This window comes from Tyto alba, unplaced genomic scaffold (assembly GCF_018691265.1).
Source record: "Tyto alba isolate M040663 unplaced genomic scaffold, T.alba_DEE_v4.0 Super-Scaffold_10, whole genome shotgun sequence".
NCBI classification, from domain to species: Eukaryota; Metazoa; Chordata; class Aves; order Strigiformes; family Tytonidae; genus Tyto; species Tyto alba.
Genome location: NW_024881262.1, coordinates 4,134,710 through 4,268,775, shown reverse-complemented (window position 1 = coordinate 4,268,775; position 134,066 = coordinate 4,134,710). Strand labels below are relative to the sequence as shown.

General features: G+C 37.8%; 1 long non-coding RNA gene across 1 annotated transcript; it reads right to left on the bottom strand.

The window, feature by feature from the left end:
- Positions 1-47,185: 47,185 nt before the first annotated feature.
- Positions 47,186-115,950, bottom strand: LOC116964821. Its single transcript, XR_004408966.2, has 3 exons — positions 115,878-115,950; positions 111,551-111,748; positions 47,186-47,222 (listed from the first exon to the last, which is right to left on the bottom strand). It is a non-coding gene; the product is annotated as an uncharacterized LOC116964821 (long non-coding RNA).
- Between the last annotated feature and the right edge of the window lie 18,116 nt (positions 115,951-134,066).

Sequence of the window (134,066 nt, the reverse complement as noted above, 5' to 3'; positions counted from 1 at the left end):
CATACTTAAGTAAAATGAAATCTTAACAGTATGTGGATTTAGGATGAGATGCCTAAATGATTTTCAGGGTTACAAGGAATGCTTAGCCAAGAAGTATGTAGCTGTCTTCTAGTTTATAACTTAATCAAATATAAAAGATAAAAATACAATATAACATGAATTATTTTTGTATTCGGAAAGATTTCTGGCATATATTTGTGTCTGAAGATACTACACACAGCTCTTCTACTGATTTAATCACTGCTGTTCACACTATTCAGCTGTAAATATTTTTGTGTAAAGGTTTTTTTAGAGGAAGACCACTCCTTTGAGTCTAACAAAAATTACTAAATAATTTTAGTATCTTATTCCTATTTTTTCCTATTAGTCATAATAGGTTTATCCTTTAAGTCTCAACCTTTTCCCACAATGCATTCCAGAGCCTTTAAGACTGTATAGAAATAAATATAAGGCTCTAATAGGGAAGACACAATTATAGACCATATTCAAAAGACAAAAATTAAACAAAAGAACAATGACGGAAACAATGTATCCCTATTTTTAAGTATTTGCTTACCTTAAATAAAGTATTAAATGTGTAAGAAGATGACCCTTTGACAGCAGTTTCAAAAATGAGGTCACTAATATTTTAAACAAAAGAATTTTGCTACAAGGTTACACCCAACATGGCCTAAGCCTAAAATCTGTTAAGAGTTTGCCATCTCTTTCCTATTGCTTTACACACTGAGTCTAACTCCCACAGTCTTGGGGGTTTCATTTGGCAGATGATGCACGGAAGTGTGGAGGGAAAAATATGGCCTTTCTGAATTAGACTGTAAACAATTACTTTTATTTATGCTTTTTTATTTTTGAAGGATAAGTCATATGTGTAATATATGTGTTAGGGTATTTCCATGAATTATTTATTAATATATTGCTGACTAAGAGAGCTTTTGACAGAGCTATCAGCTAAACCCCAGGTGAAGACAACATTTCAAAATAGCTATATAAACTGAACACCATAATTATTGGTAGTAAAAGCAACTCTACATCCTTCTAATCTCTAAATAAACTTCTGATGGCAGAGCTGTCTGCGAGTCCTTCTTTAGAGCTGGCCGAGTGTGGTGCTGGCACCAGAGCAGACTTCTCACCAAGCCACAGAAGGTATCAGGTGGGCATCAGGTTGTGTTTGCGGAGGTGCTGGCCTACCTCTGGCTGCCTGAGCATCCCTTCACTCACAAACGTCAGAGAGCCGAGCTGAGGCTCGAGCCCTTGCATGAGTGGGGCTCCCCGGGACATCTCCAGTGAGGCCTGGGCTGATCATAGGTCTCTGAGGATGCTTTCACCTGTACCAGCTCTCTAGGAAATAGCAGATACAGCTTCTTTTCTATTTTATTTTCTCCCCAGAATAATCAAACCAATGTATTCATCACTCCCTTGTAATTTTTTTTTTTTTTTAACTTATCATCTTTTTTTAAAAATACATATTTTCTTTGCAGTTCCTTTCAAGTTAGAAGCATATCCTCTACCAGCTCTGCTGCCCATCATTTTCTAAATTCATGTGTTAGTGGTTCCGTTACCACAGTGACTAACCAGGTACAAAGGCAGACCCCCTCCCTCTTGGGGGGATTTCATCTAGGTTGAGCAGGGACCTCCAACTCAGCCTTCACTTTTCCTTCCCACAGTTCAGAGGTGTCCCCAGACCCTTCCTCAATAAAATGGGATGGTACCTGTCAGTAGCACCCACAGGTGCCCAGCCAGTCTCAGAGTCCAATAAAACCTGCTCAATCGGACCTCACTAAATTACTTTTCTCATCCTCTTAAAAAAGAAATCCCCTCTTAATCTACATTTTTATTGTGGTTCCCTGACATTTTCAGCCAAAACCAGGCCCTTAGCACTATCCATACAAAATGGACTCTTGTTTATGCATTGCTTGTTGTTTTTATTCTCTCCTTTGTTCTTATCTGCTTGTTTCTCCTCACACTGCTGCTGCAGCTGTTTGAGTCTGTGTTAGTGCCGGGCAGAACTGCAGTTTCTGAAAGTTACAGTTATCTGGGAGTACAGCCAATTTTCCCCCTTTCCCATTTCTTTATTTCTAGCAACTATTTGCCTTTGTAATAGAAAGAAATCTCAGTATGAAGGGCACAGTTGTTGATATGTTTCTAGTTTCGTAATTACACTGGAAACATGAACAAACTTTGTTTTTCAGGGTGACTGGATTGCCCTGAACACTTAGTGCCTTTGACAGGGTCCAGTTTTAATAGCTGAGACCTCGCAGAGCCACTTCTCTTCTGCAAAGAAAGAATTTATAATATCTAGCCTGTAATCAAACTGAGTACACGGTTGAGAAATGCAGTCTTTATGTGTCAGCTCTGCTTGTGTCAGTCAAAACTGATTAAGATCACCTGTCACTTAGCATGTGATCTAATTCAGCTCTCGTAATTCCCGTGCAGCCAGTTCCATCACCGGCACAAGCTTCCAGCGGCAGACAGTGATATTCTGAGACATTTAATTTCAACCCTTATAAAACCGCTTAACTGAACGTATCGCTCTCAGCTCTCGAGATATCTAAATGAGCATTCATTTGAAACTCAGAAGAATTAAATTCCCCCCAACCCGAGACAATTCGCACCCACACCACCTCAGCAGGCAGCGGGCCCACAAGAGGTGGGCGGTGGCCAGCACAACTGGAAGGCCTCGGTTCCCGCTTCACGGAGGGCGGTGCTGGAGGAAGACCACGCAGGTGGCACGGGACATCCTCCTGTGGGGGGTGAGGGGCTGGCCCCGGGTGCCCAGAGCAGATGTGGGTGCCCCCCTCCCTGGAAGGGTTCAAGGCCAGGTTGGACGGGGCTGGGAGCCCCCTGGGCTGGGGGAAGGGGGCCCTGCACGGGGCAGGGGGGGGCACTGGGGGGGCTTTAAGGTCCCTTCTGACCCAAACTGTTCTATAATGGCAAAAAGTCTATTTCGAGCATAAGAAAAGTATACTGTTCATCCACTGTACTGTTCAGTTAAGTTATTAAGGAAAATGCTTGTTGAAGTCATAAGTAAAATATGTTTATTTTCAATGACACTTAGTATCTTGGCCACTTTGGATTTGTATTTTGTGGATTACAAAAGGAAGATAGTGACAAAATTGGGAAAAAAAAAAAAAAAAAAAAAAAAAAGGAGGAGGAAAAAGCAACTGTTTTAAAGGTTTTAAGCTGAAAGAGGGGAGATTTAGGTTAGATACAAGGAATAAATTGTTCCCTGTGCGGGGGGTGAGGCGCTGGCCCAGGGTGCCCAGAGCAGCTGTGGCTGCCCCCTCCCTGGAAGGGTTCAAGGCCAGGTTGGACGGGGCTGGGAGCCCCCTGGGCTGGGGGAAAGGGGCCCTGCACGGGGCAGGGGGGGGCACTGGGGGGGCTTTGAGGTCCCTTCCCACCCAAACCAGTCTGTGATCTGCTAACAGGGACTCAGCTGTGTGGAGGTTCTCATGGAGAGATGAGCGCTCCCAAGGCAGAGGCACGTACTGATGCATGCTGGGTGGGAAGGGCAGGAGAGCACCAACCCTTCCCATAAAGCACTGTTTATATATTTACCCATTTTTTTACAGGTTCTTCGTTTTTCAGTCTCAGCATGGGCTGCTGCATGATTGATGAGGCTCAAGAGGTTGTTACAACCATTCAGGGAGCAAGCTATGTCTTCATTTATACTTTAATAGCTTAAATGCCAAGGTCCTTATGCAGATTGGGATATTTTTTAAACCTACCACTACCTCAGTAACAACCAGCCAAAACAATTCAATCAACAGCACAAGAAACAAGACAAGTTTTAGACAGCAGTATATATAGATATACACACACCTCACATCATAAGATTTGCATGGAACAGGATGTCCTACAATGCAGTGTTTATGAGACAGTGCCTAAGTCTGGGAGCATAACTAAATGATTCCTTTAATTACAAATGCTTTAGAATTGTTAATATATATAAAATATCCTTTTATATCCACCTATACATCTACCCATATATACTGTCAAAAATTTCTTGGTTTAGAAAGGCACTCATTAGTATTTAGAAATAGATTCTTTCCACCTTTATTGTTGGCTTTAAAATTGATCAAGGGAGGACACAAAAAAACCTGTTTTATTTTGAAGTAAAAAGGTCTTAGAAGTTAGTATACAAAAGCTATAAAAATCCCTAATTAAAACCCCAGAGACCCCAGAGATCTCTAAAAAGCACTTATCTTCTCGGAAGGTATAGCTTTCTTCCTAGTATATCTGTGCTCATAAACTGAAAATAGGTGAACACACTTTCAGCTGTATAAATTATTGTCTAATATCCCATGCAACATGCACAGATACATCTCATTACAAAGGTATTTTTTTTCCAAACGTAGGAAACATTTCCTGGCTTTCAAAAAAGAAATTTTAAATGTTATCTTATTTACAAGCATAAATATTTCCTGGATGCAAGTGGTGGCAAAATATATCAATATTTTTTCCACCCATTTACTACACTTTCTTTAAAACCAAATTAGTTGCAAATTCAATAAAGTTACAGGTAAGAAAAGCAAAGAAAAAAGAGAACTGCTTTAAACAAAGAAAAATCATAGCCTCCTATTTTCTGTGGAGATTTTGATGTCCCTCTACATCACAGGGACTTTTGAACTATATTTTTATGGATGCTGGTGGAAAGTTAGTTTATTTCTCCTGGGTATTAAAGAGAATAGTTTATCTTTCAGAAAAAAAAATATGAGCTCATATGCAAATACCTTTTCCAAATAAAAACATTCTTTTAAAATTCACATTTGTGACTAAGGTAAATGTAATGCAGCATGCAGTCAACAGCATTTGTATAAGCAAAATGTAGAATAACATGTTCAAAATGATCATTACATTAATTCCATTTTGCCTTTTCTAGGATGGTAACATAATGAAGTTAGGTATTTTTCTCAAATGTGTGTATTTTACCATGATTTCATCTAGTGGCACTTCAGGCTATACCAATTTCATAATCTCTTAATTTCTTCAGAATTGGAGAGACAAGACTTAATGAATTTATTTATGCAAAATCCTGCTCATTTCCCTTTCACCAGATTCCTTCAAAGGCCACAGAGGTTAGGTTAAATAGAAAGTGAAAATATGGTTTAATTCAGACCATTGTGTATCACGTTTTTGGTTGGTTGTTTCTTTTGTTTGATTTTTTTTTTTTTTCCTTGTTAATGTGGAAATTCTGCTTGACAACTCATCTCTATCCTTAAAAGTTTTCAAGACTCAACCAGATAAGGGCACAGCTGACCTGGTCTAGTGATAGTTCAAGCAGGGGATGGGGTAGTTGACTCAGAGGTCCCCTTCAATCAGTATTTCCATAATCTATCTTAATTTAGGTAACTGTAATGTGATACCACTAAAACCTAGAAACCTTCAATTTCTCGACCTTGTACAGAAAAGGCTACAATAGCCTATTTTACCTGCACAATTGCAATGAAGATCCAATCCCTACTGACCACAATTCTGGGAATTCTGGGAAGGTTTTTGAAATTAAATTTCATCAACAGCACTTCATCTCAGAGCCCATGTCCCCAAAAAAACCACTTGGTGCATTCCTGAAATGTATCCATTTCCCAGTGCCTCAGACACAGGATGTCCCATTCCTAAACTGGGAAGCTGTGTTGCACACAAGCGGGTCTGCAGATGGGAGTGGTAGATTTGGATGACAGAAAATTGTTTTGTTTAGACTAGAAAGTTGTTATCAAAAAACTTATAACAACACAGAGCTAAGGCTACCTGGTTTGCCTAATTTACTTTCTTATCTGCAGACTGGCTACATTTTTATTTCTGGACTTGAAAAAAAGGTCAAGTTAAGATATGTGTTGACTACGTAATATTATTTCAGCATTCCCCTTGATAATATCTACTGGAACTGTTTGTTCAGAGAGAAGCCATAATAAATATACAGGAACAGATCTGAGGTGAATATGCAATTGCTGACATTTGTGAGACAGAATTTTAAATTCTGGTACAGGTACGTGACAGTGTCCTTACAGTATTTTCTGTAGCTATATCTAAGTCCTGTGCATAGGACTTTATAATAGGTACCTGATATGTCTTGGAGGAATCAAAGATGGTGACATATAGGAGTCAAGTCTGGTTTGTGTCATCTAATTCAATCCTAACTAAACAGCAATCCTTTATGTAAATAATGATGGGTACAACCAACAGCTGAAGTTCACAATAGATGAGTCAAAATGAATTCAAAAGTCCAGAAAGTTAGAAAAGTAATGCTGAAACCAAAATGCAAACTTGATTAAATACTGAAAATTCATCCAGTCATTCATGTGTAATCATATAGGTATGAAATTTTCATATTTATACATAATATTTAATTTTTTAAACTATAAATTTTCGATGGGGCCTGAATCCTCATTATGTGCATTATTTTTTTTCACATAACAATGAAAATAAAATTTTAAACAATAAATAGTTCATTTTTAACTCCTGTTTCCAGTTGGATAAAAGTACTCTTGCTAATATCCATTTGGTAAATTCTTGCTTTCACCACCACAGGAGGTTGTAACATTTACATCACTCAAGAAGTGAGACAGCTACCAGGGTTATTAAGGGCTTTCCTTCAGCCAAATTTATGAATTGTCACAGAATTTACTGTTATTTTACATGAAATTTAAAGTAAGTGAGGCATGCACTTTTTAAGATGCTCAAAATCCAATTTTACACTTGTCTTAATCACTTCAAATCAGTTAATCACACATACAAACTGCCATCTGCTCATCCATTTATCAAATTTCCAAACATAAACTCATTTTGCTATTTATCTACAGATACAGAATGCCATGTGTGTAAGAGACTCACACGTAACTCCACCGGTATGCAATACTTTTCCAGATAAACCAAACGCTGTAGATGTACTGGGACATTTCGGGTATCACAAACAACAGTGACATGCCCATAGTGGCATCACAAACAATGTGACCCACTTACCTTTTCCAGGTGAGTTTCTGGCTTGGGATTAAGAAATGGTTTGCTTCCATTGCAGAAATCTGAAAAAATGAAACAGAAAAATTATTTTCAGTACCCTGTTCATTTTAAGCATATTTTAGATAGCCCAAATTAGGCACTGACCAGTAAAATTAAGAAGGAAAACTAAGATTTTCTTAATCAAATATCTGCATAAAGTATTAGGTTCATGTATATTTGGTTGTATTTTTTTTTTTTTTTCAAATTATTTTATCACTCTCAGTCTTGCTGATGGAATGAAATAAGTGCTATCCATTTACCCTTGTGACAACATACATGTCTGCATCCATGCTAATTCTGTTTCCTAAAATAATATTGTGATTAAGTTTTCACTTATTTTTTAATTCATAGTAATCTTTGGATACTAGGTACCAAAATAAAATGATTCACTAAAATGGGATACCAGCTAAAAATGACCAATTTATCCATATGTTGATATTTATCAATGTTACACTCATCTCAACTCCTGTTATTGTAGGACCAATAGTATAGTTTACAGTGCATTTACTGTTTTAGTGTTCTTTCCTGCATCTTGAGATACATGCTATTTTCAGAGGTTTAAAAAATCTACAAACAGCTGATGAAGGGCACTGTTGACTTCATTTTGTCTCAAATACTAGTAAATAACTACAAGGTTCAGAAATCTACAAAGAATTTCACTGGAGTTGTATGACCAGATCTTTACTATTTGTTCTTCAAGGTAAACAACCATTATGCTAAAGGAGTCCTCCTGCTAAAATAAAAAATATATTGAAATTAAACAATTTTCCAAAAGAAAAAGGAGATGCAGAAGGTTATATAAGACACAAAATACCCAGTACAGAATAGGTCAGTCAGGTAACCCAGAAACAATATTTGTACCAGTAATTTTCGGCTCCTGCGGTGCTCAGTAGGGCCAGCACAGAATATTTCCACTTTGATTATTCTACTAGACTACTACAGCCCTTACACCTGTAGAAAACATTACGAACACCTGTAAATGGGTTTTACTTTATGCAAATCCATAATAAATGAACAAAAAAACATTTTTTTGTGTGAAAAAAGGCAGCATGCTTATAATGTTATGACACATCTTTGTGATGACCCTCTTTTTTGATGAATCGGTATTTTTGACTCAAAATTCTGTCTTTAAAATATTTACAGAAGGAATTTTGTCAGTAAAGTGAACAACTGGAACTGATCTGTTCTATGTTTCAGAATGTATTTTTCAGAAGGTAAACTCAGTAGAGCTACCTGGAATTTTTCATTTAGTAATGAGTAATTAGAGTGTATGCACATGAACCAAATATACATGAGAAGTAAAGAAAAAAGAGATCCCCCTTAGTTATCATGAAAGGTTTAACAAAAATATTAACTGATGCTACATCTCATCTGAAAATGAGTTAATGGGCGTAATGAATTTAATTTGTAAAAATTCAAATTGCAAGCATATTCTTACAGCTAAAAAATAAAACCTGTCCAGATGATTTTCCACTCAGTAACAAACTCAAAGCCAGAGATTCTCTCTCACAGGAACCCCATTAATACCCTGCTGAAACAAATCTGAATTTAATTCAAACTCAGTGGGTAACAATGTTGTCTGCTTTCCTCTTTACTGCTATGCTATAAAAGCCCAGGAATTAGATTTAGGACTAGCCACCTGCTTTCACAACAGACTGCCAAAACCTGAAAGTATTCTTTTTACTTTTTTATTATCCTTTTTTAGGCTTATTATTGTTGTACATATAATTTCATGAAACTTTGTTGCTTTGTTGATAGGCAAAGAATAGCAATAGGCAAAACTGTACATATATTTTTCTTCAACCACATCATAATCCTCAATTTCCACCCTCAGAAAATCGTTTTTCTACTTATCATTCCCACATTATTTAGTCAGTGAAGGCAACAGGTGCTAAGAATGAACAATGTTGCCCCAAATTTTCAGTTTGATTAGCATGTGAGGAAGCAATGCATACCAGACTGAAAAAAAAGATTAGAGAGGGCACTTACATTCCTCTTACTTATTCCATGGCTTCCTATGCCACAGTTCATGCTGTCTCATCAAAACCCTCACACTCTCTGTTGCTGTCTGCTTGTGCCATTATCATTTTCTAACTGCACTGCCCTTATCACAGATCTGAAGAAGGTGAAAGTTATTCCAACTGTTTTGAGGGTAGCCTTTGTTAAAAAACAGATAAAAAATGCTGTAATTAGCCCCAAAATGAGAATTTTATTGTGAAACAAACCTGCTAGATGAAAACTGAAATCCAACTCCTTAGATACTGTAGCTTTAGTACTCTTACCACTAGTGTTAAACTAATTTTTCCTTGGAAACTTCCATGAGTCTGAAACACTTCTGTTGTGCCTATCTTTTAATTACAACTGCAAAATAATAATAATGTTTTTAAGCGTGAAAGTTGACGATATTCAGATTAGAGACATATTCTAAGATTTTAAATGTAATATCAGAAAGCATTGATGTGTCTGTTTACTGATAATATGAAAGCCTTTAACCACATTTCAGTTCACTGCTCCAAAGCATAATTTTTAACAGAACTGCCAAGACTTTCGGTGATTTTCTCTCTGCAATGCTATAAAATTGCTAAACAGGAAACCTACAGAAGAAAATGATGAAGATTCTCAGAATAATGCTAAACTAAATTAATCGTAAAATGAAGTACCATCAGAAGTACGACATCTTATGACATGGAATATATTTTCAAGCACTGAAAGGGCATTACCACAGGAATATGAAAGACAGAAGTTTTTAAAAAATAACTATGCTTCATTTTGCAAAACAGCACTGAGTAAACCTTGCCTTAACCTCTAAACCAAATTCCATTCAATTACAACTGTGTCCCAGAAAAAAATGTATAAAAGACCTGAGAGCAAAAAGTGACTCAATCACTAATAAACAGGAATGAAAATACATCAACAGAGTCTGGTAAGCATTTTAAAAAATGAACCACTGAATTTGCTTTAAGAGATTAAAATCCTTCCCCCTCAAAATAACAAATTCAAAGCAATAGCCACCCAGCCAAGCTCCACTTGGGATCTGGTTATTCTAGAAATCATTCTGCCAAATGTTCTGCTGTTTGTTGCCTTTGGCTGGCCCCGCTTCCTCAGACCCATTAATCCCCAAGTATCTCAAACACTCATCTCAGCCCAGGCATTTATGCAAAATCTCTGGCCACTGAAAAGTAGCCCCCAGGTGCTCCTTTCCTCTTATTTTCTGGGCACCGCAGCCAGAAGTCTCACATATTTGCTTTGCTGGCCCGATCTGTCTTACACTGACATCTTGCTGTCTGGGACATGCTCGGCTATGAGGCACAAATCCTAATCTCAGTGGCCAAATCTAGATTGTTTGACCAAAACTATAAATAAAGGAAGAAATGTAGGTACCTCTTTCTCCTACTTCATGTAACGGTGCTGGCACGTGCATCATGTTTACCACAGAAGTGACCCACTGCTCTTCACATATCAAATGTGATCCCTAGCAAACCATTTTTTAGAAGTTGAACCTCAGTATGCCAAAGACTTTTTCCTTGAAGACAACAGGACAGAGTAATGAATTTACAGATAAATTAGCTAGTTTCTGGTGAATCCCTACAACATTCAAACACATACAAAGAGCTTGTCTTCAAAATACATAAGAAGAGTCTGCAGCTCAGCAGGCTCTCATTTCAGGAAACTTTTATTACCTTATTATTTCAGAAAGATACAATGATAGGAACAACAATGTCAACACTAACTTTCTAGTCGCACAGTACAGATTTCTCTACTCCTTCACTTCAAATGTAAAGTATTTGGTAACTTTTCCCAGGCTATATGAAGGCTTCTCAAACAACCTTTTATACGGGGAGATAAAGATACTTTTCTATTCAAGGAAAGCAGATAACCACTGGCACTCATTTGATGACCAGATTCCCCTTTCCCCCCCCTCTTTTAAATGAACAGTCTGTACTAAAGGAAGGCTGTAAAAAGTTGACTACAAAAAAGCAAACAAATGGTTTGACTTGGCTGTGAAACTCTTTCGACACTTTCTACTGGAATAAAAAAGCTGCGATTCTATCATGGCTACCTCCACTATGATTTCTATTGAACTAAAATTTGGCTCAGAATTGCAAGCAAGTCCAATTTGCAGGCAGGCAGAATCCACGCAAACAAAACTGAAATGATAATTGAGACAGAGTTTTTGAATAAATGCTGTATTTTTCCTAGTCAACACCCCTCTGTGGTTCCAATTCTGTTTGTCAAAAGGAAGGATTATTTCCTGAATGTTCAGATTACTCTGAATGTCAATACTCACATAGGCACATCCACAAAGAATCCCTCACCAGGAATTGTTTCCCTTTATTACAGACTATGTAGAGTCAAAATCTGATTCTAAAACTTCCCCTTATGAAAGGACAGATTGCTTGTATGGCCACACAGAACTATTGGTAGGCAGCAGCAAGTACTGCTCTCTCCTGCCCATCTGCAGAGCCGCACAAGGCAGGAAGGCAACGGAGGAGCTGCGGTTTAATTCAACAACCCAGCCAGTTTGCAGGGATCAGGGATGTGCAGCCACAGGCCATGCTTCCATTGCACGACCGAAATGCAAAACATGTAAAATCTATTTTTAAAGCACCCTGAATTGCAAACATTATTCCACAAAATGTTCTGTGAATTTACATTAATACTGTTATGCTGCAGTTTGTGGCTGGCATATAGGGGAGAAGTACATATGTTGTCTCATTACAACGTAAACAACAGAATACTGGATCAGGTTGATCCTTCACTCTAAAAGAACACTTGGATACTGATATCAGATCAGCCCACATAATTTTACTGGTTCCACAATTAAAATGGATACTATGACATATCTGGTTCATCTTCATTAAATCACAGCAACCAAACTTTGTTTTACCTGTTTACCAAGTTCTGTAAATTTTAAGAATCAGGATCCCGGTATATCTGCTCAGTGGAGCATCCCAGTACCCACCATTCCAGGTCTCACTCTCCTGGTTTTGAACTCATCAGTTCAGAGTAATGTGTTAAAGGAAAATACACTGCTAAAGCACAATCACTGTCTTCTTTACAGTGTCTATCACATTTCTGTGATGGAGAATTTAAATCAGTGTTGTCTATCGTTACCAAGGTGCCAGCAACCTCAGGAAAAATGAAAGAGGAAATAAAAATAAAATGTATCTGCCAAAATGGAGTCACTATCTGAATCTGGTCTTGTATTGGTTTCCATGTGTTTCGCTTTATGTTTGCAATGATTCATACTGGCGGAGGTATATACTACTGCCAAAAGCTGCCGGCTGCTAAACAGTTTGAGTATTTTCTTGTTTTGTTCCTGATATATATTTTAAATTAGGTTGACCATTGCCTTCTGTTTTTAACTCACATTTAAGAACAGCAGGACAAGAGAGGTGATTTTTCAATCTCTATAAAGAAAATGCTGAACAAACCGTGAATCGCTTTTCAATAAAGTCGGAGAAAGCCTGCTGCAGTAAAAAGGGAAGAGAGAGAACCAAGGGCTCCAAGCGATCCGCAAGGTTTGCATCGCTGCCCGCAAGCCCCTCGACTGTGCCCGTGCCCTCAGGTGCGAGTGGCCTTGACACCTGGTAGTGGAGCGATTCTGTTATTTCTGCTGTATTTTCATTTGCCATGCTTTTCAGCCTTGACATATTGACAGCACTGTCCCACTCCTCACATACTGAAGGAAACAGCTATCTTTACGCTGGGCTGACACTGAAGGATGAAGAAATCTAGCCCTCCTTTCTCCTCCATGCAGAAGAACCATGCTTACAGTGGTGTCTTATTTATATAACGAGCCATGCATACCTCCTTCCAAAGGTGAATTTAACTTTCACGGTTACGTTAGCGTGAAGGTCAGTATTTTGAAAATGTATTTGATAGTTAGAAAGGTATGAAAATAAGTTTCCACGTGCCATAGCTGCACTGTATTTCTGTAGCCACCGGCTGCAGCCATGGGGTGAAGGATTCTGTGAGGTGTTTCTGAAAAAGATGATTCGAGAACAAAGAATATGTCACGCAAAATCTCTCTGTACTAACCGAACTGTTACTTGTAAAGTTGTTCACATGAAATCATGAAATATTGGAGTTTTCTTGTTCATAGAAAATAAGGTTGCTATTCTGGGTTTACAGGATTCTGTATCCAGAGAAGGCAACTTTTTATCTCGAACAGCTTTATAACAGGTGCCAAACCAGAACTCCTGAAAGAGCCTTACACATCGTTTCTGTACTTTGACATTAGACTCAAGTCACAGGGATGTGCAAATGGGTGGGGAAAAGAAGCTCAGCAGCAGAAATTGAACTTCTGAAGTCTCAAAATATTGACAGAGGTCTGAGTAGGTTCCTAACGTATCTATGCAACTTTATATGCCTCTTAAAGACTGTTTACAAAACTGAGGGAAAAAACAAGCTTCGTGAGATTAGGAATGTGTAAATCTCCAATATCATGCAGCAGGAAACATGTATCTTCTCAACACGTTTGAAAAACTAAGTTTTTCAGTCTAAAATAAATTAAAGACTAATCCTTTAGTCTCATTTTAGGTTAGCAATTAAAGATCTAGTTTCACCCTAATATGCTTTCAGAGAGTAAACACAGAAGGAAATGTGTTCTGTCTTAAAGATTGTTTCATGTATTGAGGCATTTTATGTCTCAACCCTGCAAACAATTAAACAGGGCATCCACAAACCACAGGCAGTTTGTAATTTAACATGCTCTAAAGTCTTTGCAAGACTGGACCGTTATACAATAAAATAATGGGGCCAGAAGTGGTAAACATACATTCAAACATACAAGCAAGTTCATTGTTTTAGATATTTCTTTCTTAAAACCAACAATGCTCCTGAAAACCATCAAATCTTTCCATGATTAGATTAAAAAAAAAAAAAAAAAAAAAAATCACAGCAGGTAACTGAAAGGCATAAGAGATGTGCAATCACAATTAAACAAAACCAGACAGAAATGAAGAGTGTGTCGACTACATAACATAGAGCAATATAAAATATATACACTAATGCATCACCTTTGAAATCAAGGGAATATGGTGATAAGATCTGAGTGAAAAACCTGGGAAATCTCTTATAAAAAGTAATATCTGATCCACTTATCTTACAATCAAGGGTGGCAAAATCTTTTCCTTCACTCTGAGGAAAAAAGCATTAGCTGAGGTTTCTAAGAGCTACTTAGCTGGAAATCTGACCAGTCTTGAAGAGGCTGTTAAACGAAGATTACAGTAAACTGTGTTTCAAACTGTGTGAAATCATAGGAGGTAATCAAAGCATCGCTCTTGGCAGAAAGAAATTCGCAGAGTTGCTTTGCTGTAACGGGGAGTACAGAGAGAAGCAGCAGGATCTGCCCCACGGCCATGGAGCAAACCATCGCTTCCCAAGCATCTGCTCCACACCAAACAAACATACTGCTACCAAAGGTTGGATTCAGGTCGTAAAACTTGTATTTTTAATTGGGAGGGTGGACCCTGTGCAATACCAGCAGATCTGGCTGCAGCCTTGATGCTGGCGGCACTGCCCAGCCCTGGGCGATGGGATTGGTGCAGCCCCAACAAGGTTACTTTTTGGAGGATTTTGGTCACCGAGGATAGCTTTGTGGGTTATTAAAATATTATTACCCACCATTATGAACATGACAGATTTAGAACTAGTCCTTGTATTGGGAAAGAAATTCAGGTCTCAAATTTATTTCTCCTACCACAGGATTCAGAGATGTCTTTCCATCTACTCAAAAAAAATCATAACAAACTCAGTATCGTTAATAGCTATCTAGAGAAAAACCTAACCAGGAGGATGAACACTGTGAAATCATAGAGCACAAAATATTTCAGAGAAATTATAGCACAGGAAAATAGCAGTATAATGTTATTGAACACAAGCTTTTATTTTAAACTGTAAATAATAATGTTTGTTTTGGGATTGGTTTTCAATTATAAGCCTCGTACAGTTACATAATTTGTTATGTATTTATACTTCAGTATGAATTGTACATAATTACTAGATTGGATTAAATGAAAAACTTGGTAATGCTCTGCACTACTGGGTATTCTACTAGTCTTGAATCTCCAATAACAAAAAATCAAATTAAAAATCTCTAACTACATTGTGATTTACACCAAAATGTAACTTTTTGGCTCTTACAGATAATCTTAATGCTGCAATAGTTAATTAACTTAAGCTATATTTTAAATCAACTGGACTGACTGTTAAAATGGACAGTAGATATAAGAACTGACATGAAACACTCTACAACTGGACCATCACACTATATTGCATAATGGAGTAATGGAGTCATAACTTTCCAGTTATAGCAAATACTGATGCACCTACAATCAAATTTACACAGTTCTAATTTATTTTTATTCTCTAGTAATAATTAAGTCTTTCTCACTAATACTAACTTTTCCTATTTTCAACTGGTAAACGAGCACTTTTTTTTTTTTTTTTTTTTTCTTTTTCATCTACAATAAGTGTTATGAGTTTCCTTACTGACGTTTAACACAGTCTCTTCATCAGTTTAATGTCTTTTCTACTTATGTTTTCGGCAATGTATGTTAGGCTTTTGCACTGCAGGGTTTAGGATGATGTATAACATTTTACTTCAAGGAAACACAGTATCTTTACATAAGTACCATGTTTTCAATTCTCTCCATATTACAATATCCCAACTGTATGCAGAATATGAAATTATTTGTATGCAAAAGATATTTTAAGTTATCTACTTTTTCTGCTCTTGATCCTCTCTAAAGGAATTGAAGTAAAACATCTCTATCTCAGGGACTTTCTGCTAACCTCTTCCAAAAATTCTTATCAGATTTTGGATTAACTGTTTTGTGTCAATACTTAAAATTGTTGTTACTTTATCTGAACAGTTTAATGTTGAAATTTAATTTTTCCCCACATATATAGGATCACAACTTGCCAATACAGATATAAACGGTTATTAATTTTTTCCATTCCCAAGTTACTATCTTTTAATTCAGTACTTCACGCAAAAACACGTTTATGGAAAACAATAAACAAAGAACGTTGTTTAGTAAAAATTCCTGACATCGAATGATAGCTTACCACTATGAAATTTGATCTTGTGTGAAAATTGCTTCTTACTTGCAGTGGTTGAGTCTAAGGTATCAGCATCCTAACTAGTGTACAAACGTCAACATATTGTAGTAAATAAATAAAATGTGAATCCTCACTTAGCATGCATAGACTATTGGATAAACTTAGCATACTGATTTTAAAGTAATAGTGTCTATCTAGTTTTACTCTGCCCACCTTGGGGGTAGATTTTATCAGGAAAAAAAATATATTTCACATGCACTAAATCAGAAGCAATGCAGTCTGAGCTAGGTGTGCACTAAGAAAATGTTGTGCTTCCTTATGAAAATAAAAAGTTACAGGATATGCTACAAAACACCATCTCTGCTAGGTTACATCTTCAGCGTTAAGCAGAGATAAGCAGGTTTGACTACACAAATCAAATACTTTTTCTCTTTCTGTGGGGGCAAAAAAAAAAAAAAAAAAAGATAAATTGGAGTATTTAAAGCAAATTCCGAAGTCTCATTCAAACCACCTGATTTCATTTTTACCCCCAGAGATAATCTTTCCTAGCTGCCTCTCTCAGAACTAAATTTCCAGAGAAATCCCATTTTTCTGCCTTCTGCCTTTTGCTCTACTTCCCAGAAAGCACTCACCTATATTTCTTCTTTCTTGAATTTGAAGAAAAAACATATCAGACTACACATATCTAAATTGCTCAAAATTCATCTTCTGTAACCCTTAAAAGATGTTGATCACCTGATTCTCTTTGGATTTCAAAGAAACTGTAGTAATTTCTATTGCATTAAGTAATGTTTACACTCACTGACCTTTACCTACTCCTGGGGAAATCAACAGGAGAAGAAATAATCATTTTGCTAGTTTTGAAAAATGAAGGGCCTATCTGAGTTCCTGAGAGTTATCTCAAAATTTCTGGAAGGGGCTGAATTTTTGAAGTGCTAAGTGACACTTTTGTTTTCTCTCCCAGCTTGGCCTCGGGGGCAGCTCCTGCTCACATCGCTCGCCACTGCCAGGAGGGTGACAGGGCTTGGGAGCCCTGGGGAGGACCCGGGGCAAGGGGACATGGGAGAGACAAGGAAGCGAAGGAAGGACCCCCCACTTGACATGAGAGCTGTGACGTTATTGACAGCATCAGCCCCGTTACCACACTCTATGGAATACACCAAGGTTTATGTTCATCACACAATCAATCCCTTATTTCCATCAAAGTGATAGACAGAACAATCAAAATAAGGGAAATGCGTTGTGTTATACAGCACTGTTTAATCATATGGTTGGTTTCTGATAGAACTGAAAATATCTAAGAGAGAAAAGAACTACTGGGTTTTTTGTTTCCATTGTAAAGCAATTTCTGATATAGTAGCTATATACACACACAGTATCATTACCCCTAAAATGAATAACGAAGACAAGTGTGATGACCCAGAATGTAAGATATAAAACCTCAGTTATCTTGATCCATCTGCAACAAGAATCTCTGAAAGTATGAAGATGTTCACTGCTTCCTTGGGACTTATCATAGCATTCAGGTGGCAGCTAAATAAGATTGAGGAAAGAAATTATTTGGGCCAAAGACTCTAATCCAAATGGCCAAAACACACAAGAAGGGAAGAGATTATTTTACTTAGTTTTCAATGATGAGGAGCTAAGATTACTCCAATATTCTAAGTATTCACTGTACTTTTTAAAAAATAATGTTTTGGGCAGTGCACCACAGTTTCACGCTTCAGAACAGAAATTTGCTCTCAATTTTCCTTACAAGTTGAGCTTAATTCTGCCTCCTGTTAAGAGCCACACTAGCTTAGATTTTAGTTAGGATTTTTAGAGGATAAAAAGTACTGACAGTGCAAGATTTCCTTTTACTGGAAGAAATGGATGCCTTAGATGTTGACAGTGAAAAAACCTAGAAGAATATTCCAAAATATAAAAAAGTGACATACTGATGTTTTCGTCCATTTGTGTGCAAAATATAGCTGGAACATCACTTTCCTTTTCTATTTTCTTTAGGTTTAGTGTTGCTAAAACCTAGTGCTAATAATGCATTTAAAATTAAGAAACATGGAAAGAAAATGGATAGGTAGAAGAAATCCAAACCTGCACCCAGATATGTGATAAGAGGTTAGAATAAAAAAATATATGCTAAACTCTTTGGCTTTCTTGATTTGTGGCAAGAAAGAGCTGGAAAGTAAGGAAAACAGGACTACTCTGACATTCATCCAAGGATGGATTTGTCCTGAAACCTGGGAAAGAAACTAATACTAGGATAACTGCTTGAGTAATTATGGCATTGGTCAACCAGATTCCTTACCTAGTCTGTCCGGCAATCTGCTCCTCTGATGAATGGGCTGCAGTTCGGTTTCCCATGACACTGGAAGGAGCTAGAACTCCTAACTGCAACAGAGGGTGCACAGTATAGAAAAATTGGTGAGCAGAAAATAACATGCAGCCCAAACAAGAAAAAAAAACCCACACTGAGTGTTGCAGAAACTCCCAAACCACTTAACAATAAAAAAACCCACAAAATTTATCTTTATGCTCAATTAATCAACATTCCACAAACATGCAAACAACAGGTCCAAAATGTCCGTGAGAGGAGAGCAAACTATCACCACACAAACTTCTGGGGTTTAACAACAGCCCAAAACGCTCAGTCACTCACCTGATAAAAGGTGGGGACTCTCAACCTCGAGGGACATCTCAGGGCAGCGTCCCACCCCGCAGGAACCCCGAGGAGTCTCCTTGGGCAGCGTCCCAACCCAAGGGGAGAGCCCTTACCTGCAGCACACTCCTCTGGGTGGGACGAGCTCAAAACGGGTCCCCCAGGGACTCCATTGGTACCCGAGCCCAATCTGACCCAGGGTCAATACCAGCCCCCATTGGCCAACGACCCCAACTGCCGTAAAGCCCTGAGAACAAGGGCACAGGAAAGGTTCAACAGCCAGGGAGCCACAATTTAATTGGGCGGGTCCACCTGCCACATGGAGCAATTGAAAGATGAAATTTATAAGCCCTCTTTGCTTGTGAAACTACTTAAAAGATCCAAATATTGCTGAGTAACCAGGCAGGACTAGCAAGGACTGACCGTACTTCAGTGGATGTCTTTGTTTCAACTCCAAAATATACATGGAACAAGTTCCTAGAGAGCCAAATGAGCTGTAAATTCATTCAATGTACTGGTGAAAGTGGGATTGTTTCTCTGCTTGAAAACCCTGAGGAAACTGTTGCTCCTCCTCACCTTCCTCCTACATATGCCCTCGTGTTGTCAGTGGGATTATAACTTCTGAGGAAGCTACAATCAGAGATACTGAGGATTGTAATCAGTTATAATCCTCAGAGTTGCTGAGGATTCCTCTCGATTTGCCACTACTGCTTCTTTGCCCTCTCTTCTCTTTAGTTTAAATCTCTATGGAAAATAGACTGATTGGAAAGCAGTTTTATCTTGTGGCTACAAAATGTTTCACACCCTTTTGACAGGGTATTCTTAGTGCTCACCCTAGAATTCCTGCGAACTGTTGCAAGGTTGCCAGTCCTAAAAAATGAAAAAGAAGAAAAAAGTGCATCTGAGGGAACAAACAACGTGATATACTAATGGGTAAAACAGAGCAGCTTGCTTTTCGATGCAAAAGGTCCTTGAACCTTGATATGAAATCCCTACTCCACAATGATTATGGCCATGGGCAGCTGCTCTGATAAAAAAGTGAGAACAGTAACAACTGTAAAGTACTTTAGCTCATCACATCTAAATGGGCAGATACTCTTAAAAATTTGGTATAAATAATGAAAAGAAAGGGTTGCAGTTCTTTTCTGCTCCTTACAGGGCCCACAGAAGGATTCATTCTGTTGTTGCACTTTGCCCAGGGATGTTGGCTGACACACAGTAAGCAATGAGAGTGACCGTAATGACACGGTGCAGGCAGAAATAATTCACATAGCTGTCAAAGGGAAAGCAAAAAAGCAAAAAAAAAAAAATAAAATAAAAAAAAAAAAAAAAATCACCCATATGGTACAGAGGTGGGAATGAAAATCAGCAGCATGCTTTTATTCCTACTTAATACTTCAGGATTATTAATGAAGGTTTCAACCACAAGCAACCTCCATCTTGCCTACCGTGGCAGTTTATTTAATGCAATGTGTTGCAAACTGCCTGGGGTTATAGGTTAGGCTCAGTACCTTACTCAAGCTCTGATTTTTATTTTTTTGTTGTTGTTTTATTGAAAATGCCAATTTACAAGATAAAACACAATTGGTGGCAGTAATATATTTAATCAGTCTGCAACATGATCGTACAATGAGGGAAAGGACAAAGGGAACATTAGCTTGCTGCAAGCCACTGACCACAGAATTTCCTTGGGTGCTGAAGTTGTTGGTCTATCAATAGTCTCAAATCATAGAATTCTAGAATATCCTGGGTTGGAAGGGACCAACGCTGCCTTTCTAATATCAATCCATGCAGCAGAAGCATCTGTGACATCGAATTGGTAACAGTGGACACACCAAGCTTTTTACCACCCCTCTCTGCGATCCCACCTCGCAGGTGAGCACATCATCCCGGCGGCTGCTGCATGGGGCGAAGCGAAGCTGCCTGGGATCTTTGCTGCTGCAGACACCTCAAACACTTCATTTTTCTGTGTCTATCTGGCAGCTGCCCAGATGTAAGGTACCAGTGCATCCCGAAATCCTCCCCTCAATTTCTTTTATTTTCCTCTTCCCATCAAAATGCAGTTTCCATATTTAGGCATAGAATTTTCCTTGACGTTTGTAACTGACTGAATCCGAGACATGGAGGTGACCACACTACAGATGTACAGATAAAAAGAGAAATACTGATTTGGGTACACACACCTTAGTTCAGCCTGTCTTGTGTTAAAAAGCCTAATTCTTCTCAATAACAGCCTCTCTATCTCACTCTAAAAAGCCATTTCCATTAAAGGGTAATACAGACCATGAAGAGCTGTGTTTACTTGTTTGTGGTTTTTTGGTTTTAGTTTTGTTTGTTTGTTGCTTTGGGTTGCTTTGCTTTGTTTTGTTTTTTTTAATGCATTAACCATTTTCTTCACTTTGAAAATACTATTTTGCATAGATAGCATAATTTAAGGGTTGTTACATTAAAATTTTGAGTCACATTCCCTTTACCATACCTTTCCGCATTAGGAAGGAAGAGATAAATTTTTAATCTTTTATTTTTAATGAAGATTAAAGAACAAGTTCTGCTTGGCTTGCCTTGGCACACCATACATTTTAATGTATATTGATTTGTATAAATGTCTCATTTAGAGCATATTTTTGTTAGTATTAATGGGTCTTGGATGGATAACATTAGTCCTCCTGTAATATTGCCAATCTCATTGGTCAAAGTTGAAGAACACATTACTTTGTTCTGAGATGAAAAAGGAAGACAAAGAGACAGCTCCTGAGACTGGAATATCAAAGGATCGATGTCCTCAGCAAGAACAGACAGCTGCAGTCTGCAGGAGCCAGCACAAAAATTCTACCTTATATTGACTACAAGTGGGAATATTGTGCTTATTCTCGCTCATCATCTAATCATTTATTTCTATTTTTCCATTAATTTCCATGGAATTCTGAGTTGATTTTACCAGGAAAGGGATTTATGAAGTGCTTTTTAAGGTGAGCTGGAATCCAGCAGAATTTTCTTACTATCTAGATATATGGATTCTGTTAGGCTACCTTTTGCTATATGGGTATATACAGTATATGTAAATGAGGAAAATAGCAGTTCACATTTTCAATGTGAGCTTTAAAAATACTTTTTAAACCCCCATTCTCATAATACAAATAGTACAATAATAACGAAGTTATATAATAATATAAATGCTATACATTTGCCTGGCTTTTTTTTTTGTTACTTATTGTAGTCCATTCAGACATTAATGCTTTGTAATGTCCCACACGTGGAAATCTAAACTATGCAAACACATGATCTCTCATGTAATCCAAATATAACCCAGAAATTTGTAGCAAGCTAAACCATGCCCTTTTCCTATAGTTTAATGACAGAAATAATAAAAAAAAAAAAAAAAAAAAAAACAAAAACAAACAATTGAAATAAAACACCTAACCCAGATCAAACTACCTGCCTCTCTGACTACTTTCTAGATGCCATCTTAGGTGATTTCCTGCTTTCTCTTTCTTCTCTTGAGCCACCATCTTTTAACTCATGATGGCAAATAAATACATTTCAACGATGGCTTAATAAAGTTATACAATCCCGTCTACCATGGATACAATCTTCCAGTAGACTGATGTTTTTAAAATGGTGATTGATATTTCTCCGATATTTACAGTTGTCACAAATACTGAAGGTTTTCCTTGTTGAGCAAGAAGCACCTAGATCTTTCATTTCAGATTGCAAAGTCCTCAGCATATGATAGGGAATCCCAGGCCCATATATCCTATAAATTATGCAAATGCTAGATAAATCCTTTTGCTTTCTCCAGTGGATAAAAAAACATAACCCTTTGAGATTCACCTGACCTTCTCTAGGGATTTTAATACTTGCAAATAAAAGTGGTCAAACCCTGCTTTCAAAAGCTATCTTCATAGAACCATCCTCTCCCACCATAAAGATTTACAAATGCTAGTGCTGCAGTAAATACATCCCAAACCATCTAGTACTATCCATGTCTCCTATCACAGTGAAATAATTTCATGGACAAATTGTCCATTTGCAACTTGATCCATGTCTTTTGTTTCACTTTTCACCCATGCAATACAATTACAAATCAATTATGCTCTTTCTATAGACCTCACTCCTTTTTAAAATGGACATGATTGTCGATATCCTTAATGACTGTCTCTCAAGAGCTCCACTCCCTCTTTCGTAACAACAGATGCAGAGCAGGACCACAGGGTATGGAAGTACAAATGAATGACAAGCCTTTAATACAGTGTTCTGGAAAGAAGAGAGAAAATCAGGGAAACCGAGCTGTGGGAACACTGTAATTTTCAAAGCATAAGGAAGTTAAAACCAGATCAGTAATGGGAACACAGGCTTTGGAAATTATTCATCTGCAGGGACAAAGGTAACAAAGAAACCTAACTGAATGTAATCATAAATAAGGCTTTTTTCTTATTTCACAAATTTGTCTCATAACTTGATGTTTCTCTGGCTATGACTAGGAGGCACCTCAATCCTTCCTCATTCCCTGTTCTGCTATACAGATATCACTACACACTGGCACATTACAGGGATCTCGGCAGCTACATCCATAAAGCACTGAAAACCTGGAATCAATACTAAAATTAAATTTTGTAGGGCAATTTCTCCATGTTGAGGAAAACAGATTTTATAGGGAAGTAATACCTGATACAGAAAAATAAACTATTATTAGAAAAAATGTTTTTTAAAACCAGTTAAGTGTTTTTTAAAACACAGCAAATTTTGTTTTACTTCCCAGCTGGAAGCTCTGCTGAGTGTCTAAGTGCTGCTTCCATGAGAGCTAGTCAATGACTGGCTAACAACTTAAGCCAGGTTTTCTATCCAAAGAAGCAATCCAAGTAATCTTTGTCCACTTATTGAATTTTATCATAAGTAAAACTAAAGTAAAAAGCAGTTCAGATAAGCATCACAGCATAGATTGGTTCATCATCAGAGGGGAAAGGCGATTTCACTGTTAATGTAAGCCTGAGGGAGCCTCACTGATGATTTTGGCAGTGCTGGGGTATTAGCTCTTGGGGAATGTTCTCAGCATGAGCCTCTGCAAACACAAAGGAAACCCCTTCCCCGGGGAGCCACATCCAAGGAGGGAGATAGTCACGGCCCTACTCATCGCGTAGGAAAACTGCACACCCTGACCTCACTTTTTTGCTCAGGTCAATGCCCTCTGGGGGCTGGTTGAGGGTTCAGGAGACCTCAGGCCAATGCTTTACCATAGACAATACTTCTTAAACTCAACATTGATACCTTTCCCTTTTTTACTCTACAAAGACATCCTAATCATCCTATTTATTTATTTATTTATTTATTTATTTATGACAAAATTCAGCAGGTAGGACAGGAATGGCTTCAGTTTGTGGTCACTCTGGCCACGCTGGCCAGAGGAGCACTGTCACTCACAAAGCAGATGTCGGAGCTGGCACCATGTATGCACCAGGCAGAGCTCCCAAGACAAAAAAATAAAAGTAAAACTCACAATCATGACGTGTTTTACTCTTTGTTTTACAGAGGGTCTTTTACTCTGTATGGTACTCATAAACCCATTTGGGTTTTTCTACCACATAGATGCCATTTCACGTTGTTGTTGGGTAATTAGTTTCTTCGAGCTCTGCCATTCACAAATTTATCATCTCCACCAGCACAGCTGTAGTGCTTCAGGTTGTGAAACCAGTTCATTTAGCCCTAGGTGAAACATCAGACTGCACAGTGTTGTGCTAGGAGACAAATAATTAAAGTCTTGTCCTGCTCCACTGCATTTCTGCAATGGGCTTCTGCCACTGACTTCTGCAGAAGCAGGACTCACTAATGGGTTGAAAAATATGTATTAAACTGACCACAGATTTTAGGCTTGCATTTTTAGCCTATGATTTTTATTTGCCTATTTCTGGTATCTTTTGAATTCAGAAGTCAAATAGGTGTAAAAATCTGCTAGTGATGCAAAGACCAACATGTGAAGAAGATAATGGGTAAAATTTGTTTGTTGCATTACGGAAAAGGCACATCACTGTTTTAATATATTTACAACAAGGAAAAAAGATTTAGAAAACTTCACCCTCCATCAACAGGCACACACAATTAATAGGCTTGTCTCTCTACAAACTGATATCACATAACATATTAATGTGATTACTACCTGGATAGTCAAAGGATATTAAGGAAGCAAGGTTTTTCAGACAACCATCCTTCCAATCATATGATATCCTGTAAAAATGATTCAACCTCCTCCTAGAAATAGTGACAAAATTAAATTTGTGGGTGAAATAAGAGAATTTCTTATTTCTAATACTTAGTGATAACAAACGGAAAAAGTGTTCACTGTTATAAATGACATACATAAAGGTCAGGTTGGCTTTGGGGAATAGTGGTCCAGTCAAGCAAAGCACTGGAACATATGTCTAATTCTAAGTATAATTGACTAAAGTGGCTAAAATTGAGCACCTGCTTAAGTGCTTTCATGGCTTCAAGCCTAATGAAATATTAATCACAAATGGCAGAGAGCCATTATACCAAGAAGGTCTTATTTATACTGAATTGAATTATATAATAATTAAGGAATATATAATCAGCCGTAAGAGTGAGTCTGTCCCTGTTCTTATCTGAATCAGCACATTTCAAGAGTGCGAAACCTACAGTGAGATATTCCTGATTCTAATTAACCTTGGTAGTGATTTTGTTTTGTGAAGAAGCTTGCAAAGCACCTGTGCCAGCCCCAGCGACCGCCACGCAGCAGCAATGAGCTCGCGAGACTGCGCCCGCTGCCCTCGCTCGCGGTGCCAGGGAAAATGCGGGCTTGCAGCAGCAGTGGTTTAGTAACAAATGAAAAATAGGAGTAACGTCAAAAACTCAAATTGATATAAAGAGTAATTATGCAGTCCATGGGACTGGCAGTAAACATATACACTAAGCGTTCTTTTTACCGTTTGATCCTTTCTACTGCTTGATGAAATTCAGAGTGTAGCAATGGTTTTCAAGCCTAATTCATACTGGCTCCCTGAGAGGATGGAAATTATTTGTTCAACTGACAATTGCCACACTAGACTTCTCTCAAGTGTGCCTGGTCTTCCCGTTACTCTACTTAAAAAATGGAAGTTTCAATAATTTTTTTTTTTTTTTTTTTAATTTTGAGCCTTCTCAAAATACAATGCATCCAAAGGATGTGGATTTGGTTTTCTGAAATCTTTAAAGATTTAGAAATTGACAAACTACTACTAACATTGCTATACATCTCTTTTTCAACGACAAAAGAGTTATTTGATCAACACTGCCTGTGCATTCTTTAAAATGGTATATAAGACAAAGTCAAGGTGTTAACTGCTTTATTAAATAAAGGTGAATTGTTGCAATGATGAGCAACAGCAGAAACAGAATTATATTTTTATCACAGTATCAGTTTCACAAGCTAAGGGTAAATTGTTATACTGCTCCCCCTTTTTAGAGTTTTGAAATCTAAAATATAATAATGGTAATTTTGAAAGAAATCATTTTCCCTACATTTCTTAAAGACAATTTAAATATAGAAAAACAATTATCACAAAACCAAAGAAACTGTAATAGAAAGCAGTCTCAAAACTTTTTTTTAATCCCTCTTTGCTCAGTATTACGGCAATTCCTGCTCCTAGAGAATCAGATTAAAATGGGGCTGATTAGGTTGGGTTCTTGGTTTATCAGATCATAATTAAAGGAATCTGATGTTTTCCATGAGGTTTTAATATGTCAAAGATATTTTTAAATTAGGTCTGAGCATCTTGCAAATAAAATATTGCACTACAATCAGATCAAACCAAATTAATATTGTCAAATATTGTTTGGCATTTCCTACCAAACGGGGACAGTTCTGCTCCATATGACTTTAGATGTGTGTAAACACAGTCTGCCAAAGTAAAGACTGATGAGAACTTGTACGTGTGTTGTATTTTGAATAATCTACTCGTTCATCTCATTCTGGCAGAGCCTTTCAGTTTAAAAAGATGAGAGTTTGGACAATATAACCTTATGAAAATAGGCTTTCACTGCACTGCAAAAAACCCAGACTCTTGCCTAAGGATAATTGTTGATGTTACTGTTTTCAAGTGTTGATCTGTTTTGAAAAAGAAACAATTCAGGACTAGTACCTGCTTTTAATCACATTCCTACAGTAAACAACTTAGGGCAGAAGAGGTTGCATTTACATAGTATGATACAGGTGCCCTGGGGTCTGTACAATAAATCCATCCTGTGCAGACAACGATGTGGATCTGATGAACCAGCTGGCAAGCACTGACCAACCAGACTCAACTAGGATGCTGTGGGTGGACTGGGTGTGCTGGGATCAGGTGCAGAATACCAATGTGCAGGGCACTGCCTGACTATTGTATGGAAAATTTCCAGTTGGACTCAACAGTGATTTGTAACAGATGAGGCAAATCCAAGAAACACCTGTTAGCTTTGAGAGGAAGAAAAACGTTGGCACCATAATGCTTCACCAAATGAGTCATCAGAATATAAAGGAAGAAACAGCATTAAAGGCAAAGAATGATTTTTACTTTCAGATCTGCAAGCTACATAAGAATATTTAATATTTGTCACATTCTTTCTAGTGGGACAGTGACTCATTTAGATCAGGATTCTTTCATAATTCAGCTCCAAGCAAATTACAAAAGGACCTCTCAAACAAAGAACACATTAAAGATGAGTTTAAAGAAGACAATGCTCTAAAGGAGTTCTCGGCTGTGCGTGCTCCCTCAGACAACGTCAGTCTGTGTATAAATATAACTCATAATGAGGTGTTGCCGGTATGTTTTTGGCAGCTGTAAGCGAGAACGCTTTGGCGTTTAAAGGCACCCCTTCCAGACACAGAAGTGAATTTCTGCAACTCAGACTAGAAAGGCAGCAGCTGGGCTGGCCCGGGCAGGATGGTGACCGTCACCTCCGCGTCGGGGAGCGCCCGGGGCCCGCGAGCACGGCGTGGGGTCTGCGGTGGGAAGGGTCCTCGCGGGGGCTGGTTGAGTGCTACAGACTGCATGGGTAAAGTACGAGATGTCTGGAAGCAGTTTTCTCCTGCTGTGTTTTCTTCATCTTGTTTATAATCATGGCATTTCAAACTCAGGAAAGGCTTTTAGGTCTGAGTTCTTAGTAAATCTTATTTCTAACTACCCTAAAAATTTTAACCATAACCACTGGTTAAGACCACAGAATTTTAAAAATCTAGAGTATTTTAAAGTCAGATTTTTTTTTTTTTAAGGCAGATTTTTGTTTTAATTTCCAACACAGAAGTAATTTGTTACTCAGAATTAAAATATTTACAAATGCTGGTGACATTCAGACTAAATCACAGTTTAGACATCTAGCTGTGGGGAAGCTACTGACCTACCTTATATCATATCAGTCATGTTTCAGAGCTTTCACGTATCATCTGGAATGAAACAGGTCATAAGTAAATGGCCTGGGAAACATTTAAGATTGTTGCAAATCAACTGAGCATGAATGAGAAGTCTTCTGCAATGCTTATCAGTGCTGAGGTGGAATTCCTGCTTTAATTCAAAATAGTAATGCTCAACCAAAACAGTATTCTCACACAAGTGGGTTAATGAAGACCATCAATGGAGGGGTCAAAATACTTTGGGCTCCTTTTGGCAGAGATCCTGAAAAGGTTAATGAATGAAATAGAAATGGAAATCCACCTCCAACCTGCCATATGTCTGCAACATTTCCACAACATCTGTGTTTATAGCAAACAAGTCCCTGCATGCACTGGATAGAGAGCTTTCGAAAACCTAGTTTGGATAATATTATTATTAGCAAAGGGGAGAATAGGTTTAATAATAATGTCATGTAGGTCATCAAATTGCCTTGGTCTCCAGAATATTGGCAGGGATCCCTGACAAGAAAATCTAACATGGATTATTTTAGGAACTCAATGAACTGTGGACAAGTTACATCTGTAGAAATTATGGTATTACAGGATTTAAAATATTACCACCTCAGAAAAATTCAATACACCAACACACTGGATGGGCAAAACAGCATGCACAGTGATTCAGTACCAGTAATACTGCCACCATACCGGTCCCATCACATCACATCTCATCTGACTTGGAAAATTAAGCTTGTTCTCGAAGATGAATTATATTTACTTATTATGCGTTTCTTTAGGAATGCTACGTTAACAACTGTATGCGATAGCAACAATCGGTTTGCTCTGAATTAATTTTCCCCTGATGTTAAAACCACTATTTTTCGGCTCGGTTGGGGTAAAATGAGTAGACAACTGTATGCCATTTGCACATTGCTTCATCACAGTGTAATCTCCTTCAAAAGGAAATGAAACAGCCGCATTTATCTAAGTGAAATGAACAATTATTGAAGAGTTACTCCCTACCTCAGTCATTTTCTTCCTCCCAGTGTCAGCTTTGGCTTGCCAGTGCTGTTTGCCTGAGGGTTTATACACTTCATCTCCCTGTTGCTGGCTTCAGCAGGAGCTGCGGTCCCGCATTCCCTTTATACTTCTCACACCGTCCAATACAGCTACAGATGTTTCCATTACCCATATAAATGTCTAATCCTTTTCTGAACCCCACTAAGCTCTTGGCTTCACTGAACTCTTGTGGGAATTAATTCCACAGGTTAATTATGCATTTGTGTAAATACTTATTTTCTTTAATGGTTTTAATTTTGCTGCCTTTCAGTTTCATTATAAGTCCCCTGGTTCTTGTATTATAAGAAGGGATAAGTGAAAGTGCCAGATTTACTTTCTGTATATGCAATTCATTATTTGTATATCTCCATCGTGTGCCCTCTTTATGTCCCCTCTCCACACTAAAACGTCCCAGAGTTTTAATTCTTTCTTCACACAGAAGCCATTCAAGCCATTTGCCATAATTAAAACAATTAATTTCAAGAAAAATCCAGACTACTACACAGAGAATTCAGAAAGGAATGAGGAATAAGTTGAAAGAATGACTAAGCTTCCTCCATCTACTGGGACTTTTTTCAAGCCTTACACTGCACACATTTCCATACAGAAACCCGCTGCTCTTAGGCTATCTAGCTAATAATATTTAAGTGTTTTAATAATCTTGTAAAGTGAAATTAATGTGTTTAATTTATTAAGAGTTTCTTCAGCAGCACTGCTGGGTTTAAATTCATGATGACAAGAATTTAAATTCATGACACCAGTGAGCACTTACATTCTTCCTAAACTTATGAGCCTGCTTTTATTTGATCAGTAAGTTGAGAATAAAACTAAGAGTAAAAAAAGATTCTTTATCCTCAGTAATCTTTGGGACACAGATAGTATTAGAAAAACATATAGTTACCTATATTGATATTGATATAAAGAATTTTTGTAGGTGAACTTTAGCCTATTAATATTTAACAGCATCAACATCTAATTAACATTTCAGCAGAGAAGCCTCTTCCAAGAAATAGGTATGCTTTTATATATATATATTTGGCTGATGATAAGATAGTATGGTTGGCATATATCCTTTTAGGAGAGACTCAACTAAAAGGAAAATTTTTAGCCTTTATGGTTTGTTGGGATGAATTCCTTACTAGATTGTAAATGACTGCAGTAGGCTATAAATTACATGACAGTCAGTTCATTCTCTTCTTCTCTCAAAAAAAGTTTGGGAGCAATCTGAAATTTCTGCAAGTATATTTCCCACTGAATTTCCTCAGTGCATTTCTTGATATGTGCATGTTGCAACTCTGGGTTAATTCCAGCCAATTCAGTAAAGCTATCATACGATCTACTTGAGAAGTTGAAGCCATGATGGTTCACAGTGACTGTTTAGTTACATTGTCCCTTACATTAAAAAAGAGTGTCACTGCAGTATTTTACAGTCTGCATGCCTCGACCTGTACAAATTGAGCATGACGTTTGTCTGCAGGTCTAATAAATGCTAGTTTTTAAATAAGAAGATAGGTGGTGGTTTAGGGATTTATAGCCCTTCTCAAAAACCTAATGACACGTAATTTTTTCTTTTGATCTCAGAAGAAGAAAGGTCAGGACACATGATATGGTTGCCCAGCTCTTTCAGTGACAGACAATCCTGGCAGGTCAATCTTCATTACTTTTCCTACTGTGACTATGTCTCCCTTACTCTTCCTGTGTTCTTAAGAACAGACTCATATTTCTGAAGTTACATTCGCAGAACTTTTTGGTCTTTAGATGTATGGAATAGTATTTAGCAAGATTAATGAAAATAAACAATGGATTACCAGGGAAGGACCAGAGAGGGGAGAGAATTTGCATCCCTGCACATGGAAGGAGGCAGACCACCTAAACCAGAACACATCTAATTTCCATCTCACTTAATTCAGTAAATAAAAAGCCCCCAAATATATCAGAAATCCATTTGCTCATCTTCCTTGATAAATACAGTCAGTAAAGCCTAAAGTCATGTTACAAAGAGTTCCACTGGTTAATTAGTGGGACAGCCAGGGGAAATCCCCAGAAGAACACTTTAATACTTTCCTTTTATTACACTGATAGGAAAGCAAGATGCTATTCTGTAAGCCACAACTAAAGGACAAGTAATACATGTTTATCAGGATTGGAGTCACCTACCAATGTGCATTACTCTGATGATTCATGTTATTAAGCTAGGGTCTTAGCCAAAGCTCTGCAGAGGGGTTGGATGAACTCTTCAGTATAAGTTCATGAGAATTCCTGAAGCTTCTAAGCAAAGATCTGTTTCAGCTGAACAATGTATTTATTTGTCTTACTTTGTAACTTCTTTTTACAAAATAGAAGTCTTTGTTTTACTCTTTATTTAGATAAACTAGAGTGGATTAATTATCCTTTACTTTGATCTGAAAATGACTAATTACTCTACATGAACCTAAGACAAGGAACACTTTCTTCTTGCAAGGGCAACAAAACTACACACTAAACAGTCAAGTACCCTTTGAAATGTTTAATATATAACAAGAAATATGACCGTGCTCCATAATTCTCTTTACACCTAGCTGCACAAGGAGCAGTAACACAAAACCATCGCTCTAAAGATCCACCTCTTTTGGTGAGCAACAAACAATACTTCAGGCTGTTCAAAGAGGGTGCAAAACTGTTATAACTGCATCCTCTCTTCAAAGTACATGTCATTTTAAGGATCTTTCTTTAAAAGACACAATTGTGGTATACAAAAAGAAAAAGCCAATAGTCTCCAAAAGCAAATCTGCATACATTACATGTTATCTAAGGTCTCTGTTGCTGAAGTCAGATAAGAAATGAAGAATTTATATTTTATAAAAAGAATCTGTTTTAATTGCATGCAGAAATAATATGTTCCTTTTTTTCCCGGTTGTTTTGTTTTGTTTTGTTTTGTTTTTTTGTTTGCGTGTTTTTTTTTTGTTTTTGTTTTTTTTTGTTTTTGTTTTTTTTTTTTTGTTTTTTTTTTTTTTTTTTTTTTGTTTTTTGTTTTTTTTTTTTTCTCCTGTAGAATGCAGGATGATTGAATGAAATATTTTGCATGACAGAGGAATAATTATATACCATGTCTGCACTTTGTCCCTTCAGGTCAAGCCAGCTGTGGAAGCAGGTTCTTCCACCCTCCACCCCTCCACCTTCATACAGGGTAGGATCAGGCACATTGTCTCCAACAAGAAGCCAGCCTGAAGTATCCCACTGGGAGGTCACCACTTTGTCTTGCGCTTTTCTAAACATTCAATGTTTCTCCTGTATATTTTGATGACAATAGTTGTTTAGCTGTCCAGCCTCTCAATTCAAGCTTTAATAACCTTCTGGACAAAGTGTTTAATACCATTGCTCTTGCCAAAAATGTAATTGCATCCATTGATGCATCAGGAACAAAAGCGTTACCTAATGTATTTTTCCTTAACAGTGGCTTTATCTTTTCTTCTTCATTAATTTTTCAAGGTTATCAGACTACAGAACCCACCACCTGCTATATCCACACCTGTCTTTTAAGTCACCAATACCTTGACTATTCTTTTTCAGTATTGGAACTCCTGATCTAGGCAGTAATGAAGCTCTCTCAATTGGTTTCTGATTTTTTTTTTTGGATGATTATTAAATGTCTGAGATGGTTCACACACAAAGAGGGACACTGGCCCGAGTCTCAGACTAACTGAAGAAAAGGAAAGATACAACAACTGAACAGCAGAGATCCACATGAAGATAAGTATATGCTTTCTTGTAAAATTAAAGCCAATGAAGTGTAACAACTCTCACGGCAGGTGAGGACTGATAAGCAAAGCAGTTGGGCATCCGCCCAAATTTAACAACATCAGTGCACCTAAAGCTAGAAATACAGTTAACTACCTTCTTAAATCATATCTTTCTTTTTCTCTAACAAATTGAGTACCTCTGTAAAGTGCTGGCCTAATTGCTCTCATGAATATATACCTCTAAAATCTTGGCTAAACCATCTTTAAAGATGAAAAATACATCTCTGATATTGTTGCACTGTGCATTCTGGTTTGACATCAAAAGGAGATGTGCAGCTGTTTGTAAACTAACTGGCCTGGTTCTCTTGAGAAAGTTTCCTCAGTTTGTCATTACTGATGAAGATAAGAACACTGAATAAGATACAAAACTGAGATTTCTATGGAATATAGATGGGTTTGGAAAGAAATCAAATAGAAGATGATGTGTTTCATCATGAAGGTTTTGAGATCACTGTTACTTGTGTGTAGCTTATTTGAATCATGTTGAGCATTTGAGCTGTGAGACTGACTTCAGGCTCGCTGATTGTGAGGTCAGACAAGAAGTAGCTGAGAACCTGACCCTCCCTGAACCCATGAATACTAACGGCACTGGCATGACATTTAAATAGATGAAATATGTCTCTGCTGTAAGCAAGAATTTTCCATTTATCCAGCATATGCTGTCATAATTCTAAAGTGTCAAGGTCTGATCTGGATCATTCTCCAGCTGATGACAGATGAGCAATTCCCCACGCAGCACACTGTACACGGGTACTCTGTGCAGCTCATGCTTGGAACGGTCTATTTACCATGTACTTTCATAGGATAAAAACCTGGGAGGCTAGCTGTAAAACAATGCAATAGCCCCATGACAAACATTAAAATAACATTGTCATTTTTACCTTCACTGGGAGTGGTGTCAGGCCACTGACCCGACTTTTAAGAACACTACTTTAGATCTCTCCAGTACACAAGACTACAGAATCATACTTGTAATCTGTAAGTTTTACACTGCCAATTAAATTGCCATCTCTTCCCCCCTCCCCCCCCCCGACTTTAATATGCAACCCTATTACTTACATTTATATTTTTAAAATAAAATAAAACTGTTCTTAGTAGTACTAGGCATTTTATGTAGTATTTAAGGAGCTTCTTTGAGAGTTCTACCTTTAAGAATCTTACTCTTCAGCAGCACAAGTCTACCTCTGATTCCCAATGACAGATATTTTTGTTTTTCAGCATAGTGCTGTTTTTTTTAAATATCAGAGTAGTTTCTGGGCTCAGAAAAATGTCATTAAGGATTGCCCTTTCCTATTCACCTCCCTGTCCGATGAGATCAGAATGTGCACAGGCAAAGCCCTCGTTGTTCCTGCCCACAAATCAATATTTACTGCAGTAGAGAAGGGAAGGAAAGGCGGAACAGAGGATGAAGCGACAGATTAGAACACAGAAGACAAAAAAAGCTCCATTTCTAATGACAATTCTCCTTCCTCATCCTTATTCTTTTAAGTGCTGTTTATCAAGAGCAAGTGAACAACAACTACCATTGTCTTACCTCTGTTGCCATAAGAACTTCAGCAAACTAAACGTTGTTATTTGCTATTCAGTTCACCTATACAATCAGTCCCTTTGCTTTTCTACAATTCAGAGCATGGACTTGCAGGGATCTCAAACATTTCAGACATACAATAGAAGAAGCGCTTTTATCACTGCTTTTATAATTGCTTTGCACTCCTTTACAGTTAGATGCGAGCTATAATTAAAGGGGGCAAAAAAAGTACAGTGAGAGGGTCGACAATGACTCCTGAGTTCCAAAAATCAGTGGTTCACGTCAAAGGAACTCATCTGTTCTTCCCTGGAAGATAAGAGGTTAAACTACCTTGACTGTTCAGGATGCTGAGTTAAGTGGTGTACTCTGGAGCTATGTCAGTGTACTAGAGCTGAAGTCTTAGTCCACAAATCATCCCTAAATGAAGCCCAAAGGCCTCGCATCTGTCACTCACACCACCAACCAGGAGAGACTACCTTGTGAATAAGGATGCAGTTTGTATCTCTGTGGTTAATGGAAGAACTGACAATAATGACCCTATCATCATTTCCACTCTAGATGTTTCAACGGATGTATTTAAAATGAGGATAAAGTTTTATTTATTGTGAAAGTATGTCCAACTGACTGTGAGGACAGATTACACAACTGAATTTTCTTGGAACTGTAGTTGGGATGTCTTCTGAACATTCTTGTTATTCCTTCCTAGCACCTTTTCTTTGGGTCCTGATGGAAAATTAATGGGATTCATCCCACAGATTTATGACCCACAGATGATTTCAAACCATGAAGTCTCATTGTTATTCTGTGCAAATGTATCGCTGAAGTCTAGACACTGCAACTTTTGTGAACTTTCTCCATTTTGTTTATTTTGCTAAGCCTTTACCATGCTACTAGAGTTCCCATATTCTTGCAAACAATTCAATATTTTCATCCTGAAACAGCAAATCTTATTTTAAGAATCTAAAAGAAATACATATATTTTCAATTTAATAGAGAAAACTTATTCACTGTAGGATCAGTTTGCTAAGTTAATATTTTAGTAATATTTTATTCATCCTATTTTTCTTGTAGGTCGTTTGCTATTTTTTAAAATATATTAACTTTTTAAACCCGTTACTCTTTCTTCTGTATATCGACTAATGGAAATCCCTAAACTCTCTACTTATAATCTACACTTATTTGAATTGTTGGTTACCTATTTTACATTTCTCAAAACAGTTATTCTAATGACTGCCAAACTCCCTTTATATTCCACTACCATTCTAGAATCAGCCTTGTTGTCAGCATTATCAGTGCCAGTAATAAATACCTTTACCCCTTCAAAAAGTATCCTTGAGCCCAGACAAACCATTATGTTAGAAACAACTGCAAGCCAGTTTTTAATATCCCTTTTTTTTCCTGCCCAGTTCCTTAAGATACTGTCATAATCTGTTTTGTGCTTTAACAAATTGCAAACACCTGGACATTAAAATATCATGACAAAAACTTAGCAGGAAAAAGTGAAAAAATTTTGCCCAACACTGATTCAGGCTAATAATAGATATCTTTTACTTGCTTTATTAGTGATCATGACTGTGATTTTTACCCAAAATGCAGGCATCAGAAATGAGTATCCTTATTAGCTGAGGACTAGCACAGCTAAAACACTGAAACATAATTTCAGTGGCCTTGTCCTCATGTTATGGAGTCTTTTCTCATTTCAGGGTCTAGTTCACTGTTTCTGAGTCTTTCCTCACTAAATACTGCAATCTCAGATACACACACATACCCCCACCCACACACGCACCATGTGATGCAGATAGAGAAGCATGCCATTACCATAGTTCTCGTATTTACCTTTTTGTGGTTCCAAGGCAGAATCTTACATTTAAGATTACAGGCTTCCTCTTTCATCTTTTGCACTTTCTAGATAAAAGTTCAGGCTCTGTGGTCTCCACAATTTTATGTTCTGTCAGCACCCACAAGTATGATTTCTGACACTGTCAAGCTTAACTTCTGTGCACTAACCAGTGCTCATAAGGCAAAGCACCTTAATTCAGAATGAAAAAAACACTGAAAATGAATCCTAAGTAGGAAACAATTTAAAAGGATGCTGCAAGTATTAAGTGGTAACTAATTTTCTGCATGAAGTAATTAACTTATCTAAAATATTTCATCCTTACCCACAGAATTTATTTTTTCTTGGCCCTTCTAGTGTCTACCATGTCAGTACTGTAATTTAATGCCTTTTCAAATCTTTTGTGACCTAGGGCTCCAGAACCAAGTTGAACAGCTGCCTGCACCTTCTTTGTATGACTCAAAAGTCTTGCTAACCTTACAGTTTCAATACTGAGGATTTACCTTAATTATGCCTTTTTTTTTTCCTTCATTTTGTAGAATAAATTTAATAAAACCACTCTTCATGTTAGCCAGTAAGTCAGTCTGTGCTGTATCCATAAATTCATATGTAAGTTTGTAATGATAGAAAAACAGTTTATGCCTCTTCCAAATTTCATTGCACCCATCACAGTTGCATCCTAGTTCTCACCTTTGCACATTACCAGGGAGACTTAAACCACTTGTGTGTGTTTTCCTTTTCTGGCAGATAAATAAACAAACCACACACATTAATTTTAATATGTACCTCAGGGTTTTCCTATAAAAGAACTTTCAAAAATATTTAATAGCTGAGATAAACACTCAATTTAGGTAAGAAGGTTGTAAGTATTCAGGTTTCTTGAATACCGTCTCTGTGGATATCACATTGATTATTAAAAAATAGTAGCCATTGAAAAGAGAGGAAACAAACTACTGACAGCACAGATGGTGGGGAAAAAGATGTAAGCAAATTGACGGATTTGTATAGGAGCACTGAGGACAAGCCAGAACTTTTTTGCAGGTACACAAGGAAAACTAGGCATTTTTTTGAGGATCTCTAGTCTATATTGCTCCAACCACAGACCCCTCTGAACTTCAGCCAGCAGCCGCTCACCTCCAAGCACAACGAATGAGAAGGGGCTCTTTTGTATATAGTCAGAGATGAAGACTGGCAGCTGAAGACTTCTCACTAGAAAAAGGGAGTCGTAAGCTATTTTTAAACTCAATCTCTACAGAACTTAAAAGCGGCTTCTTTGGTGTAATCAATTATTGCTGCCAAATCTATCCATGTTTCTGGCATTAATACAGTGGCTACACGAAGGAAATCTAACACGCAGGTCAACACATTAAAAAAACATTTGACAAATCTCAAAGATCCGTGCAATCTTCAGAGCAGCCGATGCTGCAGAAAAGCCCTTCTTTTGTGACAGTAACTTTTTTATTGTATGGAACAGCATGGCACACAGGGACTGCCGGGACAGAGATCACCCTCATCACCTTTCAGATCAAGACACCGATTCAGCAAAACATTTAAGTGGGCATTTCAACTCCAAACGCGTAAACAGTCCCACTGATTTTGGTGAGATTGCAACATACGTAAACATTTTTATTTTTTACTATTTACAGGTACCTTTTAACGAACCACCTGACAGGCCTGAAAGAATCAAGACATTTTTATGAAGGATGGCATTAACAGCAAGATACAACGATGCAATCAAATGTTCTTTAAGTCAACATCGACCATGAGCTGTGACAGCAGGAAGATAACTTATGATTTTTTTAAACTCATTTAAATATTAATTTTGTAACAAAAATTAACTAACTGGCATAGAAGGCAACTATGTCCATATTACACTCGTTAAATATGTGTTGAGATAAAAATATTTTCAAGGAGCAAATTCTTATCACAGGCTTTTTAAGGCAAGTGACTTTAATGGAATGAGATAAAATCCTAACCCAAAACATTCATTTCATCAGAAATTCCAGAGAGAGCTCATTACATTTAACTCTGTATTTTTATGTCTTCTGGTCAGCTTTCACTTCTGAGGTTGTCTGATCTCCTACACAGAATAAACCATGCATCATTAGAAGGAGTTTTAAAAAAGTTGAGAACATTCAGAAATGCCTCATTTTATATGATATGCTATGATGCAAAAGTGAGGCAAAATGCCAAAGCAGAAATAGAATAAAAATAGCCAACATTTTTTTAATCTACAGAGCCTTTTACCTCCATTACCAGCTGAACCATCTGTTCTGCAGTTGTTCAGGTCTGCAAAAATAAGGGTGTATAAATTAAAATGTGTTGTGTCGTTTAAAGCCTAGTCAATCTGCTGGGTAAAGGAGTTTCTTTCTATATTTAAAAATAATAATCAATCTTTGGTGTTTAACAATGTAACCAAAGTAAACCTGCAAAACAAATCGAAGATGAAGATAAAAGATTTGGTGGCTCAAGACAGGTTCAAAGAAAGTCTCATCTTTCTTCAGCCCCTGAGTCCTCGACAGAAGGAATGTGCCACTCGCCGTGTCCCGCACGTCCCCTTGCATCTTTCTGCACTCACTCACTGCTGTCCCTTACTCCACAAATACTCTTCACAAGAGAAAAAAGACAGGGCATTGACTGTAGCACTAATCTTACACCTTGAGACTTTGTTTTTGCACTTCCCTAACCTAATCTTCCTCAGCGACCTTTCAAAAGCCACCTACTCCTTCTGTGCCTCGGTCTCCCCAGGCTGAGAGGAAAGGCACTGATTGCGAGCGCCCAGCCAGTGTGGAGGGCAACCATCAAAGTCCCGTAGACAGAAGGATAGATAATCTCCTCTGGGATGATGCAGCTGAGTAAAAAGTTCACAAAGCTGGATAAGACCGCACTCACCCTCAAAATAATCCTTTTAGTAGATCGATAGAACCGGTTTCCAGGTATCTCTCGGTGAAGTGTCACACCCAGGCTTTAGCCGGGGCAGCGTCAGGGCAATGAACAGAGACACGGCAGGTGCCAAATTACTCCACATCGAGGGACAGGTTTCACCTGGACATGAGTAACTATGCAAATCAGCCCTTGCAGTTGTTACCTAGGCTTTACAGAGACATATTCACATACGCTTCTAGTGGGGATTTAGGCCATGCACACAGACCAGCTGCCACGGACTCCAGTGTTAGTACGGCAATCACGATTTGAAAAATTGCTTTACGTACTTACTGTCACCTTTAGGCTTCTGAATACCAGACCAAACTTGTCCTATAAGATTTCCCATTTTAAATTCCCACTGATAGAACAGACTACACGTTCAATAGAAACATTATGATTTGGTCCACCACCAAGATAACTTAGGCTTGATCTACAGAGTACATCTGATGATGTGTTCAGATCCTATGAAATGGACTTAAATAAGTATCACGTTTTAAGAAATTGGCTCAGTGACCTGAAACCAAGAGATTCTGTGACATAAAATGTATCTAATTAATTTTCTTGACCTTGCATATTTGATATAGATTATAGTTTTAATAGATTTGCTGAAGCTCTTGGGCTATGTACTCTACAGTTTCAAAGATGATGTAAATAGGACATTTGTGCATGTTTGTTTCTGCTTTCCTGCTAAAGCCAAAGGCACATCCCTAAACCTCAGGGAAAACAGAAAAGCTTTTTGGAGCAAAAGCACAAAGTAATGAAGGATGAAGTCCAACCGGTACACCATTTTACCCTTTATCTTTCACACCAACTTCCATATTTCCTGTTTATTTTCCTGTATCTTGTCAGAAAAAAAAAAAAAAAAAAAAAATATCTGTCCACCCTTAACAGAACAAACAGCTGAGTTTTGCGTCAATCTGACAGGTAATCTAAGTGTTTGCCAGTCCACACTGTTTTTCTTCCCCTTCTGTCCTCTTAACAATATACATCTCTGACCTCATGGGCAACACCTGGTGCAGGGACAACTGAACCCACCATATTCCATTTCTGACCCTTCATCACTGCAACACAAACAGTAACTTCCACTGAGTTAAATCAGTTTTCAAACAGGATTTTGAAATTCTCAAAGCCAAGTTGGTAAAACAGATGAAGCACATTCATGATATATGATATCATTTTGTCTACTGATTATTCAGTAAGTCTGCAAAAGATTGTCACTCTCCAGTTCCTAAAATTATATTTCTTGGGATTTCATTTAATACAAATAATATACATTAACAATGCATATTTTGCTTTTCTTGTGGGATGATGCTCTGTGACTCATTCATTATTTATGTTCTTTTAATATGCTGTAGACAGCTGCTATACATATACTGGTTTCACCACTCTAAAATCTCTTCAAAAGAAATGCTGAAACCTTTCATTTCCCTTTAAGGGATTTTGGGCAGAATTAATAACACATATTAATAATTCAAATATTCTTTTTGCCTGTTGGTGGATGAGCAGTTTTCACAGTGGCTGAACAGTTTTCACACGGTATTACCAATCTGCATTAATAATGCATTTTTTTCCCCCTCTTTCTAGCTCATTGATGGGCAGGTTACTTATGAAATAATATGCTTTGATAATAGGTAGTTTTGCTTTGCAGTGACTTAAAACCAGGCGAGTAAATATTCACTAAAGATAATATCTATCAATCTACTATGGTCTTGTTAAGAGAAGCACTGAAAGTATACACCTACTGAGCACTTCGTTCAAGGCTTTTCAGTACTGTCTAAATAAATACTGGAAATGCTCACTCTCCTACTGATCACTGGTGGGAATTTCTACCCCCACCTACTGGTAAGAATACAATTTAAAATCATTTCACATTCATGAGAGAGGAAAGAAGGGAAAAATCAGGGATAATCATTACTTCGCTCTGAACTGTTAACATCTTCAGAGGATCTAAAGGTGATAAAAACAGCCCAGGAGGTCCCAGGGATCCAGAGTGAGCCATCTGCAAGGAAGGGATTTACATTTAACCCAAGGACACTCCGAGCCTTAAAATTATTTCTTTGCAATTCTATCAACAACCTTTTCCACCCTTCCTGCCCCGACCCTTTTTTCTGGTTTATGAGAAACCTGGTTGGAAGTATTTCCTGTACTTAATGGTTTCCTGGCTATTTTTTGTGTGGTGTTATAGGGCAGCATATTGTTACAAAAGCATGTGATAGATTTAGGTATTGATTCTCTTTAAAGCTGGCTTATCAGATGGGAAACAGATTTTTATTTCCCAGCCACCTCAGGGCCCAGAGCTCTTTTAGTACATTAACAATTATGAGTTTGAAACTGTCCACTTAGAGAAGATATCAATATATCAGCCTATATTTATAAAATACTGTAGGCTTAAATGCTGCTTAGTTGCATAATCTTTACAGTTGCTGGAAATGCTTAAAATATTTGAATGCATAAATGCAGTCATTCCAAAAGGACAAATCAAGAATAAACAAGAAAGAGAAGGAAATAGTTTTATCTGCCTTTGCAATTTAACTTGAATTTATATTTAGTTAATGATAACAGACTCAAAAAAATCCAAGCACTGAGCAATACCAGAAGTGCCATTTGGAACAGAGTTAAACACACTTTTGCTATCATTAATCATGGCAAAAGTGACAGAAGAAAAATGAGCTGGCTTGGTATATCTAATATATTAATTCTCCCTGCAGATTGGTTCAATGCATGAGCAAGTAAAAACAGGTAAAACTTTGGAAAAAGAGAGGGATGTCAATATGAGGCTTTCTGTTAGTAAGAAATAGTAAGATTTTTCCTCAAAGAAAGCTACAAAAGTTAAAAAATCCAAGGACTTTTTTTAAATATAGTTGAACAATTACAATGAAAAAATAGCTAGACTATAGCAGCTTAACCCCATTTTCATAGTGGCTGAGCACACGTTTTCCTTCTCCCCTCCTCTCCCCCCCCGCCCCCATTTTCTATGGTGCCTGCAAAGGATTGATTCATATTAGTATGCTGGAGATCTGTATAATTTTCTCCCTTACAGCTACCCCACATCTGTGACTTTTTCCCAAAAATTATTTAATTTTATTCTTGCTTCATAGTTTTATTTACAAAAACAAACCTTGTTTGTTGTTCTGTATTTTTCCCAGTTTCAGTAAAAATACAGCCATCCAAGAAGCTCCTTGTCTACTGGTGAAACATATGCAAGATAAGTGAAGGAAATGAAAGGTGAGGGAATATTTTTCTTTAATTCAGGTGAAATTCAAAGGTGATAATTTCAGATCTGAACTTAAGCTTCCTCTTTATTTCCTGATATGTTCTAGAAGTTATATTGCACATATGGAGCTGTTCCTAAAAATACCAAATTGAGACCTACTTGCAGAACTAGTGACTTTGTTGACATGATGAAGAAACATTACAGTGCAACTTCAGAAATCTAAAAATAGTGAATTAGAATCTTTACCATCAGGTTAAAAGTTCACCCAAAGGTACAAGGGAAAGAAATACAAAATGAGGAAGTTAAATACGATCTAAGTATTGCATCCTGTCTGTTGGAAACAGAGAAAGTTCTTACTCATTTGATCAAAGTTTTTATATACAGTTCTTTTACTGTAACAGATCATCAAATGATGAGCTCCTGGCAAAATCAGGAGATGGATAACTTTGTACAACTCACAGACTGTTCTGTCCCTAGTTATTCATGTAATCCATCTGCAGCTCAGATCTTCCTTTCCCAGCCTGTTTTTCAGCCTGCAGGTTGTAGAAAGTATTTTACTGCTACACAAAAAGTGCCAAAAACGGGGCGGCAAAAACGGGTGCAGTAGTGTATTACAAACCTACAAACAATAAAAATATTTACATTAGTAGGATTATAAAACCCTTAGGGAACAGTTCTAGCTGCATCTTCAGATTTGCGTGTCCTGTGCTACATTAGTTCTGTCATCTTCCGGCACTGTTAAATAGCAAAGAATTTACTGATTTTTGGGGGGAAAACATCTATTTGCTACTTTGGCCTGGCAATGACAAGAAGATTTTGGTGGGAACAAGGTAGAATCTAAAGAGCTTCAGATAAAGGTTGCAGGTAAACACTGTGCATCCAGGCACCACAACAGAAGCAGTGACAGGAATGCACCAAGTGAAATATTTAACAAACAACATAGGATCACATTTTGAGTTATTAGGCAAACCTAATTAAGTCACACTGAAATTACAAACAGTTATGTGAAAAAGTAATAAAGAAATGACAGCAAAAGTGGGAAAGATGCACTGTGGACTCCATACGATTCCAGTAGCACCTACATTTTACAACCCAACACATTAAGACAGACAGCTACTTTAAGGTTGATTTACAGCAAGCCTACAGCCCATCTGCTTTGGAGAGCCAAGACACTAAAGATAATTTCAAGATTAAAAGAAAGATAAACATTGATCAGGGACGTAGTTTTCTCTTTTAACCTGGTGAAAATTTTTTGCATCTCATCTGCTAAATGGTAAATAAAATAAAGTAGATTAAAGTAACTTGTTAATTTAGTTCCAAAATGATTTAAGCTATCAGGTCAGTATTCCATAGAAGAAAATTCAGTTTTACCAAGATTCATTTTATTATTATTGAGTAAAACTCTGTAGTGGTTCTTCAGGTGAGAGAAAAAAGTGACCTATTAAGTTAGTAACTGCACTAGGGGTTTCTGAAAAGACCTGTGCTAGTGCAGAACTACACTGTCCTCAGGGATAGCTTGAGAAGTACTGTCTCTCAAATAGATCTCTCTGAATCATAATTTTCTTCTTGTTGGCTTGATATTGAGGGAAAACATTAACAAATCTGGTGTCAGGAGTTTTTTGTTTCTACAAATCATTTTAGTCCAAAAATGCTGACGCTATCAAGCCAAAACTTTTTGCAAGAATGACAGTTCTGACAAATTTCTCAGACTTTTTCTGTAAAAAACATTTCAATTTGGGAATCACACTAATTATAGCAACTGTGAGAGTGTCAAAAATGAATGGCAATGTTCTTGGACAGCTGAAGCAAGACAGACTTGAGGAGATTTATTTTGTTTTCAATCCCAGTTTTTTTTCTGAAATTTCAGACTTTCATTCTGATTTGAGGAATTGTTTGAGGTTTGATACTGACTTCTCTGTCCAGGAGGTGATAATTTTAGGAACTTCAAGGGAGGTATGATGTGGGGAACAAGAAAGGGAGATTTGCTGAAAATGAGTCAGGTGAAAGTCCACCTGACTTACCATATGTGGGTTTCCAGACTAAATGTACGTTCTACGTGTTGTCACACACTAGTTAGAAAATTTGCAAAGCAAAACTGCTTTTGTCATGTCAGAACCATATCAGATTATGCATTTTACTGTTTTTCTGCACCTGTTTCTACAGAGGGGTCAGTCATGTTTTTCTTTATTTATATGTAATGGAAAGGACAGTGTCAGCTGCACAGAATATATATACAAAACTGGTTTAAGGTACAGGATCATGAAATCTGCTGTGGTCAAACTGCAAATAAAAATTGACAGCAGCTTTTAAGGTTCATCTTTCAATTTAACCACAGAAATTTATTCTTCCCTTTCTATTTCTTTTTGAAAAAAGAATTTCACTGGAAATGCACTCACTTGAAATAAGGTAGGAAAACTTTTGTGTTTTCAATCAACAGCAGAACCCAATTTATTCTAGACATCACCTTTCTGGCTACAATATTAGATATTAATCATCTTAAATAGAAAAGCTGCATAATTTTGAACCACTGTCCACTACAATATAATTTTAAAGACAGATGAGACACTGCAATTTAGCTCTGGACCTCACCTTTCTTGCCTGTAAGAAGGCTGTTGTGCATTCTGGATATAAATTCATTTAGTGAAGAAGAGACATATGAAAACTCTGTTGAATAAAGTTACCGTTCTCCAGACTAAATACCTGTTATAGACAACCCCAAGGTTTTATCACTGTAAAATAAGCATGCAGATATAGTTAATATTTTTTTTTCTCTTATTTAACATTATGAGGGTCAAAATATAGTGTGGAAGCTCATTTTCATGCTCTTCAAACTGAGACACCAAATATGGAAACTCTACACTACTATCCCCAAATTACAAACCTTGCAGATTTGGATATTAATCAATATATGAACAGTAAAGCAGCTACTGTTGGTGTTGGAAAAGAACCAGCTCGCAAAAAAAAAAAAACGTCTGCACCACAAAATGCTTAATAACAAGAAAGACTTATAAACCTTCATTCATAGTTATCAAATCACTGTAAAAATGTTGGCTTAAAAAGTCCCAAAGAACCGTTAATTTAACCTCCAGGTGCTTCTCAAATGTTCACTTTCTTTGGTATTTCATGTTTCCCTATTTATTCACTAGCTATTCCCCAGCTTAGAAAAAAACCCATATATACATCTTTGCCAATTAAGAAACTTATTTGAAAAATTGCTCACCAGAAAAGATTTTTGCCTAAAATCAGATTAGTCAGGTACTAAGTAATCTGCCTGCATAACCATAGAGAAACAGTCATTTTATTGTCAGTCTTGCTTAAATAGAGTTTATTAAAGAGCCAAGAATTGAGGAAAAGCACTCTGTTTTAATAAGGTCATGATGCTTCTTAAATAATTTGCATACTGAAGGTGAAATTCTTTATATGGTAAAAAGTACATCCCTTGACAAACAAGGGTTTCAAGAATGGTAAACAAAACACATTTATATGTACTTTTTGACACTTGTAATTGTTCACCTATACTTCACATTCACACCCACTCATCAGGAGGGAATGACTGTTTTAAATTAAACCCCATTTATCCCTTTCAATTTGCTTCTAACAAATAAATACATCTATATGTATAGTGATTATCTAAGTAAGTAACGAAGATGTGCCACAGCCTAAAATTGTAATCATCAGCACAGGATGTTAGTTAGAGAGAGAGGGGAAGATGATGACAGTGAGTTAGGATTGTTTCTACTCAAAATAATAACTTAAATAGAAAATTAAAAGGGTCATTACACAGTCTGATACAGATTTCAAGTTTGTAACCCTGCAAGGAACTTCTATGAGATCAGTCCACCAGACATTCGAATTTGGCTGGCCAAACATCATCTTTAGGTTGTGAGGGATCTCTGTGCCCTTTTCCCTAGATTAATTCTTCTACTTCTATCATTATTTCCTTGTATACCAATTAATACTGAAGCCTGTTATAAGGAAAATGTGATGTGCAAAACAGATTCTGATGATTTCACAACTCACCTTGTATCCAGACTTTCACACACAGAAAGATAACATAAGAACATGAGCTGTCAATATCTTCCATTTACAGTACATTTACAGACAACTTTTAAAATAAGATTTTGGAGTTTGACTTTTCAAAATATTTTTCCTCCTTAGGACTGTTATTGACTAATATATCAAAGAATACAGTTTTTCTAATGATGCATCAATGCAATAAATCAATACAAATGTACTAACATCCTGATGATATATTACTCAATAACATGGTAGCAGGTGGCAAAAACTTCCACTGAATTAGATGATGTAAGTTTTATCCCGTTTGTTTCATTTACATAGTCAGCAATAAGAAGAGATGTTAACAGGCTGACAAAGCAAGGTCACACACAAATAGTTATTAATTGTCTTAACAGAAAATGACAACTGTGGTATCTTAGTTTGGAAAGACAGATGTTACTTTTCAACTTTGCAACAGTTTCTAAAAAAAAAAAAAAAAAAAAAAAAAAAGAAAAAAAAGAGAAATCCCTGTATCATAATTCCATATCATTCTTCTTTCTGATTTACTATTACACATCTAGTTATTCAGTTTAGCAACTTAAACAGAGCTGCAAGTGGTAAGCAAGCCCCATGATTGCCACTGCCATTTGCAGCTTTCATTCAAGACATGGCCCATTTGCCCAGTTGGTGATTACTGGGAACATGTGGGTTTACTTACCCTAAGTCACATCCCTTGGCTGCAGTTCCTTAACTTGGCATCACCAACAGAAACAACCCCCAAATGTCCTCTTCTCCTGGCAGACTGCAGTGCTTCCTAAACAAGACACATGACAAAGTGTAAAACACAACAAAGGCTTTTTCAAATTTTATTTTATTTAGACATTATTTTTGCCTTGCAAGAGAGACTTGATTAGTTTCGTTCAAAGTCTTTGCACCACCACTGCGTTGATAGAAGGAGCACGTCCTTTAAGCAGCTCCTGCTGCTGACTACTCACTCATCTTTACTTCCTTTGCCAGGCCCAAGGTCTCTTAATGGTTTATTAACTCTTTGATGCTTGTCTCAGCCTAGGAAAGATTAAACCACCAAGTTCATCTGGTGAGAGAAGAGTGAAGTCTCTCTATTCACTAGCCTGCCCACTCCTGCCCTCATCTCTGCCACTGTATTTGAGCTTTCTGTTTCTGTATTCCCTGTCTCCATTTACCACAATGACATTATTCAATTAAACACCATGAAGCCAGGAAAAATAAACCGAAAACTATACCTTATATTCACATACTGATCACTCTTTCTGCTAGTTTTGAAGAAAATAAATAACTTGAATTAGCGCTTAATCTTAAAGCAAAGCAGCTCTGTCTGGATGTTATACCACATTTTGCAACTTGAAAAAAAGGCACTTCCACAGCCACATACTGTTAGGTTGGATACCATGTGGATTATAGCATATCTCTGAAAAGATAAATCGGTTACACAGATTACAAAGAAGAGATAAAGATGCAAAGAAATGAAAAGGCTGATAAATCAAAGACAGGTTGGCGGTTCATGAAGAAGAGGAGTTGTGAAAGTCTACTGAAATTTTCCAAGGAGGAGTATGGCATATTCATGGAGGAAGTTGAAACGTGAGCAGCCATCAAAAAGAGTGGAGAGGATGGATAATTTGGGCAGACCATGGATGTTCCTGTGAAACACTTCTAGTCTGAAGCGGTGACCAGCTGTATAAAAACAGACATCAGAGGCAGCTGAAGTTGTAAACTACGTGCACTGAAAAAAATTATATAAAGATACATAAGATTTGAGGATTTAGAAGGACTTCTTATTGAGGCACTTAATAGGTAGAAGAGCTTCTGATGTCAAAGGAGAAACAAAAAGTTAGGCTGCATTACAACGGCTCTTTTCAAACAGATTGTTTTGATGTGATCCAGACCTGACTACATGGGATGATGTTTATAGAAAAATCCATTTGTAACAGCAATATCTTCATGGTTGAATGAATGAAAAGGTATTTTCTGTACTTAAATGAAACTGGGATGTAGTACAATGTAACAGGAAAGCTCCGTTCTGCAGATGCCTTTAAAATAGAAAAATAAAAGAAATAAAAAGAGCACAAGGGGCAACAACCTTTGCCTATGAGTCTTTTTGATTTCTGTATTTTCATTTTGTTTACTGCTATGGAAAATTATCCTGTGCCAGATTTTATAGCTGTGGTATCCATGAATCAGAAATATAGGCTTATTGAAAACTGTCAAGTGCAGCACAGAAGACTTGGATTTCATTCAAAAAGCAATCTAATCACGGTGCTCAGATAAAAAGCCAAAATCATGAGATCAAAAGACAGGCACATTCAATGATGAACACAAGTTAAATGAATGTCTCAATTGAAAATAAAGACCTGGAACCATATTCTAGAGCTAGAGATGGAGCAGGCCAGAAATACTTTACAGAATATCCACCCACACAGGAAACCAAAGGAAAAAAAATGATGTCATCTAAGATGTACCTCAAGCCGCACCATGTAGACATCAGTTGATCCATGTCTCTGCAGGCTGCTAAAACAACACTTCTTCAGAAGCCAATGCCACAACCCAAATTTGGAGGCAGCATGACTAGTGACTGCAGGCATATCAGAGAGAGGAAAAAAGCTAAACCAGAAGCCCAATGTCATCATACAATGTGCTTCACAGTTCTGCTCGCTTGTTCCATCACCTATTACCAGTGAATTGTAGCAAGCCTGGTCAGAGAAGGACAGAAATGCCAGCCTCACAGGCCTGAAGCAAGAGCCAAGTTTCAGAGCTTTATTTCTCATGCTGAAAAAAGATTTGTCTACAAACATCTCATGTCACACAAAATCCAAAGAGGTAACTGAATTCTAAGAGTTCACACTGCTCTTCCTGCACCCAATCCCTACATTGCCTTTTTGTCTTTCCTTCCCATTTTCTGACATTCCCATTACTGCTGATCATTGCTCACACTCCAGAAAGGACAGCTGAATTGCTCAGGAAAAGACAACATCTCCTGTAATTTATACGGATTAGATTTCTTTAAAATTTTAGAAGACATATCAGTGTTATTAATTGGAACGGTGTATTTATCAAATCAATTCCAAGGTGACTGCAAGTGCTTTGTGATCTTACTTCAAGAAACATGTGTTGGTATTTAGTGAGACTGTATTTTCCAGTTGATGAAGAACAGTAATTTGGGAGGAGTAGTCTAAGCAGCAATTTATTCAAGTCATTGCAAATACTCATTAAATAAAGACTTTACAGTCTGACAGATTGAGGAAATGGAGGTTCTTAGCATAAAAGATAAACATATAAAGTAGAGAAATAAAATAAGAGATCTACTTAATTTCTTTGATCATTTCTAGTGATAGCGTGCTTGGATGTTAATCCATCTTTCTCAATTACTAGTAGTCTCTATATTACTTGGAAAACAACCTGTGGCCTTTCTATTGAAAGAGATTTATTTAGAGGCCTCTTCTAGAAGACAAGGTAAGTGGTGGATACCTATTCTTCAAGTGTAAGTCATTTCTACTCCATGCAGAAGACAAGAGAAGTTGGAATGAGGCAGTAGTATTAATCAGATCTGGATTATGTTTATTTTTTGAGGATATGAGGACTCATAAAGGCTGCTATTAGAGAATTTTCGGAGTATTTGCAGGAGCAAACAAGCAGTTTATAAGTGTATTTAACTGATAAATAACAGCAACTTTATGGGACCTGCCATCCTAGACTCAGTATGTGGGTCACCATTGATGCAAAAATAAACACTCTACCTGAGCACAAGAAAGATTGTATTTTGCCCGGGCTAAAAATGTTTTGTGGCTGAGGTATAACTAAATCGTATTTTAACCATGTTAACCTAATCATCCCTGTTTTTATGACTAAAATGTAACTTGACTCAGGGGCAGTGTTATAACATGGTACCCATCTACTCTAATAGACTAAATCACATTATCCGTTTCAAGCGATGACAGGGCTGTAACTGGATTTTGTACTACAGAAGAACCCCAAATGTTAAATAGGTATTAAAGGGAAAAATGTTTGTGTGAACATAAATACAAAATGGCATCACTTGATGAATAGCATAGATTTACTATTGAGAAAAAGAAAATTTCTTTAGTCCCTTTAACGTACTTATTATTCAAAAGGAAAAAAAAAGTGGTGGTCCATCAGATGAGTCCTCTTTATACTTTTAAAAAAGCTGCATATGCTATACAGGTATAAAGCAGAAAAATATGAATTTCCATGGATAAATTAAAATATTCTTGTATTTAGGCAAAGCCAGAGGTACTGGCAAATAGCAAAATGATAGAAAATAAACATCTATAGGAAAAAGTTACTGGGTCAGCATGCAGGAATTATGTTATATACAAATGGGGCAGAGGCCTTCAGTTTCCAGAACAACTACCTCTAATGATAACACAAAAATAGTATCACACCACAGAACCACCAGATACACAGTGATTGAGTAGATTTGGTTTATGGGTGGATACAGACAGCCCAGCATTGGCAAAAGCAAGGCAATAATCTGGGAACCAAAAATAAACATAGAAATCATTGTTGAATACAGAAATCATATGGGAGATCTTGTGGTGATTGCAAATAATAAAACCATCTGTCCAGTAGTAAGCAGCACTATGCCGGGCAAACAAGGGAATGGAGCATAAATCATAGAAAGACACCCTGGCAGTGAGAAAGATGCTACTGAAAGCTCATCTGGAAAATTATGTGCAATTCTGATTACCACATAAAGTCATTGCAGAAATCAAGCAGGTGCAGGTCAGAGCTATCAATTCACAGAGAATTTGGGGGAGTTCTGTCTGGGCAGACAGATTTGCCAGACTTAGTCTCTCAATCTTAGAATAATGGAAACTAAGTGGAATTTTTTGCCAACATTTATGAGACCTTGATGCCAGTAGGAATTTTTAAAAGCAACCAATTAAACCTATGCATCCCAAGAGGCGAAAGACAAGAGCAGAAAGGAACAGCATTTGCAGATATTAAAAGGTATCCTTACACAAAGGTTGATCTTAGACCTTTACAGAGATCTTTCTCCCATTTTATTTAGGCTCCTAGAATATATTTCCAACAGTATTCTCATACCAAAAATGTATGGGACTATACATAGAAATAGGCGTGTAGAGAGATGGATTACCAGAGATAGAGAGCTTTCTGGGGACTGAACATCCATCTTACTTTGTTTTATATTTAAAAAGCAGCTCATACCAATGAGAAACCCAGAACTGGATCTTCTACTACTGCACACTCTTCCTGGTTTCAGTAACTTATTAAGAGTTGTACCAGTGTCCATACCCCTAATGTCCTCTTGATGACGGGCCAACAGTAGACAGAGGTGGAAGAATACAGAACACAATAATCTTATTCTATGGTTTACATACTAGATTAATAGATGATAGGATTGGGATGAATTTTGGCAGAGATAAGGATTACAGTGTCTGCATTCCAAACAGCATAGATTTCACACAAGATGCACTCCAAATCTTCTTAAACTTTAATGAAAAAAAAGGAACTTATGTGCACATACTACTGCTGCAAGCTTGAAGTGTATTTCTCCTCAGGTTTTCTGGAATTCTAAGGTTGAATCATTAGTTTCTTTCAATTTCTTGCTTCATTCTATTTCCAGCAAAGGTTGTGGCCTTGGAACAGCCAGAGACCTTGGAATTGATTATCTCTGGTAAGAACACTTAATCAATTTTACCCATCACATTTGAAATCTGTTTTCATCTGCATGCTTAACAATGACTTCACAGTTTCAACAATACATACAAAATAAAAATTAGGATGCACAACTATAAAAAGGAACCACAAAATAAATTAGGTGAAAAAGATAAGTAAGTGTTGCTTATTCTTTCTTTTGTATTTCTGTTTGATTTAGATGATGGCAGCGAACTACTGAGAAGATGGAACAGCTGGAGGTATTTTAAAGGAGCTAGCTGATAATGGAAAGATGCATCTTTTCTTTATTTCTGCTAGTGTTGGTACTTCTATTAATAATACTATCCCTATAAAAGCAAACAGATGCTACCTAGAGCATTAAGAACAGTCTAATCATTGTAGTATGATAAACATATGGTTTTAAATATACATAATTAAATAGAATTAAAACATAATAATATATAATCTTCCTATTATATTTAACTACATTGCAGTATTTTGACTGACTTTTGATAAACTGACTTTTACCAGCATAAAGAGGTGATTCCAATCTCACCTTGCCTTTCTAGCAAGCAAGATAGGTACAGAAGACTATAAAGAGAAGATACTGACTGTGGCCTGAGCATCTAATAACAGGAACACAGACACCACTGCTGTGGCTGACAAGTGATGAAGCAGGCTAGTGGTGAAGATGCCACTTTTTATATGTTCTGCACCTCTCCTGAAATGCTATAGGTACACATATACAGACATAGAAAGGGTTCTTGTTTTGTTTTGATGATATTTTATAACACAGTAAACATCAGTTTGCATATACTAAAAAATATAACAGTATTACAAGATATATTTCTACCTCAGTTCATATTTTCTTGAATGCGTTTGAAAATTTTAGCACAGATATAGTTATTTTTAATGATTTAGGATAATTTACACATTATATAGGAAGTGAAAACACTTTTAAATCTGCAGAAGGATTCACTGAACCTATTCATTTCATAGCGAAGTATGAAGTTTTTAAAGTTTCCATTTTGCCCACTTCTTAAGTTTATCTGTGAATAATCCTGGATAAAATGTACAAGTCTGTCAACTATCACTAAGAGTGACCTGGAAATTGGATCTTTCAGAGAAGTTCACAAGATTTATGTTCTGCAGGGGAAAAAAAAAAAAAAAAAAAAAAAAAAAAAAAAAAAATATGTGGGAGTCAAATTGCCTAACAGGCACAGCTTCAAAACACAAAAGTTGACATGAAATTTAAGAAGAAAAGTTTATAAAAGGATCATGTTATTTGTAAGAAAAACAGATCTCAGTATTTCTTGCTTGATTATAAAGTACTGGAATCTCAAGACAATCTCTCTTGGAATGACATGCAACAGTATTTCCATAATAGAAAGTCTCAAGTAAATTCACTACGCTGAAGTATATGAGAAGAGGGTAAACTCTACTGTCCACATTAGAAGGTGGTCTCTTTATTCTGTAGAGATGGATTTGATCTCCATGGGACACTTCTGTACTCTCTCTGGCAGTAAGCAATAAATTACTGAAGATTATAGTGCAACTTAGAAAAAATTAGTGAGAAAAATGTAATCAACCTATCTGCTACTTTAGAAGTGGGAAATATAGCACAACTATCCCTCTTCTCCTTAAAAGCATAATTTGCAATTAAAAAGGTGTACAGAATTCCTTCACTCTCATTCCACAGTATTCTTCCAAACAGTTTGTCTAAAGAAAACGCACAAATTTCAGGGCAGTAAACACGGACTTCCAACAGTTTGGCACAGAAAGTAAAACTCAAGTGAAAATAGAAGATACAGTCTGTAAAGTAACAGTAACCTGTAAAGATGGAAACCCTTAAATGATGCCCAGAGCCCAAGTAGGAGTTCCAGCTGCATCTACACTCATACAACCTATGATCTTTTTTTGAAAATAACGAACTACCATTCTCTGCCTAAGTTCAGCATGCCATGACTTTCTTATTTCTACTCACAAGGCAATGTCTTCAGGGCAGGCTCTGTCTGTCTTGGCAAAGTTATGTCAAGAAGTTCTGGCACAGCGGGAGTCTCATTACAGCTGAGTTTGTGAACTTATTGCAAGAAAAAATAGTTGAAAATATATCCCAAACTTTAGAAATATCTACAGATTTTTCATATTACTGTAAAAATAGCTTTAAAGTGAATTAGCTGATGACAGGAACAAAGTCAATGAAATAACACAGACGAGCCATAACAAGCATTAGGATTTTGCTCAAGAGTCAGGTAGCCTCAAACAGCAAATTATCAGCAAGCATATTGACATTTACAATCTCTAGCGAGAAGAGATGAGGGTAGATAAAGAAGGGAAATAGCAGAGTGTTTTAGGGAGGAAAATATGTCATACAGAAAGTGCTAGACAGTGCTTGACCCAACCAACTGAGGCATGCTAAAGATGTTAAAATAGAGCTGCTAAAGAAAAGCTTGCAGATTTAGAAAACGTAGTATATTGATATAAAGGCACAGAGGCATGAACAATGCAAGTGCAGCGTCAACACATTTTTCATCTGCCTATTGTCCTTTTCCTTTGTAACAGAAAGAGTGGTTTTATAGGGATGGTCTTCATGAAGGCATACTCCCCAAGTACTGTTAAATTTAAGAACTCTTTAGTACCCCTCCAATCCCACATTTCTTTCCAAAGAGCAAGGAGGATTTAACTGAAACAGATTGAAGAGAAAGTGAAGATCGAAATCCGGTCTTCTATAATCCTTTAAAATAATTAAAAAAATAAAAACTATGAATCCAAATGCTAACTTTGTACTGTATGACCTCCTGAGGTATACACGTAAGCTATAGCATAACCTTGCATTAATAATGAAATCAGACAATTTTATACCTTTTTAATAATGTATGCCAAATGTATTTAGGTTTAGGAAGGATAGTATTAATTTATCGATCATGATGCATTATCTCCATCCTGGAAATTTCTATGCAGCTTTCATCTCCTGTGTAATCCTAAATAATTCAGAATGTAATTTCAGTTGGGTTATTTTATTTGTATTTTTTCTTATTAAATTTGTATTTTTTAATCAAAAGAAAAGCTGACAAACCTATCACAAAGGGTCAAACGTCCATCTCATATGACTCAAAAAGTCCCAGATAAATCATCTTGGGAAGTCCCATGAGTGAGGATACTGATGTCTAATTCCTAGTTTTTAGAACACCAACCTCTGTACCCACTGTATTTGTGCAGTTACATGTATATTTAATAACGATTATAAAAACAGTAGCAAATAACTTTGAGTTCTTGTTAAAAGGACGTTTACATTATAATTTCTTAAAAGTTATTTGTTCATTCTGCTTTCAGACTGGAACAGTTCATCCCTGCAAATTCGCAGTGTGAAAACAGAAATTTTGTTCACGTTTCTAAATTGAAATGTAAATTTAAATATGCAAGAAATTATTACTAAATTGTACTGCAGACCTGCATTCATTCCAAGGGTGAATTCTTGAGTAAGGTACTGACAAACTATGCATCGTTGAGATTTACAGGCTTATCTGGGGAATAGTTTAATATTAATGAATTTCCAACAAAGTTAGATTTTTATTTCCCCTATCTGAAATTAGCGGGGGTGGGGGGGAAGAGAGAAAAAATGGGAACAAACAGATGCCATTGTAACACAGAAAAATAAGAAAGAAAAAAGACAAACGGAATAAACACTGTCTCAGAGAGGTTAATTAGGAGCACTGCAGTTCCTAAGGCCTTTGAATGGTCACTTCAAGAGTTATTATTATCATAAAAGGATTATTGTAGGATTCTACAGATCAGCCATCAAGGATTATATCAGATTTTAGGGTGAAAAGTTGTGCTACGTGACAAAAATTAAGAAGAGTCAGTTTTCACTGTTACAAATCAGAGAAGGAACAGGGATAAATTCATCGGTGGATGCAAATTAATCACCTCACAATAATTAATAGTCTCCTTCAGGACTTCTCAGATCATCAACTAAAGCGATGTTTTGAGTTCTTCTGCAATAAGAGAGAATTTAACAAGATGCAAAGTCATAAAACAATAATCCAAGGAATTACTGGATTAGACAGTTGTGCGATTAGAAACTGCATTATTTTCTAACTCATGCCCACTCTCACTTAACTGGTAAGAGTTTCCTTACATCTTCCCAGAAAGTCACTCACAACAATTTTAAACCCTATGCATCAGGGAATTTGATGTGATTTAGTTAAAAGACATTTAATTGGATATATATGTCAGCATTTCACAGTATGTCTATATGTGAAATAGTATGACAACAGTAGAATGCAGACATTCTCAGGATAGTTTTAAACTGTCTAATCAGGCACTGTTGGCCGCACAGATGTCACAGCCTGGAGCTCAGCACATGCCACAAAGTTGACCTAAGCCCCTAGATGAAACGTCCTACACACCTCTGCCATGAACATGCAATACAACAAAGATTTATTTCTTGTTTCATATTTTGGAATACCATTAAGTTGCTTTTCAGTTTCTTACAAAGCTGCTGAGTAACTTCAACAACTCTGATATGTCCAATGATCTCTAAATTAAATGTTCCTGTCCTTCATACGGTTCTTACACAGGACTTTCTTTGGTGTCAAGGAAACCATGGCGTGCAGCCATGGCTAAAATGCACTGTAACTCCTACAAGGAATTCAAAAGCATCTCAAACACATCCAGAGGAGGCCACAAAGATGCTGGGGGGGCTGGAGCAGCTCCCCTGGGAGGCCGGGCTGAGAGAGTTGGGGGGGTTCAGCCTGGAGAAGAGAAGGCTCCGGGGGGACCTTCGAGCGGCCTCCCAGGGCTTAAAGGGGGGACAGGAAAGGGGGGGAGGGACTCTGGGTCAGGGGTTGGGGATGGGACGAGCAGGGACGGTTTTGCACTGAAAAAGGGCAGATTTAGATGAGACCTAAGGCAGAAATTGTTCCCTGTGTGGGGGGTGAGGCGCTGGCCCAGGGTGCCCAGAGCAGCTGTGGCTGCCCCCTCCCTGGAAGGGTTCAAGGCCAGGTTGGACGGGGCTGGGAGCCCCCTGGGCTGGGGGAAGGGGGCCCTGCCCGGGGCAGGGGGGGGCACTGGGGGGGCTTTAAGGTCCCTTCCAACCCAAACCATTCTATCATTCTATGATCTATGCACATCCATAGTCTTTGGAGTTGCTTGAACACCTTAAATCACCTGGAGATTAAGTGGGCTCTGTGAGCATCTGTTGCATTTATATGATGAGGAAAAACCTGAAAATACTCAGTTCCTTCCAAAAATCATCTGAGCAAGCAGAAAGTTCAGATACAAACATATAGATATTCCAAAAAAGGACTATGACTCTAGAGAAGCAAGATCCACAGCACGTTTTAGCCTGTCTTTAAGAGGAGCCCGGACACCTGCAAAAGCCTAGTTCTCTGGTTTCTTTCTTACTAAATACAAACCCCAGTTGGTCAAATTTTCAATGTAATAACTTAGTTTTGTCGTGGAGCTGTGTGAAGGCCTAAAATAAAAGGCAGAACTGACAACCCTTTGCCATGATTGACATCCAAAGCCATGCATGTACAGAAACTCAAGTAATGCTTTACAGCTCCAAACAACATCAACAGCACTCAAAGGTAACTGCTGAGGTTTGGGTTCCACAGGGCAGTACTTGTAGTCATATACTGCAAAGAAATTAGATTAGAAACAGCTGAAATCATGCTTGTTCTTTTCTTGATTGTTTCTGGGACCTCCAGCACATCAGTGAAGATGTATTTACACAGTTTCTGTCCTGGAAAATCAGTTATCATCCCCGCTTCTATGTTCTACAGCAAAGTCTGTTTACAGGACATGTTAAAAGATATGCAAATCTCAGGAGAGCTTCAGTTGTCTTTATCTTTCCAGTGAAGTGCAACGCAATGCTCAGGGTAGGAATAACTTCTTATTGACAATAAAGTCAAATGACCTCTATGTGCTGACCTCCTGGAGTGGAGGCTACAACTTCCAGCAGATGCTTTTGTGTGGCCACAGGGAACCCTGGAGACAGAGGAATCCCACACACCCCTCACAAAGCACCACCTCCAGAACAACACTTATGTCATCGTCCCCTTCCACTCCTCCACTCCAAAACAATTAAAGTCTTTAATTATTTTGTGCATGAGAGAAGAGTTTCTAAAGGCAGGTGATGGCATGTCACTGAAGCACTGTCTGCAGATGGGTGGCCCTGACATCCCTCAGGATAGAGAAGGTCTGTATTATACAGATTTTTTTTTTTTTCAGCTAAACAAGCTAATATCTGCCTGTTGCAGACTTTGCAGAGCCCACTCTGTTTTCTGGGCAGGCAAGCAGAGGAGACTCAAGCATTCCAGCCTGAGAGAGGATCAGCTCCTCAATCAAAACTGAGATATTTCAGAGACTTTGCAACAACTGAGCTTTTTCACCCAGGTAACCTCAAGGGCAAAAAGAAAACATCAGAGATGTACCTGATGTTAACCATAAGTTAAGGCAATGGACTTCAACTTCTGCAGCCATTCAAGTCAAGTTTCAGGTGCTTAACTTTCATTTGGATTTATGCTTAGAGGGACTGGAGACAATGATAAATCTCTAATTTTCCACCTGCAGTCCACATTTCCAGAGTGTAGCAAAGGAACTTTGGTCCTACAAGACATAAATATTGGCAGATAACATCCAGTTGTACTTTCAACCAAAATACTACTTATTCTCTTGAGTGACTCTCCAAAAGCATTGTTGCAATTTTTCTGGTTTCATAGGACAAGGAAATAACTTATATCACTTCCCCCCACTATATAATGCTTGAGTAGGATAATGTATAACTCCTTCTTCAATATGATGTAGCATCCATATAAATAAGGTAAAATATTAGTTCTGAACATTGCACAGTGGTTTGAATTTCCTCTCCAGTATTGATTTTGCATCGTTTTGTTATGTTTTAATAAGTGAGACCAAACTCTGGATCCTACTTTATGATAAATGACATTTAATAATGTAAAATATATCCTACGTGCATGAACTTTTCACAGATAACATTGACTTCAGAGGGTACTTCAGAAGTCAGAGGCCTTGCAGGACCAAGGCCACTGGAAAGCATGTGTTGTCATGGAAAATATGTAGCATAATTCAGAATGGTTATGCCTGATCAAAAGAGAAGAAATGGAGAGCAAAGACATGGAGATGTGAGCTACAAAACAAACATTTAACATGGCGCAGGTAATAAGCAACAGGCCAAACTAATAAGCAAGGTAAATCTATGTTTAGTCAATGCAAGACCATTCCACAGGTCAAACAGTTGCCAGTGGTGTCCAGCAGGCATCAGCTAATGGCCAGTGCCAGGAGCCACCTTTGTGAATGTATTTGGAGTTTTTTCTTTAATACGCACGAAGGCCTTCTTGCCCACAGATACTTGATCCTTTACTGGATTTATACAGCTTCAGCTTCTCCCTGATCCTCTACTCTCTCCTTTCAAGCAACTGAGTAGATGGAAAGCAAGCTGTGCAATGCTTTCACGGGGAGTACAGGGAGCTGAGAAGGAAAATAAAAGGAAAAGAAAAATGCTGGTGCATGAAATCTGGCAGGTGCTAAGTACACAGTAGATTTCAGTAACTACTTTGCTATAGTACAACACAAAAGGAAGTAATCATTATATGCAATGCTGCTGTACAATAAAATACAATCAGCAGGAAAACTTTCTTTAACAGAAAGACACTGTGATTTGTGATATACTGAACTAAGCAGAACATCCTCAGATGTAATCATCTTTTAAGATGTTATTTCTTCAGAAGAAACTATGCAATTATTTACAAAGAATCATAAACACACAATAAAAGTCAGATTTTAAATTGCCCATGCATATGCCATCTGTCAAAATAATTTTTAAAAACAAGTCAAAGTTTGGAAATTTATTTTGCCACTGATGGCATGTGCAGGACAGGGATCAGCATGGTGATAGCCTATATGCAAAAAAAAAAAAAAAAAAAAACCAAAACATTTAATTCTAATTTCTCACTCAGTGCCTGGCCCCCACAGACAGAAGATGAATGAAGCAATCATCCTTAAAGGGCTTTGCCATCTAGAAGGAAATAATTTAAAGAGCACAAATTAACAGTTACAAAAAATAAAACTGTCCTACTCTACTGTGTCTCACTATTTAAAACACTTTCAAAAATTACCAGAGATTTTTAAAATGGATCATAGTGCTTCTTTCTGGAAGCTCTAGTTCTCTCAGTGCAATTCTTATTGGTTCATTTATTAAAGTGTAAGGAATCTAAAGTGAATATGCACCTCTGGATTTTACAGAATGGAGAAAAGAGAACAATCTGCATTGAAGAAAAAAAATCTGAGCTTCATTACAGGTGATGCAAAGATCCTTCTGCCCTGCCTTCATGGACATGGGGACTTCCATCACTGGTCTTCAGATCTGCTTCACAACATTTAAATGTTATGAATACCAGCTGGGGCAGATTTAAAGTTACAAATAACGTATGGAACCTTCATCTCCATAACGATCCAGGTTATGATTTAGGTTTTTATTTTCATATTAAGATGACCAAACTAATTGTAGTTTCCTTGCAATATTTAATATCCTTGAAATTAACCTTCTCACAGCCTAATACAGCCCTCTTCTGACAGGGGATGTGGGACAGATAAGATGATCATGTATATATTATTTGAGGCAGAAATGCAGATCATATTAGCCAAAGGGATTTAGGAAGGGAATTCCAATCTTCACAGCCACTCCAATGTCTCTCATCCCAGTTGTACCTCCAACAAACTGCCAAGGAGTTCTCCCCCATGTCTGCCTACTTTCAGCACTTCTGAGACACTATTTGCATTTTTCCATGCCTTGACTAATATACACTGAAATTTACACCAGAAGTGATGAGAATCCACAAACAAGCAAATATAACATCCATAAATGTATACAAGGAAAGTTCCAGCAGGAACTCAGAATACCAAAACATTCTCCATTAAAGTCATAAACAGTCATAATAAAGTGTTAGATATATTGCTCCTTTCACTTATTAAAAGCTGCAGTGCAAAACAACTGCGAATTCCTTCCTCACCAGTAAAACTCAGTGACTCCATTTTATATTCAAGCATAGAAGACATCCATAGCAAGGCTGAAAACGCTGGCTGTAAAGCTGCTACTCGGGTTTGGCCTTTAACACCTAACAGAAAAATACACCTTCAATTGTCAAAATGTAATTAAGAAAACAGAATTTCAGCCTGCTTGAAGTTCCTTCTTTAGGTGAAAAGTCAGTTTTGCCACTCCACTGAAAAATACTATTTTCATTGCCAGTATTTCAGAACAGACTTTCAGTTAGCTTTAAAAAGCCCGATACCAGAATTTTTAAAAATGAAACTATACATTTAAAATAGTACAGAAATGGGATCAAGCAGAAGGTGAAGTTATTTCTATGAACTGATTATGACACTAGTTTCTCTAGTGAATTTCATTCCTAACTTTTTGTTCATTAATGGAAACAGGTCATTAAATACAAAAACACAACTCAGACACAGATGACAAATTAGGGAGAACATGGAACGGTGAACAATTAGAGCACAGTCTCAGCTCATTTCACACCAAAGGAAATTTGGTTCCCAAACTCAGCATAACAAAGTTTCCACATGCAAAAGTCATAGATTGCATTCTTATGGCTTGTGCTCAGCTTCACTGAAAAGAGGAAACAAAGGAAGCTGGCAGAAAACAAACAAACAAACAAACAACATTTCTTTACTATTTTCCCATGTAAGCAGAAGACAGCATAAGAAAACATTTGTCACAGGTCACTTGAAAGACACTCCTCTCCAGGAACTGCACAGGAACTGTACTTCATCCCAGAAAAGCCCAACTTCATAATCTCCTCCCTCCTTCCTTCCTCCTGCCCAGCAGCCTATGTATGTGCCCTGGTACAAGAGGGAATCTGGCTTTCCAGGTACAATCTCCCCACACTCCCTAGCTCAGGAGCCATAGAAACCTTCCCCGTTGCAGCAGAGCGGAGGGGGTGGGCAGGGGAAGAGAAGTTCTCCACCTATCATACTGTGAACAGTGTTGGAAGAATGATTTTTATTCCTCTAAAGCTGAAAAAAAACCCAGTTTGACATTCTCTTTCTTTAGCCTCCCATTTTGTTCTTGACAAAGTGATATGTAAGTTTGAGTTCCCATTCAAGTCTTAAATTAAAAAGATATTTTTTAGCAAACACAGATTGCTGAAAATGCATCTAACTAAAATCAAGCCCTTTAATTCAGACTGAAGTAAACCCGTGGAGTTTGTCTATAAATCTATAAATTAATCAAAAGAAATTACAAAAATTTTCTTCTGAAAAAGTAACGAGCTGATGCCCTCAAATGAGAGGGGATCCAACAGCTCCTACACTACACATCTGTCTACTCCCTATTCACTGGAGTCTGGCTTAATTTTCCAGGTAACACCAGTCCGGACCTAGGAGCAGCATCGGTGTAGCTGTTCAAGAAAGGAGGGATGAGACTTCATTCACGTGTAGCTGAAATGTCACCTAGGTAAATCTGCAGTCCACCTCCCTAGACACAGTGCCCTTTGGGCAGACTTGAGGGCACAATCATAATCTCAGACTTTAAATTCCTCATTTTGAAGCTACAGAACAATATCTTCTGTTCCACTTCTATCCCAGATTCAGGAGACCTAATACCATTTAAAGGCAGAACACCTGAGATGAGCAAATGGATCACAGGGGTGCTGCGGGTTGCTCCTGTGTCAAATTTAAAAACAACAACAACAACAAAAAAAACACAAAAACAAAAAAAACCCACCAACAACAAAACAAAAAAACCCTCAAAATACCCCCAAAACCACAAATCACATATATGCTCCCTGGACATCTGACCTTCAGGATTTCTTAATCCTGATATTTTCCATAATCCCATGGGTGCTTTTATTGACTATACAGCATGTATGGCCCACAGAAAACAACTCTGTATATATTTAATACTTGATATTTTAGTTTAAATTATTTTTATTTCAGCAACTGAATGATGGTTCTATACATCACATCCAGTTATTAAAAATTCTACATGATATGATTGAGCTGTTTTTTTGTTTTTTGGTTTTTGTTTGTTTGTTTGTTTGTTTTTTGTTTGTTTTTTGGTTTTTTGGGGTTTTTTTTTGTTTGCTTGGGTTTTTTTTGTTTTTTGTTTTTTGTTTTTTTTTTTTTCCCTTACTATGATATTAAACTGTTCTGGAATCAGTATATGTAATCTTTCTTTGTATATTCACTCGATGTTTCTCTGGAGGCTTCATTAGAAATTCCATTGCATTTGATTTAAAATATATATTTTCTCCAAACTATTTGAATAAGTAATGAATAAAAGAAATTTCATCCATCTTTATTAATGAAGTCATAAATCAGGGGGTTAAGAAGAGCTTGTATTTATTGCTCATCTTGCATTATAGACATGGTGGAAACTACTAAGCAGTTTCCCTTTCCTGTCAATATTCTAAATAATTCAGAAAGGAATCTCAGATTGACTTTTCATCCATGCATATCTTGTTCAAAATATGAGTGTATATGTATTTTCAGTACAATAATACCAAAACTATGAAGTAATTGTCTCAAATTATCACCTTATTTTCCAAAATCATTGAATGAAAATTGTATTATGATTTGATAAAGTCTTTGTATGCTGTATCCTTTCAAATTCATGTTAAATAGGGGCATCTCAGTTACACTGGGAACTATAACTTTCCTTTGTGACATCTTTATGATTCTCCTCCCCATAACTCTCATTTGGTGAGAGTTCAGGAGACATCTCTTGTTCCTGATGAACAACTTTTTAGATGAACTTTTAACTTACAGTTCTTGAGGCTTTCCTTTAATGACTTTTCTGTGCCAATCAGAAATAATGTGCAGAAGAGAATCTAACCCTGCCTCATTTCAGCTGTACTCTCAACCTCCAAAACAGCACTTCCCTTCATAATGTAAGCCAAACAAGGGCACGTTCTTGAAATGCTAAACATATAGTCAGGTAATATAATATTTTATATACAAAATTCATTAGTACTTAATTTGATATGTTTAAACATAAGGACAAGCCAAAATTAATGTTTCCCCCACCCGGTATTACAGTGGGAACAGTGCTCTAAAGACAGAAAAAATAAAGAACCTTGCAAATAATTTAACATTGCAGTTCAGTATAATAATTTATTAATGAAGACAAAGTACCCGATTGCCAGGACCTTGAAAATCTATTTTACGATTATGACACAGCTGATCTTTCCTTGTACCAACTAAAGATTGTCTCCTTTAGCTACTAGAAGCATTTAACCACCTTCCCCTGGAAAACTTTGACAAGAAATTTGCAGACCAACCTTCTGGTTTTAGCAAAACTCCTTCACGATTTACCATTACGATTACAGATGAGGAGTTTAGAGGAGTCAAGTCTCGGGGCTGAGCTGAGGTGCAGTTAAAGTGGTATAACTAATTTAGCAATATTTTATGAATACAGGGGTGCCAGTAAAGAGTAATGATGAAGTACCCTGGTATGGACTTTGCCAACAGAGCAGGTCTTGGGCTTCAGAAGTGACTGGGTTGAGGTTAATTCCCTACTGTGCAGGGTTTGGGGCTAATTAAGGTGCAGGGAGATTATTCAAAACATCTGGCACAAAACCCACAGAAAACATTTCCTGGCTTCACTGAGGAAAAGGGGGATATTGGATCCCAGGAGATGACAGTGCTTGAAGCAAAAGTGGGAAATGGTACAAGCAAACTGGTTTCAAGAACGCCTTACGTTTCCTACTTGTTTACTTTGATTTTTTATATATTTGGTTGCCAGAAATAATATGGTTCTGCTCCTTCTTTCTACATAGCACTAGTACAGCTCTAATGGCTGCTTAATAGCATTATTACAAAAATACTTTATTTTACATGACAAGCTTTCCTTACTAGTTAAGTTGTATTTTAGCTACTTGTGTTTTCATTATTTAATGTTGGTTGTAATGGAATCCATATGTGTATACCACCTAACAGTAAATTAAGCAAATTAATTTTCAAATCTCAAACACTTTGTAACATTGAAATACAGTAAAACATTCCCTAACAAATCATCTCAGTTCATATTGCTTATTAATTAGAATTACTTTGTTCTTTTTTTGTGCAACAGATAATCATCATGAGTTGAGCAGAACTTATATGTATACTCCAGTTAAATGTATTAGCATAAATATATAATAATATTTTTAATTATTTCCTCTGTGGATAAATTTCGGCTTTAATTGCCAAATATTTCTCCATGATATAATGAACCAATATGCTCTTCCTGGGGCAAGGGAATTCCGCGAGACTCCTTCAATCTTTGCATTTGAACATGTTCAGCATATTTAGCTCCAAGGAGCGGCGTTCAGCTCACCATCTCCTCTGTAGCTGCACATTTCAGCCGAGATCCAGAGCAACCTGAACAGTCCCGTGTTCAAAGGGGTTACACCCCACCAAGATGTGGGAACAAGAAACCACTCGCAGCACCAACACACAAATGTTGTTTGATTTTTTCTATCTGGTCATGATGGCCAACTAGCATACTGGAAATTGCATTTGGAAGATGCAGAACTATGGCTGATGGACAGTATCTCTAAATCTTAACCAACTGAAAGTGTAATTTCAACAGGGCCCATTTAAAATTCACTGAATCACCAACATTTTGAAAGATGTTGCATAGCTTCTCAATTTATAGTTGATTAAGATGTTTGAGATGAACAAAAAGACAGCCTCAAAGAATGATCCTGAAGTTAAAAGGAAACAAACTACAGAAATACAGAGTTTACTGAATTACCTACCAGATCATTTCCTTATTTTACATGACACATGATCATTGTGGAGACTTCGCTTCCTCTGGATAGGAGCACCAGAACAGGGACCACGGTGCCAGGAAAAAGCTCTTTTGTAGCTATAAAGCCACACCATAGCCATCTGCAACTATTGCATTCACAGAAGCAGAAAAGCTGCAAGGAAAGTGATGAACTGAGAACAGGTAGCAGGAAATATCTAGAGTGGGAAAACTAAAACAAAAAATCATTATGCTCAAGCCAGTTTTTCAAAAGCTATAGTTGCGCTGAGAAAGCACAGGCTTGTGCATCTGTAAGGAGCTCATCTGTCTCTGAATACCCACCTTGACCTAGACTACAACTTCTCAAGTTTGCTCAGAGGCGCATTACAAACCCTGAAGTCCTGAAACATTCAAGATGAAGATTAATTTCCAAAACATGCAAGTGTAGGTGTGTGTCTCTGTGCGAGTCCCACTAAAACCAGTCATGCACCAGAGCTGATAGGAACGCACAGATACTCCAGTGACCCAAGTGTCACCGTACAGGTTGGTGGTCATGGTACCAGCCATCATTTCTTCATTTGGGGAGAAATTCAATACCAGCTATCATTTCTTCATTTTGGGAGAAATTGAATTTGGTTACCGAGCTGACCTTGGGCTTTCTATTTTATATTCTCAGTACCAAAGCAGTTAACATCTGTGGTGCCTTACAATGTCCACTGTCACTAAATCATACTACTTATAACAATTCTTTTTCCCTTCAGGCAAAGCACTCTGCTCTCAGGCTCAGGTAACACACTTAGAAGATGAGACGTCTTGCTTTTGGTTATGTTATCTGGACCCGACAGTACCAACAGTCAAGTGACATAGCTTCTCGCTGCTCATTTCTGCAGATACAAGTTTGAAGTTGCTACATCCCCCATACCACTCACAAAAATTTATTACGTTTTCGTAAACACCTTTCCTGTTTTGTTCAGAGTTTAAGCCAAGTACATACCTTATCTTCATAAGAGCTTGCTGCCTCCAATTTTGTTTTATGCTTTTATAGAAACTGTAAGCTTACTATTAAATGGAAGCAACTCTTCAATGTTGTTTTCAAAAGTACCGCAACATCAGTTATTAGCAAACAGCTAAATGTACTACCGACATCTGTTTGATATCTCCATCTCTGAGGAGCAACTGAGTCTATAGACAAAAAGCCTGCTGCTCAGCTTTGCTGTCAACTTGTCACCAAAGAGCTGTCTCTTAGCACATACCTCAGCAACGTCTATATAGTATGTATAATCTATAAATCGTAAAATACAGCACTGCAGCTCTGTCTGAAGTGAGCAAATGCAACAGTAACTAGGATTCACAACACCTTGGTAGCACAAATGCTCTATATACATGGACACGCATCAGACAGGTGTTGAATATGGCTCCTTTTAATGAAACTGCTTTAGCTTGCAACTGTTTTAACAAGCCCTTTGAGTCTTCCTATCTATTGTATATTCTATTCTTTTTAGAAGAGACAATTAGTCTTATACTTGTCTGTGATTAAGCACCTATGGTCACTTTCAAATTTGCACTAATACTGATATCGGCATATTTTAAAGTCTTTCCAGCATGGTAAAACATAGCTTGTGGGAATACTCAATATAGATAATAGGAAATCAAGCAAACACAGCTGTGTAAGCAATATCAATAATTTTCTCTGAGTCATTGGCTCATTTTATACACTTAAGATCCAGAAAATACAGGCTTATTCTAGCATATTGAAGACATCCCTCTGGCTTCAGGTGAGCAGAAATTGGCAGCTGTAGAATTCTCCAGCATTTTAGATTGCAAGTGAATGAACTTAGTTTTTTTAAAAAACAAAAAAAAGTTTTTGCCTGGTCTTGTGACAAACATTGTAATTTTAAGCAGCCTGCTGCATTGCACTAAGCTAGTCTAAATGTCCACTGAGAAAGACAGATTTATTTTTTAAGTGACCACATCAAAGCTGATAATAGTCACAACTATTAAAAACTGATCTTTACAAATCTCAGCAACAAGTGTGTCTTATTGGTTCCCATCTCAGAACACTCATTTCATCCTGGATTTTATAATATCAGTTGAAAGGTTTAGGACCTAGCATAAAGAAAAGAAATGCAAGAGACCAAAGATGAATTATACATGGAAAAGTTAGAGATCGACTTGAAATTTTTATGAAAGTTTCCAATGTGACCTTCTCAGGAAATGGAGAAGTAGCCCTAATAAATCTGAGCTAATTCTTCCCCCATTCACTCAGGGATTCACCAGACCAACTCCCTCATACAAAATGTTGTGTATGCTAAACACCAAAGACTCAGTGGGGAGTGGTGGGCTTTTTGCAGACTCTCCTCTTTTGAAACAATTTAATATGACCTAAATAGAACAATGCATCCCAGTATTATTTTACTTACGAAATCAATGCCATCCAATTATTTTACTTCTTGCCTTCCAAACATTAATCTTTTTCCTAAACACACATATTTGTAAGAATCCTTATTTTATCTCAAACATTGCAGTAAGTGATCTCAGCAGATCAACCAACTTTAAAAAATCAAGAAATAATAATAATGATGGGAATTTCATTCCTGTCTTTATTCCTGCTTGTTTATTGTTTGTACAAGATGCAAATTTCTGGATCTCTGACAGTCATAAAAATTGATTTACTGAACTAAAGAGAAAAAAAGAAGACTCAACAGTTAAAGAATTTGGGCTTGTTTGTTTAGTTTTCTAGCAGCTTCCACTTATATTTTCAGCTTGTTATTCATCTGGATTTTTTAAAAAAGTACAGATTTAGCACTCTTCAATAGGAGAAATATTTTTAAAACTTTTTTTTTTGTTGTTTAACCCAGTTTTTTATATTTTTACACAATTTGCTGAGCAAATTGAGGTTCTCCATGCCTAAAGTGCATGAAGCAATAACTGACTAGACATTAAACTCACTCTTAGATTTTGCGTTTGTGTAGACAGGTGCATTACAAATTTAGTGGGGCAAGTACTATTTGTTTTTAAACCTTAAATCAGTTTAACTGAAAATAAGTTGAGGAGAAAAAGGGGGGAAATTTTTGAGTATTTAATACATGGCTTACATGTTTCATACATTCATTTTAGGCAGATACCTGTGAGCTTGGAGGTCTTCATATGAAAGAATTACCTCAAAACCACTATCAAATCTATGGATTTGCTGTTTACTTGGATAAGTTAATAAATTAAGCATCTGTTACTCTGAAGGATATGAATAATTTAAGCAGGTCTTATAAAGTAAGTATAAAAGCACTATTTCAAAATAAACTATATTCTGGTGCTTAAATGTTTTAGCTTAGCATGACCAAAAAAAAATAATATTTGAAAGGTTCGGTAAATGAACTTCAGGAGAAAGTTAAACTCAGGTTATTGATTTAGAAGCTAGCATACTAATCTCTTCTTATTTAAAAGGAGAAATAGCTCTGCATAGGAGATAATCTACTTGTCTTATATTCTACATCTCCTGCAAGAATTTTCTTGCTCATGCATAGATAGGGTCTTATCTAGTCCTTACCGAAGTCAATAGCAGGTTGCTTGTTTGTTTTTTAAATAGCAGCTGCATTGGGTATCTACAGGGAATGAAAAAGTGAAAGGATTACAGTTTTGACCTGTTAAAATTGATTTATAAGAGAGATTTTTTTTTCCCCCCCTCCTATTATGTCCAAGTGATAAATTGGTCTTTCAGTTAAGGCTGTGTGAAAAACTGATTTGTCACTTGTAGCCTGACCAAAAAATTGGAAAATTATCCACTTCAATTAAAATATGTAATGATTTTTGTGGTTTGTTCTTTCTTCACAGACAAGGGGAAAAAAAAAAATATTTCTGGAATGTTTAATGGTGGGAAACAACAGAATAGAAAGACTGAATGAGGCACCATTTAAAAAGGGAAGGAGCGGAGGACCCTGGGCACAACACACACCCAGACGGAAGAACTGGGTAACATCTCAGCTTCTGCCTCAGAGGGATCCAAATGCCACCAGCAATTTCTCAGCACTGCTGGAACCAGTACGGCGGCAGCCCTGGTCCACTTTTCGTAATCTACTGAAACATCCATTAAAGGGGAGGGAAGAGCAGTTAGGAACTCACTCCGCAGTGGGGACACTGGATTTGGTGAGTGTTCACACATACTAGTAATTTGAAGCCAAAATCAAACAGGATTCACCTACGTAAGAAGAAATAGGAGGCAGCAAAAGCCCCAAATGGACACATGTATCTCAAAATACATATAAAAAAACAAAATCAAATTGGTACCAGCAGCAGTACTTTCCCACAACTCCTGAGCCCCATAATCATGTCTGTATCTAATCACATAAATTCCAGGAAGAAACAAAGTGCTCTAAACTTAAGATGCTAAAAGAAAGGATTTGAGAGAATGTTTTCTGACACCCAGACCTACAGAATGAAGCATCTCTCTAAGGTCCTGTTACTCAAAGAAAACAAATTACACAGTCAAGTCAGGTTGTGTTTACATTTACCAGTAATAAGAATTGGATGGGAAAAATTCATGCACATGTTTCGCATGAAGGCAAAGCTAAGCTGAAGCCCTTGGGTCCAGCTCCTGGGCCTGCAGCAAAGCACAGCACATGCAAAGCAGACTTTCCTTGCTACCACTTGGAAAAATCTGTCTAAAATTTGCAGGGTCCTGTTTCCTAAGGTCCTTCTTTCCTGGGTGTGGGGGATGTGAGGATGGTTTTTCTCTTCCTGCAGAAAACTGTAAAAATTAAATTATGGTCTGGAAAGCACCCACAGGATGTGTATCTACCTGCTGAGTACCTGCAAGAAGTAACAAAGGATGTGTGGGAGCACCAAGGTGTAGTAGTGTCATGTGAAAAGAATTGAACTGCATACCTCAGGAGCTAGGAATGCTTCAGACACCAAGAAAATCTGTCTTTGGGCTGCGGTAGGGAGTGGCTTGCATTCCAGTGTATGCTGATACATCAAGGTTCTCACACAGAGCCAGTCAGAGGGCAAAGCAAAACATTGAGATGTTAGTTGAATCAGAAGCAAATATCACCGAGGAGTCTAGGGAATTAAAATGAACAAACATATATATCATTTATCCATTGTTTGGTACGGTTGAAGACATTCTTCTCAGTAGCCCACTGAATGGCAAGTGACAGGACCAACCCCCTGGATGCCCGAGTGCCCCGCTGCAAGGGGCAGACATCTGGGCACGCATCTCCTGTGTGAGTCTGATTACCAGTGTGTAAGAGCAGTCCAATGATAATAGCAAATAATACAGCTTACTCTACAGAGCTAGAATTTATTTAACAGCTGAACAGCTCAGAATGCCCCTTTATTTTATCTGTCTAGCAGCATCACTTGAGATCTGTGTCTATGCAAGGTGTTAATAGGAAGTGATTTGCAGTATTTCCACCCAACCCTTTCTAGCCCAAGAGCAGTGTCATCAGTGAGACTTGCCTGCTAACAGCTCCAGTGTCCAGGGCACCTCTCCACCTCCGCACCTACTTTTGGGCTTGTTAGTAAATACCCCTTCACTTGAACGTACCAAGTAATGGTCTTGCTTATTGTTAATGAAGAGTAATAAGGAGTGTGGAGGCAAAAATAAATTATGTAATAACAATTTCTATTTCATAGCCTCAAAAAATAATAATTATAAAAATAATAATCTTAGAATATTGGCTTCAAAAGCGATCAGCAACGTTTAGCTAAAAACAACACCGAGAATGACACAGATGGGATGCTAACACTGAAAAATCAACATAGCCCAGGGTTTGTAAAGCCAGAGCACTGTTGGCACAGGACATGGATGCTCCCAGCCATGCAGCACCCAAGGATGCACACAAGGATGCTCTTGCTGCTGGGCTCAGGGTCACATCTTCACGGCTATGGTTTCCAGCAAAACCTGGGCCCTCTTGACTTGGGCTTTCAGACCCTCTGCTCTGCCAAGATGAGGGATGGGCCGCACTGAAATCTTTCTAACCAGGCCTTTTGGGTGAGTTAATGTTCCCCCCCTTACCAAGCAGAGAGGGAGAGGGTAAAAAAGGGTTTGGAAACAGCAAGCCAAGAGCCCTGCAGCCAACCTGCATCCTGACTGCGCACCATGAGCACCTTCCTGGAAACGTGACCGCAGCCCCCAGCCTGCATCCAGCCCAGGCGCACGCCAGCACCCTGTCACCCCAACACCACTGACCTGGTGGGGCATCGCTCGCTCCAGGTTAATAAGCACTCTCAAACTATTTTAATTCGTACTTGTTTGACTTCTGTGCAGCTTTGAGTTCTGTAAAACTGGGATTGTGCTTCCTACATTTTCCTTTTTCTTCCTCATGATACATTTCATTTCAATAAATATGAATAATCTGAAATTAGTTCTCTCATCTTTAACAACAACTACTTAGAGGCGCGTTGAGAGGATTAATTTTGAAGTACCCTGAAAATGTCAAGTGCTTATTAATTATAAGTTAATTGGAGTTAGAATTACACTATGGTAAATAATAATAAATTAGCATAGCTGATGGGCAAGAGGGAAGAAGCAGATTTTAAACAGTATTGTTGAGATGCATGCTTTTAACAAGCCTTTTGAAGAAACAAAGTCTGACTGATGATGCTCAGTAAATCTACTTCTACAGAGTATTCTTACATATGTGGAGAATTTAAAATTATTTCTCACCTGTCAACTTTGATTCACTGTTGGTTTTCTCTGATCTATGGCTTTGAGCAAAAGGCCTCCATGACTTTTAGGAGAAGTACGAGCTTTAGCATCCATTCATCTCAGCTGAAAGCCTTTTAGAGAGTACCAGATTGCTCATAGGGGATGAAGTATATATTGAAAACACCTTTATCCTGCAGTGGGAACAACAGTAGCCCTAGAATTTATGAGGGTAACGTGTATAATAATGTAGTTGAGTGGTTAGAAGTGCTTGAAGTTGAAGGGAAGCTGAAATCTTTCCTTTGCAACCAAATCCCCATCTTGAACTTCATCTGTGCATAACGGCTCCAGGCAGAAGAGACATCTATGTGCTCAGAATAACATACAATAAACGAGTTTGTGCTGACAGACCCAGCACTAGTAGTAATCCAACCAACTACTTGTAGCCAGATACAGCCAAGTGGCAAAGATCAGATGATGCAAATCACTCCTCTTCAAACTCCTCTGCACTCCTCGCCTACATTCCGTCACCAGAGCCTTTTGGTAGTTTCACCTGAAACCAGCAGATTTTGTGCAGTGTCTGTGTAATCATGTTAATGCCAGAAAAGGACTAGACATTAAGCAAATCTGCAGGACCTTAGCTCAACCAGGGATTCAAGAAGTCTTTCTTGCTCAGACCTAGAGCATGGCATCATTTTTCCTGCTTGAAACCAAAACCCGCTACTTCTGACTGCGAGAAAAGCTTTAGTGGAAGAGCATGTAATGGGATGAGGAAGAGCTCCAGCAGCTGGTTCCCACCTGCAAGGCCAAACCCAGCTCACGACACTCCATTTCCTTTTCTCCCTCCCCTACAGCCATGCAAAATATAAGAACCCCACAGCTGAAGAAACTGGGCTTTGTGGTTTTATTTGGAAGGTAAAACAGCAGCTCTTGGGTTTTCCTATTGCTAAATCCCTGAAAGCAAAATGGGAAGCAACTCCCTTTCCTAGTACCAATAGAAGATGCATAAGGTTTTACCACCAATAACAATTTCTCCTTCTCACATGTGACCAGTTTTTACTGTTTCTTCACAGCAATCAGAAACAGTGAAGATTAAATGCAACACACTTTCCTGACAAGTGAAGCTGTCAGTCAAGGAGTTGCTTCTGACTCCAAAGCTACTCTGACCTCCCTTAATCAAGCTCCTCCTGACTGCCTGACAGTCAGCATCCAGGGGACCACACGCCCCTCATCTGCAGCCCAGGGAAAGATAAAGCTCCTCCCAGAGGTTTTATCCCTCAACAGAGGCTAAAAATCTGGTAAAGTTAGTGGTAACTGTCTCCCAACAGCCATGTCAAAGAAAAGCTGAGGCTCTCTACCAGCAAGCCTCCATCCTTCCTGGCCTTGGCTCAGCTGAGGATGCTGACGCTGTATTTCTCTGAACTGGGCCTTAACATTATTTCAGGGAACCTTTACTGAAAGTTTAAACGATTTAAATTCCACCTTGCCATTTCAGTTTGAGCTTTAAACGTTTCAACATATTACAGATCTGTTCTTCCCTTAATGTACTAATGTACCTGATAGTAGTAAGATTGAAAGTCATGTATTTTCAGATCAAAGCTAGAACAAGAATCTTTTACATTTTTACTAGACTTTAAAAAAAAAAAAAATAGATATGAAACCTGACACTCACGTTATAACACAAATCGGGATTTCACTGATTTACAATTGTATGTAGATGTCAGAAAGGATTATACATTTATCATTTTTGGGTAATGAAGATTGAGTTTATTTTTCTTTCTAAGCAAGCTCATGGGAAATTATTTCAGACCACAGGCTACCATTATTCCAGAGAAAACAGGTTTTTTTTAATCCCTTTTGCCTTTTAAAATCATATTTTAGTAAAAGAGGCTTTTTTATATTCTTTGATGCCAGAAGTTTGTACCTTAAATTTCCCAGTACCTAAGCCTCTTAACAAAAACAAAAGAAAAAACCTTAAATCAGAAAGGCTATTGGTATCAATATTCTAAATCACATTTTGAGACCACATGAACTAAGTAAACATTCTCTCTGATTGAGCCCAATAGTATATTTGCATACAATATTATGAGAGTAAATACTGTCCTTATGTTTTACAAACTGTTAGTATTCTGTAAATATATTCTAAATGAGTCCTTAAGTGACTAAAAATTGCAGCTTGTTTAAAATACAATTAAATAGAAGATACCAATAATATTCAAGGATTTTATTTTCTTTTTGTTTAATTTAGGACTGCAGTAGAAAGAACCTTTCATTCTAATTCTTTCAGTTGTTAAAATAATCCCCTTGTTTATAAAGCATTACTAGCAGATTAATCTTACGTGCCTTTCCAGGGCCAAACGAACTGTGCTGAAATGAAAAGGAGCAAACTCCCAATGGAGTTACCATCTTCAGTCCCCAGACCCTACTACTGGACACGGACCTTTCCTCCTGTATTTTGATGATTTCTGCTATGTAAGAAACACACCTCTCTTCCACATTACAGCTCTAAGGCCTATGATCAAAGTTTCAAATTATAATATCTCCTGTGCTGAAAAAAAAAAAACCAACAGGTAATATCTCAAATGTTATATTGATTTCCTTCATAAAGATCTTCTGCTTTATTTTCTAAGCATCCTGTCTTTAAAATCCATGCCTGCTTAGTGTAATTCATGATCTAATCAGAAAAGTAACGTGACACAAAAGTCTATTTCCTCCATGACATATAAATTACCTTGTGATTTTGTAAAATATAAATACAAGTGACATAGTAGAATAATGCTTTACTATTAATGTGCAACGCCCTCACCCCAGAAGTGTGAAATCAAAGGCTACTCATAAGAAATAACTAAAAGACATTTAACCAGAAGTCTGTAGATTTTTTCTTCTAAAACAGTGGATATATTATAGATGCAATAATATTCTTTGAAAAGCATAAGCAGTAACCTGGGAGAAAACTTACACTTCACATCAGAGATAGGCAGCTACAGCCTAATTTAAAAATTTCTAGACATTAGATTTCCAAGGTAGGAGGAGGCAAAACTCATTATGCAACCGCCTTCTCAGTTCATCTGTCCTGAGCCTTGAAAGAAATGTCAGTAATATGTCAGTATATTAATTGATTGGTGCTTCATAATTTGCACCAAACCCTCTGTTCAGCTCACTATCTTCATTACTGTAGCTGCATAATTAGAGGCCAAACAGTATAAGGCAGCTGACAGAACACAGAGGTGTGTGCATTACACAGACACAAGGTGGATGCGGGCCTGGTGACATAATGAAAAAAGAAGAAAATCAGGACAAAATGACGTTTGAAATAATCTATTTGTCAGGAATTTAGCCTAGTCTTCCGAGCACTGCCCACTAAGCACACTTGTCCCAGTTTTTATTCAGAAGAAGTTCTTTATTCATGGACCTGAATTCTAAGAGTGTTTATAAATCCTCATAATTGATCAAGACCTGTTGTGGGAAGCACTGCACAGACTGCACAGAGCAGAGTCTCTATCCCCCAGAGTAGCTTATAATTTATGGATTAGGCAGGGTCCAAGGGGTGGATGCAGAAAGGATTGCATGAGAAAAAGTGATAACATGTCTGCGGACAGCAGTGAGAGCCCTCAGCTCCCTGTGTAATCACTGGTCATTTGCTTTTGGCATCACTGCAATAGTCAGCGTTAATGAGGCAGCTAAAGGACAGCACTGATGCTGACTAAATGCATTTCTATACAGAAACATTAAAATTAAAGATGCACCCCCAAAAACTACAGAGAAACCAAAACTCCAGTTACCACAGAAAAAGTGAATTGTACCTGTTATTATATTTGTTGGCTGTTGCACGCTATTGGAAGCACAATTATTGATATAACCTTTGGGAAATGAGGATTCATACCAAAACTCCATGTCATTCCCCAGCTGATACTTTTTACCTCTAAACTTAATGACATTTTGAACAACAGCTGAGGTCAGAGTTGTCCGGCTTTGGTCTTCATCCTCAGCAAGTTCACTGACAACACGCAGAAGGGCAGGGATGCCGTCCTGAGGGATCTGGGGAGGCTGGAGAGGGGGGCCCAGGCAAACCTCATGGAGATCAACAAGGCCTAGGGCAAGGTCCTGCCCGTGGGTCGGGGCAATCCCCAGCACAAACCCAGGCTGGGCGAGGAGTGGCTGGAGAGCAGCCCCGGGGAGAGGGACTGGGGGGGTTGTGGGGGCCAAAATTGCCTGTGAAGCAGCCCCGTGCGCTGGCAGCCCAGAACCCCCCCGTGCCCTGGGCTGCAGCCAGAGCAGGGGGGGCAGCAGGGCCAGGGAGGGGATTGTCCCCTTCTGCTCCGCTCTGGGGAGACCCCCCTGCAGTGCCATGTCCAGCTCGGGGGCCCCCAACAGCAGAAGGACACGGAGCTGCTCGAGCGGGGCCAGAGGAGGCCACGGAGATGCTGGGGGGGCTGGAGCAGCTCCCCTGGGGGGCCGGGCTGAGAGAGTTGGGGGGGTTCAGCCTGGAGAAGAGAAGGCTCTGGGGAGCCCTTCGAGCGGCCTCCCAGGGCTTAAAGGGGGGGCAGGAGAGGTGGGGGGGGACTCTGGGTCAGGGGGTGGGGAGATAGGATGAGGGGGAAGGGTTTTAAGCTGACAGAGGACAGATTTAGATGAGATCTAAGGCAGAAATTGTTCCCTGTGCGGGGGGTGAGGCGCTGGCCCAGGGTGCCCAGAGCAGCTGTGGCTGCCCCCTCCCTGGAAGGGTTCAAGGCCAGGTTGGACGGGGCTGGGAGCCCCCTGGGCTGGGGGCAGGGGGCCCTGACCGGGGCAGGGGGGGGCACTGGGGGGGTTTGAGGTCCCTTCCAACCCAAACCAGTCTGTGATTCTACGATATTGACTGAGAAGACTCCGTCTCTCCCTGACCTGCTGCAAGAACACCAGGATCCCCATAGCAGTATTTTAATCAATGTTTCTTTTCACTGGTCTCTCAAGCAAAATTACAGCATCAGTTTCTTCTTCCTGAGCTGACAACACTCTGAATTCTACAACTGGTGGCATTACATTCATGTCTCTAAAAAAAAAGACATTACTCATTAGTGCTTTTTGTTTAAAGTGACTAATCCCATTCATCTTTCCCATCTGTTTGAGGATTTCTCTGAACATAAGAAAGAATGAGTACATTACACTGTCTAATCAGTCCGAGCTTTGCTCCACAGCAGGTTTGCAGGAGCTTCTTCTGTGCCCAGTACAAGGCAATGGTGATAACCACTACAAGGCAGTGAGTCTAGTGTTAATATCGGGGTTTGATAAACCTCATAAAGTAGCAAACATCTCAGTCTCATGGGCAAAACTTCAGCAGTTTGTAGAATTCAGCTATGAAAGAAGGATATGCTTCCAAAATATATTTGCAAGTTACACCAGGAAAATAATGGTATCCATATGGTACAACTCCCTGTACAAACTGACCATTAAGCCAAAAATGCTTTAAAAAACAAAAAACCCTTCCATTTTTTTTAAAAAAAGCAAACAACATATTTTTCTCCAAATACCCAGAACAATGTAATCCTACAAGACCTCTTCTATTTTTCTACATCTGAAGAAAAGACTTCTCCGATACTTATTTGCTCCCACAACCAACAAACCAAATATTCTTTGCACTTCTGTACACATTTATGTCCTAAAACAGCCTTATTACCTACATAACACACTAAGTGCCTAGTTTATAACTCCTCCTGAAGTCAGTGGCCACTCTTACACAAATGTTAATGGCTCATTCCATGGATATTTATTTGTAATATTACAGCAGCTGCATGGAATTTAAAAAAGAATTACTCATAGTGGAGATGATACAACTGTTTAGATAAAGAAGAAAAAATGCTGAGATGGGGGGTTTTTTGTTTGTTTGGGGCTTTTGCTTAGGAAATTCTTTCTACAGGAATATAAAGTTTTTTGAGGTCATTGCATTACAACTGCCATTTCCAATGGCAAAATACCTCCATTCCTAGAGCTTGTCTAAATATTACTTGGGACCTGGAACTCGAGAAAACATTTTATTTCTTTTTTTTTTTTTTTTTTTTTTTAATGAATTAAATGTATTTCACTCTGATATTTCTGAGTTAAAAATAGCTTCAATATTCCACTCCAGCACAATCTGCTGCAGTGCTGCACACACAAAAAAACCTCTGTGCCGTCACCTTCCTCCTGCTCCCAGTGCTCCCCACAGCTTTGTCTTGCTGTTCTCCCCTCTCCTTTCTCTGTAACTACTGCTTCATCGGGGCAGGGAGGAAAAGGATAAGAGTGGGAAGAAAATGCCATGTCAGAACCCTACACTGCTCCCTGGCTCACCATCTTCTTCCTTTTAGATTAAGGAAAAAGGATTGAAAAACAATAAAATAAAGAATATCTACATCAACTGCTTCTAATAAAATGTAAAGATTCTCTAGTAATTAGTTGGATATTACCTGATATTGAATGCATTATTTTTCTCGTCTTCAGTAAAGCAACATGTAACACAGTAAAGTAATACTTTTGCAACTAGTAACATTTTACATTCCCCATTTCAGTGTTCTTGAGCTGTATTTTTGGAGTTCTGGGTTTGTAATTTTTTTAGGCCTTTTTCTGTGACAGTAGGATTTGCTATGGCAGAGTGGATTTACCAACTTCAATTGGACTACTCTTCTGTTTTAAATTAAGGGATATACCTCAATGTTTTTTTGAGCTGGAGTCTCAAAATGTTAGGTTTTGACACACATTCTTTTTTCCCACCCTTTGGAAATCTGCAAAAAGATACTGCAAGGACTTTTCACTACTGTCTGCATTATTTTTTTGTGACTAAGTCACCAAAGCTCTTTAAGGTGTTTGGTAAAAGTAATTTCTTCTAATTACTGAGTAGTTCCCTTGATGAGTACAACAACTTTCATGGGGAGGAACTTACCCAAACAGAATAGATTGGACTCATTTCTCTCTGTGTATTTGAGAGATTGGTAGTACTAGTTTTTCAGTCCCTCTGAACTACAGGTAGTATTTAGATGGTATTTAAGAGACTGCCCTATGAGATATTCTGGAAGACACTGGAAGATGCTGGAAGACACAGCTCTGTAGTCAGATGTGAAGCAAGAAGCTTAGCTTATGTCACAGGCATAAGAGTAGTGCAAAAAAGCTCTTAACAAAAGCATGAAGAATAGTGTAAATGGGAAAGAGTGTTTGAACAGGTCAGACAGCAGAACAGGTTTTAAGAAACAGCATCAGTTTATTGCTACAGAGCACCAAATGCTTGGGTTTGCTCAAATGAGAATGAAGCAAGACAAGGAAGAAATTTCTTCCTCATGCAAGATGACAAGAAGTGAACAGCTTATAAACAGTTTATAAACTGACTACAGCTTATAAAAATCACATAGCTAAGTGATGTTGTACTTCTTCCTGGTGACCTGCCAATCTCCAAATGCATCTTTGCTGACACTAGGCCTTCACTACACTGAAAATGATAAAAGTATTAAGTGAGCTATTTCTAAATTTCCCTGATTTTTTTCCTTTCTAAAAAACCATCTACAAGTCAAGGTGAAATATGTGTGAAGTTCAACATCAGGTTTTTTGGTTAGGTTTGGCGGGAGGGAGGCTGTTTGAAAAATTGTAGAGTTTGGCTGTTTAAACATGCTCAAAGAGAATGAACTTGATCTAAAGAGTTCACATCAGAAGGACAAGCAGCTGACTCTAAGCATTTATATCCTCGTTCATCTGAAACCTACAACAAGACATGGAAAAAAAAACCCACATAGATTGAGGGGTAATTCAGGAGCAGGAGTTTAAATACTCCAGTGATTTAAGCATTTATCCCCAATCACCTTTGTTCTAAACTGCAATGATCTTCAGTCAGGGTCCTGACAGTGACTCCATCACTGCCAAACTTGTATTTCTGGGAAACTAGAGAATTTAGCCATGGTTTCAGTGTTCAGGATATGACTTCTACATCCCACTTGAATAACTCAAATTGTTTCTGAAACAGCAGCTAAGGAAGCAGTGTGTCAAAGTCTGAGTAAATGGGATTTACCTATTCATCAGGAAAACCTACTCTTTCATCTATACAAGTTTAGCAGAAAACTTCGAGTTCGTTTGGCCAAGATGACTGTAAATGTGATATCGGAAGGGAGACATTGCTCTGTTTTGGACAGGAATTTCAGGTACCTGAGAGTCTGAAATATTAACACGATCCTAAAAACAGGTTGCAGCTCTACATAGCAAAAAGTCAATAGGAAACCTGGGTGAAATGCTACAGAAAGGAGAATTCTCTCCCTTTTCATATTTTTTTTTTTAAACCTTTTTTTAAGCTTGTCTTAGCTCTATTCAAATATAGTAAATAAAAATACAGATCAAATTATTATATCAACCAGAGACATCATAAAACAACATACAGATGAGCAGGTAAAAGCACACATTTGTAGCTTATTGGAACTCAAATGGAAAAGGTCTAAACTGTATAACCAATAAAATGTTCTTGGTTTATTTAACTCACAAGATGAGGTTGTTAATGCCAGACCACTGCACAATTTATTTTGTGCTCATGACATCAGCTTTGGAAATACGAGCCGAGGTCAAAAACCAAGACACATTCTGGATGATATTCAAAACACTATTTGGTATTGACTGAAGCACATTATATACCAAGAAACACACACAAAAAAAGAAATGTAGCTTAATAGATCTCCTCTCTGGTACTTATCTGGACTATTTCTTCTACATGCTCAAAATTTACTACTCTGTGGTTTTGTTTGCAATACAAAGCAAATGGTATGAGAATCTGAATTATATTTCTAATTCAATAATTTAGTAATGCAATCTGCTCTGTTCTTTCTTAATAATCTGTACATCAAAACTGAAGGTCAGATCATCAGCTGGTTGTTAATCACTATGTTAACTTTGAACTCACTGTATATGTAATAATTTACAATTTTGCAGTGCTTTCCAGAATGCCTACTTGCCCTTCTCTTGGTGAGGTGGACAGAAGTAGGGATACAGAAGCTGGTTCCTCCCAAAGTCCCGTATTTGACTGACAATTGAGAACTGAAGTTAAATGAAAACTGAATTTAATACTCCTAACCAAGCTCAACACTTGCAGCTGAAAACTGTTCCTACTGCATTCAGGTAGAAAGTGTGTAAATATAAGATGAGGGACAGAGGTACAGCAAAAAGCGTGGTGTGTGTTACACTGCTTTTCCTTAGCAAGCTGCAGATGCTACTGGTGGGCACGGTTAGCAAATGGCGGGAGGAAAGTTTGCACAGGTGAAATGAAGGATCATGAATAAATCATGCCTCTTTAAAGCTACATATTTTAGTAATTACAACAAGATTCTCTCACCTAAGGAGAAATGAAAGCATGTTGCAAAGCGAGAAATTCTTATCAGATTTTGTTTCCTTACTGTTAGCAGTGTAAGTCCCTATCTAAGTAGAAGTAACAGCCAATGGTGTCACATGCCATGATTCACAATTACTGCAACAAAAGAATCGTTAAAAATTGTCCTTGTTTTTGTCAGCAGTGTGACATAGATGGAGGCAGGAGGAGACACTGATGGTCAAATGATGTGCTTTGAACTTTCAAAAATACTTCCATTTCCTTCTTGTAAATTATTATTTTTCTACTTGCATTGTCACAATAACTTCAAGTCGTAGTCTATTATGCTACACCTGTACAAAAACATGATACTGCTGTACTAAATTTTTGTCAGCCTTAAGAATATGCACTCAGCTCTTTCAAATGCATACAGTTGTTAACAGAAATAGTCATCTTTACAAGGTCAAGACCAAATCAAAGAATCAGACCAAACAATTCTTACCACAGACTGCCATTACGTTGCCATGATCCTGGAAAAGCAAAGAAATAAGCGACAACATACAGATATTCAGAATATCTTTAAATAGTTAGAAATTAAATAAAGAGATTTGGAATCCTTCATACATAATCATGTCTCCCATGAAAGACAATGAAAATACTTCAAAGGTGACCCAGCACCGTGCTTTATGCAGCTATTTGCACAAGAATGATAGCAAAAATCCATCATAGTAATGGTACTTTTGTCTTACAATATTTTAAGCTCGCCCTTGTTACTGAACAGACTTGCTCTGCTAGCTGCTCTGTGTATTTCAAGTATATGGACTTTAATGGCCCACTAAGGTCAATTTTGATATGTCATAACAACATTAAAATGATGCCCAAAAATATATTATAAAGGCTGATATTAAAAAAAAACCCAAACCTGAGATTTTCCTCATTTGATTATAAATACAAAACCTTTGCAATTCTGTATCAGAAGTTATGTAAATATTTACATTACAAATGGCCACACTTAGAGTTCCTGCCAATCTACCGGACAAGTTTCATTCTACTTTTAGACCTGCTGACTTGATTAAAGTATGCTGATAAAAGGATATTTTCTTATTTGGGCTCTAGTTCAAGATTTTACCTCATGCATGTAAAAATCCTTGTGTGGGCTTGGCTGATCTCCAACCAAACCTCATCCTGTTGACAAGTGTATTAGGTCTGTAGCAAGTGTATCATGCATTTTAGTACTTAGACACACAAATCTTGTGGAGAGATCATGAGCAAAAAAAAAAATATATATATATAGAATAGCCTGAATACAGCCAATACAGGTGCTTGCAGGACCAATGCACTGATAATTTAAGTAGCAGACACAACACTGGGTTGCTTTGACTGAGGAAACAGGGTTCTCCCTCCCCCAACAGCTCAGGCACACAGGTGGCAAGATATTTTTCTGTTGTGAGGAAAAACCTGAATGGGTCAGATCCTCCATCCTCCACAAACAAGAACAAGGTTTGAAAATTGTTGACAAAGATTTGGTTACAACCACTACATTATTTTTCCTGTTTCCAGGCCTTATTAGTCCCTGTGAGATTGCCTTTTGCAGGGGCAAGGAAGTAAACCATCTTACAGCACCACTACATTAAATAAAAATGAATAGCCTCACGTTCTTTGGGGACCGTGCTGAGGAGTCAGTCCTCCAGAACATCCACTAAGAGTAATTGGGTTTAATGGCAAGCAGTTTAAATTTAAGTGTGCCGCGCACATCCTGGAGACTTGATGGGTAGAAGTGGCCCTTAGGAACGTGGTTTAGTGGTAGACTTGGCAGTGTTAGGTTTACGGTTGGACTCAACGATATTAAGGGTCTTTTCCAACCTAAATGATTCTATAAGTATGCTAATATATCTTGGCAGTCATCATTGCAAAGAAAAGGCATTAGAAGTACTTCCAACCAGGATAAATTTGACCTCTCTGGAATAAAATATGCCTCTTGCGTTTCCCAAGTCATTTAACAATATTGCCAAATCCCAAAGGTTTGGTTTAATCATGAAGATATACTATCTTCCAGTTCAATATATCTTATTTACACTTTAAGAGAATGAAAAGCAACGTACATATAGTGTATTTTCCTCCTTGAATTTAATGAATGTTATGTTTGCAGTAGAAATAGAAATAGATTCACGCATCACTTGGTCAACAATGTGAAGTAAGAGTATCAACACCCACTTGAAGTATTTTTCCTAGTCTTGAGAGTTCCCTCCACCCTCTCATAACAACCCATTTATTTACGTTTCTTTAATTCAGTGCTTCAGTAAACACTGTGAAACCTAGATTTTCTATTAACCACAGTAATCTGCCTAGAGACATGGTCGACATGTCTTGTTTTCTACATTTTAGCAGTTAACAAATGTGAGAAAGTCAAATCAAATCCCACATCTCCCACAGAGCAACATCCTAAGAGGCTGCTCAGAGCAGGTTTCAGAGGCTCAGTGATGAAGCAGTCTCCTTGGTAAAGCACAGACCTTTGATTACACTAAGGAGTAAGTAGTACACACGTAGCGAGCGCATTTCCAACTCCTCTCCCTACTCAGCCTGCACAGGTAAGACTGCAAATATTCACATGAGCAGTTCTGTTCATGGCAGCAGGAAAGCAAATGATGGTAAAACAAAGCCAGCGTTCATGGCAGGAGAGATGATGTCCTCTCAATGCATTTCTTTATCATGTCAGTGGAGGAAAAGCCTCAAAACTTTTCAGCAATAGGGCACTTGGGAAAGTTTTATAAATTTTATAAACATCACCATGACTGACTTTTAAATCAATCCGTACATCCAATTAATTTACTATCTTAGAGATCAGAAATGAAACTTGAAAAAATTGCAAATGGAAGAAGAATGATTCACAGTTTTGTTGTTATACTCTATAAACATACGAATAGTCAGATAGCCTAACAAAGTTGGGGAGTTCCACTGCAGGAACTTCAAAGGAGAGTAAATCCCCATACACAGAGATTACAATGGCTTTGATGTTCCTGAAACAATCTGTATTTCTTCCTATAACCTTAAAAGAATACGTTTTAGAAAATAGGCATCCTTTGACAAATAACAATCTTCAGAAATTCTGACTGTATCTGTATTTGTTTTATACATTATATGTTAATAATTTAATAGTTAAAACATTATTATTATTGCCAGTGCCTGATAAATGAAAACAGTATTTATAATAGAAACTCACGTGGAGACCGAGCTTATTCCAGTTAATTGGTACAAGTCATCTTTTGTGACCATTAACCTCTGATTTTCAAATTAGTTCCAGATGGGTACAGACTGACAATTATGTGAGGAAAATGCTAATGGAAATGTCCAAATATAAAGCAGAACTTTACAATCCCGCTAATGTACAGCCTTGAATGATTTACTGATATTTTCCTCCCATCTGTCATTTGATGTTTTACTTTTCAGTGACAAAAACTTGTAGAAATAAAATATATCTACCTGCCTGTTTCGATGGATTCTTTTCATTTGTCGTCAGAAAATTCTGTGAACTTTCAGAACTGCATTAAGGACAACAGGTGTTACCAGACACTATGTATTTAACCACAGGGGAGTTTACATTAAAATAGTCTTTTTCCCCTTTTTCCAGGACAATGCTCCCAAGAATTGCCACATGCAACAATTCTAAATATACCCCTTGGAGACCATTCTGAACAGAAAAGCAGGTTGCTCTGTGCCCACTCTCCAGGATTAGGCACTAGAAGCCTCTACTCTTTTACTGTGAGAATTGAAACTATTTCATATGACGGAGTTACCTCCCTACGCGTTACAATAAGCACAACCATTTTACAATGACCATTAGACTGTTAAATTGGAGAGAGAGTAAAACCAGATACATACCTCAGAAATTAAAAAGGAGTTTGAAAATGCAGAAATAGTGCTGCCACTCCTGTGCCAGCTGACTGCTATGACATATCAAATTATTTTCAATAAATATTATGAAAATATTCCTAGCAGACACATTAAAACATTACAATGTGAGGGGGGAGGAGGAAGTGACAAGATTAATGTATTTTTTCAGGCGGCTTTAAGGCAGATCTATTCAACTATTTTTTTATGGAATAGAGTCAAACTTAATTGCTGGTTTTTAAACAAATTAATTTCCTATAATGTGTCACTAATAAAGCATTAGTCTAACAAAACATGATGCAACTTGGGGATTTTTTTTTTTTTAATTCTTCATTATTTTCTTATGCATCTAGCACAAGCTTGAACAAGTCTAAATTTCTGACTATACAGCCCTAGTCAATGAAATCCCACAGATTTTCTTTAAAAGGGATTTTTTTTTGTTGGGTTGAGCCACGCTTATGTAGAGAATACAAGCAAAGCCCTACGTGCGGTTGAAGAGAAACACCGGTGCACTTATTCGATCTCACAGCACAGCAGAGCAGCAGAAACTCAGCTATGCACCTGAGCTAGATCTGAAAATAACTTTAAACACCTTTTTTTTTTTTTTTTTTTTTTTTTTTTTTTTTTTTTTTCCAAAAATGCTGTATTTTATGCTGTTAATCTAATAGTAAAAGGACTCACCCTGGAATACCTGGACTCAGTTCCTCCCGTGGAGGGCCTCAGATCTACATCATTTTTCTTGTTTAGAGAAATTGCCTTAATTTTCCAGTGCAGAAATGCAACAACACACCCTCCCCTCTGCTTTGGAATCCATGACATCAGACAGAGAGGAATTCAAAATGTAGCAAATTTCAGAAAAGAAGCATCAGAGTGAAAAAAAAAATCCACATCTTTAAGAGTCATATTTAAATTACACTTAATTGTTCTTTATTAAGCTAAATCCTCAAGACAAAGTTATTAAAAGGATCTATCTAATGACACAAGACCTACTGCCAGGATGCTGAAAATTTACTGACTAGCCATAAAGTGTGTTATAAATGACCCAGCAACCCAACCCACGGGCTATAGATTTGACATCAAACTTTGATCTGCTGCGTTATCTTTGAACTGAGCTGAACAAATTCCCCAACAAGAAATATTGTACATGCTGTGAAACCCAATATGGTTCATCTTACACCTCGTGCAAAATAATTTTCTGGGACGCCTCAGACTCTGTTACTCTTACAGTCCTATCAATTTCTTAACCAAAAGGGGAGAGTGCCCCAACTCTGGGTCTGTGGCAGCCCCTGGGCTGGGCTGTCCGGGCGCTCCTCTGCTTCCCTTTCCACGGCGGCACTACTGCCAAGTGGCTAAACTGGGATGAATCCAGGGAGACACTTCTTCATAACCCATTCTTGTTGCTCAGAGCAGTGCTCTAGGTCCCTTTGTATAGCAGATTAAATTCATTGAGATGTGTTCATACTCTTGACCTCTTTATCTAAACAAATGGGTGTCAGCAGAGAGACCCAAGTGAGGCCACAGCTCAGAGACCGAGATGCCTACACTGCTGCAGAGATGTGTTCCAGAGCTCACAACTAGCCCGTGCAGCACCAGCTTTTGTTTCAGGTTGAATCACTCCTTAAAATTCCAATTATAATGATCTTTTCTTACCTGGATGCCTGGAGTCCAGTTATTTAATTATAATTTCCTTTTCTTGTCTAAGGAAATGTAAATATATACACGCCTGCCTTTTATTTATGATATTAGGGAGTTAACTTTCTGCTGATTTACCTAAAAGCTGAACCTGGTTATTGGGTGAGCACTGCAGGGACAGCCACAGACTCTTTCATCAATTTGCCCCAAGATTCTTTGAATACTCTCTCCCAATGAAATAGGTGTAGGCCATTAGTTCTCTTTTCAAACAAGCCCCACAGAAACATCGGATATCCTCACACGAGTTCGCATTCTTTGAATGTAGTCGCAATATCAATTTTCCAATTTTACGGTCTACTGCCTCCCAAAAATTATAATTTGTGGGACTTCAGCAAGCCAATTCATGTACATATGCAGCTTCCCTCATTCCACTAATACACTGATATAAACTCCAAACTAAAGTCTTTGACAATTTAGGGTTTCAGTACCTCAGCAGTAAACCTCAAAAGAGATGGCACTCCTATCTTAGAGTGAGAACATTGCTTAGGTCCCTTTTTCTTCACCATCACTTCATAAACTCTGTCAGGGTTTAACCCCACGGGTTTATGATCATTCCCCAAAAAGTTTGATTTTATGTTTCCAGATTACCTAATCCTTCTGTTGTTTTAAAACCCTGCTTAAATCTCAGACATGTGCAATATTAAATGATGACCCTTCTTCATGCTCCATTATTGACCCCCACATATTATACCAGGAATTACATCTGAAAAATAAGATTAGTTTCAAGCTTTCTATAGGAAGTAGAGGGGCTGCCTTGGAAAAACAGTAATCTTGTTATCACACCGTTTTCATCAGTTGGATCACAATTCTGGTGAGTAAATCAAAGAAGGTACTTTGTGCTCTACCTACAAAATCAGTTTTATATTCTGCACTTAATGATCAGTCTAGCCTTTGTTTTTTAATGTCAGCATCCCTTTAACTCTACAGGAACAACCCCATTTTAACCAATCCCTGACATTTCTTTATATTTTTCAAATGTCAATTTAATGTTTTATTAGGCCTTATTTTTTCATATCAGTAGGTCGAACTGCTTTTCTTTTGACCCCTTTGCTGACAGAGTCATCATATTCCACCTGGTTGCAAAATCTGAAGAATAAATTCCACCTGGTGGTTTGGTTTTGCCTTTAAAGAAGCATTTCCTTTGCTCTCTGGCTCATTCGTAGCTTAACTTTTTCTCACATTTCCTCTCATGACAAATTCCCATGTCTGAAGAAATCCCTAGGTTTTCAGTGGTGAGATTACACTAAGATTTTATACCTTCTGATAGAATGTCTCTCGTGCGTCCCTCCGCACAGACGCTTGCATTACCGGAACAAAACCCCAGGGAACTGTTTCTGCATCCTCCTCTTGTCATCCAAATAATACATGAGAAAAATCAGGAACAACAAAAAAAAGCATGGTCACCTGCTGCAGAGCCTGCCTTTGTGTTAATGAAATCAAAACCTGGTGTCATGCTGATTCTTTTCCTGTCTTTCTCAGCTTTCTCGTCCTCATCCTCTTCAGACAATAAACAAAACAAAACAGTTAATCCAAAGGCCCGTTTCTACCTCTTTTTCCTAAAAGATGTATTTCTTTTGTCAACATTTTTGCCCTAAGAATGGATTTAAGCACCTTGAAATGCCAATTCATCAGGACCCTTACAACCCAGAGGTCTAAGTTATTTTGCTGTAACAAGGTGAGATAAACTGAACACTGTGCAAATTACAGTGCATAGCCAAATTAATAGAACTTTGCACAGTGTTCAAAAAAATGTGTAAACTACAGCCCATATCTATCTTGCCAATAAAAACCATTTTGATTCTTTCCCCCCTCACCCTGTTCCCTGCTTGAGCATTATTCCAAAGATCTTATTTTTGCTGGAGTCCCCAAAGCCCCAGATGTCTCAAACATTTCATAGCACATAAACAGTGAAATTACTGCTCATTTCCTTCCCTTGTTTCCACCTCATGGTTCCCTGAGATTTTCAATGCAGCCTCCTGTCCACTTCCTCCTCCTTTTATCCTCAGTCCAATACTGAGTTCCTGACATCTTAGGAGCAATAAACTTACTTCCCAAATTCGAGCTGCTGTTATACAGAAGGCAATTACTTCTAGAAATGCATTTGGCTACCTACTTATTTTCTTCCCTTGTGACCTGCTTTGACTCGAAAATCCGTGTCTTTCATCCTAAAACTAATTATTTATCAAATCAAGAAGTTCAACTCTTTCTCATAGTTATTAGCCATGTGTCTATTATACAATCCTCTGATAATTTTGCAACATGAAGATAAACTACGTAAAGGACTTACCATCTGGCACTTCTCTGGTGTTTATTTTAAAAAGGCTTGGCTCCACTAGAAATGACCAGTTATGAATACATTACTGGATGTTTAGGTAATCGCAGCTTTGAAGATAATCCTCTTCCTGAGCCTCTTACTGCTGGAGCCTTCACAACTCAGATGTCAAGATAGAAAGTTTAGTGTTCCTTAAAACATCCTTAATGGACTCCCCTCACCTACTGAATATAGACCCGTCGTCTTTCTTTAGACTCTCTAAACTATTACAAAATTTGGCCAGATGCAAATATTTAAAGAGTTAAGGGTCATTTATATTTTTAGATCCCCTTTCCTATCGTGTTTTCATCTCTGTTTCAAATACTGTTATTCACCTTTTGAAATTCAGATTTAGTGATGCCTTTTGATGCTTGTCTTTCTAAAGACAAAATGGGTTTTTTTTAAGCAATATCTACATTCTCTGAAGAAATGTCACTCTATTTTTAAAGGTCTGAGTCTTTCCTTTGCCAATTTGTTTATGGACTTAAAATGTAATCTCTTTTAAACTCTCTCTTTGCTTGTATACTGTAGCTTTATGTTTCCTACCATCTGGCCTACTAGTTATTCTCCACCCATGCCAGATTTCTACTCCTTTTCTGTACCTGGATGATGGGTTTGGATTAAAACTGACATAAAACCTGTCAGCTGCATAAAAACAAATAGAAGCAAGAAGGGGGGGGAAAACCCTGGAAGCTTTTCTGACTGTTTTGTTTACTTGTTTTTTTTGCTTCTTAACTTTTTAAAATTATCTAAATTGTCACGTGCAATTTCTTATAAATTGACTTTGATCCCTTTCCTAAAGGACAGACAAGCATTAGATATTTAACCATGTACCTCTGACAAAATCCTTTGTGTTGTGGGGGGTTTTATTTTTGCTTGTTGGGGCTTGTTTTTGTTTAAGTTTTTAACAGAAGCACTGTATTATCCTTTTGTATAATACAGAACTAAAACAGCTGCCACCTTCCAGCACTTTACATTTGCCATCCAATCTCCACTCCGTGCCCCTGAAAGACAAGCTGCAGAAGGCACGGAGCAGAGAGTTAATTCAGTTCAGCTAAATGATTTGTCTTAAAAATACCAAGTGGCAGGTCTCAGATGACTGTAAGGAAGTTTCTGCTTCATAATGCTGAGTCAGTCATCAATATACTATATTGTTTTTATAACTTTAGGGTGTTTCTTTACAGGGACTGACTTGAAACAACATCATGAGTTTTCCTCAAAGGGTTACAAATTTGTGGCTCAAACCCCAAATTTAAGTCTCTTGATTATTTGAGCATATGACATTTCTTAACAATCATTTGCCCAACATGTGAATGACAGTAACAGAAAAATACTAACAAATACCTATCTACAGCTCCTCATGGAAACCCACTACAAAATTGCAATTCAGATAGAGTAGGAGAAGGATTGCACTTCAGATCTGTATTTTTACATTACTTCTCTTTTTCAAACAAGAAATTGCTTCTCCTCCTCGAACAGTCTTTGCTTACTTATCTCCTCAAACAAACAACAAAAAAGGGAAATGGAAATACAGCAACTGGCTTAGAGCTCAGAAATAACACTGACCCATTTCATCAGCTCTATTATAGACTTATTACATTTCTGTTTTCTGTCTTTTTTTTAAAAAAAAAAAAAAAAAAAAACACAACAAAAAACAAACAACACAACAAAAAAAACCCAAACCAACAACATTCCAGTTCATCTCTCAACTCCATCTCTTTCTCTTACGAGGTGCTGGCTGTCCTGCAGACAGAAGACCCTATGGACAGGAACATTGTAATACACAGCCATGCTGATTGTGACCTCCCCACGCATGAGCCTCTGAAAATCCCTTCTCTCATGATGTTTCACTCCAGCTCAGAGACACCATTCTGGCGAGCAACCTCCTCAATTTGTACCCCAGGATAATGAAATGCTCTCACATCACAGGACTGCAATTCCTTACCTGCCAGGCAGCATAAGAAGCTGACACATTTGTTTTTGTGTACAAGGTTTGGCTGGAATAGTCAAGACACCCTAATGAGTGCCCATATGTATGTGATCCTCCAGCAATTTTTTCAGAATAAAACAAAGTTTTCCAGAGGTTTCCATGACAGCACTCTATTCAAACCCTTCCGAATATTTTCCATAGAAATTTCATCCATTATTTTAAAAGAATTGATGTATTAATCTGATCAATCATTAATATTCTTCCTCGGAGTGTTCCTTCTATAAACATGATTTTAAAAATACATAACACCTAATTACACAAATCAGAATTAAGACAACTGAAATTCATGCTCTTTGTCTGCTGTCTCATAATATGAATGCTTTTTCTCCAGGTATAAATTGTCAGCTTTCTGAAAACTGAAAGCTATCAGTAGCAGATTAAGACTTGCAAAAATATTTTCTATGCTTTTTGGAAGGATAGAAAATTGTGCTCTGCTCTGGTCAGTGGCTGGGCAGGCAAGTATCTTGTGAGATGGCTAAAGCTGCTTTTGCTATTTCTATGAACTTTCCAACTCCTCCATAAACTATTAAAAGAACTAGTTTGATCTCTGGCCAGTTTGCCAATACTAACAGAAAATAATTATCAACAGAGAAAACTAAGCCTTCCATGTTGAAGCCTTCAAAAGCTGCAAAGCTGATTAATCACGAACTACAACTTCTGCATGTGAGATGACTTTTTTTCTTAGACCGAAGAAGTTAGCAACATGACCTCTATCATTAACATTGCTGGAAATTAAAAAGTATTAAGGCTAATTGAAGAAAAGACTTTTTGGCAATGTGGAAATAGCATCTCTATAACTGTCAATTATACTGGTTTTTAAATTTAAATAATCTGCAGCGTATAATTTCTACAGAGAATATTCAGAATGATGCAAGTTTCTGAAAAGTTTTTTTGGTAACACAGACTTCTCTTCTATAACATGAAACTCCAGATACTTGTGCTCTGATCTTTTTTGCTGCAGTACACCTCTTCTTAATACTTTTAATTGTTACCTTTCCCTTCCAAATGCAAGGTCCCTTCTACTTTCCTTAAAGATATACTTGTCCTTTTGAAAAAGGTGGAGAAATCTTAAAGACATGAAAGACACTTTGGCAACTAAATAACTCCCCCACCTGCACAGCCTTCACTCCGCCCCTCCTACTCACTCATCCGCATTGTGCCTAGTTGGAAATTTATTCCCCAGTAGAATTTAAAACAAGAACAGAAGAATTAGCATTGAAAATAGGCAGGAGTATTTTAGTATCCAAATTGTAGGAACAGATTTTTCCACAATGTGAACAATAAAGTTATGGAACTTCTTTAGACAAATTGGCAGTTGAGTGATACTCATTTTACAGAGGTCTAAAACAATGCCTGAGTCACATATCAATAATATTTCCCAAAACCATTGAACAAATGATCTCTTGTACTGTTCAAATAGAAGCAAGCTTAAACCTTTCAAGGTGGGATTTGATTACTGCCTCCTGACTACATAGGGAGAGGTATACCATCAGTCAGGCCATAAGTGGGAAGTAACAAACCTTACCTTGGCAGATTTTTTTGTTGTTTGGATTTTGTTTGTTTGGCATTTTTTGTTTGTGTTTTTGTTTGTTTGGGGTTTTTCTTTGATTGTTTGTTTGTTTTGGGTTTATTTTTGTGAGGTTTTGTTTTTTTTTTTTTTTAAACCCTACCTGATGCCAATGCAAAATAATCTGTTGCATCTACAGCTCATCTCTTAAGTCTGATGCTTTTGTAATCATGGATATTAGAAACACACCCCAGAACTGATGTGTTATCCCGTAAAGGCAAAATAATTTTGTTCTGCAATGAGCTGGTAAACACTACGGCTTGCACATCACCCGTCCTCTCCTAAGAGTCAATGTCATTGTAGCTTTAAAAATCCTCTGCAAAGACCTGAATTTCTTTTCATACTTCCTGATGCTGAGGAAAGGATTAATCCAGTAATAGAGGTTACGTGATGCTTTATCCAGGATTCAGGAAGGCTAAGGAGAGCTGCAGAGCAGCAGAACCCTCAGAAGTATCTCAGGGGAGTTTCTTGTGACCATGTTTAAGGGCAGCAGGTCTATTCGTGAGGTTGGGTCCTCCACCCCAGCTGAAGCAATCAGGAAGGGGATAGGATTGGGGGGGAAATGCCTGAAAGGTGCCTCCACTCTTCAGAAACAGGATCTGAAAACTGACAACAGGAAAAGTCTTTTCAGGATCCCTTAACCAGCATAGATTTGTGCCATTATAATACTGGAGAATTTTTGCGCACAGCATTTTTAAATCTATATTCCACAAGGGCTACAAATAGGGAAAAAAATGTTTTGACATATACCACTCAAGTGTGAAAGTAACCTTTAGCTTTAATGGTTTATTCAGGAACTATCCTGGTGTTTTTAATTAGCTAATGCTTCACTAAGATCTGCAGTCCCCAAAAGAACATAATAGTTCCATAAAATGGCTCTGTTTTAATTTCTCTAGTTTTAATGTAGCACGCAATCTCCCATCCTACATCCCAACTGTAATTAGCATGGCTAATTACTGAAACTGTATGAATCGTAGTTGCAGTTACTATAATAAGTACATTTAGTGTATTTCTAAGTACATTACTGGTATTACAGAATTTATTATGAAGACACAGTATGGAAAACAGGGTGCCAACGCTGTTGAATACTCATGGGACTGGTAGAGGGAAAGAAAAAGAAAGTTATTCTTATGGAAATAGCAAAAACTCTCCAATGACTTCCAGGGTCCCAAGTGCCTATGAAATTTTTTGTTACATAAAAATCTGTTCATTACATTCAAAAGAAAAGGGGTGGGTGGGTGGGTGTGGGGGGGATGGAGACATAACAGCAAACCTCCTCAAACAACTGGTAGAACACTAATTCAAACAATAGTCATGAAAGTGAAGAAAAATTTATTTTGCAATCTTTAAATCACATCAAAAATGTTATTTCCTGACAGAGAGTCTATAAAGTCCAAAACCTATTAAAAAGCTGTTTCATATCTTTGAGGTTTGATAATAAATTCCAAAGATGTGAAATCCCTTTTTAACAGTCTTTGGATATTAACAGAAATATTTCCCTACAGTAAGAATACAGGCTGAATTTACAGGTCTCAAGCAATTTTAGAATGAGACACCCAGAAAAAACTCTCCTCACCCAGACCTGTTCAAGGGATAAAGACAACAAACTCTCTAAATTTGTCTTTCACTGATAAATATTAATTCCTGTCAAAGACCACTTACATAAACAATGGCACAGTAACTCCCTTTCTTTGCATCTGTACCGTACAAACTACCCCAGAGAGAAACAAACATACCCATCTAGCTATAGTTTGTTAATTGAAAAAGAAAGCAAAATTAAAAGTTTAGCGGGTGGTGGTACAGAATCTTAGACATCCTGCCATGATATTCATGAAGCACAGACACTCAGTCACATACCCTTAAACTTGTTTCTTCTTCAAATATGAAGCTATTTAAAAACATGACCTTGGGAAGGAATGTGAGCTCACATATCAAAGTGTTTCAGTGACTAGAAGTAACTGCATCATACCAATACAGATTCAGCTTCGAGTCATAATTCTTAGAGCACACAAGCCTTGAAAGAGAGTATGTTTTCTGGTGAAGGAGAATGTCCAGATTATTATTTGAGGAAAATGCAAAATACCAACAACAAAAATTAATAAACAGACAGACAAACAAAACCCCACAACCCTGCTGCAGCAACCTCTCCTCCAGTCCCACCAGCTGCAAGAATGTTCTGACTGACCTGGACAACTGCAACTATCCAACGCCAACTTGGTAAAACCAACCCCCAATTTGCCCAAAGCCACCAGAAAAACAGCAGCAGCAGCCCCATGACACTATGTCACTGCTTCCTTCGGGATCTACTTAGCAGTGGCAAAAGCAGTCACTTCTGAACAGTGTGATGAAAACCCTTCCAAACCCATGAGTGGCAGCAAGTTTTCTATTGAGCAACTGAGCGAGGAATAGCAAGAATGATTGCCTGTCATGTGAAATATTGCATAAAATTTTGCTTCTGAAAAAGTTCCTCCTGTGGGAGAGCAAACTAGAGATGGCATTGCTTGCACTTCAAGCCATGAGCAAGGGAATGTCTTTCCAAGGGTGTTTTTTAAATCCTACTTGCATGGCCAGCTGGATCTACTCAAAAGCATCCTGCTCCATTCACACTGCTGCCCACACTACCCTCCTCGGTCACTAAGATGTAGGCCACAATCTACTCCCATAAATTAGCAATTTAATTAATTTATTTATTTTAAATGAAGCATGTCAAAGAAAGAAAGATGAGCTAAGTCGAGAAACTGCTAGCAACCTTGGCCATCTTTTGAGTACCCCATGGCCCAGAAAAAGATTTTGAAGCAAGACAGCCTTTTAATCTAGGGAAAAGTTCCGGAAAGAAGAAAAAAAAAAAAAATTTGTTTTCCTCCTGATTCTTTCCCTTTTCTTTCCAAAACAAGAAGCCTCACTTTTACTAAACAATAATTGACAATAGGAATTTCAGGTACAGGGAATTCTTCAGGAGAGGAAATTGGTGGTGGGTGTCAGACAAACCAAAACAATAATAAAGAATTTGTACACTCATAAATTTAAGTGTACAAAGCAATGCTATCCTTTCAGTCTCTGCTGCACATGCATATTCTGTAAATAATTACTTGCTATGGTATGATACACTGTTGTCTCGTTTTCTAACTTGTGGGTAACAAATAAGACAACTTAATTTCAACAGAAGATGCTCACACCAAGCTCGCCTCTCTAATACTGTCATTCGGTGGGAAGAACAAAATAGTGTTTCAGTTCAGCACTACCATGCTGAAATAGAATATCTGTTTTTATCTACAAGTTATACAGAAATATTCTAGCCCAGTACCTATTATATATCCAATTACTTTAACACTGTTTTAATTTCACCAAGAGTAAATCCACTTTTCAGTCCCATGGGTCCCATCAGAAACTGTTGGCCAAGCTCACCTCTTTTGTCAGCACTCCAGGACAGCAGAGCCCTAAAACTAAGTGGCACCTCATGTATTACAGGTGATGGGGCCCCCAACAGCAGAAGGACACGGAGATGCTCGAGCGGGGCCAGAGGAGGCCACGGAGATGCTGGGGGGGCTGGAGCAGCTCCCCTGGGGGGCCGGGCTGAGAGAGTTGGGGGGGTTCAGCCTGGAGAAGGGAAGGCTCCGGGGAGCCCTTCGAGCGGCCTCCCAGGGCTTAAAGGGGGGGCAGGAGGGACTCTGGGTCAGGGGGTGGGGATGGGATGAGGGGGGACGGTTTTGCACTGAAAAAGGGCAGATTTAGATGAGATCTAAGGAAGAAATTGTTCCCTGTGTGGGGGGTGAGGGGCTGGCCCAGGGTGCCCAGAGCAGCTGTGGCTGCCCCCTCCCTGGAAGGGTTCAAGGCCAGGTTGGACGGGGCTGGGAGCACCCTGGGCTGGGGGCAGAGGGCCCTGACCAGGTCAGGGGGTGGCACTGGGGGGGCTTTGCTGTCCCTTCCAACCCAAACCAGTCTGTGATTCTATAATATACATGGTTACAACTATATGAAGCAGTCCTGCAAATTGTGACATTTAGGGTTAAGCAGCTAATTTTGTTAAACACCAATTTTTTCAAGGTATCAAATATGAGAGATTTACTAATTTTTTTATCCATTTGATGAGCCATTATCAAGTTCATTATCAAACTTGAGATGCAAGTTACTGGAGAAATCTTAAAGACTGTATAGAATTTTTGAAATTATTAAAGAAAATAATTCCATCTAATGTAAATTCATGAAAGTTTAGCGTAAAAGAAACAGAATGTTAGTGAAGAACTGAAGCATATATAACCTGAGACATGAAATGCATAAATTCTTAGAAATAATCTCTTAAAACTATTAGAAACATCTACTACAGTCCAAAAATCTGCTAATACTCACATTTATCCCTGAGAGTTCTTAATGCAAGTTACAACTTTGCCACTGATTTTAAATGAGAAAGTCCATCCCTCCATTCCAACTATTTAGGGTGTTCCCTTTGATTCACAGCAATCTAAGCAGTGGCAGTTACAGTTTGGGGGCATGAAGCTTTCACAGTTAAATGCATCTTAACTATATTGTCCTTACTGTGACTACAGTAAAGTATGAGTTGACCCTGACATCTGGCTTGTACTGGCACAGCTACTGAACCCGAAAATTGCGCTGATATCTGAGATTCTGCCATGTTATCTTATGCCTTCACTGGAACAAGACGAGTTACTTGTTGCCAAGCCAAGAGTATTAACCCTTCCTTGTAGTAACTCAGCCCCAGGATGTAATAAAGGTAGATGTGTTAATTCTATAATCTGACCACCGAACCAGGAAAGTGCAGCATTGGGGAGAGTGTCAGTCAAAGCCCCTTTTGGCTGTCATAATATGTTCTTTAAGATGTACTTTCTGTTATTCCTGGATGCACGCTGCCTTTGTATAGCAGCTTAAACTGCCCTGCACTCTCCTGCTTTTTAGCTGTGGTATGTTGACAGCTTGTAAGGACAGACTCTCATTGCATCCCATGTTTCTGCAAGACCACTTGCTGAGTCAGCAGAATGTCCCTATCCAGGAGCTGGAGAGTTGAACATCATCAGATATGGACCAGATGAGGAAAGCAGGTTCTACAAAGCTGTTTTGAAGTAAATCACAAAGATATAAAGGAAAAAAAAAAAAAAAAAAAGAAATCACCACAACAAAAAACATCCATAGCTATAGTTCCCCTTCATGTCCTCTTATTTTACTTCAGCCAAGAAAACGCTTTCGTGAATTGGAGTATTTTATCAATTTGTGTTGAAACAGCACAATGCCCTGTATTAAATACCAAGCAGTACTTTTCACGCTATCCAGCACAAAGCACATACTAAATTTTTATTACATACAGCAATTGAATAGTCTAAGGCAATTTTCCCAGCGCTGGATACACATCTGGTTTCACCGCTCTCATTACATTAAAGGGTCACTGAATCCTTGACCCTCCACCGTTCAGGTATCTCCCCGCTGGAAGGGAGGTGGAGCAGGGCTGCCGTGCCCCCCCCCATTGCAGCCCTGTGCAGGAGCTGTGTGCCAGTGCCTGCAGGGCCCCAGGCTCTGCAAACTGCTCTTGCGACAGGGCTTGGTGCCTTCCCTTTCTCCTGCACTTAACTGGTTAGCTGTGGTCCCCAGAAACTGCCTCGAGATGATTTGTTTGCGTTTTTGTTAAAGCAGAAGCATTCATTACTAATTTTGTCTTTGATGGCTATATTTTAAGAACCTCCATAATCTTACTTATAGTGTCTGATTAAAATTCTAATAAAAAATTCTGATTATTTTTTATTTTACCCTCAACCTGGAGCAAGGTTTTCACCACTACAAACCTTTGCTTGTCACACATTTCCCCGATACTGGAGTCTGGCCAGCGTCAGTCATGCTGTCTGTCACGATCGCTGCAGCAGCAACACCTTTACATTCAGATTGTGCTCACTTCTGGGTTAAAGGTGTGAGTTTCTGATAAGGGCAATCGCTTAACTAAAGCTCAAAATACCAACTCTGACTTCCTTCATTGGTGTCTCAGATGGCGGATGAAGACAAACTGAATAAAACATGTTATTCTGCAGTTACTGACTTCATGCTTTTGGCATCTGCATGAAAACTCTACAGAAGTTATTTTTGCAAGAACTTAGTAATACACCACTTTTTCTTTTTTTTTTCCCCTTCTTAAGAACTTCTTCTGAAATAGCATTCTATACTGGCAGGACAGCTAAATCAAGATTTTCCTAAATTGTTCAAACATTGCATGATTTTATAATATAGATTCATAAAACTCAGTATAGAATCATATTTTCTCCAAAATACTTTTCCTACCAAGCCTCAAAGAAGTTAGAAACCCCAAAATGCTGTTACAGAACAACACTGAAGTACATGGAATGCACTGGTTTTCACAAACCTGTTCTTTAAGTTCAATAACAAAGTATTTCTTGGTAAATTAACCAAGAATTCAAAACTGAAAAAGTCTGGTGTTTTTCTTTTTTTTTTTTGTTGTTGTCATTTAAATAGTCAAAAGACGAAGATAATCAGAAGTTCAGAGAGTTTGGTGCTTAATTCAAAACTGCCTTCCTAGTTGGGGTATGAACAGAGCCAGAGCTTCTCAGCTCTCACAACTCTACAGATTAATCAAATTATTCCCCTAACAATAAAGACAGAGGCATATTAATGTATTTCTTTTCAGAACAGAAAAAAATTGTGAGTCTTAAATGGGAGAGAGACCTGCCATAGGGAACAGTGTGGGACATAATTATTCCCCAAACAGGAAGCTGCAAAAATTTGAATTTGGACAGATTAGTATATCATGTATAGCCACACAGCCCAAAGAGGGGATTTCCTCAGTCATTATTTATCCACCTGATTGCACAGGTTTTTCAATGAGTAATGATAAAATAAAAGTACTAAAGTATCTTGTTTTAGCTAGTGTCTTGTTGACAGGCCTCTCTTTACTATTGCAGCTGAGAAGCTTCTCTGATAAACGCTTCACTTAAATGCCACATTAAAGAAAGGAAGATGACATTTCAGGAGCTGGCACCAGTTTGCATAGATAAACTACGGGTTCAGAAAGAATAAATGTGCTTTGCATGGGTATTTGCTGATGCTAACTCTGTGCTATATTTATCAGGTATTGCTGAAAGCCTATATGACAATGCATGTTGGACATTTCTCAGTATCTTCTTCTGTTTCAAAGCTTTGTGTCATAGACCAACAGCAACCTGTAGAAATAGCAACATATTTGTGGAGCACCACTATTTTTCAGATGGTTACAATTACTTATAACTTCCTAACACATCACAGGCTGGGATATTTTTGGTTTTTTAATTTGTTTTGTTTGTTTGTTTTTCATTATGATTTGAACAGTTAATCTTAATACCATGAGCTATGTGATATCTGCAGAGAAGAGTTAACATTTTGTCCTGGCATTTCTTTCACCTGTTCTCTGAATTCAGCAGGAGCCTGTCTTCAGAGGGCTCAGCCACCGTGGAGGGCAGGTTGGGATCACAGACCTGCCTCCGCTCATCTTTCTGGGGGAAACTGCTGTAGCTCAGCCGCTGTGCCTTGTGTGGTCAGGAAATTTCCACCTGTGAGATGCATTTCCAGCCCACTGGTGTCTTCCCACCCCCTCAGCTGCTCACCTGACCCCAAGCACAAGGCTCACTTCAGCATGAATAAATAAGAAAGCATTAAAAAAAAAAAAAATCCCCAGCCTTATGCTGATCCACATGACACAATATGCAAATTCCTCTTATATTTCCAGTGTAATTTTTTCCCTGATCAGACAAATAATATTCGATTCCTCTTGGGATACAAAAGCCTCACCTTTTTATGATTTTTATTTTTTAAATAAAACACACTCTAACCAGCTGACACTGTAAATTTTAAAATGACAGCAAATACTGCCAGCACTTAAAATCCACTATTCTTGAAAATCATCCGTTTGTCTTGTGGAAGCAAATGAAAGCAGATTTGCCAGGTGCATAATTCCACATAGTTTTCATAGCCACTGTGGATTCTGTAAGTTGCTTTAGTTATGAAACCCAGATTTAAGTTTTTACAGAGCCTGCCTAGGTCAAAAAGAATTTTTTGAGTTACTTCAATAGTCAGTGGATTAGCCTCCATGCGAGTTGCAAATTAACTAAGCCTGATTAACAGCAGTACTGCACTTGAACCTGATCCTGTTCTGGTGATGGCACTTCACAGATAGTAGTTCTTCAGTGAGAAGAGCAGCTGCTAAAGAAGGGAGAAAAAAAAAAAAAAAAAAAAAAAAAAAAAAAAAAATCGAAGAGCAATTTCCTCCACAATACAACCTGTCAGAAAAAAAATACTGGAAGAGATCAGCTTTCCATGAATTTGTTCAGTCTCCACTGCAACACACACCAAAAAGATTGAGAATATAACCTCTGTATGAACACAACTTTGAACATTTGATGTTCTAAAATAGACTACTACTGTTTCATGGGAAATATGGATATATGGATCTCTGATTAGAAGGACTATACATTGAGAAGGTAGCTTAATGAATTTAATGCTATCAAATATCTTTTTACTTCAGGAATGCAACTGATTTAGATTTGGAAAATAATTTAAGATGCCACAGTCTTTTTTAACAATAAATGTTATAGCCAGCATCTGAGAAGCTGCTCATCCCACCACACCGTCAGGCTCCAATCTGGCAGAGGTCTATAAATGTACTTGTGTGCACTATGAGTAATTTCACTGACTCACAGGGGTGGCTCAGACAATATTGTTAAACAGATGCACAGATTCGGGTCCTCAAAATACACATGTCCCTCTGATAGCTCAGAGGCAGTCTGGGCCTGTTCATATTTCAAAGCTTGAGTGTTCCTATCTGACCTTAAAAAATCACAGTGACAACTTTGCTAACATCAGTGAAATGCATAAGGAAATTGTGTACCTGAGCCCCAGCTGCGCAAGGGGTGTAAGGGCACAGACCTGGAATAAAAATGCTCCCTGAGGAGAATTAGCCCATGGGGACCACCACGTCCCTTTCCACTGCAAAAGCTCTGTCACAGTCCTCCCCTGACTAAGATCACCAGGACCTAGTAAAAAAAAAAAAAAAAAAAATCATGGAAGATAAAGAATATTCTCCCTCCTCACAGGCACTGTTATCCTGAAGAGATCAGTTTGATGCTCATTCCAAGCATCAGGCTTTCCCAGCTGCAGCTCAGCTTCAGCTGTTTGCTTCAAACACAACATCTTAATCGGGTCTCCCCAGTCTCCCAAACTCCTCCTTGGGTCCGAGCCCCAGAAACCTTGCACTGAAGACAGGACGATCATTTAGAGATAGCCAAGATGTTTGCAACAAGAACGTTTCTGTCAAGAGGATGCCATTTATTTTCCATGGACCATCACTGCTTGACGTGCGTTACGGATGACGATGTTTACTAAAACGCTATTTCCATGGCATTGGGTTTTCACCTCTTTCCCTGGGCCTGCCTGCCTGCACAGCTCCCCATGTCCCACGTCTGCACTGTAAGGCAGGGACTGGGTTTTCTCTCGGGAGAATCAGAGTGGTGCCTGGGTGCTGCTGTGATTGCCCACCCGTGGCACTGTCCCGACAGCCGACAGACCACAGGGCTGCCTCTTATTTTCACAGACCCGTTTCCTTCCCCGAGCCATTGATGCTCAGCCTCTACCATTCATTGACACTTTAATTCTTCCCTTACAGTAAACACTTCCAAGTGAGTCCAACACCACTATTCAGTCCTAAGCATGCCCTGGACACCTGCTAATTATCATATATGATATATAGCATAAAACTATAAACTTAGTTCACATTATTTTGTGAGGTTGTGGGGTTATTTTTTTCCCTTTTGAATCTGTTAAAACATATTTCTTCACAGGGAGCTGACTCAGTAAATGTGTTCCGCAAAAAGCCCTTTAACCCCAAAGTTTTTATAACACCACACAAGTAAAACGTATGCACATTTAGTTAATCCCACCCAGTGATAACTGCTTTTACAGAAACACTTTTCTGTATTATTTTGTATATTGCATTTTTTGTAGCCATGAGGGAGATCATAATTCTGGAATTGCTGAAATTATTCTAATTTCTCTTTCTCAAAGATTTAAGGTTCAAGTTATTTTCAAAAAGAACCAAATAGAAATAGTGACTAACATAAGTCTGTGAGGTAAGTAAACAGCACAAAATACATATCTCCCCATGCCTGTGGATTCAGATTTTTACTTCATTTGCTTCACTAAGAGGTGTTCTTGTAATAAACAGCAAATAGCCAAGTTCACTTAGAGGGAGAATTTCAATATATGTGTTTGCTGAAGAGTGTAATCACATCAGAGTCCGAACTACATGAAAGAGAATATTTCTATGGGTCACAGACCATTCTGCAGCTATGTTACTCCACATAAATTCAGTTTATGAAATACCTCTCATGGGACTAAAACAGCAAGACTTTGGCGAGGACTGCAAATACACAGAGATTTCCTAACCCTCAGGGTATTTTAGACAAAACCCACAGAGATACATGAAGTTCTGATAAGCTAAGGAATTCCTTCATGACCAGCAGAACTCTTACCTTTCCCTTTCTGATTGTGTATGATTATAGTAACCATGAAATCTGTGTTGGACTTCTTAAAAAATACTAGGAAATATCTCAAAGTGATCATGTCAATTTTTGTATTGGACATTCAAGTAATCAATTACTTTTTACAGTTCACAAAAAAGGTTTGCAATGAAATATAAATAAGAGCTAAATAAAATGCCACCAGTCTACATGGTTTACTAAAATGAACGCCCAGATTATACAGTTAAAACTTCAAAGTATCACACATCTTTTCAATGTAACATGTTTGGCATTTAGATTTTAATTTTCACCTCCTCATTAAAGGTGATATTTCTTTACCTTGCAAGAGAAGGGTTAAACCCAGAGCACAAGTGCTGCAGGTTTGGAAGGGAACATCACATTCTGCAGGGAGGCAAGAGAATGCACATAGTTCATTAAATAATGTGAGTAGTAATGAAGGTTTACACAAATCAAACAGTGTGTTAGGTAATTGTAATGTTGCTTTGTGGTAAACCACCTGTCAGGAAGCACTTCCAGCCGAAGACTCAATCTGCTACGATGCCTCCAGATGATTTCTAATTAGTGTAAACTTCATCTGTGGCATGGAACCAACATATTAAAAAGGTATCTGGTTTGTTGTTTGTTTTTTGCTTGGGTTTTATTGTTTTTTTGGGGTTGTTTGTTTTTTTTTTTTTTTTTTCTTTCTTTCTTTCATTCTTTTCCTTCTAGCACTATGAAAATGGCTTTTTCATATGATTCTCTGAAGAAAGCTCTTTTACCATGAGTACTAAGAGAATCCTGCTCTGAGGAAAATACATTTATACAAACAAGGGAAGGAAGAAAGAGCTCTGGAAAAAGAAAAGTCCTAAAAAGACTCAAGTTTGTCACCAAATATAATCTTTAACTTCTAAAAGTTGAAATAGTGCACACCTCTGCCACTGACATGAAAGGACTGGGTGCCAATAAACATCACTAAAGTTTGCTGCTTAAAAACAAAATCCCAGAAAACATATTTTTAATAGTTACCAAAGATGGTGATGGATGCTTTAATAACAGAACAGGCTAAAATCCGAATCCTCACTAGCCCAAGAAATAGAGTTACAATAAGATGCAAAGATGAGTAACTCAGGGCAGTGCTGCCTGCTGAATTCCTGCTCACAGCCGTGCCCTCTCTCTGTGCCACATCCACAAACCCGGCAAACATGAAAGCCAAACGCAGCAAATCTACACTTAAAACATGCAAGTGTATCTCCTGACATACAACTTTGTAACTTCCATCTTATAGCAGTTTTCTTCCTTTATTCTATACCTGGTTAAGAAAAAAAAAAAAAAAAAAAACAACCCAAAGTTATGACAGCGGCCGCCTCTCCCTGCCCCACACCCTTTACTGCTGAGCCACCGTCTTCCCTCCCAGGAACTGCCAGCACTGTCAAACAGCTCATTTCCTAACAGCAGCATCTTCACAGCTCTTCATTAGCCAAATGATCAGAGAATCATGTAACTTTTTTCATTAAAAAAAAAAAAATAATAATCTACAGACACAATATTCCCTGCCTTGTAGCTCAGAGAAGATATTTAAAACACTGGATAGAGGTTGATTTTTTTTTTTTTTTTCAGTAGCTGAAAGCACTCCTAGAAATACAAACGAAGCTGTTTGGATAAAACAGAATCCTACCTGACCATTTGTCCACACTTGAAGCAAACTAAGCCTGTTTGCTGTGTTGTTGAAGCATACCTAACACTTCTGTTGCACCTTTCAGTACTTCTTTATTAAAAATAAAATAATAATAAAAAAAGGATTAAGAAGCAGACTCTAGGAGACTAGCTGTTCTAATGAAACTTTCAGACACAACAAAATTAGGAAGCAGCAGAGACATGAATACGTCAAGTACACTTTTTCATTGTTAAAGAAGAATGTTAGCATGAATTTTAGCTTTTATTGAGCTTAATAAGTGGGGTAAGAAAAATCCTTTTACTGACAAACAGCCATTTGATCTAGAAATCACTTGACAGAACAGCAATCAGGTGCCATCAGATTGTTTACCGGGTTATTCAAGCAATACTATTTATAAATATAAAAAGGCAAAATTCCTTAGGTCTGTGTATCCTACCTTGCCTGTGAACACACAGACCACTAGCTAGCAGTGGGTAACTAGCTGAGGCATAACAAAAGCCATCTGAGATTTTTTTCATCCCTGGAAAACAATCAAGATATGCATGTTATGAGTTTTCCCAGAATGATTGGTTATATTCATTAACTGAAGCTGCACAGAGAGTATCTTTCACTCAATTAATCTCCAAGCTTGGGGATAGTACTTGTGAATCATCTTGCCATTTCTCATTGCTTGGTTAGCTATAATTTTGTGCTCCAGTACTGCTCTCTGTTCACAGGAGTTAGAACAATGATGAATGGCAGCAACTCTCATTATGGCTACTTTGGCATTCCTGTGACAACCTACAATAGGGTCTTTCTAATTAAAGCTCAGAAAAGTGAAGCTTTTCTAGTAATAATAGATGTTGCGTGCTCTGGCAAATAGTTAAATTTGCTCTAAGTTTGAACCTGCATTTCTCAGAAAGCAGACTGTTAAAGTATTTTAATAGGTCAACATCTAAATTCCCACATCCCCAGACACCTCACCTGGAGAATTTGACTGGATTTTGAATTGATACCTCACCCACCCCCCCCAGGAAATAAAAAGTGAACACCTGTACTCTACATAAAATGCTACATCAACAGCAGCAAAGTGGAAGCAGATCTCTGGCTCTTTAAGAATGAAAGCTGTAATCATGAGCCAAATGAAAAATACAGAGTCACTGCTTCAAATTCTGTAGGAGACAGTAAAAGCTGTCACAGAGATCAGCTGAACCACTATGTTGGAATGTGTCAGTCACTTCCCCCCATTCCAGCATCTTTCTTCAGACAGAAGGTTGATTTATGCCAGGTATGCAGGCGACGGGGCAGGAAAGGAAAGTCTTGTCTAGTATAGCACCTAGAGAATATATGACAAGAAGTAGGAAACATCCATTTCAACAGATCTGCTGATATTTCAAGAAATGAAATACAGAAGTGCAAGTTCTCTGAAAGTCTTCTTATTTTTTTATACTTTGAAGTTGGAAACGTGAAACAAAGTTGGGGATATTTTCTTTTTTTTTTTTTTTTTTTTTTTTTCAAGCTAGGTTCTTATTTATTTTAGCCAAAAGTTTGAATTCAGTACACAAGAACTGCCACCAAAAGGTCAATCCACAGGTCCACATGCAGGGCCTCCACATCATCCTACAACAATTAACTTCACAACCTAGACTGATCTGTAATAAGAGTACTTTTTGTTTATTTTCAGGTTACTGACCAATAGCATCATTATAATTCTTGTTTTGTGACAAAACAACTCTGAATTTACTAGTAGCCCTTTCTTTACAAAATCCAGGATTAAGACCTCGACCACACAATTATTTACAGCATGCCCAAATTTCAGATGTAATAACGAATTACAGCTATTTGAATTATTTCAAGGAGTCTGCATTTGCACAATGGTTCAAGCTCATGCAGTGGCTTGGAGTTACTGGACCAAGCCAGTTGTTATCACAGTCTTTATATCCAATTCCACTCCCTACAAAGTATCATACTCCTACATATTTGGATTAAGAAATACAAATATTAGAAATGTAGAATAGTAGAAATAAAGACGACAGTCACTAATCTCTTCAAGAAAGCTTTTCAATGGGCTTTTAAAATAAATTATTCCACCTACCACATAAAACAGCACAAGCTTGACTGTAAGAAGCAGCTGATGATGAATTTTAATTATTTTCTACCTGTGTAATAATTACAGAAAACGATTTACAAGCTCCACAAATTAATCAATCCAAACAGCAGCTTGAAATTTTTACCTGTTCATAGGCAATACTCTTATTTTTATTTAGAAAAACCAGAACAGGTAGGTCCACCTAAGACACTGCCACCCAGTGCAGAGCAGTGATTTGCACTGGGGGTGCAATGTCACCTGCCACCGTCCTGACCTGGAGACACTGCTCCTTTGGTGGTACCATCCTCCCTCCCCAGCACGGCTGGGGCAACCTACCTGGGCTCCCCAGGCAGCCCCCAAAAGCCCATCCACCAGTAACTATGTCATTTTGGTGCCAGGACACTGCCACAACCCCATGGGACAGGGACAGGCCACAGCCACAACACAGCCCACAGCTCTGCTCATGGCCACAGGGGTAGCTCCTAAACTTAAATAAGATTTCCTCCCTGCAGAACACAACTTTTTTCCTCAGAAGTAGATTAGAGAAACCCCAGGATCCTTCAAAATAGTTTATCAGATTCCCCAACACATAGTCAAGTGATAGGAGGGACGAGCCAAACCACAGCTCGACAATGACAGCTGGAAATAGAGCTTATAGTTTAAAAATTTAAATCAGTACCTCTCAAGGTCTATTTAGGTAAGGATGGAAACAGATGTAGAGCCAAACTCCTCACCTGGCACGCACTTCCACTGAAACCAATGATTTATAGGAGTTGTTTCTAACACATATTTTGCCTGACACCCAGTACCAGCCCACCTATGAGGAGGCTGCCCGCCTCACAGAAGAAAACAATAACCAGAAGTGACAATTTTCTTTTGCCACAGCATTTCATTTGCCAGAGTTATACCGGAAAACACTGCTATGATATCACAAGATGATGAGAAAACGGTATTTGAAATTATTCAACAGGTTGTGCCAGGAACTCTTAGTTAAGAGGTCTCAGCGTGAAGATGAAAACCTTCACTCAACTGCACTATGAGTTTGTCTCAGTCATTACTTCAGACAATCTGTTGACATTTTGGGACTTGATCTCTCCACAAAAGTTAGTGGTGTTTCAGGTATGTGAACTTTAAGACGTAAGGCTCAAATTAAACATTGCATAAATATTCTAAATCTGGCAAATCTCTGCACATATCTCATAAGTGGCCTGAGAAGTTGCCATCAGCATGTGTTTTGAAGGTCTTGGTCATGTCTACCGCATGGCACCAGAAGCCACGCAGAATGGACCTTGCAGGCACCAGAAGCAATGGGCAGGATATTTGAGGACAAGGTCAGGAACACTGAAAGGGAGGCACGTGGCATCCAGCAGTTAAGTGGATGCTCCAAAACTGATGCTCACCTCCTAAAGATTTGGGAATGCTTAAGGCGCTCTCCACCTTCTGGAAACAAAGATCGTGATGCTGAGGGAAGATACCTCACAGATACTCAAGACCGTGGATTTCCAGAAACCTGATGATGTTCTTGCACATAAACCACTCTGCACTTCGCAGTTCTGATTTAGCTCTCAGCACCTACCACACGCACTAGAGCTTTCGGGGCTAAAGCTGGAACATGAGGTGGGAAGCAAAGCAAGATCCTAGAAGAAAAAAGAGAGTCTCTTGGAATCAACTCATAAATGATGATTCAGAACAGAAAAATCTGCCAAGTTCTGTTGAACCCAATATGTCTTTATCCTTTGTATTTCCCATTCCTAGTGTCTATAAGAAAAATAACCTCTGCAGCACATCATGGTCTCAAATGTGTCGCGAACTTAACTTACACACAGAAATTGGTATGAGAAAACACTTGCCACATGCTGCACTTGAGAAAAGCCAGCAGGGATTGAGGAAAAACGGTGAAGTGAATCAAAACTTTAAAACTCCAAGAGTTACAAGCTGGTATTGATATCAGAAGATACCGTAATTTTTCTTTAAGATGACATCTTAAGCAAAACAGCATCCATGTAAGAGATGGGAAGCGAGGGGATGTACCTCATTCTTTATCCAACATAGGAAACTCTCCATGGTGTTGCCGCGCAAACAAAACACTCTGAACCACCCTACCTCAGAAATACATCTTGTTAAGTTTTGAAATGCAGATAGCAGCACGATGATAGGACAGTTTTCAGACAAAGAGTGCTAAAATTATATGAATGAAGACAAGCAGGAAAATACCGCTGTCCCTTTTCCATTCAGCTGCCAACTTTGTGCAGAGTAAGAGGAGAAGTGGAATATCCACTCCTTAGCAGGGGAGATGAGGAGAAAGGAAGGTCGCGTGTAAAAATGGGAACCTGGTATCAGATGAAGGATCCTCCTGAAGCCCTTATGCAGTTAGAGGACAAAACTTCAGCAGAAAAACAAACGTCTTGTTCAACTGATTTAAAAATACAAACAACAACAACAACAAAAAAAACCCAAAACCGCACAATATACCTTTTCTATAACTGCAAGCAAGTAAATCTGTTTTACCAGACCTGGCAAGAGTACTATCACAACACTAATACCCAGCAGGGTAGTAATATACATTTTTAAAAGCTCAGTCTCAAAGTAAGTTACATTTTGTTCCTGAAAATTAAGTTATTCATCAAACTTTATTTTGACAAATCTGGATAAATTAAATAATAACATATTCTATTTCACAGCAGCTAGAAACTATCTATATAGTGCCTACCCAAGCTAAAACCACAATCTTGAAAGTAGAGTTAGCATGTATGTGGTTTTTTTATAACATCCAGCACACAACTGCAGGCCTTAAGTAGAAGGCTATTGTTTCCAAAGTAGCAATAAAATCTGAGTTTAGGTCAGAACTGTCATAAAACCAATGTGCTATATTTAAGTAACAGATTTGGGAAGGAAACATAAGCAATACCAAATAACCTGCATATAGCCAAGGAAATTCTTCAGCCTTTTACCTGTAGTGATAAAAACCTATGAACAGACTGTATCCCCCACAACTAACAGGTCAAATTTTAATCAGTTACTTCAGTTGAAGTAACATGATCTTGAATGTTTAGGTGAGGAGTGCTAACCCTGAAACCCTGTTACCAATGCAGCACGAACATACAGGTAAACAAAACCCCCCACTCATTACTAACGTGCTAATTGTTTGTCTCCCTAGTAATTTAAGAAAAGTTTAGTGACAAATCTCAAGATTTTTCCTCTGGTCACTTTTTTAATCTAAATTCTTGCCCTGCTAGGGATAACCAACAGAAATAAGAGTATGTTGGAAAACATGTATTAGAATGTTATTTGCTACCAAAAATAAAGTTATATATTCAGATATTGAAAATATAAAGAATCACTGATAATGATGCAATGATTTACTCCCTTATTTTCTAGTACATAATCCCTCCTATGCTTGCTTTGCTAATAAATACTGTTTATCTGTGACCTAATTATAGACTTCTCTGTGGCTTCTACAATTTTGTTTGTCTGTGATACCATTCTCTCATTTTCTGCTGTATAAATATATTTCACTGTATTCAATGGTCAAGATTTATAAAAGTTATATAGCCTACTTGTATTTGTCAGGCTTTTGTTTTCTTATGACTCTAAAGGGCGCATACTTACTGCCTTAAAAGTATGCATGGTAGAAAAACAGAAAGAAAAAAAAAAAAAAAACAACAACAAAAAAAGACAACAACAAAAAAAAACACATTCAGGACTTTACAAAATATCTTCAAAGTCCGAGTTACTCTGTTTTGTCTACTTAGTTAATTTGCTCATAATTAAGCCTACTCATTACGAGCAACAGATTTTCATCCTTTCTTTTAAATAATTACTTCCTCCACAAATATTTTCTTGCACAAAAATTGTGAATAAAACATTCCTGCAAAAGAAACCATCAAACGGCAAAATATGAATATGGTAATTATTTGTTGCTTACAAGATTTTTACTGTAACACAATTCATCATACACAATTGGGAATGAGAGGGCTTTTTTCATTTAAGTTATCAGTGACGAACACAGTTGCAAAACCCTGAGCACTACAGGATCACCTCTCAATTGTTTTGTTCAGTCTTTAGTGGTCCCTTTGAAACCTTACCTCTCGTGTGCCTTGTCAGTCTCCAGGCAGCCTAAATAGATTTGCACTCCAAGACTTTCCTAGTGTCTGCCCAAGCTCGAACGCAGTTTAGGCTTCATATTTAAGTCTGCCTTACTCCTACCGACCCAGATTCAGGATTTAATTCAATTAACTCCTTTTGCTTACTTCCATGGAGCAAGAAACAGCCGCAGGCGTATTCTGTTGGAATAAGGAAGAAAAGAGTGCCAGTGGGTTAGAGCAAACCAGCAAGTGCTGTGGCGTCTTGGAAAAATATTCTATACTCTGTGGCTATATAATTACAGCCAAAGGGTCCCTCGCTGATATCAATAAAACAGTCTGCACCTCTGCAAACTGCATGAGATGGCCCAGCATCAGTTTTCCCATTGTTCATGTTTATAAGCCTGTCTTCAGATCTGCACTTATTTTCCTGCCTTTGAAGAATACGGGTTAGCCTTACACATATTTAGCAAGACACCCCAGTGCTTGAAGCACACCGTTCCTTCCAGTTCACCCCTGGGGGTTCCTTCAGCTGACCAGTTCATGCAACTGCCTGCACTCTTGGGCAGCAGCCAGCAGCACAAGTGCTGCAGCTAGTGGCATTCAACAGGACATTCCCAGCCCGAGCTGAAAACCTGTGGGGTTTGATGCCAACTGTGAGCATTAAAAATAAAATACTAGGTACTTTGGTGACCTGCACTGAATTAAAGAAGTCAGCATTTAAATGTCAAGTTGCATAATAAGAGACACAAAAAAGCTCTAGAAACAATTCAAGAGGAAAGGGAAATTATGGATTTCTGTGCTTCTTGCTCAGCTGGATCGCTTCCCCACACAGACACTGTTTGTCTGGCCCAAACCCCAGTGAAACATGTTGTGATATCTTCATTTCGTGGCAGATCTATTTTTCATCCAACACAAATCTTCTGAGAAGATACAAAACTGACAGCCTGTGGTTTGCATCATCTCACAGCATTGAAAATTTTTCCTGACTTCTGCAATGATGTGATTTATATAGGATATTCATTCTTATCTATAGAGAATACCTTATAAATTATACACGTTTCCTAACCCACTTTGTCTTCAAAGTCCCTTCAAGGGGAAGGTCATCTCATTCATTTACGTCAGAGAGAGCAAAGTCCCAGTGGGAAAAAGACAAACCTGTGTGTACACACAGTCTTAATCTCATTCATAACCATATATCCACTTAAACTATTTTTTTATTCATTTCTATTTTTATACCCTTTAGGGAATAAGAAGGGACATACTGAAAAATGTATATAAATCCATGTCCTCTCTAATGCCAAAAAAATTACACTATCTCAAGATACATTAAGTAGCTTCTTACTGAGGCATACTAACACATTAGCAAAATCATTACTCTGGAATTACAGTGAACAACACTGGAAAAATCACTGAATCAACACTGAAATTAAGAGCAGGATCTGGAAAAGTCTTCCACAAAGTGATTGCTTAGGCCATTTAAAACTAACTATCAACTCTCAAAGCCCTGGAATGTAACGTTATAGTTTTAGTGTGCAATGTACAAGTCAGAATTTGTCTGGCCAGAAGTGTCAGCTAAGCCCCAGGTCAGTGATGGAAGATCACCTTGGACGTGGTCCGAAGCATTCCAATTGATTTTGGTGGGTGCTGGATAAAGCCCCCACAGGAACGAGCGTGGCAGGGCTTGGGATCAAACAGGAGCTTAACAGAGACAAAGGCAGCAGATGTTTCCTCCTACTCAAGCCATAGCTTCCTCTGAGACCTTGCTGACCCTTCTTCCTCAGTGTTTAGGTCTGACACACTGACCGTTCCTAAACCACCACCAAAGTCATTAAACCTCTTCAAAACTCAATGTTCCTTCCCCAACAGTCAAAAGCACAGACTGTCTCTTACTATTATTCATTACTAACCCTCTCCAACAGCACTGTTATATATTGCAAAATTAAATTTTAAAAAGCTTATTACATCCCACACCAAGTTTAATTGGTTGTAGACCAGAAGCAGTAGAACTGCTTTATCAGCATATTTACCAACATGGTAGAAACAGATATCACAAAGAGAGGCTTAAAACTTCTTTGAATGACAAAGGTGAACACAAATTACAGTTTTAAACTCAAATCTTCACTTTCGATCAGAGACTTGGCAAAAATAGTTGAAAAGATTTTTTTGAAAAGTGTTCTTTCCCTTAGATTGCTCCAACCTGGATATCTCACTTAAAAAGACATTACCTAAACCTTGACCATCTGATGCACCGCATCTGAATATATCATTATTTTGAAAAGCATACAAGGAGCAGCTGTGCCATATGTTTAATGGGCACCTCAAGAAGGACAACTGTGGCATTACCCTGTGGATGAATCACCTAATTAAATGAAAAAAGATGCACCAGGAATTGAAGATCAAGGGACAAAGTTTCCTACACCAGCCACAAATGTAGGAAGAACTTCACTGAAATAAAATTCAAGTCAGAAAGTTATAACTCAGGCAAGGTTGTTTGTAAATATTTACACGCAGTTGAATTAGATTACTTATTTCTCCTCCAAATGAGGTTTATGCTCATTGTGCAGTGAGTTGTTTACTCTTTTACTTAGGCTTTGTATGATAAAGCTTAGATAAAAGCATGTGGTGAATTCTTGCAACGAAGGCAGTTTCATGACATTACTTAGTATTTGACTTCCCACCCCCCCACACCAAAACCCACTGAATTTCCCTGCCAGCTGCATACTACAAGAGTTCAAATCATCTTCTTGCAATATAAGCATTGATTTTCACCGATCAATATGCAAACACCTGTAGCCTAAAAAGGCAGTATTTTGTCAGTTTGCTCAATACCAAGCTAACCCATCGACCAAAGTCAATGCAAGTTTCCTCACAAACTTCCTTGGCCTTTGAAACAAACTCTTCTTCACCATGCGAGACAAGATCCTGTTTCTCTATCCTTGATGTGCATTTGAATTTCCTCTTAAAATTCATGAGGTTATTATTTCTGAAGGGCTACTTTGTTAAGACTATATTACACAGCCACCTGTTGTTATGGCAAGAAAAATAAATCCCACTAGTCTCTTATTAACAGGTTTCATCGTATTATATTCAAATTATAAACTAAGAAGGCTTATGAATATTTCCTTTTGAATTAAAATACCAGTTTCTCATGTGAAATGGAGTTTATGATAATTCAGAGTTTATCTTCACAGTTTGATGTCTTTGTCCTTTCTTAGACAAATAGTCTGCATACTAACACAGCAGAGAGAACTGTCCTCTGACTTACTCAAGAATTTAAGATTTGGGGGGGTTTATTTTTTTTAATAAAAATCACCTCCACCCAGTGTTTTATTGTTGGTCTCCCCTCAAATTTTCATACCAGATGGAGCAAAAATTTTAGAGGTATTTAACCAATAAAAAAAGTAAAATAATTCTTTCGCTCATTTCAAAAGAACTAAAACAATGGAGGGAGAAAAAAAAAATAAAATAAAACAATCCTGGCCTTGGCTCTTGTACACTTTAACTCACAACTTTAACCTGCTTCCAGTTTTGAAGCACCACACACCAAGCAAGTGGGCTTTCCTCTGGGAATCTGCCCACAGTCATTTCGGAGAAGCCATGTGCACTGCCACACAGCACATTTGCACCAAAATTAGACCAAGTCTCATATTTTAAAGTGAGGCCAAGAAGTAAAGGCCTCAGATTACAAACACCCTTCCTGTTTTATCACAGTAGCATCAGAACCTTTTTTGGCTGTTTTAATGGGTGCAACACGACCAAACCAGCTGCCCTTCTCAATGGCTGGGCTTCAGGAAATCATTCTCTTCCCTTCAGTGACTTTGAGTGAGATCTCCATCTCTTTGTGAGGGAGCTTCTTGCTTTATGTACATAGTTACAATATTTTCATTACAAGTTTTCTAAGAATGGCTCAAGGAAACAAGGAAGCGCATTGAGAACTTGAATTTCCCTCATTCTTGCAATTTTCCTGGACCAAAAAGGAGTTACTGCTGAGTTAAATGAAAGTACCAGGCACTCCCTTTGTGCAAGAACAAAACTGCTTTTCTCTTCACACAAGTTTCATGCATCTGCCTCTTAATCTCCAGTAGCTCAGAGACCATAATTCCTCCTTTAATCTCCATAAGGATCATGCTGCTTCTTTGATAAAATAATTCTGTCTTTGTGTTTGACTGTTTCCTACTGCACTACTGTCATAGCTAGACAACTCATGTCATGTCTCCTTTCCATAAAACACTGTCAGTCTATGCAATTTCCAAGCCATCTTTTTCTCCATTTTATGAAAGTACTCTGTAGCCCTGGTAGAAAACACAATACTATCTGTGTCACTCACCTTTCTCTCTCCAGCTAAACTATTTCTCAGTAGCCAAACAACGTTTCCTCTGCAGTGGTTTCAGCCGTGCTACTCCCCCTATACTAAGCCCTCACATTAACCTTATATATCTCAATAATCCTCTCCAGGCGCTCTTAATTATCTACTTAATAGTATTCAGAGTGTTCTAATCACTACCACGCGGTCTACAGGTTACACAACCAAAGGCCAAAGATAAGATAATTGAAGAAAAATACCAGAACTGTTATTTGTTTTGGTTAATCACTCAACTAACATATATAAGTGTTGACTCAGTTTTGCCCATATGAAATAGAACAAAAATAGGAAAGGCCACAATTATTTTTTTTCTCCCTCTCCTGTGCAACATTTGAAATTATACCTGCTTCTTTAGGTTCTCTCAGGCAGCTGACAAGCATTTAAATAACATCTTGCAAGCAAATTGAAAAGCTAGGAGGAACAACATGTGTAGAGATTTGCGTAACTGAAACAATGAGAAGCTCTGCAGGAAAATGAATTTAATTAAAGTTACTCATGCAGACTCTTCGCCTTAGAAATCTATAATTCTGAAAAATCATTTCTCTTTCGATTAAGTTTGTATTTGTCATTTCAGAGATATAAAAACACATCCCCACTGACCAGGTTTTCCAACACTGAGCAATTAGGAGAAATACATAACACAAGACTGCAAAACATTTCACGTATGAAAAATTCAGAAAAGCCAGTGAGGATTGACAGTCCTCACAAGACCCACCACAGCAAAACAGTTCTTTTTAAAGTTAAAAATACAGAAGTATCAACTGGAGGTGTATCAAGACGGTGTCTGGATTATTACTATTACCCTGAGGAGGACTCACGCTTCTTATATAATCATTGGGGGGGGGAAATTATGTTTCTTTCAGACGAATTTTTTAGAACATCTGAATTAGACTCCTGATCTGAACTGCACTCTCATCTCCCTTTCTCTGTCTGGAGCCCTCAGAGACTCACCTCCCAGCCTGGCTGCCTCAGTTCCTGCAGGAGAGGCAGACCCATATATCAAAAGACAAGAATGAGCAAAAACGATGCTGCTGACTGCAGAGTCATTTATTTCTATGATCAAGTTTTGGGCAATCACATTCTGCTACTTTGTGAATATTCATACAAGCAGAAGATCACGACTCTGCAACAGCGGCGCTGAGATTTCTTTACTGCTGCACGCTGGTGGGAAAGGTCATTCTACAGGATATATCCACGTTAACTTTACTGTGCCCAAATGAAGCTTCTACTGATCACGTATGCCACTGCTAATAGTCCCAGAAGTCATTTATTTCTCCCTCTCACCCCACTGACACAGCAACTTGTAAGGAGTTAGGCTGAACTCCTGATTTCCAATTATTGCAGTACAAATATTTCCCCTTCACACCATGCCAGTGACAGGAGAGTGCTCAGGATGTCAGGAACAGCTGCAATTAATAGTCTGTTGTTCTGTGTGTGCTCACCAAAAACTGCACTAATTCCAGTGAGAGGAATCAAGGGCTCATACTCTCTACTGCTAAGATTTTTCAAAGCTGTTTTGTGATAATCATACACAGTAGAAACAGCCATTAACATTCACAGATGTGGTATTCACAGTATTCTGGTGGATCAGCTGTTTTTCCAAAAATGAACTTGAATGAAATCAAAGTTAATGTCAAGGTTCTCAGTTTTTTCCCTAGGCAAAACTCCCACTGAGCTTAGCAAGAACTGAATCAGACTCATGAAGGGTTTAACATCACTGGTTTTAGTTGAAAGCAGGAATCCAATCCTATGATTTATCTGTGCGCACACATACACACACAGAAAACCCACCACAATCTTCTTGGCCTGGCAGTAAGTTATTCATCCAAAAGGAATAAAACATTTTCTCTAAAAAAAAGCTTGAAAGAGTGGAGAGGAATAGATATTTCGTCTCATCCACCTCTCTAACAGTGGTAAGACCAAATAGGAGTGATAAGTGCAAAAGTTTCAGTAAACCACAGAGAAACCCATCTTTCTCTGCAGGAAAGTTTAAACCACACAGCCTTTCAGAAATCTCACTTTACCACAAGTGAGGACCATTTGTTAAACAAACGGGGCAGTAGGTGGAATATTGGGATCCTTCCCTCCTCCTATTCTTTGGTCAGAACAATGACTACAGGAATCTGTAAGGTGATGGTTGTTACAGGGAACTTCATCAGATCTGCACAACTGTGGCACCCTCACCATGCATGAAAATCCTCATTAAATCCTCTTTAAATTACAGTTTTTAAGAGCAGACTGGATCTATAATGAAATTTGGAGCAGTGTGCTAATCCTTGGCTAAGAGGCATGGGGACACACAGAAGGGAGCAGGTAGGAATACTTTTTCCAAGTAATTACCTCTAAGGAAAAAAAGCAGCAACATTTCCCCCCACAGACACACATTAGTGCAAATAAAACAGGACTGTGAAAATAAGTGTAGGTACACAAACTTTTCTTTAAAATGATTTCTGGTTTAGCATCAGGTATGTTTATACTGCAGTACTTTAAAAGTTTAGATTTCATCTGATTTTCAGCTAGTATAATGAAAAAACTTGTGTTGTCTCATTGGAATGCTGTTTACACTTTGCACCTCAAAGATTATATAAATTAGATGAGACATCATTTGTTTATTTGGATCATTGCTTATTTCTCAAGGATGGAAAGCTCTCATACAGCCGCTGTCAGCTCTGCAGAAAGATTCCCCAGCGGGGCAGGGAAGGTGGAAGGGTGGGCAGTATAAACTGCCGTAGGTCCCCACAAGGGCACAACAGAGGCTCACCTTTCACTTACAACCGAGCTCGTCAAACAAGATGAGATAGAGGAGGTCGGTGCTATAGACAGAGGAATCACATACATGTAACATCCAGAATAAATACATTAAGCAGAGTGGACCGTTGATCCCAAACACAGGGACTGCCTGCACAAATCATTCATTGTTCTCTATTAGTGACGTGACATACAGCCCCGAGTCATTATATATGCTTCAAGTTATCTACCTGAAGAGTTATTTGCTTGCCTCAGAAGGCTGCAGTGACGTTGTTACAATAAGAATTAATTCATTCTCATTTGCCATGGCCTGCTCTGAGCAGAACCAGCACAATAGCCCCACTCTCCTAACCTTTGACAAGATAGCTTAACATAAATACTTGAACAACTTAATACACATACATCCTTCTATAAAATGCTTGACCTGACATCCCTGTGATGCTCACAATGCTAATTATAAGAAAATATAGTTCATCAAAGGATATGCTCTCTTGAGAGTTTGTTTATGCACACACAGACTGTGTGTAGACTGTTGGGTATAGTTCATTAGCAACCCAAGATGCCCACGATCGCTCCATGCTCAGCGTGTTACATGTATTTTGACAAACAATTAATCAGAACTCAGTACTGCATCTGGCTTGTATTTACAGCCAAAGAATGAATTGGGTTGAAAAAGCATCTGAAAGGATAATACTTCAACCTGATGACTTTGTAGTTGGGTTTTGTTTTCCTGGAAGGAATCTGCTAACATATCATGTTTGAGAGACCCAACAGACATTGAATTTATGAACCTTTAGGTAAACAAAACATATGGTGCTTGCTATATTCCATCTATCTGGTAATCAGTCATTTAGCAATAAATTCACAATAAAATTTGGCCAGCTTCTCAAGACACAACATCTGAGGAGATCAATTACAGACTTAATTTAGACAAATTTTTCATAACAAATTTTTTCTTCTTGTTACATTATCTTTCTTGTTCCATGAAGTTTCCATTAACTCCTGTGGAAAATGAGACCTGGATTCTTCAAAACATAATATGGATGTAAAATATCTGTCAGTTTAGGGCGTGAAATGATGGATTAATCTGAGACACTGACCAATAATAGCTCCAAGTTGCTGAGTTTGTAATTATATTGCCAACATTGTCTAAGAAAACTATACACAGAAGATGGTTATTTTATTATTCTTTTAACTAAAGCTTCTCAGGAGAGTTCCCTGTTCTGGGGTCTCCATCCTAGAGCAGTACCTGGAATCCCCAGGTGGGAAGCAAACCCTTCCTGGACAGGTGATTCCAGAAGGGAGGTCAGGATCAGTGCAGCTCCCAGGGCTTTGGACACCTCCCTGTCCCGGGAGACACACGAGAGGGACCTGGGTTATCTACATGGGGAGGGCACAGCCACAAAGGAATTTCTCACAGAAGCTTAGACACAATTTTCAACTTAGTCAGATACCATCCTCTAATTTTTAATCACATCCCAAATCTTCAGGAGGGAAGAGAAAGGAAGTGAAAAGAAAAAAAAAAAAAAAAAAAAAAAAAAAAAGAGGAAAACAGGTAAAAGATTTCTGCTTTTTGGTTCTCCTCCAGGGAATGACAAGTATTGAAATGGCACTGGCAGCAAGCATCTAAATCTTAATCCTTCCCATTTTTAGACAAGACTACGAGTTCATTTGTTTTGTTGTGCTGAGACAATGAATATTCAGTTTTTCCATACCGCAAGTAAAAATCTTCAGAAGGCAAAACTGAGAAAAGTTCTCCCTGAATTTTCTGATCAGGTTAACAACTTGGGGGATGCTGAGGACCATCCTCAAGTGCAGGTGAATGCTCTGAGCACTGAGGTTTTGAAGAGCAGCCTTGGTGAAGGCAGTGACACCATCTCTGTCCAGGGATTCTCAGCTGTGCCCTTGACCTACTATAAGAACCTCTCCAAAGACCGAGAGGCAACATTTATAAAACACAAGAATTTTACCAGCATGTTTAATAACATCAGCCCATTCAGGGTCAGGCAGCAACTGGCTACGAGTTTGGATATGAGAGAGGTTATTACAGAAATCTGTGGAGATTCATGTGCCCAGTGGAAGGGTTCAGCAGGACCTTTGCCTTGTGCGGGTCTGTCTTTAAAGCTCCAAAGAATTATATGCCAAATTTTGGACAAATCTGTCGAATGAGCAATTCCACTCACATTTCTTGCATGATTAAGTGCCTTACTGAATCAAGATAGCTAAATTTATTACTGAGACACATTAAATAAGGGTGATGACTTGGCCGCCATGTAGAGTCGACTATTTATTAATAGGTCCAGAAAATATTCAAAACTCATATTAAGCAACTCGCCTCTATTCCACAGTACGTGTTTGCTCAGACCTGCTCTCCAAATCCCCACAGTTCTGAAGCAGGTTTCCAGATGTAGCATTCTCCAAGAGTTTACATGAGGTCCGGGCAGCGTTTCCCCACCGAACCACAATTAGAAAATTACAGTTTAACTGTACTGTGCCATACAAGACCAGTTAATGTTTTTACATTATGATGTATTTTACATTATAATGCCATTGCTTTGTGTACACTTCTCTGCTTCCACTTCCAGCACAAAACCAGATTCCTTAATGTCAGTTACATTTATTACTAAGAACAGTAAGAAATTATTAAAGACTTAAAAATCAATTAAGTATTTTAACTTTGAGATCAGACTCTTCAGCTACTGCAATTTGTGTAGCACAAGATGCTGCTAAGAGGTCTCCTTAAAGTGAATTAGAGCAAATCATTTCTTTGTTCAGCTCAAATATGCTCAGAAGATGTTTTCTATATTATATTACATCAAAGGAAATTAGAATTAATAATTCAGTAATAAAAGTTGGGAACACAGGAAAAACTGTGGTAAACTACAGAAGTCAAGGTTTGATCCTGGTTTTATTTTAATAAACTTTACATATATACATACATAGTGTTGGGGGGCTCTTTGTTCTTTTTTTTTTTTTTTTTCTTGAAAATTTAATTGGTTCATTTACTATGTCTTCCATTCTGTAGAGATTCAGATGTTCACTTACATTTTAAAAGCAGGTTCAATGTTATAATATAGAAAACAATCTATATTTCAATATATGCAGGCTGTGAGCTTGACATAAAAGATAAGAAACAGATGTAGGTCCAGATGAAGAAATGTGTCTATTGTGAAGTTTAAGGGGCAATTTGGCACAAAAATAATTGAAGTCAACATGCAGAAAGAAAATCTGTCACCAAATCGCAATGCTTGACTGAAGTGCAGATATATTTCAAGAGAAAAAATTTGTATGTAGTCTAAATGTGGTCTACCGGTTTAAATGGATTAGTACTATATTAGAATTCATCTACGTTTCTTCAGCCAAAGTATTCACTCTGAATACAAAAAAAGAATATGCTCACTGAATTTGAACCATAGATCTCTTAATAAACCTTTCATTTATCGAGCTGCTGGGCCAGGGCAGCATTGCAGGCTTACCAGCAAGAGCATTGTGCTGGGACCAGCCCCTGCAGAGCCCCCTCCCACGGAATTTAACAGACACACAGGAAATGTGTCCTCATAACTGTGACCAAAAATGGGGGTCCAAACAATTTTCAACACAGAAAGCTTTGCAATATCCATAATATTGCCTCACAATTTCATAAAGAATCGAATATGAGAAGTCATATTTATTGTAAGTTTTAATCAATAACGTCTTTCTACAATCTTTCATGAAGAGTCTCCTGCCTCCACCCATCCCAGATAGTATTACCTCAAGATCTAAAAAGCTAAAACCTTAAGTTAATAGCAACAAGAAGGCAAATATGGAAAGCCAAATACTGCTTTGAGTATTTCCTCATCCAGACCAACAGATTTTTTTCTAATCTTATTTTCTACACTATCATCCTCTTATCCTCTTATTTTTGTTTATACTACTGCCTGAACTTCTGGAATTTTCAAAGACAAGAAAATCCAAGTGACCAATCCTTTACCATATTAACAGAACTAATTAGAAAAATTCCTAATGAACAGCCCTTATTCACAGTTTGTCATGGTATCATCTTACCACTTTCTAGGAAATATTAATGCTTTATTTAAATGTCTTGAGCATTTTTATTAGTTGATCAAATTTCTGTGTACTTTATTCCCAGATGTCTTTTAACAACCCAATTAAGCATCTCTAAAAGACATCTAATATTGTCTCTTGAAGTATTCTTCCAGCAGAAGCACCGTGTTTGCAATGTGTGACACTACAGACAGAAAACACTGATTTTTATTATCTTGTTTCTTTAGGCCTAATTCTATTTACACATGGTTTGGAAAGGAACAACTCATCCTCCAAGTACAACTCTATCCACTCACCGCTTCTGTAATGCATGAAGCAGTCCAGAGACACACTACTGATTTTTCTAAACTCACAGGCACTGTAACTGAAGTTCTTACTACGTACCAAGTTTTAAATGCAGATGTGAGGAAAAATCCTGCTTCCTTACCTATGGAAAGTTGCTTTATGAAGGAAGCTAAACCAGGTCTGATGGTTGCTCAGCATCTGAGCACAGTGTAAAAGTGTGAAAGATACAGATTGCAATTTTGATTTGAACTTATTATGAGAAGGGCAGAAATAAAAAAAAATACCAGAGAAGTCAGTCCAAGAATGACCACCCACCATTATTAGTGGATAAACAACATCTGGAAAGTAGCCACAAACATCCAAAAGCGTGGGGTATTTCCATTCAATGTCAGTTCTGAGAAATTAAAAACAAATCAAGAAAGGCTGACCATGATGTAACAAAGATGTATATTTTTGGAAGGATATATGCCTTACTCTATAAATACATGTCAAATTGCATATTATTAATTTTACCTTACAATACCATGTTAGGGAAAAGAAAAAAAAAATCCACGACACATACCTTGTCAGTGATATGTAGTTTTTTTAGACACCCATGAGCTTGACTATAAATTTAAATTTCCCATTGAAACACCTCTTGTTTAATAAACAGATGAGACCGAATATTGTAAACCACATATCCTTCTTTCAAATTAATAGTTTTTGCCATTTCCTTGGAAACAGGAGTTAGCCTTGGCTGCTTTGCATGGCTTGTCTTTTTTTTTTTTTTTGTAGTATCAGTTCAAAGGGAATTCTCGATCATTCCCTGCTGCTTGAGGCAATTTCAGACAAGCTCGTACACTTTTAACACAATTCTAATTAGCTTTGTTCTTATGAGTGGTGAACTTGTTTCAGTCCCATTATATACATGTTAATTGTTATTTTAACAAAGAATAATGAATTTTCAAAAGTAATGGTTGTTTGACATCTATTTAAAACACCCTCTAATGCTCACTGTGGACTAAAAATAATTAAAGTAGGTTTGGTTTTGGAATTATTTTTAATTATCATTCCTATGTTACACTTATATTTAGATAATATTACTTATGTTACCCATACAACATATTTTTCCACATAATCACCCCTATAACAAACTGCTTGGAGTTTTGGGGGGGGGGGGCAGGGAAGAGTTTTTTGGTTTGTTTATGCAATGTTACCTTTCACTTCTTTATAATATAGATATTACGTACGTGTGTTTATATATAAATAAATAAAAAGTTCAAAAGCCAATATAATAAAGAATTGTGTTTCACATTTTTCAGTCACTGGGAGACCTTTACCCCCAGTAGCTAAAGTTTCATCATTTACAGCAGTAGCACACAGAGCACATTTCCAATTCTAGTTCTTTAGCATCTGGACTGACTTCCTGCACTGCAATACACAGTGCACAACCAAGTCTGCAGCCAGATAGGCTAGGGGAAAAAAAAAAAGAAATTAAAAAATCTGCTAATATCAAAATTCTACATACAGTATTCACATGATACTAAAATACTATGCCAAATTGCAAAATAGTGACAATTGGAAAAAAATGTACAGAAGTAATTTTTCCTCCTAGAGAACTGAAACATGATCGTTTAGTGGCCTCAAAGTTAATTTCCTAACTCTTGGGAAAAGAAAGGCCTAAAGATATTGAAAACTTCAGAAGTTTGCGTGTGAGCTTCACATGAACAGAGCCCTTCAGCCCCACACACCCACAAGGGTCTTTCACTAGGCATCACCACAAAAAAAGGCAACTTAATGAACTGTATCTTCCAATGCCATAACTACTCCCTTCCATTACAATCCAACTGCTCCTCTACACATTTTTTTTTTACCAGTAAATATCAAGACATTGCCGTGACAGCTAGTTGAGGAACAACTATTCAACAACAATTTTTGCTCACCCCCAAGGATTCACATTATAATCAACCATTAGAAACCTATCTCAAGATTGCAGTATTCAGAAATACACAGCACCTGGAAATGAATTGTTATAAGTTCTTCAGGATTTTATTGTATCCTATAAGAGAATATGAAAGGCAGTAATCCCCAAGTCTCAATATTAGATACTCCTTTCAATAGCTGTGGTGATAACACAGTAGAAGTGTGTATTTTGAAGGAAGAGAATTAAATCTGAAACAATACAATAGCTGAAAAATTCAGAGCCAGCCCTGACTTACTATTATCTCCTTTTTTCTATAATTAGACAAGCCCCAGAAAGCCCAGAAAGAACAGCTACATTTACCTGAACGAATCTGGGTGAACCTGACCTGATTTAAACACACAAAAAAAGGAACAACTGGATTTATGATGCTCACTTTTTCTTGTGAGTAATTCTTCCATTCTACTTTAATTCATTGCAAAGCCTTTGGTCTCATTACATCAAATAAACTATGGTTTTCTTGTTCAATATTCATGAAAATAACATAATACAAAAACTAATATTGTGTTCATTTATCTTTAAAAGGTTGGAAAATAATCACTCACTTACTGATTGTGTACAAATGAAAATGCTTGGTTACATGACTGAATCTGCCTAACAAGTGTGAAGACAAATGTTACCACTCTTGAGTAACTAACCACGAAATAAGGTGGATTGGTTGGCTGAAATCGTTGTGAATTTCTGATTTAATAAAGTTACATAGCAGCTAACACATCATGCCTTCCCAATTTGAAATAAAGTTCTAGATAATTTAATTAAAGATCTGGAATATTTAATTGGTGATAGTGTTAAGAAAGGTCCTTTGGTATTACTAATCCTGCATCAGATGACAATCCTGCAGCAAAGTTAGACTTCCATAATTCATAGAACTTCTTTCCATCAGAAAGTTCTGCCAACATGAAGTTTATCCTTCTCGTCCTCCACCTCTCAAACATAGAAACTAAGGAGAAATGCTAAAACATGCTCAAAAAAACAAAAACCAAAATATTTATAGGGTAGTATATTAAAAATAATTTAGATTTTGAATGGTAACAAACAACTTTATCCCAGCTCAATAAGCAAGAACAAGGAAAAAAGTGAGGGGAGTTAATTTTTCACTGAGTTAATTAGAAGCTCGCTACAAATTCACTTAAATACTACTGATGTGAAAGCAAGGGGCAGGTGGGGCAGTTTCTGTAAACATCCAGTTGTTTCTCCTCTGCTTTATCTCAACTGATAAAACAATACCAGGATGTCTCTTCACATTCAGATGCCACAAATTCTTGGAGAGTAAAAGTTGCAGAGAATATTTCCCTCCAACTTCTAGAAAGGATGGGGACAGGGAGAAGAGAAAGGAGTATTTTTATCTAACAAAATGTAAGTCTCGTTAACATCAACCAGAGTGGTTTGTTGTCTATGAAGCAAAGAAAACATCATAGTTTGGGTCATCTTCATAGTTAGTTAAGATCGGTTGCAAGTGCCCAAACAAAGCCCTGCACATCAGCTGCCTTGATGGCACAGAGCCTCCAGCATATTCTACTCTAGTTAACACAGACAAGAACAACAGTTTACCTTCCAGCTCAATTAACAGAATCCCAAGCTTGTGTTAGACTCAAAACTGCTGAAGGCAGAAGCATTGTAAACACACGTTTGGATACAAGAACCTCATCCACAGAGCAAAAAAGGGAAAGTCAGCATAAATCTCTCCTACTAACAGCGGTAGACTTTCAGAGCACTGTTAATAGATTTTCAGCACGTTTGGCACTGCCTGCCTACGGCACGAAGCGATAGGCTGAGACTGTAAAAACAAACAAACAAACAAACAAACTAAAACTTCCCATGAGTTGTTTCTCCTGAAGAATTATTGCAAGAAAGAAAATTGTATAGATACTTTCCTGTTAGCTTCTAGATGTAGGAACCACAACCTCAAAATAATACCCTATTGGAGGGTTTGAAAAGTGAGGAAAAAATAATTAGTCTGACTCTCAATAGAGAGAAAATATTTAAGAAAAAAAAAACAAAAACAAAAACAAAAACTAATTGAGCTTTTCAAAATTAAGGCAAGATCAAAACAAGTAAGAAATAAAGTGCTATGCTTTTGATTTTTTAAGGTTGTATCCCCCACTGAGCCACCTTTGCAGGGAAACATTTTCTGCATTTTATATTCCAATTAGTGCATTAATATTTTCTTGATTATTTATTCATATTTAAAAGTTTCTTTGTTCAAATGTGTAATTTGGAATTACGTAGGAATGGGGGAAAATGTAACTGTATTTTCACAGACATTGCAAAAGAAAATGTAGACAGGATTTCTCTTCAGACAGGACTGACTGTCTTCGGAAGTTAAGATTGTTTAATAGTCATACATATGGTATGAAAAATACTTGGTTTAGTCTTCACTATTAATAGAAATGGAGAAAGCCCTGATTTTATTGTTTTGCCTTCATGACACTTTCTCCTTTGAAAGTGATTTTTTCAAAAGACAGATTGTCACCTCAAGATACATAGACTACTAGGAACCTATGTGCAACCAAGGGATGTTAAAAGCAGCATTAGCTTATGCTAGCTGCCAAGTTTGGAGAAAGTTTTAGAGCATTGTCTTAACTTCTATGGTTGAGAACCAGTGGAGGAAGGCAATAAACATTGTGAAGGAGCACTGTATATCCAGCTATTCATACTAATGAGAAACTTTCCCAGCTGACAAGATCATAAAGGTGTTAGCTGGAAACATCTCTGGAGACCCAGCACAGCCTCCTGGTAGAAACAAGGCCATCACCAAGGCAAGAGATGTTCACGAGGGGATTTGTTCAGCCAAGGTTTAAAGCATCCCCGGAGAAAACATGCCCAGCTTCCTCATCCTCATAGCTCACATGCCTCAGGCCCGTCATGACCAACTTGAGAGCCGTGCACCCCAACAGCGGTTTCTCATCAACCATCCTGCCCTGGAGGTCCCAACGAAGACACAGCTTCAGTCAGTTTGAGAGTCCAGTTTGGGTTAGGATTCTGCCTTTCAATACAGAAGGAAATAATCAAGGTGTAAGGGTTTTTTTAATAGGGAGACTTATTTGGAACAGACTTGAGGACAGGAATAAATTAAAATACCTATGTAACACAAACAGACACTCAGCACTTGACGTAAGGTATCTTAGCAGCCAGTTGCAATTTTAAGGTTAGACCATAGTAGTTTTAAGGATGTCTACCTCTTATTTTGTCTCCCTGTACAGTTACTCTATATTCCTAGCACCTAAAATATCCTTTCCACCTCTTATTCAGTATAGACGCATTCTTGATTCCTACAGGGGGACATGGATTTTAGGTTTCTATTTCTATAATCAGTAGAAAACACTAGTATTCAAATTTATTTTACTTCTTGTCTGAAATAATCAAAAGAAAATTGCTTCCTCCAAGATTTTCAGCATTTTAGGGATCTTAACCAAACAAACAGGAGGAAATCCATTATAACCCACTCAGCAACTTGAAGCAGGCAATCCTCATGACTGCAGCTGAGCAAACTGATAATAATTTATGATAAATCCCTCCTCTTTATATCTGCGTATTATCTGAAAATAAATGGAAAAAACAGCCAAACAAACACTAACTGAGTAAGATTTTCCATGTCCTTACAACACCAACAAATGCCAGGTGAGAAACTACAAATTTGAGGCTGCTTTGATTATGTTTCTTAGTAAAAGATCCTGAATTGGTTCTGAAAAGATGCATGTCTGGTCTGGGGTCCCACCAGTGGGAATATTTGCAGTCTCTTCCTCTATAAGGATTTTTATGAATGCACATTTATTATATTAGCAGAAAGAATTTGTGTATGGCTGTAAATGAACACTGGAGATTTTGACAGCATTTTCCTAGATGGGTGATTAAAAGTAAGCCTCTAGTGTTTAGAAATCTCATCACAACAACTTTTCTGGTTTCTTTGGATAGTTAGCAGCTGAGGTGATTTGTTGTCTGTAAAGCATGATGATAAAACGCCATGATCACACAGGTCTACATAACACAAGTTTCAAAGCACTCTTCAGAGTGTACTTTGATCAAAATGTTTACAAGGCACTAGCTTTACAAGAATTTCATGGACATCAATCTTTATCAGGGTTATTTACCAACACTGAAGTATTAGCGCATATACCTATGGAGTTGCGCTTCTAATCCAGATATTAAATATCTAAACTGTTTACACTGCTCTCAGAAAAAGGAAGTTTCATTAAACCCAGAAGATAAAAGATAATGTACGGAGCTTCTAAACCTATTTCTAAGGAAAACCTGAAATTATGGACACAGAAAAACAGGTGCTGAGAAAATGTGCATAACTCACATATACTTTTAGTGAAAAAATACAAGCAAAAAAAAAATACTTAATGCTTGTGAAACTAAGAACATGCAGAACATGATTGAACGTTAACTGTAGCAAATTGTTGCAGCAAATATTGATTAGACTTATGCTTCTCAGTCTTCACAATTCTGCTTTCAAATACTGCAGAACTAAGTTTTCAAGAAAAAACAAAACAACAATAAAAAAAAAACTTTAAAAAAGCTACAGTCATTTTAATTTAACTATGATTCAACTAGAAGACATGAAAATATGCACAGCAGAGCACAAGTAGCTGAGAGAAAACAACTAGGAATACAAACAATGAGTCAGAATGAGAGACTTGATTACAAAACTCTTGCTGCTTGCTCTTCAGAGGGTGCACCAGTAAAGACTGATATAAAATCTGACCAAAGAGAAAGCTTTACAAGGTGATTGCATGGAATATTATTATTTTCTGACTGTAGTGGCCATTACAGAACCATTCATGTCAAACATCAATATTCTGCAATATATGAAGTGCCAAGAAAATAAGGCAAGCAGAAGTTTGTTTCTACATAGAAACACATTACTCAGGAAACATAAACCAAAAGAAAAATAACATAGGGTCATGCATCACTTCTCTTAATTCACAAGATATTTCTGATTTTATTTTCCTTTCTCAATGACCAGATCAATTTTATCAAAGTTGCATATATGTAAAGTAAGGGCAGAAAAGTTTTATTTAAAAAAATTGCACATCTGCTCTGTACTTCAGATTGTATTTTATGTACAAGTATGAATTTTGGTAGCAGAATAGTAAAATAAATACCCATAATTCAGTTCTCTCCTTACTCTTTCTACTTGCTACTACAAATCTCTCTACTCCTTTATACCCTTGTTGCAGGCTTAGGTTGACAGACTTCTCTCAGTTCATGCTGATTTAATGCAGCTGCAGCATCTCTCCCTTCCATCTCTCCTGAAATCTCACTTCTTAACAAGCCCTAACTTTCCTATCTATTTCTACTAGTTATTTAATTCTAATTGCATCACCTTTGGAATACAGTTGTAGTAAATACTATACAAAGAAAATTGTGCCATAACAAGAGGAAAAGAGCATATAGCTATGTGTGCTACTGAGATGAAGCCAGTAGAGGAATATTTTTATCTACAAGTATTATGCAGTAACAAAAGGAAATATTTTTAGTGTCTGTATTCCCCAATCTGTACTAAAAAGATCTGTTCTCTGATAAAGAAATACAAAAAATACTTCTCTCAGTTCATATTCTCTTAGAGTAAGATATACTTTAACAGATTACAGATTTCCTGTAACTTGCTTTGTTTCATTCCAGATCTCAGTACATAATACGCTACCAAGACAGATTATTAGGAGATGAAAAAAACCTCACAGACTCCACACAAGCATCCCTCAAAACTACCTCATTACCAAGGTCACCATCAACTCCCATATGTGTCACATTTCTCTAGGTTATTAAAATATATATCAGAGATGGAAAAACAAAGCCATATTATTGAAATAAGACAGAAACAATTTCACAGCAAAAATAAGGTCCTTTTGTTACTTAATCTGAACAGTAGAATAACTTAGAAATCAAAAGAAGGAAAAAAGGAAAAAGATCACAAGTGATTTTGAAAACTGGGTAAAGTACACACGGAAATATTTAAAGCTACCTGGTAACTAAGTCATGCCAAACAACTTCAATGTCAGCCACAGCAGATCACCTGATGAGGTATTCTAGGCACACATAGGAAAGGAACTAAAATTGTATACCAGTTGTCAGAAACTGTTACAGAGGTAAGTATATGCGTGTTATTAGATACCACTGTTTGCATTCAAACATACCGTGTGGGTACGTCTGACAGGGCAAATACATGCTGTCCATTTCAGATCTTCTGATTTTTCAAATGATACCAAGATGAAAAGCTTTAATATTTATACTTTCTTTTAACCTACAACAATTCAATGTATTTAACTACAATCTATGGCTATTTTTCTGGAATATTAAGCAATTTAACATATTTAACTTTTTCACTGTGATTTTAAATCTTTTAGAATGTAGTTGTTTCTTGTCATCAGTGTTTCAGATACTGCATCCTGATTTATGTAACTAGACATTTTTGTGCTTCTCTATGTGCACAGATGCCTATTTGGTCATAAAGGTGCCAAAGACAGGAAGAAAAATTATGTGTAACTGCCAAAAAAAACAAAAACAACTACATAGAAAAAGGAACTGCTTACAAAAAAAAATCATGCAGCCATAAAAAGATGCAGTTTTTCTGTGAATAAAGATGAGTGTGATGGAACAAAGCGAAATGTAGAGTTTTAGTCTCAATTTTTTTCCAGGGTTTGAACTTCTGCTGGATGCAGACCTGATCTACAACTAAACTCAGCTGAAAAATCTTAGGCATAGTGATTTGCTTTTGTCTACCTTGTACTTTTCCAGAAAGCAATGAACTTTTCTTTTGTAAACTAAGTTCACAAGGGTAAGACTGGACTTTGAGAAAACTATTCATGGCTTCCCACCAACAATATGCCTTTTTTCCTACAACGATGCTGTTTTAACTTCATGACCTCTTTCTCCCAAGTCAGCATAGGCTGCCATAAAGAATTTGACCTTTCTGTAAAGACATTATTAAGGAATAGAAAGGAGATACTAAAAGCAGAACGTTAAAAAACAAAAACAAAAATAAAACACCACATTTCAGAACTGAAGATTTAGAAGGTAATAAGACTATTTTTTTTTTCCCACTTAAACTGATTCAAAACCTTTTAGATAATTGCTACTGCCCTACATAGAGAACAGTCCACTCCCGCTTGGAAAACAGTGTCCCTGCTGCTTTCAGTCCATTTCTCAAGAATTGCACATTTTCACCCATGAAATCAAGAAAAAAAAATGACAGTTTTTATGGAAAAAACATAGAAACACATTCCTCTCTTCACTACATGGGATACTAAACACCTTCAAACAATTTCAGAAAGCTATATTATACTTCTAACAATTCTAACTTCTATATTTAACTACTTTCAGGGAAAACAGAAAGGAATTTCACATAGAGCACTAAAGATTTTATTTGCCTAATTCTAAGCTTCAGCTGCAGGTTGTGATCGCTCACACGCATGTCAGAGGTACCGGTGTGAGCTTCTTGGGCTGCTGAAGTAACTCAAGACTGCTGTCACTGAAATGCAGTTACAAGGAGGTGAAACTTATGTGCAGAGTGGATAAAACATATACAGACTCTAGAGGGAGTTCTAACTTTGCCATATTTTTCCCCTTACAAGATTTTTATCAGTAGTGCAGAACAAAACAATCAAACAACAACAAAAAAAAGCAAACCCATACGTGATATTTCTTCTGGACGTCTGCTTCTTCCCCTTCCCCTCTGTTACTGGGCAGAGTGGGAACTGTCTGGCATAAAATGCTGCTTTCTGTTGATGCTGACATGTATTTCAGTTCTGTTTCTTCTGCTGTCATGATGTATAGGAGCTCTTAATTTAATTGTTCCTGGGTGGCTTTAGTGCACCTTCAGTGTGAATACTTCACCAGCTCATATAGCATCTAGGAAACTTGCAGTATTCCAGTCTTTAAATATTGAACACAACAAAGAATTTGTGAAGATATTTTCACCAACATAAATTAGCTCCTTCCTAATGCAGTTATGCTGCCTGTGCATTCCTGCTGCCAATTCACAGAGCCTGTTTCTGTGCGTTACACTGGGACACACACTGTCGTACCCCCAGCACGAGAATAGCTGGTTCACAGAGACAGACAGCACGTCTGCCACCCTCATGAATCCCTGAACTAGATTTTAGCTTTGCCAGGACACTTGAAGCAAGGGGGTTTGCTTGCCATTATGTGCTTGGCAAAAGTGCCCCCAGGTTGCATGGGGAGCTACTATAGAGCAGCCAAGAATGCAGCCATAGAACCTATATCAACTGTCTTCATCCAGCGTTTTGAAATAAACCTACTTTCTTTCTGGCTCTAATTGAGTTTTAATAGCTTACTAATATAACAAACTGACCACTAGATATCAAGAAGGCAAAAAAATATAGAAGAGGACAATATATGCTTCCAATATTTCTTTATGTGAAAGGTAAGCTTAAGCAATCTAATATTTCAGTATTTTTTCTGCTTTGAGGCATAACACCATGCCAGCTCATCCTAGCTGAAGAAATTCATAACAACTGGAATAAAGACTGGTAATCCTTTATTACAGTCTCTTCCTGTTAATCTAACATCTAATTTCACCTTTGTTATTAGTTAGTATTTCAAAAATAGATGAAAAGTTTCCCCTTTCCCTTTTGGTAAAGATGACAATTCACAGTGAGGAAAAAAAAAAAAAAAGTCCACAAACACACACATTCCTCAGGAAAATCTTCTACCTGTCCAAACATTCATTAACAAAAAAAAAAAAAAAAAAAGAAGATATTTGAATTTCAATTTTTTTCTCAGAGGATAAAGTTAAAACATTGCATGGACATAACAACAAAGTATCTGTAGAAAAACTTAGATGACATCTAATGGCCATATTGACTTCTACCTTCCATATCTTAACAGGAAAGAAAGAGGTACACTTAAGACAGCTGTCTACCTCTCAGCCCCCAACTCTCACTTCTACAGCATTTTATGTTGCTATAATGGTATCAGAATCTACAAATATATATATATATACATATATATATATATATAAAGTTATGAATCATAGCTGCCCCCCAATCACTCAGTGGTTTCATTTTAATTCAAGAAATAAAAGCAGTCAAAACCTAGACACTGGAGGAATGGAAAAAAAAAAAAAAAAAAAAAAAAGTAAACTATATTTA